Source organism: Medicago sativa, chromosome 3 (genome assembly GCF_051527215.1).
Source record: "Medicago sativa cultivar Bolivia chromosome 3, Bolivia_mono, whole genome shotgun sequence".
NCBI classification, from domain to species: domain Eukaryota; kingdom Viridiplantae; phylum Streptophyta; class Magnoliopsida; order Fabales; family Fabaceae; genus Medicago; species Medicago sativa.
Genome location: NC_140751.1, coordinates 10,834,044 through 10,935,054, shown reverse-complemented (window position 1 = coordinate 10,935,054; position 101,011 = coordinate 10,834,044). Strand labels below are relative to the sequence as shown.

General features: G+C 33.3%; 5 protein-coding genes, 4 long non-coding RNA genes and 2 pseudogenes across 16 annotated transcripts in view; 7 read left to right on the top strand and 4 right to left on the bottom strand.

Moving 5' to 3' along the window:
• Positions 1-6,739: 6,739 nt before the first annotated feature.
• Positions 6,740-7,619, bottom strand: LOC146935666 (kunitz type trypsin inhibitor 104 pseudogene; annotated as a pseudogene). Its single transcript, XR_015033097.1, has one exon. The product of XR_015033097.1 is annotated as a kunitz type trypsin inhibitor 104 pseudogene (transcript).
• Positions 7,620-11,935: 4,316 nt separating this feature from the next.
• Positions 11,936-12,558, bottom strand: LOC146935665 (kunitz type trypsin inhibitor 104 pseudogene; annotated as a pseudogene).
• Positions 12,559-18,051: 5,493 nt separating this feature from the next.
• Positions 18,052-24,518, bottom strand: LOC146935664 (protein NRT1/ PTR FAMILY 5.4-like). Its single transcript, XM_085757643.1, has 5 exons — positions 24,152-24,518; positions 23,538-23,755; positions 19,778-20,020; positions 19,328-19,605; positions 18,052-18,987 (listed from the first exon to the last, which is right to left on the bottom strand). The coding sequence occupies exons 1-5, from the start codon at positions 24,234-24,236 to the stop codon at positions 18,129-18,131; spliced, it is 1,683 nt and encodes a 560-aa protein (XP_085613769.1). The 5' UTR covers positions 24,237-24,518; the 3' UTR covers positions 18,052-18,128.
• A 10,430-nt stretch (positions 24,519-34,948) lies between these two features.
• Positions 34,949-40,564, bottom strand: LOC146935663 (uncharacterized). Its single transcript, XM_085749078.1, has 3 exons — positions 37,955-40,564; positions 35,280-37,576; positions 34,949-35,147 (listed from the first exon to the last, which is right to left on the bottom strand). Exons 1-3 carry the CDS (start codon positions 40,394-40,396, stop codon positions 34,949-34,951), a joined length of 4,938 nt encoding a protein of 1,645 aa, XP_085605204.1. The 5' UTR covers positions 40,397-40,564.
• A 2,922-nt stretch (positions 40,565-43,486) lies between these two features.
• LAF3 (Amidohydrolase family) lies at positions 43,487-52,675 on the top strand. 4 transcript variants are annotated; one of them, XM_085750787.1, is made up of 15 exons: positions 43,487-43,643; positions 43,759-43,925; positions 44,830-44,931; positions 45,604-45,676; positions 46,297-46,403; positions 46,485-46,608; positions 47,230-47,424; positions 47,813-47,898; positions 48,151-48,258; positions 48,693-48,788; positions 48,870-48,968; positions 49,355-49,429; positions 51,095-51,226; positions 51,612-51,727; positions 52,339-52,675. In XM_085750787.1, exons 1-15 carry the CDS (start codon positions 43,559-43,561, stop codon positions 52,511-52,513), a joined length of 1,740 nt encoding a protein of 579 aa, XP_085606913.1. In that variant the 5' UTR covers positions 43,487-43,558; the 3' UTR covers positions 52,514-52,675. The 4 variants fall into 4 exon arrangements, with proteins under 4 accessions (XP_085606913.1, XP_085606914.1, XP_085606915.1 ...); XM_085750788.1 differs by lacking the exon at positions 48,693-48,788; XM_085750789.1 differs by lacking the exon at positions 51,095-51,226.
• Positions 52,676-56,579: 3,904 nt separating this feature from the next.
• LOC146935661 (uncharacterized) lies at positions 56,580-57,230 on the top strand. Its single transcript, XR_015030313.1, has 2 exons — positions 56,580-56,731; positions 56,838-57,230. It is a non-coding gene; the product is annotated as an uncharacterized LOC146935661 (long non-coding RNA).
• An 849-nt stretch (positions 57,231-58,079) lies between these two features.
• LOC146935660 (uncharacterized) lies at positions 58,080-59,310 on the top strand. Of its 2 annotated transcripts, XR_015030315.1 has the most exons (4): positions 58,080-58,492; positions 58,575-58,941; positions 59,034-59,122; positions 59,234-59,310. It is a non-coding gene; the product is annotated as an uncharacterized LOC146935660 (long non-coding RNA). The 2 variants fall into 2 exon arrangements; XR_015030314.1 differs by having other exon boundaries at positions 58,575-59,122.
• Positions 59,305-62,016, top strand: LOC146935659 (uncharacterized). Of its 2 annotated transcripts, XR_015030312.1 has the most exons (3): positions 59,386-59,973; positions 60,179-61,579; positions 61,688-62,016. It is a non-coding gene; the product is annotated as an uncharacterized LOC146935659 (long non-coding RNA). The 2 variants fall into 2 exon arrangements; XR_015030311.1 differs by having other exon boundaries at positions 59,305-61,579.
• A 400-nt stretch (positions 62,017-62,416) lies between these two features.
• On the top strand, positions 62,417-65,987 carry LOC146935658 (uncharacterized). The gene is made up of 2 exons (XR_015030310.1): positions 62,417-64,172; positions 65,806-65,987. It is a non-coding gene; the product is annotated as an uncharacterized LOC146935658 (long non-coding RNA).
• A 5,772-nt stretch (positions 65,988-71,759) lies between these two features.
• On the top strand, positions 71,760-78,017 carry LOC146935657 (transglutaminase family protein). Of its 2 annotated transcripts, XM_085750784.1 has the most exons (9): positions 71,760-72,027; positions 72,211-72,331; positions 73,283-73,567; positions 75,517-75,573; positions 75,670-75,879; positions 76,599-76,717; positions 76,811-76,908; positions 77,016-77,140; positions 77,390-78,017. In XM_085750784.1, exons 1-9 carry the CDS (start codon positions 71,933-71,935, stop codon positions 77,555-77,557), a joined length of 1,278 nt encoding a protein of 425 aa, XP_085606910.1. In that variant the 5' UTR covers positions 71,760-71,932; the 3' UTR covers positions 77,558-78,017. The 2 variants fall into 2 exon arrangements, with proteins under 2 accessions (XP_085606910.1, XP_085606911.1); XM_085750785.1 differs by lacking the exon at positions 72,211-72,331.
• Positions 78,018-95,335: 17,318 nt separating this feature from the next.
• The window catches only part of LOC146935656 (protein LATERAL ROOT PRIMORDIUM 1-like), a 5,977-nt gene continuing 301 nt past the window's right edge, over positions 95,336-101,011 (top strand). Inside the window, exons 1-2 of the mRNA XM_085750783.1 lie at positions 95,336-96,216; positions 97,007-97,319. Of these exons, the coding sequence (XP_085606909.1) occupies positions 95,502-96,216; positions 97,007-97,299 (1,008 nt within the window). The 5' untranslated portion in view covers positions 95,336-95,501 and the 3' untranslated portion in view covers positions 97,300-97,319. The remainder of the gene's footprint in view (positions 96,217-97,006; positions 97,320-101,011) is intronic.

The following is a 101,011-nucleotide window of genomic DNA, read 5'->3' as shown; positions in this document are numbered from 1 at the left end:
CAAATGGTAAAACATTCCATTCGAAATGTCCTTCTGGACAACTGAAAGCTGTTAAAGGTTTAGTTTCTTCTGATAACCTTAACTGCCAGTACCCAGATTTTGCATCTAAAGATGAAAACCAATTACATCCTCTTATTTTTTCAAAAATGTAATCTTTTCTTGGTAACTTATATGAGTCACTTATAGTTTCCTCATTAAGTTTTTTATAATTGATCACCATTCGAGCTTTTCCTCTTTTTATTTCATTGTGTTTTCTGACATAAAAAGCTGGCGCTGAATGTGGACTAATTGAAGGACTTATTAATCCTTTTTCTAATAATTCTGCTATTTCTTTTTTATATTCTTCCTTATCTTCTCCTAAGTAAGGGATCTTGTATAAGGCCTTGACTTCCTTTTTAGGATCTTTAAGTTTTACAACAATTAAATCTTGTATTTTGTTTACTATAGTATCCAATGGATTTTCAGAACAAACTTGATCTAGATGATGTTCTAGATTTTGTTCAGTTGTTAAGTAAAACTTTCTTTTATCCCACATACATCTAAGTATGTTAAGATTTTCTGAAATTGCGTTTAAAATTTCATTTTTTGTTATAATGTTTGTTGTAACAAATTCACTTTCTTTTGGATTATTGACATCAAACCAATTTAATGTTATAGTGTCAGTTTTTTGAATAAAAGGGTTATATAACTTTAAAAAGTTATTTCCTATTATCAGATCTATTCCAGAGTCATGTTCATAAATTGATTTTACGTAGAAGTATTTATGTTCAATTTTTATAAAAACATGTTTTAAAACAAACCAAATTTGGTGTTTTTTCTTATCAGCAAAGATAATTTCTTTTGGTTTTTGTAGTCTAATCCAACCTTCCTTTATTATGGATCTCCTACCTGTTATACCCTAATTTTGGACCTAAAAATACTAATTCAATTCTTCTTTTCTTGTATTTCAAGTCATTTGATATGTCTCTGATCAATTGCACCTTTCTCTGCATTTTATTTCAATGTTATTTGCAAAATTCACATGCAAGGGTATTTTAGTCATTTCCTATGTCAAAATTACTTTCAGTCTTTTAAAAATTTGTTTGAGTCTTTCCATTTGGTTAGAATAAGTATCTGTTTCATTCTATGTCAAAATCCATTTCAAAAATTGCATTTGAAGTCATTTTGGGTCAGTTTTGCCCCTAGGGGCATTTTAGTCTTTTCATGTGTTAAAGCCCTGTTTAAATCCTAAAAAATTTGTCTCTGAGTCTTTTAATTTTGCTTGTATGAGTCTTTGCTTCAATTTCTTGTTAAAAATCCATTTTAAAATTTGCATCCGAGTCATTTTTAGTCGTTTTAGCCCCAGGGGCATTTTGGTCATTTCACACGAAATTTCGGCAGAGAGAGGTTACTTTAAAGTACCTCATTTAGGCCATTTGTTCGTTTTAGTCCATTTTGTCAATTTTAATCGTTTCACTTTACGTTTATTTCCAAATTACGTTTTTTACCAATTTTATTATTAATTACTTTTAAAGTCTTTTTTTTTTTTGTCATTTTTTACATTTCAGTCCTTTATTTTTGGTTATTTGCAATTTGGTCCAAAATTTGTTAAAGTCCAGTGCCACGTGTCTTTCATTTATTGGTCCAGTTTGTTAAGCCCAGTGCCACATGTCATGTCCATATTGGTCCAAAAGTACAGTTGGCAGCCTATAAAAGGCTCCAATCATTGCCATGCCACAGAGATTGCAACAACTCATCAAAAAAATCAACAAACACGTTTCCAATTCTCTCTCTGATCAAAACAGATCAAACACCAAAATTTCCAGAAAAAATTTCAAGAACATTCACAACAGAAACCCTAACCGTTTTCCAATATCATCAATTTCGATTGAATCCATCCCAAAGATTCGTCAATTCACAACAATCTTCATACTAATTCATCACAGAATGCATCGAAACTCTTAGACACAACAAAATTCAGTGGATTCCACGTCGGTTCTCAGCAATTCTCTTTGAGAATTTTCATCATCGAACCGTTGGATGTTCTTCCTGCAATTCCAGTGAAAACACGATCACAGAAGGAAAATCGAAGAGAAGAGGAAAAAGGAAGATCGAATTCGAAGTCAGAGAAGAAGAAAGAGGTCAAATTCGAAGTGGAACCAGAGAAGAAGAGGAACGTGTTCACTTCCTCGTTTTCCAGTGCGAAGCAACAAAGGAACATCCATCAGAAGCAAAAACGAAGCTCCATCTCAAACTTCTCCGTTCGAATTCTTGAATCAGACAGAGGTAAATTCTTGATTCATTCTCTTCCTTTAGAAGCTCTCTGTTATGTGTTGAATGACATAGATCGAAAGCTGCAGAACCTTTTTCTTCAAAAAATTTTGAAAAAACGATAAACATTTGAAACCGTAGGTTCCTTTCTAGATCTACGCCAATTCAAGAATCCTCTCAGAAATCTAGTCTCAGAATTGAAAAGAGGAGGAGAAGAGCTTTAAGAATATGTGATTTAATTTCGAATCGGAGTAGTTTAGAACTCCGACGCGGCAGCGCTTCCACCGGCCACCACGTCGGAGGAGGTGAGCTTCGTCGGAGAAGAAGAGAGTCACTTGCAGACTCTCTCTCTCTAGATTGCATCTTAGTGAGAGAAACATAGGGTTAGAATGAGGTTGAACCGGTTTTCTTGCTTATATACACTCTCAAAACCGGTTCAACCCATGGTTTAACCCATGGTCTGCTCCATGACCCAGGCCCTCTCTCCCTGAGCCCAATTGCCACGCCAGTGAGTCTTATTGCTATGCACACCCCCGTTTCCTGCGTTTCTTGCTATTTTTGCTATTTTCACCTCTGCTTGTCTAAAATTTTCCATGAAAAATTTCCTAAAAATTCCTATGTGATTTTAATATGTTTCTTGATACTTTTGTGAACATGTTACATGTTAAAATTGGTAAGAGAAATGTACATGATGTAGCTTGTGCTTTAAATATCTTTCTTGTTAAATTCTTGCAAATTTTTGCCATATTTTGATATGACTTTTTGTCCAATTGGTACATATGCTATTTGTGTAATTTTGTGATGTGTTTGTCCTTAACTTGCATCTTTGTGTTTGCTGTTTGTGAATGGGATTTGTCAATTCCTTGTTTTGCAAGTAATGATAGTATTCTTGTGAAAATAAAGTGTACAATATGCCTAAAATGTGCTACAAGGCTTTGGCTTGATATTTCCTCATAAGTCTTGTATTGGGAACTGAACTAAAATACCTTGAAAAGTAGTCATGATATGAGGATTATGAGTCCTATGTTTGCCTTGTCATTGTGGTGAACTTTTAGGCATATTGTGCTACTTGTTTTGGTAAATTTTGTCACTTTGTTAGCACTATCTTACTTACCTATGCCACAATCTCTTTATTCCCCATGCTACTAACGGTTTCTTCCATTTTGTCGCATATATCATGAGCATTTCACCTTCCATCTCATACCTTCATCCTTCATTTTTCTTACACCTTAACTTTCATGCAAGGATTAGAATGTGAGATTTAGGAATTTTTGTAATATTTTCCTTTACGCACTTTTAATTTCTTGGCAAAGAGGCCATAGAATGTATCTAGGGTATGATGTAAAGGACAATGGACTCTAATGATGTACACCGACACAAGCACCGACACACGCACACACTTCACTTTAGATATATAGTTAGAATATGCATGTTTAGATGTATGTTTAGGATTGTATGTTTAGATGAATGTTTAGGCTTATTACTTAGAAACAAATCAATTTCTCAAAAAAATATATGAACAAATATCACTCAAATGTTTTTCTAATAAACCTTGGGATCAAAATCCCATTGTAATTTTCCTTTTTTTTCTTAATCAAACTTCAATGAAAAATAATCAAACTTTGACTTATTTTGCAAAATGACTAATCAAACCTCACTCTTTTCATAAATTCTCATGCCTTTAAGGCCTCTCTCTTATTCTTCAAATTCCATTTTCAAACTTAAAATCAACCAACAAAAACAAACAAAAACATTTTTGGAAGAGAACTACGGTGGATTTGATCCCTTAATCGGGTACGTAGGCAAGGAACAAAATTCCTTCAATTCAATTAAAATAAAAATCCAAAAACATTCTTCTCCCTCCAATTCTTCATTTAGTAACTCTTAGGTGTAAATATCATTTCAAAATAGCATTTAAAAATAAAGCGCGCGCGTAGAAATTAAAGACGGTTCCTATAGGATACTATAGTCGTTATGGGTGCCTAACACCTTCCCGTAGCGAAAACAACTCCCGGACCTCGATTCTCAAGGGTTTTGCTTACTTTTTCCCTTCCCAAGAAAAAATAAGATATCACCGGTTAGAAAGGTTCAAACGTAATCAATGTTTGACACCCGAAAACCAAGATAAAACACTACCAAAACATAAAGTAGCTCCAGTATCAATATAACCCATAATTTTCTTTTTATTCAATGTTATTTGAATAAATGTTGCATTAGGGTTTCCATTTTTTAAAATTTTCCTACTCATTCTTCAATTTCTTCTTCAGTAGTATATTCAAAAATACTACTTTCGTCAGAATCTATATCTGATTCTATTGGTTCAAAACCTACTTCCCAAATTAATTTCAAAGTTTCTTTTTTAGAATCTTTCTTTTTAGGACATTCATTTGCATAATGTCCTTCTTCATTACACAACCAACATGTGCATGTTTTCTTTCCTTTAGGACATGAATTCTTTTTAGGATATTTTTTATTCCTCCTAAAGTATTTTTGCTTATTAAATTTCTTAGGAAATTTCCTTTTTCTTTTATATTCAGAATGATTAATTTTCCTAAAAACTTTTTTCTTTTTCTTTCTTCTAGGTTTACTACAACCGTAGTTTCCTACTTTATTTTGAATTCTATCACAGCAAACATTTATTTTTGCTTCTCTTTTAGCAGTTTTTTCCATGCATTTTTCGGATATCCACTTCCTTAATGCAGTTATTCTTGTTCCTAGTGTATCTTCTAAACCTACAAATATTTCTAGGTGTTGTTGGATTTCTTTTTCCATTATTGTCCCTACGGATGATGGAAGTTTATTGTAAAATAATCCTAAAAGATTGTATTGTAATCTTTTTTGGGGATTTATTGCATAATAATATTTGCTAAACTCACATATAAATGGTTCAACATAACACATATCACAGATTCTTAGATTAAAGATTCTATGGATGTTTGTATTCATTAGGTCTGCTTCTGCTTCTGGCGCATCAAAACCTACGAATTCTTTTTTCAGAATTGAATAGACATGATTTATAACTTCTTCGGTTGTTGATGGAAGTTCTGAGTCTGATTGTTCAGACATAAAGCTCCAAGCATTTCCTATGGTTTTTGTTTTTAAATAATTGAAAATACTTTTTGAACTTAATTTTCCTAATGTAGGATCTAATTGGATTGTTACCATGTGATCATGATACCAACTTCTTAGTTCTTTTTTAGTATCCTCACTACAATCAATGTTTAAAACATTATCTTCTTTGTGACGATTTATTGTAGGTATATATTTAGATGGTATTTGATTGAATTTTCTTTCATCCATTTTATTTTGAATGATTTGTTGGTCGATAAATTCTTCTTTACCCTCTTGACGTCCTCTCTTACGTCCTTGTTCTGATGTTTCAAGTTGTTCATTAGTTTTCACAAGTCCTACTTGTGGTTCTTCTTCCATACTAAAAGAACTATCTGAATCAAAGTCGTAGACAAATTTGTATCCGTCATCAGATTCTTCGGTCATTTGGTTTTTTCTATTAATGTCTAAAGAAGCCATTAATGTTTGCAATTCATTTAGCTGGTTTGCTATTTCTTCTTCTGTTTCGTCCATATTAAGGTAATGGTGCGAAAAAGTTAATTTCTTTCTCTGATTTTTCAATTTTTTCTGAAATTTCTACCATGTCTCCCCCCTCTTTTTTGACAAAAGTTTGTAATTCTTCTAGGGTTAAACATTTGTCTCTAATGGGTAAAAGTTTTAGTAAATCAATTAGATCATCTATCTTTAGACAAATTTTTTCATCTAATAATTTTTGGTTTACTTCTAGATCAGATAATTTTTCTTCAAGTTTTTCTTCAAACTTGTTTTCTAGTAGAACTTCTACTAATTTATCCAACTGTTTCTGAAGTGTTGTTAGATTTTCACAAATATCTTGCATTTTTTCACTTACACCTTTATTAGCCATGTATAAACTTTTGTATTTTAAGGCTTAAAATATTTGCAAAATTTTCATACTCCCAGTATGTAGAGTAATTATCTTCAAATATTAGAAACCAATATGCTGTTTCTCTTAACCAATTAATTTGGTTTCTCATTCTAATTATATTATTATAATTGGGTTCTAATATGAATGGTTGGGGTATTACTTTCCCAAATGGGTTTATAAGACCTTCCATAAATTATTTAATTTCAGATATTATCCAAATTATTTTATTTTGTTTTAGACTTTTAAAGCCGGTTTTTATGAAAACTGGTTTTAAAAGATTTTTGACATGTGTCAAAATTTTACTGGCCAATGGTACAATGGTACCCATCTACTATGGTACGTAAGTGTTTTCCGTCAAAATGGTTGTATACCCATCACTACTTTTTTTTTTTTAATATATTTTCACTTTTGCTTCGAAAATATCATCATCATCATCATCATAATTGTCATTAGGAGTTAGGACAACAAAACTTCTTTAGTAAACAAAGAAGATACATAACAGTTCAAAGCTTAGTAAACAAAGAAGATACATAACAGTTCAAAGCTTTATTGTATATATATTTGAATCAATCAACCAGAATAAAAGTCTCCCTTTCTCTGGTTCAATTGAATGTAACGATAGCTTGACATATATATGTTTATTATACCTTACATTTAGAGCAACAAAGAAAACTCAATAAAGACACCACATAGTTACAAACTTCACCATTTTAATAATAATCATTCTTTCTGGAACACAACTGGAAGGGCACCACCATCAAGGGCCAACAGAATCTTGCCATTCTCACGAATAACACCAACAGTCCCACATTGAACCTTACAACTAGGGCACGCCTCTGTAGGGCACCATTGGATGTTATAGATACCATCAGATTGGGTCTGCACAATCCTAAAAAAGTTACCATGTGATGCTGCACCATTATCTCTTCCGGTAACAATCAGCCTCCTTCCACTCGTTGCGTCCTTCTCACCCAACCTCCAATCTGTCGACTGCCCACAACCTGTGAAACCTTGAAATGTTACTCTCAAGTCTCTGTTAAGCCTCACATCATCATCGTCATCATCATGACGAGGAGCAAAAGGAGTGAATTTCACAGCCACTCCAAGTGCACCTTCACTGTTGTCAAGACCAACGTGCAAAGGACATGGCCCATTTCTGGTGACCAAAATGGAACCTCCTCCATTGCCTGTGATAGCGGGCCTGATGAAGTACTCCTCATCGTCCTCAACAGGTTCGCCACTTGTGTCTATGACAATTTGTGCAACTGATGTTGTGATCATAAAGAGCCACACATGAGCAATGATGAATATGGTGAGGGATCTAGTTGACATGGTTGTTAATTAATTATTATGAATTATATGTATAAGAGGATGTAGTTGTTTTGTGTTTTTGCTGTTCGTTGCCAGGCTAGGTATTTATAGGACTTGATCATGTTACCATGCAATGCATATGATTGATGATAGGTGGCGTGTCAAGAATAAACACTTGTGTTTTTTCTTTGGATCGGGAAATTTTGTACAGATGCAAAATTTCAAAAGGAATATGCTGAAAATTTCCCTTGTTTCAATCGTCCAGTGAAATACGTATAGGACCAAAACTGTACAAGTAAACCAAAAACATATACTACTCTCTCTTATGTCCAAAAACATATACTCCACAAAGGGGAATTTATGAAACCGTATCAATCAAGAGAAACTCTTGTGTGAACCAGGGCCAAGAAATTTGGGTGGGCTAACTTAAATTCTTCAAAAAAATTAAAGAGTTAAATCAAGAAGAAAAAAAATTAAAGATGAAAGTGTTAAATAAAATTAAGTTAAGAGACGAATTATGAAATTTTATCATAATTAAAGAGTTAAATCAAGAAGAAAAAAATAAAAAATAAAAGTGTTAAATAAAATTAAGTTAAGAGACGAATTATGAAATTTTATCATAAAATAAATATATGCTATCATAATTCAAGAATATGGATCAAATTCGATTATTTTACCATAATGTTCATATTCTATTTCCAAACATATCATTTTGCTATCTTCATAGTAGTGCACGACTTAAACCATTGGCATCTGTACCATTTCTAAAACATCATCTTTTATTTACACCCTTCCAACTTGCATGTGAATTAGTAATATAATCAATTTAAATTAAGAATGTATCAAATGTATTAGTTAAGTATAAGAGTTTTTCATCATGGGTCATTAGGCTAGCTTTAACCATTTGATCAAAATAAGACCACAATATTGTCGAAGTCTTTCAACACTATTATTTTTTCATACTATTTTTCTCTACCATTCTCTCCCTCAACGACAACCTAAGGATAAAGTCACTAAAACTCGATTTAGATTCACCGATTAATTTGAGAGTGGCTTATACAGAGACAATGATCAATTTGATAGTTTAGTCAACGTAAAAATAATGAAGTATACAACAAAAGTTGTTTATTTAAAAAAAAATTAGAGAAAAAAAAAAAGAAGTGTCAAAATGTTAAGGGTGGTGGTTAAAATTGTAATTTTATTAATAGTTTGTTTTCTAAAATTTACTTTTTTGTTCATTGATTTCCCATGCTTTTTTATTCTCAGACTTATCAATTTATATTTGTATGTATTTTTGCATACTTAAGAGCATTCTCTCTTGTTCTGCTCTTGTCAAGGTGTCTTCTGATTTCTCAGTTTGAGTTTCATTCTCTTGAGTAACCATTGGAATGTAATCAACGTCAATGATTACTCTCTGATGTACTAACTTTTGATTACTGTATTTGCAAAATGGCAAGTGTAGCAGTCGTTTTCATCAAGTAATAAAATGATAAGTAGAGTATCGTATCCACGGGGATAGTCCTTTAGTCCGAGTACAATTCTTGCTACTTATTTTTGTAAGTTTGACCGTATAAAAGTAAATTGCAATTTTTATCTGTTTGCAACAGAGCGAATTTACCTGTTTTGGTTGCAAAAAAGTAAGCAGCGGTTAGGATTCTTTGAATCCCCCTCTGTATATTCATTGTTGGATAATACGTAATATAAATGTCGCGTTTATTTATCTATGGGTAACTATACAAGTGATGAGGCCGTTGGGAGTTTCCTAAATAGGTAGGGCACCACCTGACCCAATGGGTTTTAGCCACTGGGTACCTAATTAGGCATTTCTCTTTGATGGCTAACTGCACCTGCTGATTGCACGGTGATCCTTACGTGCGGGGTTTTGCTATTCAAAGGTAATTGAAACATAAACTTTATATTGGTTTTCCAGTGTTTCCCAAGGCAATGAAGGCCAAGGTTCCCTTAGGTTTGCCCATCTATGAATCTTAGGACACTCATCGCACACTCTCTCTACACTTTCTTAGTAGTTCTACAAACGGACAGTCCTAATCTACGTCTACCTTACTAAGGGTTTCAAGAGAATGGTCTTACTAAGTTATAGTTTTAAGTCATACAGCTAGGGTTGCACCTCTCATAGAAATAAAACTACTTCCTAATAAAACTATACAGTGGACAAAAGCATAAATAAAATAAAATAAACTACATATTAAATTATATAAATATCCAACAAAAATATACAGAGGTTCATCTTAGAACTCTAACCTAAAACGATTTAGTTACACATGGTAACTAAAAACAAATTACTAAAGATAAAAAACATACCCTATAAAATCAAGGAGAAGATAAATTCTCTCCCCAAGCTCCAAAGTAGCCTTCCTCTTGAACTGTCACAGTTCTGAACGAGAAATCTGAATCTGAATGAGGAAGGCTAGTATTTATAGTGGAGATTTCTAAATGGGTGTGGGCTAAAAACGCGGGCTAAACCCAGAAAAATGAATAAGATAACAATTGCCCCCCCCCCCCCCCCCCATTTTGAAATGCTTGGGGTGCATTTTGCATGCCCTAGGCGCATGGTAACATAATTCCATGCCCTAGGTGCATGCTCTTATGCTTCCGGGCCCAATTTCTTTGCACTTCGTCGTTTTTAGGTTTTCGTCTTCAAATAATTTGCCTCGGAATTTGGAAACATAATTCATTCCTATGTAAAGTATCCTGAGGCCTCTTGAATCTTCATTCTTTGTCTTCCCAACGCCTTGCCAATTCTTCAGTTGTTCATGATTTTCCGATTTGCATGATTTCTTCGTAAATTACTTCAAAACCCCCCTAAAATTTCTATGTATCGGGAAAACTAGAATTACATACTCAAATATAGAAAACATTACTAAAGTCCCGAAATCATAGGCAATCGTTCTAATACTCTTCCTTTTTGCTGCTAAAACCTATTGAAAATAACTAAAAAAACATGCTAAGAATAATGTAAGATGACCTATCACCACTCTCCATATTCTTGTATCTTAAGACTTAAAATGCAATTGCATCTTTCCTTTCCATAAGCTATAATTTGAGTTATTGAAGAATGGTGGTCTTATGGAAGAACGTCTTTCTATAATGAAGCCTATTAGTGGAAATATTTGATTAACCATTGATAACCGGCAAAATAGTTGGTTATCCCATTGCACTTATCTCCCACAATGAACAAGAAACTGAGTGAATGCATTTCCTAAAGCATCTAATAAGTGCCTATTTAGGATTTTATAGTTTAAGGTAGTTTTTAGTGTTAATTAATCAGTTTGAACAAGTAATGCTTGTTATGGATGTTTGATGATACAAGATGAGGAATGGCTTTGGAGATCCGAGAAGCTGCATCGTGGATTAGGATTGCTTCGCCGAAGATATGGACAGATGCAACACCCTGGATTGCTAGTCGGGTCGTACAACTAGTAGGAATATATGGGACCACTTCTGGTCATTGCTTAAGGAGTAAGAATAATGAGTTAGCGCCAATGATTGGAGTACGAGGAATATAAGGGAATATGACAGGAGTAGGTAGGATAAGATAAGGACAACTCATAGGAAAATGACCAAAGGGTACACCTTGTAGTGGTTGGCCTTGTACTATAACAAGATAACCACATGTTAGTGCCAAGGGTCCGAAAATTTGACAGTGAATTAGAGAGGCCAAGTTCCAGCTAGGGTTAGCAGCTTTAGAGTTCTCACTCTATCTCATCTTCTTCGTAGATGAGCATGAGTGCTAATTTTTAGAGAATTAGAATTAGATTACTTGTTGATGATTTTAGCTCACCACTATCCTTCAATGATTGTAATCTTGTACTAGCTTTATTAAATCTATTAATTTAGCTTTTCATGTTTTTGTTTATGTTTTATTTCATCTTCATATCCGATGTTTAGCTCACCATGAGCTAAACTCCTTCTTGTGGGTTAGACATAGTGAGGTTATGATACTCTTTGCTTACGATTTATAAAACTTTGACTTCGTGCTTCTTTCAAACAAACTGTTTTAACTCAAAGTCTTTAGAATAAAAAATGGATCACTTTTACTTCTAATGCTATAGTTTCCTGAGACCGATATGGTAAGGGAAAGGAATGGAACATGTTTGTTTGATATGAGTTAGTCCATATGCATTCAAACGGTGAAGGGATCAAGACAGACTTATTTTACACGAGTACTAGATCCTGAAAGAGTTTGGACAATAACACTTCCTTAGTAAACAAAAAGAAGATACATAACAGTTCAAAGCTTTATTGTATATATATTTGAATCAATCAACCAGAATGCAAGTCTCCCTTTCTCTGGTTCAGTTGAATGTAACGATAGCGTCACATATATATGTTTATTAACCTTACATTTTGAGCAACAAGGTAAACTGACTCCACGTAAACAAACATCACCATTGTACTAATAATCATTCTTTCTGGAACACAACTGGAAGGGCACCACCATCAAGGGCCAACAGAATCTTGCCATTCTCGCGAATAACACCAACAGTCCCACATTGAACCTTACAACTAGGGCACGCCTCTGTAGGGCACCATTGGATGTTATAGATACCACCATTTTGGGTCTGCACAATCCTAAAAAAGTTACCTTGTGATCCTGCACCATTGTCTCTTCCGGTAACAATCAGCCTCCTTCCACTCGTTGCGTCTTTCTCACCCAACCTCCAATCTGTCGACTGCCCACAACCTGTGAATCCCTCGAATGTTACTCTCAAGTCTCTGTTAAGCCTAACATCATCATCGTCATCATCATGACGAGGAGCGAAAGGAGTGAATTTCACAGCCACTCCAAGTGCCCCTTCACTGTTGTCAAGACCAACGTGCAAAGGGCACGACCCATTTCTGGTGACCAAAATGGAACCTCCTCCATTACCTGTGATAGCGGGCCTGATGAAGTACTCCTCATCGTCCTCAACGGGTTCACCACTTGTGTCGATAACTATTTGTGCTACTGATGTTGTGATCATAAAGAGCCACACATGAGCAATGATGAATATGGTGAGGGATCTAGTTGACATGGTTGTTAATTAGTTATTATGAACTATGTGTATAAGAGGATGTAGATGTATTGTGTTTTTTATGTTCGTTGCCATGCAAGGTATTTATAGGACATTATCATGTTACCATGCAATGCAGATGATTGATGAATATATGAATAAAAATCCAATTAATTAATAAGATGAATTTATTTTCTATTCTTTGTTTGTACCTTTACAGCCTAATACATCTATTAAGACAATATATATTAATCTTCCACGATAATAGGTGGCGTGTCAAGGATGAACACTTAACTTGGGTTCTTTTCTTTGGATCGGGCAATTTTGTAGAGATGCAAAATTTCAAAAGGAAAATGGTGAAAGATTCCCTTGTTTCAATCGTCGAGTGAAGTGCGTATAGGACCAAAACTGTATAAGTAAACCAAAACCCCTTTGCACCCTTTATTTTGGCCGTTACTATCTCTGCCTTTCGTCCGAAAAAAAAAACATATATACTCCACAAAAGGAATTTATGAAACCGTATCAAGGGATTGTTTTGGATCAAAACTAAATACCAATGACTGAAAAATATGCTAAATATTACATAAGATGACAATGTCATCATATTATATAGAAAGATAGCCTTCTATGGCCATTTAAGAGTCTTTGGATGCAAGGCATTTGCCCATGTTCGAAAAGATGAAAAGCAAAGCTAGATGCTAATACGAAGGAGTGTATATACCTTGGTTTACCAAGAGATGAATTTGACTTTAGATTAGGGGATCCTGCTGCTAAGAAGGTTGTTTGAACTAGATATGTGGTATTCTATGAAGATTAGACGATGCACGACATTCAATCTAAGAATACGATTGTGATCAGCAAGCACAACCCAATAAGATGAAGTAGCCTGATCACATAGAACAAAACCAAGCAATGCAGGAAGAGCATGATAGACCCGTAAGTGCACGTACGGTTTTACCGAGTAGTAAAAATATCGATCCATGAGGACTTAAAGCAACTACCAATCTAATTTTTAGTTTTGATTAGCTGAGAAGGAATAAGTTGTTAAGAACAATACTGTTTGTTTGGTTTAAAATTCAAATATTTAATAAACGTCATTGGATTGAAGTTTTCATCATATATAATATTAAATCATTAGCATTCCCTATCTACTTCTCTATTCTATAATAAATTAATTTCTAAGGACAATGTGTTCGTTGATATTTCATGTTTCCTCTCGAAATACATGAATGTATCTCAAAACAATAATCAAATCTATTTTCATGGTTGACTATCATTGAGATCTTTTAAGTGCAACCTTATTGTTCCAAGACTCTAAAAAATATTCTGATGTTTTGATTACCTTATTTAATCTCATTTGATCCAATATCAAACTTTGCATCTTGGTACTTCGTTTGATAATTGAAATATAATTAAATATTAATAAAAAAATTACCTCTCAGTACTTCGTTTCATATTTGATATAAAATTAATTAAAGATGAGATTAGATTAGAACGTAAATTCATATATAATAGACAAGGGATTAAAAGATAAAGGAATGAAAGTAAATAACATAAAAGTAAAAGATTGGAAATCTAAAGAACATGAAAATAAAACACAAGAATGTAAAGAACTGAAAAATAAAGAAAAAAAAAAGCTTAAGAACAATGCATAATTTTGATTTCAACTTTAGAGTAAGTTTACAAGTGTGCCATCATGTGTTTTGCCTCAGGAATGAGGTCTATTTATAGCCTAGAATCATAGACAAAACATTAATTTCGAGTTACAAGCCATAAACCATCAAATTCCAAAGGTTTTGTAACTCTTATTTTGGTACAGCAAGAGACGCACGAGTCATGCTTGACCACAGACGGGTTATGCTCAACTTTCTGGGTGATCCACGCATGGGTTGTTGGCTTGGGCGCACGGGTCATACCTTATTTTCTGACTTCTGAAAATTATTCCTTTTCTTCATTATTTGATCTTGAAAATAAAAACTAACATTTTGTAGTAAAATAGCTCTAAAGTAAAACTAAAATCCCACATTTTATTTAATTCAAAGACTAAAATCACTATAAATTAAGACTTATCAGAGCATATGATGATGATGATGATGATGATGATGATGATGATGATGGAACAAGAACCTCAATTAAGAAGATCAACAAAAGCTGCAAAAAGAAAATTTGAGGTCAAAACACATCAATGTGAGGTATCATTTGATACGTGATGTGTTAGAAAATAAATTATTGCAAATAAAGAAAATTGACGCTAATAATAGTGAAACACGTATGATGATAAAAGCTCTACAAAAAGAGAAAGTTAGAGTTTTGTATAGAACTTGCAGTCTTGGCAGCAACCCCAAACTAATCTAAGGATAGTTTCCCTTTAGCTGGAGGGGGAGAATTGTTGGAGTCCAGCCACAGTGATGCACCAAAAGAGTTGTTGAATTTTGTTCTTCAACATGCCTATATCCTAGCTTGGGGTGGTTAACTTCAAATGTATCAATAAACATTTGAAAAGCTTGGCAAATGTGAATGCAATAGTCAAAGACGAGAAACTCTTGTGTGAACCAGGACCAAGAAATTTGGTTTGGTCACACATAGAGTTTTTGCCTTCTGTCTCTCTTCACAAATAAATAAATACTTTCAATTTTCTCTCTCTTCCTCTCTTCTCTCTCTTCTTTCTTTGGTTGTGACCAAAGAAAATTTCTTGGTCCTAGACCACCTAAGAATTTCTTGTCAAAAACGGTGTAGTAAAACATGGAAAATGAGAACCAATCATTTAATGCATTTGGATTCAATTTCATCTATAAACAGGAGCTTCAACAAAGCAACGAAGCACAACACAAACCTCACTCATAGAACTAGAGTTGAGAGAAAAACAGAGTTTCTCGTATTAGTGTGAGAGAAAAATAGAGAGATTTGGTTAGTGTTTGGACAACAAATCTAGTCAGACAATTTTTGAGAGTTGTATCTACAAATTGAGATACATAGTTATGTATAGTTAGGTCCACTTAAGGCCTTGTTTGGATTGACGGAGCATGACGGAGCGGAACGGAAAGGAATTACATGGAATGGAGTGGAATGGAGCAGAATGGAATAAATATTTCATTCCATCGTTTGGGTATTTTATGATATAACGGAATAATGTTTCCATTCCATTGTTTGGAAAATGGACGCCATAGAACGAATTATAATTTTTTATTCCATTTTTGCCCTTTTTAAAACAACTATTATGATATAAAACATATCATTACTTATTTTATCTTCAATAATTCAACGACCAACACAAAAGCTCATAAATCATCCCAAACAGGAGCTTATTGGAATTACACTCACTTCATGTAGATGAGAACATCAAAGCGAGCCATGCACATCTCATAGGAATTGTACGCCCCTGTATACAAAGCAAAAAAAGTAAAGCAGACACACTGGGTATACAAAACAAAGAATAAGCAAAAAATATCCAGCGTATGTACATGTCAATACACGAATATAATGAAAACCAAACATATCCACCACATGTACATATCCATCCACTACAAAGAAAAAGAAAAGCAAGCATACAAATAGGAACACGAAGGAAGACACAGAACTTGGAAAAAAGAAAGTATTTGGAAATAGAAAAAAATAATGATAAAATAAAATAGGGGCAAAATGCTAATATTGAAACTATGAAGCTTCATTCCATTGCATACACCCCAAATTGGAGGGAATGTAAAATTGAAGGATTGAATGGAATGGGATGGAATGAGTTCCATTATGTACCATACCATTCCATTCACTTTTTTGATATCCAAACAATGGAATCCAATTAGTTACCACTCCATTCCATTCCATTCCATCAAACACCATCAATCCAAACATAGCCTAAAGGTTAAGATTTGTGTTTTCATTATTATTACAGCGGTGTTTAATGGCATATGGATCCCGTGGTTTTTTCTTAATCATGTTGAGAAGGTTCTCCACGTTAAAAAAAATTTGTTTGTTATTTTACGTTTCTGCTGAGTGTCTAGTTTGAGTTCACATAAGAGGGTAATTATGCAAGGCATTTCCCAACATGTTTAGTCAAAGTGTAAGCGATCTTAGTCTTAGATATGAAATTTTGACACCATATCGGAGATATCTAACTCCATGTTATAGAAAATGCTACAAGGAACTACAAAACAAAAATAGTGAGATTATCTGAAACGTGTTGCACCTTAAAGATTTTCCGCTTATAAAAGGTTAATCCCCTAGGATCTAACAGACCCTTTTTGGCAAGCCTAGGATTTAGAACCGACAAGGAATATTATGTAACAGGAATAATAGTAATACTTTCTACTAATCAAAATACTCAATAATAATAATAGAAATATTTTCTACTAAAATATTTTCAACTAAAAATGAGGGAATTACAACACACCACAAGTACCACAAGCGGTAGCGGATCACGAAGTGAAAGTCTTGAGTTATGTAAGGTACATGAGATCCTCTTAAACCAAATCTAATCATCCAATGAACTTTGGTTTTGAGGCCAAGGGTGAAAGTGACTTGTGCGCACGCATCATTCGTTCTACTTCATCTTCATCTTCATCTCTCTTTTGTTTTCTGCTCAGTCTTCATGCTTAAGCACAACTGCACAAGCTTTCAACGTGGCTACAAGACGAATCCCTTTTTCCTTTGTTTCAACCAACCATAATCGAACAAGTTTACTCAGTGATGGTTCCTTTGACTATTTTCCTAGAGAGAAAAATCAAGTTGTTATGAATCGGTATTATTACAGGATGGTGGTCTACAAATTCTACCCTAAAGTTATTTCTGGCTTTGTGGGTTTAAGATGGTGTTTTAGGATTGGAATAGATATATTGCTTCATTTGATTTTTTTTTTTATTTAAAATAATGAATTATTTGATGAATAAGGGCATTTTCATCTATCTGTTTAGAATTTGAATGAGTTAGCCTCATTGATGAACATTCATTAGTCACGTATCCGAAAATAAGTCACACAAAAAAAATGATGGGATCAAATTAAAAGTGATTACTATTTACAATGTCATATTGAAATTATTTGTAATTGCAAAGACTAAAACTCAAGTTCCATAGATTTGCCGGGACTATTTGCATATTTAAATGTAAAATCTTTGAATTTTCTACTCTTTTTTTTGTGAAGAAGAAATTTTCTACATATATATACACATATCTTTCTTTAAAACTTATTTCCACATTCAAGAGGGTTTGTACTTGTAGTAAAAGGTGAGGAGATGGATGAAGGTATTGTTCTTAACCTATGAAGTACGGACACTCTTTGGATTAGAGGTTTCCCGGTGTCACATACGCGTTGGTGTTCGACATGACACCTATAATTACATTGAATTATGTTATTTTCTTAAAATATTATCCGTGTCGGTGTCGTGTCGTGTCAGGTGTCTGTATTTGTGTTCATGCTTCGTAGTTCTTAACATACACGATTGTGAGGTAGTTATTTCAGTATCATCAGAAAGATCACTTTGGGAGAAGATTATATCGATCTTAACCAAGAGTGAGAAGGAGTAAGAGTTCCACAATGACATGTTTTATTATAATTGAGGGTACTGCCACCTAGTAGTTTTTAATGCAAAAATCAGGCATTTTTTCTAGGTACTACACTCCATACTCTTTTCACCCTCATGTCTCTTTTTGTACACAAAACCTTTGGCTATCAACAAATAAACACAAAGATTCACAGCACTTAACACAGCCAACACCCAATAAAAGTAATCAAGATGTGCCCTATTCAAATCATTTCCCAACCATTTTCCACCAGCCCTTGTAGTAATATCCACTACAACAGTTATAACACCATTGCTAACAAAACTTCCAACTCCAAGTATGCTTATAAAAGCTGCAGCTCCCAAACTTCTCATTGTTTCTGGCATTTGATCATAGAACAGTTCTTGTAGTCCAACAACTGTGAATGCATCAGAAATTCCAAGAATAGTGTATTGAGGTAACATCCACCAAATACTCATTGGTACAATATCATTTATATTACTATTGTCTATGAGATTATGGTTCCTTGCAATACTAGCCCTTTTAGCTTCCACAAGAGCTGAAACAACCATTGTAAATATGGACAGAAAAAGACCAACTCCAATTCTTTGCAAAACTGTTATACCAGAATGATGTCCTGTGATTTTTCTTGCAAATGGGACAAAAAGTTTGTCGTATATTGGTACGGCAAACAAGATCACAATTCCAACTAAGCCTTGAAGTGATGCTGGAGGGATTTTGAAGTGTGGTCCAATTGAACTGTCTAATGTGCTACTTTGTTTGGTGAAAAATGTTCCTAGTTGACTTTGGACAACAATGAACATTAAACAACTTAGCCATATTGGGATTAGGCGAATCACGAGTTTTACTTCTTCAACTTGAGTCATTGAGCATAGCCTCCACGGGTTTACAGTTTTGCTTGAAATATCATGTTCATCAATGATCATTGCTTTGTCCAAGAATCTATAAGTGATATTCTATGTTAGAAGAAATAATCACTCTTGATAAATGTGGTAAAAGTCTAATTGCAAATAAAGAATGCTAATAGAAAATAAAGCAACTAAAAATGCTAACAAGTACGTTAACGACACTTTTTAACAAGTCAAATATCAAAATATTACCTTAAAATTTGAGCATTCAACGTTTTAAAAGTTTAAAATATTACGTTTTAAAAATTGTGATTAAAATACTTGTTAGCATGACATTTAAATAAACGACTCAATCGGAAGTCTTTTCCTATCTATTTCTTGTGTAACACTTCAAATGTAAGTCACCTCTATAATTAACAGAAAGCTAAATGTACCTGAACTGATCAGTGTGGATCGAAGTCTGAACTATGGGTGGAGATTGGGAAGGATGGAAGCTACCATGATCATAGCCATGCCAATAACCGTCATAACTAAGTGTGTCTTTCACGCGCCACTTACGAGATGCAGCGACAAAAACTTGGGCAATAGTAGTGATAGGGCTCCCTTTAGGGCTTTCCTTCCTATACCTTTTCCTTCCTAGCAAGAACACCACCAATGCTCCTGCCAACATTGCTACCAAAACTTCAAGCCCTACAGCCCAACTTACATTGTCCTGAGTTTTTTGGCATATGAATATTCAATGATGCGTTAACGAGGTATGACAAATCATGTGTTTTTAATTTATTAAGATGTGGCAACACACGTGTAAAACTTTTTTATGCTAACAAAGTATATAAATTAAACTCAAAAAGTAATTTACATAGTAATATTAACATCAAAATTACCATGAGATACACTATAACGAACACAGCAAAAACTGAACCAATTACTATTGCCAAGTACCACCAGTTGAAGAATGAGCTTTTCGCATCCCTCTCCTCTATTGTGTTTTCGGGGAATTGATCGGCAGCAAATGTTTGTACGCACGGCTTGTGCCCGCCATCACCGACAGACAACGTGTAAAGCGCAATGAAGAACAGCTTCTTGTTTTTCAGTACCGAGACTGATAGTGTCAACAAAATCATGCCCTGCATGTGTTGTTAATTATGTGACAATAGAGCAGTGCAATGTTTTAACATGTTTGAAGGAAATTGTACATCAACTTATATTTGCAAACTTAATGTTTTTTCTAACAAAAGAATTCAAAATCGATGAAAGTTGAGAAAGACCTAAATTTTGGATCACAGTAGCAAGTGGACTGCCCCAAACAGTTTATGTAACTGTAAAATCAAATCTTATGACAACACTACTCATGGCACCAAGTTCTTTATATAAAAGATAAAAATATAAAAAATCTTCTGTAGTTTTCCTTTGGCTTCTTTTGTCCACTCATGTGTTAGGGTGTTCAAAACCAAACCAATCTAATAAAAAAAACGCAAACCAAATCAACACAAACCAAAACTGCAAAAACCGTATTTGGTTTGGATGTATTCAGATAATTTTTACTCAACCGCATGGTTTGGTTCAAGCTGCGGTTTTTATTTTTCCAACCGAACAAAGTCAAATCAAACCGCAACATAAGAAAAATATCGATTAAACATATGTCACCTAGACTAGACCAATAATCATAGATATTGGGAAAAACCCAAGTCTCACATCAGATAGATGAGACTCTTGATGAACAATAGAAACTCAATGGAAACTTTTATAGAGAAGAGTTTATAAAGAGGAGGCAATCCTCACCTTACAAGCCGGTTTTGTAAGGATGAGTTAGGCCCCAAGAAGAGTTTATAAAGAGGAGGCAATCCTCACCTTAATTGAGAAGAGTTTATAAAGAGGAGGCAATCCTCACCTTACAAGCCGGTTTTGTAAGGATGAGTTAGGCCCCAAATTTCAACAATAGAAACTCAATGGAAACTTTTATAGAGAAGAGTTTATAAAGAGGAGGCAATCCTCACCTTACAAGCCGGTTTTGTAAGGATGAGTTAGGCCCCAAATTTATAATTTATAGAGAAGAGTTTATAAAGAGGAGGCAATCCTCACCTTACAAGCCGGTTTTGTAAGGATGAGTTAGGCCCCAAATAGAGAAGAGTTTATAAAGAGGGGGCAATCCTCACCTTACAAGCCGGTTTCGTAAGGATGAGTTAGGCCCCAAATTTCAACAATAGAAACTCAATGGAAACTTTTATAAAATGACATATTTTTTTCTCTGGTTAAATTTATTCTTTATTTTTTATTTCAAAAATGTATTTATGTGTTACTTGAACTTTTAGAGAATAATAAAATCATAGTCTTTTGCATTTCTTACAAAATATGATTACTTTTTGTCCATGTTTTAAATTTGGTCTATGTAGTTGGGAACAATACTGTCTGATGATAATGAAATTGTAATGTTGGATGAAATTTAAAAAGTGTTTTAGCTTTTTTAACTTGATTTTAATATTGGAAACGAAAAATTGTATTGTCTCGTAAAAAAAACGCATCAACTGATCCAACCTACATCGTGTTGGTGTTGTTTGGATTTTATTTTAAAAAACAACCGAACCAAACCAAACCGTGAGTTTCTTGCAGTTTGGATGACTTTTAACTTCAAAGCTGAATCAAATCGCATCATGTACACTATGTGCTCATAATGTTTGTAGAAAATATCTAATTTGATCTTAAAATGATATCTAAAAATGTATATACATTCCTCTAAGGCAGTAGTAGGGCTCAAACACAACTTTTGGATCGATACCAAAAAAAAAATTTGAATATCTATAACCAAAAAAAAAAAAAAAATTAGCAATATGATCTTATTGTCAATTTTTCATTTTTATTTTAAAAAGTATTTTATTTTTTGAAGGGAAAGGTATATTGTTCATTTCATTTTTTACGGTAAAAAAGTATTTTTTTTATGTGAAAACAATAAAAAGTATATTTTAATAGAATATAATTTACTTGATAAAATATCAAATATTTTTATAGTTTTATTAAACTTTACACATGTGATCTACTCATTATGAACTATTAATTAGACAGTTGGAATATGGATGAAATTTAATTTAATATATATGCCAAAGTTTTCTATTAAAGGATATGCCAAAGAGTTATTAAGTGTAGCTAGCATTTTAACTAATATAAATTTGACAAAATTCAATGTCAGATTAAAAATTTGTATCACAATAGATCATTCATTTAAAATTTTACATAAATTTTTAATTATTCGATGTGTTACTGAAACTCAAAATTACGTTGTTTTACACTTTTATTGAATTGTGTTAATTTAAATTGGTTTCAATAATATATCAAATAACTTTAGATTTGTATAAACTTTTAATCTAACTTGATTGGTTTCAATAATATATCAAATGATTTTAGATTTTTGTAAACTTTCAACCCAACTTGATTGATTTCAATAATATATCAAATGATTTTTTATTTGTGTAAACTTTCAATCAAACAGGGTAATTTAATCTTTCTCGATATATGTGTTTGACTTATCTTTTTTTATTTTTGTATATCTTTAAAAAAAAAAAATCAATATTAGATGTTTTTTATCATTTGAAGTTATTTAGAAACGTTTTCTATTTTACCATTTAAGGTTATGTAGAAACGTTTTCTAATAAACTTTATTAATTCACCATATATTTAAAAATGTGTGATATTGGAGAAAAAAAATCATCTTGAATTAGAAGAAAAAAATATTTTAATTATTAAAAAAAATGTTCCTGATTCAAATTTAAAACTTTTTTAAGAATATTTCGAAGAAAAAAAAAACTGTTTTTGGATTAGAAGAAAAAAATATTTTAATTATTAAAAAAAATGTTCCTGATTCAAATTTAAAACTTTTTTAAGAATATTTCGAAGAAAAAAAAAACTGTTTTTGGAAGAAGTCAAACTACTACTTTTTATTTTTATTCTTTACTACTGTTTATTTTTATTCTTTACATTAGCTTAATTCCCTTTTTCTATTGTTGTAAAATGATCATTAATGCTTTGACCGAAAATGGTTATTATTGTCATTGTTATTAAAATAATTTTTTCTTGCAAGTTTAAAAAATAAAGTTGGTTATATTCATTGAATTTGTTACATATATGTTAAAATTGTAAAAAATTAGAATTAAAAATTTACTAAGAACTTTTAAGAAATATTCTAAAGAGATAAATAGAAAAAGAGACATACCAAACAAGGTTAAATATTTTACAAAAAATCAATTCATACTTTTAGAAAATTAATTAAAAAAAAATAAAAATTAGGGTTAATTAAGTAAATGGTCCTAATAAATATTCTGAATTTCATTTTTAGTCCCTACAAAATAAAATCGCACCTTTTAGTTCCTTTAAAATATTTCGTCAGCATTTTCAGTCCCTGTAAAAATTTTCATCAACATTTTTAGTCCCTATAAAAATTTTACGCCGACATTTTCGGTCCCTAAAATGCTAAAGAAAAATGTTAGAGGGACTAAAAAAAGTGTGACTTTATTTTGTAGGGACTAAAAACAAAATTCTGAATATTTATAGGGATCATTTACTTAATTAACCCTAAAAATTAAAGAAGAGAGGTATGATTATTAAAAAACAAAAAACAAAAAAAAAATGAGGAAAGGAGTGGAATGAAATTACCAAGAGGTAAATGATGGCTGAGATGATGATTGTCTTGAATCGACCAAGATATGAGTCAGCAATGAAACCACCAAGCAAAGGGAAGATAGCAGAAACACCAGTCCAAGTGTTTTTGTTCTTAGCAGCTTCAGCGAGTGGCTCACCAAGTGCCTTTGTGAGGTATAACACCAAATTTGAACTCAAACCAATGTATGCAAATTGCTCTGCAGCTTCCATAACTAAAAAATTTAAAATGCAAATTGCATGGCCCTCAATTAGAACAACAAAAACAAATCTATCTTCTATCTTAAAATAAATCTTCAATATTATTTTCGTTTGGTTTTAATCCTTAGTTCTCCGGAAAAATTGGTCTTAAAATCCAAATCGAAATCTTCAATATTATTTTCGTTTGGTTTTAATCCTTAGTTCTCCGGAAAAATTGGTCTTAAAATCCAAAATTCAATTAACAGATAAATAAAGTCTGGACAAATCTTGTTTCAGCCAGAATTTAAACTCAAATTATATCAAACAATTTGTCTTTACCAAGAACTCAAAGATTTGTACAAGTGTATGAGATCGTTATTTATAAAATAAAATACAAAAGTAAGATAAGAAAAGGTTTTTTTTTCACACACCTATGATGAACATGGCAGCATGCCATCCTCCTTTGGTGGATTGTTGTTGGCGTTGGATTTCGACGTTACCGTTGCTATCTTCCATAGATATGCAGAGTGAGTACTAAAATGTCAATTAATATAGTTTGGGAGAATTATATTTGAGGAGTAAGGGATTAATTTATTTGATGCATATATAATCTATGACAAGAAAAAAAAGTTGATGCTTATATTTTATGATGGGCTCTTAATGTGTACGCGGTTATACCCTTTCTCTAATTTAAAACAAAGAAAAAAAGAATTGTGCTAATAGCAAAAGAAGAAAAGTGAAAACCAAGAACACTTAAAAAGATAATAAAATATCACTTTCAGCTTAACCAAATGTTTTGTATTGCAATCGGATTATGAGAATGCAACAATATGAAATTTCTTGAGGGAGGATTTTGTCGATCTTATGGTCCTACCCGGCACACACACAAAAAAATACCAATAAAAAATTGCATTGTGCTAGTAATACTTTTTTTTCTTTTTTTTTAGTTACAATACTTTTTTTTCTTTTCAATTGTGCAACTAATTATACTTTATTAATATATTAGTGCATTCTACTTATCACTTTTGTAAAATGATTTACGTGTATTACTTGTCATTTTTAAAATTCAATACAATTATAATAATTATTGTTTTATTAATAATATTGCTAAACATTTATCATAGAGAGAAAAAAGGTGAAATAAGATAAAAAAAAAATAATAAATATGTTGTAAAAAAAAAGAAAAATATTTTTTTAAAATGTAACAAAAATTATTGGTTTTCTACGTTTATTTATTAACCTTACAACGAAAACTGAAGGGAACGAAAACTATTTTATCTATTAAAATTGACCTTAACTTTATCAAATTTATGCAAGACTCGTATAATTTAAAAACATTTATTATTGTTTTTTACTCCCTACGTCTCACAATTATTGTCTCTTTAACATTTTTTCTTTTTTTCAGAATAATTGTCACTTTACAATACCAATGCATCTATTATTTTTTTGCACTATTATACTCTTATTTATTAATTTTATTCAACTTAACTACTCCACTAACTACAATTAATAAGGGTGTTTTAGTAAATGCGACTAATTTTACCATCGAAATCAATACAATTAATTATTTCCTTAATAATCGTGCACAAATCTTAAACGACTAATATTGCAAGACGGGGGGGAGTATTATAAAGAGGACATAAGACCGAGTTAATAACGCCGGTTAAAATTGCAATTGATGAGTGACTTTCTTGGGACTTTAATTTATTATGTATATAAAAAGAGTGTGTTGTAATATTTTTCTATAAGAAAAAAAAAAAAGACTTTCTTGCGATTTATGGCCGTCGTTGATTTTTTTTTATAAAGACAAAAGAAAGCAATAAAAGGCAGGAGAAGACCTGAACCCTATACCGTAAGAGATTACACATGAGAAAGCAAGCCAAGACTATCCCTGAGAATCAAAGGAACTTCAATCATCTAGCTAAAACTTTGCTTTTAAACCAAAGAAACTAAACTTCCAAACAACAGATCTAGCTACTAGCAATGACAATCACAAATATTTGGGGATTGCTTTTGATTATACCCTTTTTGAAACAAGTTTGTATGTGCTCACTAGCTACTTGTACTCTTCAGTGAAACTTCTCTATTTGTCGGCTTCTTTTACTTTTTGTTCCTAGCTGTTGTTGGACAGACAATGTTAGTTTTATGCTCCTCATTTGTATAATCCCCCCAAAATTGTTGTAAAATGTCCATATAGTGATTATACAAATGAGAAGCATAAAACTCTTGTATGTCAATAATTAGTTATTCGCTAAATTTAAAAATTAAATTTTTGTTTGTAATAATGATTGAAGGGAATTTAATCGTGATTAATCATCATTAAAAATCTATTGACCATACTTGTTCTAAGGTACTCACCAATTGACCAACCACAAATCTTTGTTGATTTTAAAAAACAAAAAAAACTGAAGCGGAAATGTTTTGTCTTCATATGTTAAATGGCCAATTCTTGACAACAACAAAAAATAGATGGCCAATTTCTATTTAACGAGTAAAAGCAATAAAGAATGCTACGGTCAGTTTCTCAATTTCATTGTGAAAGTCAACCATTAATTTAAGCATATTAATAACACATAAAGACTATTAAAAGTAAGGAGACCGATGAGCATATATTTATACGTAATTGACCCATCACGAGAATATTCCATTTTTTTTACAAAATGAGAATATTACATGGTGTGTTATGTAAGTGTTATATTCTTTCTTTCTTTTTTTTTTTTGGGAAAAGTGTTTATAGCATATCATTAATAATCAAAGTTTCAATACATCTGGGTATAATAAAATAAGTAACGAGACTAGCGAGAAATGTGGCCTCTCCTGCGAGAGTATGAGCTACCGCATTTGCTTGTCTCCTGACAAACTCCACCCGAGAGTTAACGAACTTAGAAAAGAGCAATGTTCGAGAAGCTGTAATAATATTGCGAAGATCAGATATGTCTTCCCGTCCGGAGTAAATTCCATCCTTTGTGGTTTTAGAGTCGACCTCAAAATCTATGTTGTCAAGCTGCATATCGCTCACCCACTGCAAAGCGAGATGGAGACCCAAAGCTTCATCTATGTCAACCGAATAAACGCCAACATAACTTATAGTTTTAGCCAATACAAACACTCCTCCTTCATCGCGAAGAAAGATGCCAATTCCGGTGTATGCCACCGTTTGACCTAAAATCAGTACTCCCTCCGTCTCATATTAAGTGACATAGTTGACTCTGTTACATATACTAATGCATATGTTTTATCTTTGATATCTTCGATTCTCTATTAGAAAAAATTATGAAAATTTAATATTTTAAAAATATTCATCGAGACGAATCTAACAACATCTTGCATGATATTATTTATCTTTGTAAATTAATAGAAAAATATGGTCAAAGTATGTTAAGTCAATAATACATATTTTCAAATATGCCATCTATTGTGGGACGGAGGGAGTATAATATGTAGATGTGGAGTCAAGTGCTTTAATGTCGTTCAAATGTTGCTTATAACAAGATAATTATAAGTCAGTTGATGGACATTCGACAAATCATGTTGAGAGGCATGAGTGATCTAGATGTAATTTTCTCCTCCTACATAACATGAGTAATGTGTTATGAGCAAGGATATTGACTTCAATGATTTGAGATTTAAGATTGAGCCTAATGAACTAGGGAGGCCCAAAAGGATCATACTACACCTAAGAAGTGGAATGACTATGTTGCCATTTAGTGGTGACTCATTGGTTCTAGAAGATTGGTGACTCACTAGTTTGTTAGGAAGGATCTAGAATAACATTGCCTATATAAGATCTTTTACTCTTTCTTTTATGGTCATCAATAAAATTAAGTCTAATTCCCTTCTCTTCAATTCATATGAGGTTCTCATTCTCTATCCTATAACAGAGGAATAATCTTTTACCTATCATAATGTCTATGAGTCCAATATAGAAATGAACAATGGTTAGACACAATCTATGTCTTGTGTCCAAATATAGACCCAAGAGCATAATGGTGATCATACACATGATCATTATCACATAAAGATTTTTGTTAGATGACATGATAATCCGTCACTTGGGTAATAGTGATGTGTTTTTATATACCATTCATCGGTTATAATATTAAATGTGTGATTTAATATTATTGTCAAAGTTATGAGAACCTATATAGTTACACACATAAAGACGTATAAATTAGAGGTTAAACAAATAAGTAGGGTGTATATTATTCAGTGGTACGATCTTACAATGTATTAGCTCGAATTAGAGAAACGTGGTACATCGTAAAGTACAACGTATTTATAAATTATGGTACACCATAATCTACGGTGCATGCAAACGGTTCTATAAATAGAACTCTTGTGTTGAAGCAAAAAGTATATCACTTTTTAGAAATCTTGGTTCTCTAAATTCCAAACCTTAGTCTCTATGTCTCTCTCCCATGCTTCCATTTGTTCTAGCTAGCACTGTGACTGATAGGATTTTTTCATGTGGACTAGGTAGAGGCGTTGAAATTCGTGTGATGCTCATGGTCAACCATATATATTAGTTTCGGCTACACCGACACTATGCTACAAGAGGTGATCATTCGATCCCTGATTTATGATAATACATAATGATCTGGCTAATGGGAAATTTAATAACCCGCTGCAATTTTTCTGTTATGTATGTTCGCGATTTCCCTTCATTTTAAACAAGACACCAACAATATATCAATAACTGTTAAAAAGAAGATTTCATGGAAACCGTAAGTACCAGGAGACTTATAATGCTTCATGTAGTGTAAAACTAAAGCAACACATTGTTTGTTTTGACACTGGGAGGTAAGGTTCCTACATACAATGTCATCCAAACACATATTATTCACACAAAATAGAATTATGACGATGAGTCACGGAGAAAAACAAACTCTCAAAATGTGTTTTTGAACTTCCAATAATTGAGGAATGTCATGATACGGATTGAACCTAACTCCGCCTCAAAGCCAATGGCTCAATGGTGAGGGTTGTCCAATCCTATATAAATCCTCACACCGGGTTCATGATTTCCGATGTGGGACTCCAAGTTGGGTTCATGAAGTCCTCCTTGCACATTGAAATCGGTAACAAATCCTCCCTCTGAACAACCGGCATCCCAACGGTTCATTCTTCCCCTTTTTTATAGGGTTTCTCTCTAGTTTTTTCACCTCCTATGCTTCACCCCTCCATACAATTAGAGAGCTTCCCCCTCCGCATCGGAGGCATGTTCCCCTCTGCAATAGAGGCTCCCCCTCCCCGATGAAGGTTCCTTTAGTTACCTGTTGCTAGGGGTGTTCAAATCCAAACCGATCCAAAATAAAACCGCAAACCGATCCAAAAAAATCGAAAACCGCAAAAAAACGAATATTTTTTGAGTGTGTTTGGATGTTGTTTTGGAAAAACCGATATGATCGGATCGGTTTTCGGATTGTATTTTCAAAACCGAACCAAACCAAACCGAACCGCAAAAGTAAATTTTTATACATATTTATTATTTTATTAGTATTATATATTGCATTAATATATTGCTTATTGGTATTTAATCTTATATATTACATTAATTTAATATATATTATTACTACTTCATCTATTTCAAATATAATCAATCATTTTCATTGTGTAATGTTAACTTTTTTAATAAATTTGTGTCATATTATGTATCAAACCTATTATTTTATTGTGCATGAGTAATATTAATATTAATAAAAAAAATTACATGTTACACTTTGGATATCCAAAAACCGATCCAAATTAAACCGCATATATTTGGATCGGATCGGTTTGGATTTTTTTAACATAATCATCCAAACCGAACTGAACCGCACTTTATTTTTATTTTGGATTGGTTGATTTTTTACCTCAAACCCGATCCAAACCGGACCGCGAACACCCCTACCTGTTGCCACCCTACTCCCACCACCATCAAGAATTCAATTTCGCTACCATATTACCACCACATTGCTTGCTGCTAGCGACCCAAATCCACAAGATTCCTTCATCAACATCAATGTGGGTCATCTATGTTGCTCTCGCTACCCAACTGAGAAACTCATATATGTATTTTAACTATCCCTTTGAGGTACCACTCCAAAATGTCACGCTCACTGTCTTGACCCAACGTCCTCCACCAGAGCTGCCACCACATGTTGAACATATCTCTTGCTTTGGTCCCATGAATCTGCTATTGCCGACTACTCTGAAGCTTGTTTTGGTTCCCCACCCATTATCGATGCTCAACATAGTACGGCCTCCTAGAAGCCTCTTAATAAAAGTTGTAAGCTTCTCTGATTATGTGTAAGTTTTTTGCTTTATTAAGGGCTTCCAACCTGTCAAAGTTAGCATAACACACTTTGTGTTTGTTGGAATGCCACAACAAAGATGGGTCATTTGGAAAAAATAAGGTTTGGTTAAGTCCTCATGGTGCTGGAATCAGCATTTGCAACCCCTTCATGATTTGTTTGTCTTTTCATATGTTGATCAAAGTTGACACTATTGAGACCACTTATAGTCGAAACGCGCCTGCATCAGTTGTCAATTTGATTCGTAACTAGATAGATGAAAAGACTGTATTGAACCAAAACCAATTTTGTACAACGCCTTTGAATTTTTTTTTTGACAAACGCCTTTAAAATTTTGATAACGACAAAGTATAAAAGAACAATTGAATATCCTAATGTGTATTCAAATATGCAGGACCTTATAATTAAATTAGAAGTATCAAATCAAGTTTTGGTTTTGAAAGAATAAGATTTTGACCACACTTAAGAGCATTTGAACTTAGAGAAACTGAAGTTATGGACTAGAAATTGAAGGATATGATGGCGTATTTCGCAAGTGTACGAAACCGTTCAAGTAGTAAAGTTAAAACGGTAAGACCGAGTGTCGAACTCGAGGATCGCGTTATACTATCGAATTGTATTTAAGACTTAATTGAACAAAAAGGTACGAGATTTGTTTTTAGTGCAATAATGAAAATAACGGAAAGTAAAGTGATTAAGATTAATTGGAGAAAGATGCTAGGGATGAATTTCACTAGATGACCATGAAAAGCTAATAACTTAGTCTCAACTATTGAATCGACTCATATGATTGTTACCGAATTATCTAATTTATTCTTGCCCTAATTCCTTAGTGACAAAAACTTTAAACCTAAACTAAAGACCTAATTCCTTAGTGAATTTGAAGATTAGGGTTAAGCATTAACGAACAAGAATTCTCTTAATGATTCCAAGGGTTTGTATCTATTCCTAGATTACAAAGGCAAGGATCTCTTATTTCAAAGCATTTATCAATTCCACTTCCGTATCACAAAATAAACCGTAAATCAATTTAAAGGCGGCCAACACAATAAAAAGCATTAAGAACGGAAATAAGAGAAACAATCATGTGAATTTCAATCAATAAAATAAACTAGGTCATAACAAACATGTTCATCTAGGTCTATTCATCCCCAACAATGGAGGGTTTAGTTACACATAATTGAGCAATAAACAATAAAAGAAGAATTACAAGATGAATTCATGAATAAACCTTGTTAAAACTCCTTCAATGATGATCCAAGTTGCTCCAAATCGCTCTCCTATGTGTTTCTAGGCCTTTTGATCTCCCAAAAATCGTGATACTTTTTCAGAAACACCTCTTTTCTATTTATAAGAAGCTAAAAATCGGCCACCGTGCTCCAAAAATCGGTGGCCGATTTTCCAAAACGCGTGCCAGAAGTGCCAAAATCGGTGGCCGATTTTCTCTTATCGGTGGCCGATTTTTTTCGAAGCTGATGGCCTAAAACTGCAGCAAAAATCGGTGGCCGATTTTCAGTTTTCAAAATCTTCATTTTCTTTCCTTTTGTAGCTTGTAACTCCATGCATTGCAATGAATATGACCCAAAATGACATAAAAATGCCTAAGAAAAACTAGGATGACAGAGTGTCATCACAACCCCAAACTTGAACTATTCCTTGTCCTCAAGGAATTTACTTGCAACAGTGACAAACGACAGTAAAATAACAGGTACCTGATGAAATGATAGTACCCAAAAGTTCAATCTCCTCTAGCTAAAGATGAGCTAGTTTGACTTGTTCGCATCCACCGATTCACAACTCCACGCAAACATATGAAATAGGGTTCTACCAGTCGACATGCAGGTCTACATATTACCATACGCTTGAAAAGTTTCTAAACATCAATCAAAGTCAAAGTCATTACACACTTTTGAGGTCTTTAGGGTTGTAACGGGGCTTAGGTAAAAGGTGGGATATATTTGGATAAGTAGGCTACAAAAAATTTGAGTTAGGCATTCCTACAAGTGATAAACAAAATTCAATCCCCCAATTCCCAAAATTTTAGGTACCTAGAGAACATTTTCAAAACTTGGGACACTTCGAGTTTGAAGTTCACTCGGATATAGCATTGTGTGTCCCTTTTTCACTTTTCATCTTTTTTTTTTTCTTTTCATTTTTTTTTTCAAAATTTTTCTTTTTTCGATACACCATTTTGTGTGTTTATTTTTTTTTTTTTTCTTGTTCTCTAGTACCCCCACCCCAAACTTATTGGGTTGCAAATTCCAAAGGCAACCCCAAACTTATCATTTAGCAACATTCTACATAGCCTAACTCAAAATTAAAATTTCGGGTTAATCATCCTAAAAGGCTCTAGGCTTCATTTGTAGTTTGTCACCGAACAAAAAGTTCTAAACCTACTGGCTCAAATTGGCTTCAAATGGATAAAGCAAAAGTAAACAAAATAGGGTAGGCTTCAAAAAGGCTCACAGGACCAAGCACTTTTGCCTCAGTGTGTAAATGACAAAGACCAATCAACAGTAGAGAAACAATGCAAGTTCTAGAAATGTAGTTGCATGGAAATCTAATCTATCATATAAGTAAATTGAAAAACAAAGTTTTGCAATGAACCTTATGGCTGAGATTTCTGGGAGTTGTGACTACCTAGCAACGCCGTACACTTCGCCTTTAAAAACCAAGTCACTCCTCCGTTTGAACTTTCAGGATATCATTTAATCAACTCACTGTTACTAAACTGGAATAGGTCACCTGAAACAAACAAATTCGTTGATAATAAACAAGTTCAAGAACAAGTGCAAATAAGGGACACTACTCAAGTTCAAATCAAAATACAACTGAAACAAAGTACTAAATGACATAACAAAATAGAAATACTGAAAGCGATAAAATAGTAACTGTTTGGGCTAGACAAGGTGCCCAAATCACTGTCGTGCTCCTGAGGACCCTCCTGGTCCTGAAGGTGGAAATGGATAGTAGAGAGGCTGTGAGTCTGCCCCCGGATTCCTCTCAGCTTGAATCCGAAAGTACTCCGCTCTAATTCGGTCCTCCGCTCTGAGTCCCCGCTGCCTCTCTTCAGCAAAATAGTTCTCCATCTCTAGTGGGATAGCAAACCTATCATAAGCATTAGTTCTTGCAGTAGCACTCTGGCGGTAATGCTCAGCTGCCTCGTAGAAAGGCTGAGGGAATGCTGGTGGCGGCATCCTATCTCTGGAAGAAATGTCTTGGGCCCAGTTGGCCATGGCATAGGTATACTCCATGAAATAAGGTGGAAGACCCTGCTGCTGCATCTGTGGTAGTGGCACCTGTTGTGGAGGCACCTGTGGGATATGATCTTGCTCCATAGCCTGATGCTCTTCCGCCTCCCTAAACTTCCGATCATAAGCTTCCTGTTCTTTCTCAAAGCCTTCTAACACAGGATCAGATATAGGCCTCAAAGACCTCACATACACATCAGTGGGTTCGACCGGAACCTGAGCTTCCTGACATAGTCTATTAATCAAACAACAATGTCCTAAAGTGTTCTTATCAGTGCTAATCAGCTTCCACAAACTATCAGTCATCAATCCAGCAACATCTATCTCATCATCAGCAATCATAGCAAGTAAAATAATTACCCGGTCTCGTATCATCTCTGCTGTTGACGAAGTTTGCTCAATGACAGTCAAGATAAACGAAGCCCACGCCTTGTACTCTGGCAGCAAATCAACAGTGTTAATCCTCTGAGGTCTAACCACCGGTCCTATCCATCCCTTCCCGTCTCTCATCAACCCTTCAAGCAACCCATCCCAATCACTTCGACTTCGGAAAGTACCATAGACCTGCTTCCGATACTCAACATCACACTTCTCCACGTCCCTCAAACCCAGCACTCGCTGAATGTTCCTCTTACAATAACTAACCTTCTTCCCACGCACATAAGTGTACCCATTTTTCTGAACAAATGCATTTGCCAAGAATTCTAAGGCAATGCTCGCATTACTCTCCTCGGTTACCATGTTCACAATTCCTTCCCACTTTCTAGCTTCAATTTGCCACACAAAAACAGGGTGTTTTGTTAACTTATCCATAGCAATACCCCTTTCTTTGTTGAAACCCCTCTTCTTAATCAAATTATATCTTTCCTCCGCAATCTCCGAAACAAACCTTTGGTATGGTGGTTGGATGGGTGGTTGAGGTTGTGGTGGGCTAGGTGGTTGTTGAGAAGAAGTTCTGGTAGATCTTTTTCCTCTAGTTCTCTTTGTGGTGGGTTCTTGAGCTTGGTTTTTATTTTTGGCCATAGTTGTTGTTTGAATTGGGAAATGGGTATGTGAATTTAGGATATGAAATTGGGGATAGAGTTAGGGTTTGATGAAATTGATGGAATTTGGGTTGAATTTGTTGGTAAAATGTTTGTGGGTTTGATGTTGATAATGATTTGTGATGGATTTGTGGTTTATGTATGATTTTTGAAGGTTATGGGTAGTGGGTTATGAATTTGTGAGGTTAGAGATGAAATTGTGTAGGTTTGTGAAAGGTGTATGAATGTTGAAGATGAAGATTGAATGAAGATTTGAGGTTTGGGTTGGTTTGAATGGTGAAGATGAAGATGGAGAGGTTGATTTTCGGTACCTAGAGGAAGTTGGGCAGCATAACTTTGCTTATGGAAGTTGGGAATGAAGGAATGAGGAATAGGTACCCTTATAGCAGGCCGAAAATCGGCCATTGATAGAACAAAATCGGCCGCCGATGGGCAGCATATCGGGCGCCGAAAATTACCGTGAGGAAGGGAAAAAAATTTAAGCAAAATCGGGCCCCGATATAGGAGGATCGGCCGCCGATTTCCACCCTTTTTTTTTTTTTGAACATAAATGTAAAAATTATACCTGTTCGAAACCAGTGGGTTGCCTCCCACTCAGCGCTGGTTTAATGTCCTAAGCTTGACGGTCCACTTTTCTTCCTTCAAGTGGAGTGCAGCGGGATAGACTCAGTTGGACGCTCTGACTCTCCCCCATAGTATGGTTTGAGTCTCTGCCCATTCACTTTGAAAGTTCTATCAGAGTCTGGATCCTTCACCTCAATGGCACCGTAGGGATAAACTTTCACCACTTTAAATGGACCGGACCATCTTGATTTCAGCTTCCCAGGAAACAGTCTCAACCTGGAATTAAAAAGTAAAACCAATTGCCCTTCCCAAAATTCCCTATTTTGAATCTTTTTATCATGCCATTTCTTTGTTTTTTCTTTAAAAATTTTGGCATTTTCATAAGCGTAATTCCAGAATTCATCCAACTCATGAAGTTGAAGAATTCTGGATTCACCTGCTTTGGTAAGATCAAAATTCAGGAATTTGGTGGCCCATAATGCTTTGTGTTCAAGTTCCAAAGGTAAGTGACAAGATTTTCCATAGACAATTTGAAAAGGAGACATACCTATCGGAGTTTTGAATGCTGTTCTATATGCCCACAAGGCATCATCAAGCTTTAGTGACCAATCCTTTCGGGACGAGTTCACTGTTTTTTCAAGAATTTGCTTGATTTGCCTATTTGATACTTCCACCTGGCCACTTGTTTGAGGGTGATACGGTGTGGCAATCCGATGATGCACATTGTACTTTTTCAACAACGCCTCCATCTTTCGATTGAGGAAGTGGGTGCCTTCATCACTAATTAACGCTCTAGGTACCCCAAAGCGTGAAAAAATATTTTTCTTAAGAAAGGCAACCACTACTTGAGCATCATTGGTTTGCGTGGCCATTGCTTCTACCCACTTAGAAACGTAGTCCACTGCCACCAAAATGTACATCTTTGAGCATGAGGATGGGAATGGTCCCATGAAATCAATTCCCCATACATCAAAGATTTCCACTTCTAACACAGGATTTTGTGGCATCTCGTTTCTTTTTGAAATATTTCCTGTGCGTTGGCAGCGGTCACATTTCTTAACATAGGTGAAGGCATCTTTGAACAAAGTAGGCCAAAACAGGCCTGATTGTAGGACCTTTGCAGCAGTCCTATCCCCACTAAAGTGTCCCCCATAGCTGGAGTCATGGCAGTGCCACAACACCTTTTCTTGTTCATCTTCGGGGACACACCTTCTTAACAACCCATCAACCCCCCTTTTATACAAAAATGGTTCATCCCACACATACGACTTGCAGTCATGTAGGAATTTCTTACGTTGTTGGGAGTTAAAGTCAAGAGGAATAATCTTACCCACCATGTAGTTCGCAAAGTCCGCGAACCACGGTACCATTGTAACAGCTAAGATGTGCTCATCAGCAAAGAGGTCCTTGATAGGCCTCTCCTCCTCTGTTTCATCCATCTTCTCCAGGCGAGAAAGATGGTCAGCCACCGTGTTCTCCGACCCTTTCTTGTCACGGATCTCTAAATCAAATTCCTGTAACAAAAGTATCCACCTAAGTAGCCTTGGCTTAGATTCCTGCTTAGAAAACAAATACCTTAGTGCAGCATGGTCAGTGTAAACAATAACTTTAGACCCTAACAAATAAGATCTAAATTTATCAAAAGCATAAACAACAGCCAGAAGTTCTTTTTCAGTGGTGGCATAATTAAGTTGTGCCGGATTCAAAACATGGCTGGCATAATAGATAACATGCAACAACTTATCTTTTCTTTGACCAAACACTGCCCCAACAGCTATGTCACTTGCATCACACATAATTTCAAAAGGTAGTGACCAATCAGGTGCAATGACAATAGGGGCAGTGACCAATTTTTTCTTCAAAGTGTTAAACGCATTCAAACACTCATCATTGAATTGGAAAGGAATGTCTTTGATGAGCAGGTTAGTGAGGGGTTTTGCTATTTTTGAAAAATCTTTGATAAACCTCCTATAAAAACCTGCATGGCCTAAAAAGCTTCGAATGCCTTTTTCATTAGTGGGAGGAGGGAGTTTTTCAATTACTTCAATTTTAGCTTGGTCGACCTCTATCCCCTTGTGGGAGATTCGGTGACCCAAAACAATTCCCTCTCTCACCATGAAATGGCATTTTTCCCAGTTTAGGACTAAATTAGCTTTTTGACACCTTTCCAATACAAGAGATAAATTATGCAAACAATTATCAAAAGAAGAGCCAAAGACAGAGAAATCGTCCATAAAAACTTCGATATGTTTTTCAAGCATATCGGAGAATATGGACATAACACACCTTTGAAACGTGGCAGGGGCATTGCATAGCCCAAATGGCATCCTCCTGTAAGCAAATATCCCATAAGGACATGTGAAAGCAGTTTTCTCTTGATCTTCAGGTGCCACCGCAATCTGATTATACCCGGAGTAACCGTCCAAGAAGCAGTAGTACTCATGACCCGCTAACCTCTCAAGCATTTGATCAATGAAAGGTAGTGGGAAGTGATCCTTCCTGGTTGCAGTGTTCAGCCTTCTGTAGTCAATACAAACTCTCCACCCGATGACTGTACGTGTTGGGATCAGTTCATTCTTCTCATTTGTAACCACGGTAGTCCCACCCTTTTTAGGAACAACTTGGACGGGACTCACCCACGAACTGTCAGAAATGGGATAAATGATACCAGCTTCAAGTAACTTCACCACCTCCTTTCTAATCACCTCTTTCATGGCTGGATTTAGTCTTCGTTGTGGCTGCACCACCGGCTTGAAGTTATCCTCCATCAATATTTTATGCATGCAGAAAGTAGGACTTATGCCTTTCAAATCCTCAATAGACCAACCCAAAGCACCCTTGTACATTCTAAGCACCCTTAACAATTTTTCTTCTTCAAGTTTGCTCAAGTTAGAACTAATGATGGCTGGGTACTTCTCTTTCTCACCAAGGAACACATACTTCAAGTGAGAAGGTAATTGTTTGAGTTCAGCTACCAGTGCTTCTTTTGATTTCTCCACAACTTCGTCTTGAGGATGAAGTTCCTCCCACCTAGTAGGGGTGCGACGGTTGTGGGATGGAGAGGCCTCCAACATAGCTAAGACTTCACCTTCTTTAGGATCCTCACTTTCTTGTGTGATTTCCGGTGGCAAGCTTAAGACTCTTTCAAGTGGTAGGGCTGGTATCTCTTTTTGGAGTTTTTCTTTCACAAAGGATTTGATCATGTCGACCCTATAGCATTTTTCTTCTTCGGGGTGCTTCATAGCTTTAAGAACATTCAACTTCACCACCTCATCAAAGAATTTCAAAGTTAAAGTGCCATCTTCCATATCAATTAAACACCTTCCGGTTTGCAAGAACGGTCTTCCGAGTATCAAAGGAATATCATCGTCTTCTTCCATCTCAAGAACAACAAAATCTACCGGGAAGATGAATTTATCAACTTTCACAAGAACATCTTCAACTATGCCATAGGGAAATTTGTAAGACTTATCTGCAAATTGTAGAGTCATCCTTGTGTCTCTTACTCTTCCGATGCCTAACTTCTTATAAATAGACAAAGGCATCAAGCTCACACTAGCTCCAAGATCAATCAACGCCTTCTTAAAAGTTCTATCCCCAATTGTACAAGGAATAGTGACACTCCCGGGATCTTTTAGCTTCCTTGGGATTTTTCTTTGTAAAACAGCACTACATTGTTCGGTGAGCATCACATCTTCATCATCAATTGTTCTCTTCCTTGAAAGGATGTCCTTCATGAATTTTGCATATGAAGGCATTTGTTGGAGAGCTTCAGCAAATGGGATGTTGATTTGTAGCTTTTTGAACATCTCGATGAATTTTGCAAAGCACTTCTCATCTTTTTCTCTCTTCAACCTTTGAGGATAAGGCAGCTTGATTTGTGGCTTTGGAAGATCATCGTTCTTTTTCTTTTCTGGCTCTTCGACAACATGAGTGTTAACGGCATCACGCACTTCAACCTCCACTTCAATTAGTTCAGGAGATGAGTTACCTTCATCATGTTTAGCTTGAGATGATAGTGATTCATCCCTCTTCATGCTTCTTGTAGTAACCATGTTCACATTTTCATGATCCCTTGGATTGATGACAGTGTTGCTTGGAAGGGTTCCTGGAGCTCTTTGTGTGAGTTGTTGAGCAATTTGCCCAACTTGAGTTTCAAGATTTTTGATTGAAGCCCTTGTATTCTTTTGAGCCTCTCTGGTTTCTTGAGCCAAGGAATTCATGTTGGTAGCCATTGCTTCAATTGCTAACTCCCAATCCGCCTTCTTAGGTGCTTGGTTTGATGAACCTCCTTGATAACCCCCTTGTTGTTGATTTTGAGAACCACCTTGTTGATTTTTCCAAGAGAAATTTGGATGGTTCCTCCAGCCTGGATTATATGTATTTGCAAAAGGGTTATTTCTAACCTGGTTCCCTTGACTGCTGAGGTAGTTCACCATCTCCACTTGGGTTGCATCCATGGGCACATCACAATGCATAGTGAAATGAGGGCCAGCACACCAATCACATTTGACAGTGTTCATTTGATTCACCGAAGCAACTTGGGGTTGAGTTAAGTTAAGTGCTGCCATTTTCTTTGATACTTCAGCAGCTACTGCATCTTGAATCTGCTTACCAGTTAGTATGCTTTGAGCATTTTTGAGCTCAAGTTGATTCAGATCTATGAGTCCTCCCCTTGTACCACCAGTTCTGTCATACATCTCCATTTGTTCATTAAGTGCAACAGCTTCAATGACCTTGATTATTTGAGAGGCGGTTTTGAAATTTATGGAACCACCAGAAGCTGTATCAAGAACTTGTCTAGTAGCCAAACGTAGACCATTACAGAATATCTGCATCTGAACAGTAGTATCAAAGTTGTGCTCGGGACATGCTGATAGTAGCTTCTTGTATCTTTTATAAGCTTCTCCCAAGGACTCTCCCTCTTTCTGTTGGAAACTGGAAATGTCTTGTCGCCTTCTCACAAACAGAGATGTAGGAAAGAATTGCTCCAAGAACTTGTCTTCCATCTCATTCCAAGTTGTTATGCTACCAGCCGGTAAGGAATCAAACCACTCATATGCATCATCAGTTAAAGTGAACGGGAACAGTCTCAATCTTTTTGCTTCCTCAGAGTGCCCTTGCACTTTTGCTGTCTCACAGAGTATCAAGAAACTCTTCAAGTGCTTGTTGGCATCTTCATTGTACTTTCCGGCATACTGATTCTCCTTCAACTCCCGCAATAGACCGGGATTGATTTCAAACTTGTCCACCGTCACAGGCTGATTTGTGATGGTCAACCTGTTTCGGTTTCTGTCACGGGCCCCATAGTCTCCTAGAAGTCTTTCTGCAGGTTGGGGCTGTGGCCCTGGTGTTCCCTCCATCTCTACACTTACTTCGACTACCTCTTCGTCCGTGTCAATCTCCACTTTACTCGCTTCTTCCTTTTCTCTGAGTTTCCTGAGTTTTGCTTCTTTCCGATTGGCTCGGCAAGTTTTTTCAATCTCTGGAACAAAGAGAAGTTCAGCTGAGGCCTGGCCTCGCATACAAGATTAGACAGATAGTAAGTAATAAGAGATTGAACAATAATAAAAATAAAAAGCAAGTAAAAATTTTGTTGCAGAGCAAAAAATTTCAATTAAGAAAATAAAATTCAATAGTGATTTGGCAATCCCCGGCAACGGCGCCAAAAACTTGATGGCGTATTTCGCAAGTGTACGAAACCGTTCAAGTAGTAAAGTTAAAACGGTAAGACCGAGTGTCGAACTCGAGGATCGCGTTATACTATCGAATTGTATTTAAGACTTAATTGAACAAAAAGGTACGAGATTTGTTTTTAGTGCAATAATGAAAATAACGGAAAGTAAAGTGATTAAGATTAATTGGAGAAAGATGCTAGGGATGAATTTCACTAGATGACCATGAAAAGCTAATAACTTAGTCTCAACTATTGAATCGACTCATATGATTGTTACCGAATTATCTAATTTATTCTTGCCCTAATTCCTTAGTGACAAAAACTTTAAACCTAAACTAAAGACCTAATTCCTTAGTGAATTTGAAGATTAGGGTTAAGCATTAACGAACAAGAATTCTCTTAATGATTCCAAGGGTTTGTATCTATTCCTAGATTACAAAGGCAAGGATCTCTTATTTCAAAGCATTTATCAATTCCACTTCCGTATCACAAAATAAACCGTAAATCAATTTAAAGGCGGCCAACACAATAAAAAGCATTAAGAACGGAAATAAGAGAAACAATCATGTGAATTTCAATCAATAAAATAAACTAGGTCATAACAAACATGTTCATCTAGGTCTATTCATCCCCAACAATGGAGGGTTTAGTTACACATAATTGAGCAATAAACAATAAAAGAAGAATAACAAGATGAATTCATGAATAAACCTTGTTAAAACTCCTTCAATGATGATCCAAGTTGCTCCAAATCGCTCTCCTATGTGTTTCTAGGTCTTTTGATCTCCCAAAAATCGTGATACTTTTTCAGAAACACCTCTTTTCTATTTATAAGAAGCTAAAAATCGGCCACCGTGCTCCAGAAATCGGTGGCCGATTTTCCAAAACGCGTGCCAGAAGTGCCAAAATCGGTGGCCGATTTTCTCTTATCGGTGGCCGATTTTTTTCGAAGCTGATGGCCTAAAACTGCAGCAAAAATCGGTGGCCGATTTTACAAATCGGTGGCCGATTTTACAAATCGGTGGCCGATTTTCAGTTTTCAAAATCTTCATTTTCTTTCCTTTTGTAGCTTGTAACTCCATGCATTGCAATGAATATGACCCAAAATGACATAAAAATGCCTAAGAAAAACTAGGATGACAGAGTGTCATCAGGATACAAGCCTCTGAAGGACTCAAACTCTAAAGAAGTAAAGCCTATGAAGGACTCAGATTCTGAAGGTCACGTCAGCATCAGAAAACTCTGAACAGTTTTGTCATCTTCTGAAGGAAGGTCACTATCAGACTCTGATAATACAGTTTGTCCTCTTCTGGCTACGTGAAGAAACAAACAAAGAAATGCACGGACAATTGGAACGAAACAAATAATTCCTTATAAAGCTAAGGAATTTCAAATGACCTTTCAACGACATTAATCATATGAAGACATATTCCAACGTCTTTGATTAAGCTTTGTTAATGACTCAACTTTATACGCTCACACCGCTCAAACATCTCTCAGATTTCTCTCTATATAAGGAACTAAAAACTTGAAGAAAGATATAACTCTGAAATTTTGCAAGTGTCATTACTCTGCCAAAATTCAAAAGTGCACAAACACTTAAGGAATTTCTAACAAACTTTCATAGCTTATAAATTCTTAAGACTTAAAGTCAAAACTGAAATGTATTGTTTACACCTCTGATTGTATATCGAGTGTAAAACCTAAACAATATTTTATTTGATTAAGTTAGATTGTAGAAGTCTCTTTCAGTTATGATTGAGCCGAGGAAGTCTCTTTCTTTTGTGACTCAACATTTGGAGTCTCTTGCTTATGTGCTTGAACATTTGTAATCTTTAGTGATTATAGTGAAAATCCCTTGGAAGTGCAACAGGAATAGACTAATCTCGATTTGTGGGAGGAACTAGTGTAAATCTATCTATCTATCTATCTATCTATCTATCTATCTATCTATCTATCTATCTCTCTCTCTCTCTCTCTCTCTCTCTCTCTCTCTCTCTCTCTCTCTCTCTCTCTCTCTCTCTCTCTCTCTGTGTGTGTTTGATTTTAATCTGTTGCATACATACTTTGACTCTGACTCAGACTCTGAACTGAAATATGATTAGCTTCAAACTCTGATCAGTTTATAAACACTAAGAAAAGTGTGAAGAAGAAAACACAATTCAACCCCCTTTTTGTGTTTTTCTCTCCTTCGGACCATAGATTCTTTACTCTTCATTGTCATCTGAAAGTAAGATATTTCAATGAAGCGAGATAAGTTTCAAATGTTGGTTTAGCGGCAAAATATTGATCTCTAGTCAACCTTTGGTATCTAAGTGATCATGTTATTAGATTTTAATGTTAGAACTTTTCTTTTAAGCATATGGAAACCATCAAAAACTCTTGTGTCATGTTCATTGTAATCCTGTTGAAATTATCCTTTGAATGAATTCCAATTACCCTAAAAAAAACTACTATTTTTACTTTTATTTCATTCCGGATAAAAATGCCAATTTAATTTTAACAAGGTTTTTAAACAATTTTTTTAAGCATATTTAATACATTATAAAAAGCTCATCCATATTTTAGAAACTTTTAGCTTGACCTTTTTGACATTTAAAAATATTCATATTTAATTTAGGGTTAAATATGTTTTTGATCCCTATAAATATACCAACTTTTTGTATTTTAGTCTCTATACAATCTTCACATATGAGTTTACTTTAAAGGATGGACCAAAAGTGAAAATGACAAATTTTTAGAGGACTAAAAGTTGAAGGAAAATTTTAGAGGGACTAAAACGAAAAGTTAACATAGGAATCAAAAACATATTTAACCCTTTAATCTATGTATAATTTTTTTTAAAAAGAAATCAAATCGATATTTAGAAGAAACACACGGCTTCAAATCCCGGGAATGCAGCAGTTAAATACGAGCTGTGCTATTCGTTACGGTTTTTGGAGGGATTAGTCTTTGCTTTTGTGGGCACAAGATAGAGAGAGAGAGAGAGAGAGTGGTTACTCTGCTCCAAATGAACGTTCTCATAGTTATCTCCGCTTCATTCTCTCTACTTCTAGCCATACTCATTGCTTCTCTCCATCTTCTCCACCCTCCATGTACTCTCTCTCTCTCTCTCTCTCTCTCTCTCTCTCTCTCTCTCTCTCTGTGTGTGTGTGTACACTTTTGCATGCACAAATGAATGAATTCATAAATCATTTCTGGGTTTTGCAGATTTTCTAACATGGAAAAAGCTTCCACAGTCTACTCTTCCATTAGTAGCTGATTTGATTATAAGAAATGGGGTTATATACACAAGTGATGATTCTCTCCCATTTGCACAGTCCATGGCAGTGGCTAATGGAAGGGTTCTTCGTATTGGGAACAACTCTTTTGTTCAGGTTCATTTCATTTCATTTCCCTGTTTCTTCTATATAAACATTGCATTTTTAGTTTTTGGATTCTTTTGAACATATATGATTTCAATGTGATTTTGAGCTTCAATTTCCACTGACCCAGAAGGTATTTTTCAACTGTAACAGAAATATAAATTAGTTGATTGATTAGTGAGTTAGTTGTAACTTCCTTTGGCAGGACTTAGTTAGTAGTTGACTATGAAACACAGACACTCCTCAGATTAGGCGTGTTCTGGTGTCGGACACGTGTGTGTCTGGCACGGTGTCCGAGACCACCAACACATATGATTCCATTGAATTATTTGATTTTCTGAAATTAGTATTAGTGTCACTGTCCATGTCGTGTTCGATGTCCATGTCTGTATCCGTGCTTAATAGGTAGTTGATAATAAGTAGTTAGATTAGATGGTTAATCTTCAATAAGCTCTATATGTATAGTATCATTTATTCATTTCAATGTTTTAAAAACCCATCTAAATCAGCCGGTGCAACAGATTGAATTGAGAATTGACCAGTTCATGTTTGCCGGTTGGTTTGACCCCGGGTACATTGTAGTTTGGTTGAACCATATTGAACCGGTTGAACTGAGGTTGAATTGTGGTTGGTTCAATCGGTTTTCATTTTTTACATTTTCTTTTTACTTTTTAAATATTATTTATATATTTGGCATCCAGTTCAGCCGTGGTTGAATCAATTGAACCATGATGTAGAGGTCTCACGGGTTCGATTACAGGCCTGTTTTCACAAATTGATTCATTTCCATGTTCATTTTGCAATCAATTCAACATGTTGTATTATATGAAGCCAAACGAGTATCAATACGCTCTATATCTATTGTGAATATGATTTGAGCCATCACACCCTCTGATTTCTCTTAAACTCTGTATAGGAGGTGGCAGGTGATGAAACTCAAGTGTTGGATCTCGAGGGGAAAGTTGTGGTTCCTGGATTTATTGATTCACATGTTCATTTCATTTCTGGAGGCCTACAGGTGTTGTACATACAACCTCATTTTCTGAATGCTTTTATGTTTTTCTCTTTTTTTGGGTTATATTTTTTCTCCCCTATTAAATGTCTAATACACTTAAAACCTATGAAGCATGGACACAGAAACACGACATGACACTGACGCGTAGACACCGGTAATAATTTGAAAATGTCGGAGTGTTTGAATGTAGCCACATGTGTTAGTGTCGTGTTGATGTCCGACATTGGACACACCTTCAATATGATGTTTTAGTGCTGCATAGTTTAGAACTTCATCTTAGTCATGTTTATTGTCAACTTTTCACTTGGCTGCTACTGTGAAATTAACACATTATTATGTTTAATATGTTTTGGACAATTTTTTGTTGACCGAGACTATGGTGCTAGACTCATTGGTACGTAATAATATATATTTTAAAGAAAACTCTTGAGTTTTGCCATCAAAGTAGACCAAAATTCACTGTTCACTTTTACCAACTTGATAACCAAATGACCCAGGATTATCATGTGAGGACCAAATTGATGTTCTGAAATTTTTTCAAAAACAAAGTTGAGGGTATACTCTACATAAATGTGTTTTCTTCTCTCTTGAACATGATTTTTGGTTTCATCTGTCTAATAAATCCTGTTGAACATATGTTGTATGCTTTCTTCCTAATTATTGTCGTGGATGCAGATGATGCAGGTGGGACTGAGAGGTGTGAATGAGAAGGAAGAAGCCATAAGAATGATCAAAGAAGCAGTTCAAAGTAAATCGTGAGCTCTTGCATGCTTATTTTCTACTTTGTGACTTGGTTGAGGTTCTGAAGTTAAGAAATATCATAACTAAATGTAACATTGATGCAAAGAAAAAAGATGACGATACTTGAAGTTAAATTTTTGTGTGTCATCAATCATATTTTTTGACTTAACTAGTACTTTAATCTTGATTATCCATCCAACCCCATCAAAGATCTATTTCTCACTTTGGTGCTTCTTTTAAATTCAAACCCAATTCAGTCAGCTTACAAACGATTTTCATTACTCTGTCTGAGTAATAATGCAGAAATATTAGTGTTAACAGCATGTTTTTTAAGCCACAAAAGTATGTTCATCGAATGGACACATTTCTGTGTTATAGCGCCTTTTAGGAACCCAAAATTTGTGTTGAAAAGAAAGAACACTTATATTGAGAAAATAGAAAAGAGAATATGAGAGGAAACTCTCCTCCAAGCTGTTCTATTCACAGTGTTAACAAATCTGAATGAATAATCCCTGTTCTTGTGTTCTCCTCTGCATACAAATATTCCACTAACTAACTATTCTGATTCTTCTTTATTCTATATCCTAGCAGTATCTGATATATACTTATGTTCAATGTTAATATTAGGCACAAAACCAGGTTCCTGGATTTTGGGTGGTGGATGGAACAATGATCTATGGGGAGGAGATTTACCTGCTGCCGATTGGATTGACGATATTACACCTAATAATCCTGTAAGGCATACCATATTAACTTCAATTTGAACATGTACATCATACACAGCAGGGAGAATCTCAGTTGAAATATACAAGCAGGTTTGGTTATCGAGAATGGATGGACATATGGGATGGGCTAATTCAGTGGCATTAACGCTGGCCGGGATTACAAACATAACTGACAGTCCAAGAGGAGGAACTATAGTGAGGACAGCTGGTGGAGGTAATAATTTATTATCCAAATGTCAATAGAATGAGGTCAATTTCTACAGAATATAACTCTATGCTTGGTTGGGCCTTCCTTCAAGTGATTTGTGATTATTCTCTAATTTTTCCCGTCACTTTTTCTGTATATCATTCTCTTCTATTACACTTTCTTCATTTTGACTTCATGAATCTTCATTCATTAACTTGAACTGTGAACTTTGAGTTTCTGCATTTTATGATTGTTTTCTGGATGATATCAATGTTGTCAATTGCGGATTGCACAAAATAGCAGTTTGTTCGCATTCCACTACTAGTTGACACACTTTGGACTGAATCGTAGTGCAGGATGGAACACTAGCTTTGTTCAAATTCCGCGATGCTAAAGCATTATAGCATTGCTATAGCCGCTATTTGACAACCCTAAATGACATGTTGCGATTTTTATGATTATTGTTTCAAGTTGAAGCATATTAGCGCACACAGTTGTCATTCCATCTATGCTAATTGGTAACTGGAAATCTGTAATCTCATATAAAAAGTCGTAATGGTTTTGTATTAGCTAAATTGATGCCATATTTATACATTTTTTGTTATATAAACTTAATAATTGTTGTGTTGAATCATTCATTTCTTGTAGAACCTACTGGATTGCTAATTGATTCTGCAATGGTGCTAGTAGCCTCCCAAATTCCTGAGCTTTCAGTAGATGACAGGAGAGAAGCATTGCGCAAAGCAAGCAATCTTGCTTTGAAAAGGGGTGTGACAACAGTTGTTGATATGGGAAGATATTTTCCAGGGGTTTCCGCAGATCTTTCTTGGGAGGATTTTTCAGGTTTTAATGTTCTAGTTGGAGTCTTTATGTATTTATCTAATAAATGAAATTACTTTATGGTCATTTATGGTGTATTTTTTTTATTAAATAAACTGATAAAGCAAGCAATGTTGAGAGTAGAAGATTTTACCTTATTCCATTGCATAATTTTGTTTTTCTAATAGATTGATTTTCTTTTTAAAAAAAAATATATATATAATGAATAATATAATATTAGAGAGAAAAAGGAGGAAATTATGGAGCTATGTAATACTATTACTCAGTCTAAAATAATGATAAATAAGATTTAACTGATAATCCTACTAATTTACTGAGTTATATAAAGCTTCAATCTTTGCCTCTGATGACCTTCATTCATGCATGTTTATTTTGTGTGTGAATTGTACAGATGTTTATCTTTGGACCAATGCTATGTCAAAAATGAAAGTTAGAGTGTGTTTGTTTTTTCCCATGGAGACATGGCCACGGTTAGCGGTATGAACGACTGCTTTTTGAGTTGTTATTTTTTTTGAAAGAAAATATAATTTTAGTCTGTGCATCAATTTTACAGCTTACTTTTTTGTTTCATTTTTTACTCAATTTTTATTCTTGGCATGTAAATGAAACTCTTCACTTACCAAAAAAATTATCGAATAACAAATTTTCTGCATTTTGAATTTTACATTTCCAATATTGCTAATTTTATGTAGCTGAATTCTGAATACCATCATTCCCATTCCTACTTAGGATCTGATTAATAAAAAGGGCCATGCCTTAAGTCAATGGGTTTATTTTGGTGGTGTCAAAGCTTTTGCTGATGGGTCTTTGGGTTCCAATAGTGCATTGTTTTATGAGGTGAGACAAGCATTTTAAATTATTCACATTCAATATTTGTTAATGAACAAAAGTTTAAATGTACTTCTGATGACCCATTTGCAACCTAATCCATTAGCTCCATATTTGGCCGCTTATGGATGAAGGTGACAAACGGTTACAGAACCCACCTTTAAAGCAGTGTTGTCGATCAGGGATCGCGAAAAATAGCGGTTTGTTGAAATGTCTGTCACAGTGCTACAGCGCCACTATAGCATTTATTTTACAATAATTGGTATCAGATAGTAGTGTTTCACAGAACAATGATGATTCATTCAAATTCCGCTACGCTACAGCGCTGTAGTGCTGCTATTCGACACCATTGCTTTAAGGAGATGAATTTAACACCTGGTTCAGCCATGTACATTTATCATGTAGTTATGAAGGGGTTTACATTAGTATATAAAACTTTGCAGCCTTATCAAGATGAGCCTGATAACTATGGCTTACAAGTAACTGAACCTGATGCTCTTCTCAACATGACCTTGGAGTCAGATTTATCTGGTCTTCAGGTGCTTTATTGTACTGCTATAACTAACCTTTGATGGATTAATATGAAATCTCAGTTACTACCTTTGATGGATTTATTTCAGGTTGCAATCCATGCTATTGGAGACAGGGCAAATGACTTGATCTTGGATTTATATCGTTCAGTTGCTTCTACAAATGGAATGAGAGATCGAAGATTTAGGGTATCTCTTTAGTTAAAATACGAGAAACTTTCGATAATTTTCTATTATACAAGTTGCAAGTTGAATGCTGGGAAACAATAAAATTACGGGTCTTGCTAACACGTGCCCTAAGAGCATTGTTTAAGGAACCCATAAAAAGGAATTTTGTCTTGAAAATACAAGTCAAACACTTGTAAAAGTAAAATATACACAATTCCCAATGTAAAAATTACTGTTTTTGGATGCTTAAACAATGCCCTAAGAAGGACACTTGTTAGCATTTTCCTAAAATTATTTGTCTTAAGGGTATCTCTTTTCTATTATACACTTAAGTGATGCTACTTCCTCTAAGTGATTTGGATGTCGTTTATGATGATCATTTTGATCAACTCAAACTTTGTTTTCAGATTGAGCATGCTCAGCACTTGGCACCTGGTACGCCATCCAGATTTGGCAAAGAAGGGGTTGTTGCTTCTGTGCAGGTTTCTTCTTATTACCATTATCTTGTAGTTTACATATTTTTTAATTTATTTTTTAAAGAGTAAAATACACTTCCCTCCCTTGAATGATTGTGATATTACACTCCCCTCCCCTCTTGTTTTAAAACACACAAATACCTCCCTTAAAAGATAACAGAATAATATTTTTAATCCTTTTCAATCTATAATATAATATATATTTATTACCATAACACCCTCTTTGTACGTGTCTTCCGCCACCATCGATCAATAATCTCCATTGTTGGTAGTTGAGACGAAGAAATTCCAAAAAAAATTTGCCTTGAATTACCCTTTAAACTAACCACACAATATCTCTTTTGTGACATATTTCTCTCCATTTTCCCCTCCAATAAAATAGTACATATGATTCCAACAAAGATGGACTATAGATGAAGAAATAAATACGACATATATATGAACTGGTTAAGCAAGACAAATGTTTTCACAATTTTAGCGTATGTAAGATTCAAATAATTTGAAGAGAGAAATGACACAATCAACATCTGCCTCGAATTTTTCGATCTCTCCTCAGTTGTAGACTTGTAGTTGGGTGGCACAGCCAGCACCAGTGATCGGTTCATGGGCAATCACAATTCACATATACAAATGTATTATAGATCATAGGGATGGTGAGAGATTAAGAGGTCAAGGGTATTTTGGTAATAATTTTTTTTTAATGGATTTTGATTAAAATTTAATTAGAATTCTTAAAAAGGATGAAATATATTATATTATTATCTATGAAGGGAGGGAGATGTGAGTTTTAAAACATGAGGGGATGGGAGTGTAATATCACGGTCATTTAGGGGAGGGGAGTGTATTTTACTCTTTTTTAAATAATAATAATGGAGCAATTTCTACAATGGCTGCATCAGTACCATGCAAACAAATAATAGATTTTGCTGCATAACTGCTAAATCCAGTAACTGATTTGTCTTTCATTTTTCACTACAATTCTTTCATTTGATATATTATCCAAGTCCAATCTTGGTGTTTCTTTTGAACATGTAAAGGACTCTAGGGTAAATCCATAATAGCGTGTCTTATGAATTATATGATTGTTTACTTTTGATATCTTTAAGTGCATTTGATTCTTCAAGGTCTAATGTTCCACCATTCAGCTTCAAGGAAAAAGTGTTCCTATTTCTTGATACCAATTATAATTTACAGTGCACTAACAATGAAAATCAATAGAAGGTAGGTTTGGATTAAGTCTTAAAATAAATTATAACTTCATTTTTGAAGCTTAGATAGCTTGTATTATAAAGGTAAGACATTTCATAATTAATCAAGCAAAGCATAATTCTGGTAATTGCTATCACCATCGAGTTAGTCCAAAATGTATATCTTGAGTGGTTGACAGTCATATCTAGGATTTATTTTTTTTCAAATTTCGTTTCCAGAAGTTGATATTTCAATATGCTAGAAATTAGCTCATGAAACCTCTTCTTTATACTACTTTGTTCCCAAAAATGGCCATTACCTTTTCTTTTCCTTTCATTTTTCTATTTATTGCCCTAGTTTAAGAGTAATACAATATGAATCTTTTCATATGGACCATATCTTCTACATATTTATATGTTTAAACAGTAAAACCAATGTCCTTTACAAGATTTCTAACAGTTTCTTGTTACTGTTCACCAACAGCCAGATCATTTATTGGATGATGCTGACACTGCCGGTAAAAAGCTTGGCAATGATAGGGCTGAAAAGGAATCATATTTATTTAAGTCACTATTAGATTCCAATGCATTAGTTGCGTTTGGTTCTGACTGGCCAGTAAGTATTTTTGAATTACTAGATAGTAGACATGTAGTGTATATCACCTATGTCCCTAATTATAAGATCCTGTTAAAAACAATTTTTTTCAGAAATATAAGCCTGATTCGAAAATACTAGATACATTTATTATTTTTTCGCAAATATACCTCTTATGAATACCACTAAGCTGTCTTGGAAGATAAAAAGTCAGAGTTGGACACATCCATAGTCAAAAAGGTATTTTTGTAACATCTATAACTAAAATGGACATGTTAAATACAATAGCTATTTATCTTACTATATGTAAAACTTACTAAATGGGCTTATAAAAAGGGAGGAAGGTATTAGATACCAGAAATTAACGAAAAGGTACTTCACACTACATTATTTTTCTATTTAAAAGGTAGTAGACATCGATCCCTTGAGTGGCATTAAGACAGCAATGACAAGAAGACCTCCTGCTTGGAAAGAGGCATGGATTCCATCAGAGTGCATTTCATTAGAAGATGCAATAAAGAGGTAAGCAGGGTTAAGCAATTCATTTTGTTCTAATGTTAAATTTCATTGTCATACCATTAGTTTAGGTGTTGTAGATATGATAATGTTTTCCTTTTTAATGATTGACATGATCTACTTGATGCCTTGACCTAATGATATTTACTCTATGGATCTTCTCTAAATGGTCCTTACTTTAGTGCACTCAGTCCCAATGTCAAACTTCATCACTGATGATTGATGAATACCAACAAAAACAAAAGTCAAAATATCCATGGCATTAACAGCATTATCCAGTAGCCAAAGGTTTTGAGTATAAAATCGTAAAAGAGATGTGTTATTTGACGATTGAATGGTTAATTGATATAACAAGGTGTTACAACTCATTACTAATGTCATTTTTCTTTGGGTGTTAACCCTCTAATTTCCTGGGGAAGGGGCCCCTGATAATTCAGAGTTTGGTCAAGGTAAGTAAAGCCTGACCAATAATTGTTCCACCTAGGAATGAACTCGGGTTTTCCCCTAACTATTCGTTCTTTGGTGCAGCTCATTAACCATGTGAGTCACCTGGTTACTAATGTCATTCTTCTTGCCATTCATGCATGTTTCTTAGATTCTCAAGTTAACCCTGACAGGTATACCATTTCTGCTGCTCGTGCAAGCTTCATTGACAATGATTTGGGATCCTTATCTATTGGAAAACTAGCAGATTTTGTCATATTATCCACTGATTCATGGAAAGACTTTGCTGAAACAGCATCTGCATCCATTGAGGCAACATATATTTCTGGAGTGAGAGCACATCCTTGATTTTTTCCGGTCGTGGTATGATTGAACTAGAAATGTATTTTTAATACTGTAATAGTACTACCTTAAGCAAATATAGCAGATGCTGCTAGAGCAGGATCCACTTCTGGAATAATATTGTAAGTATTGATCTCTTAGAAATGGATTAGTCTTTTAACTTTTTAATTTGTTACAATCAAATTCAAACTTTTCATCTTTATAAAACTCTGAAATTTTAATGATCTATCCAAAAAAAAAAAAAATTACCATTTTTTTACATGTTTTTTACAAATTTAAAAGATTAATTTTAAGTGCCAAACTTTTTGAAAGACAAATATACCTCAATTTCAATGAATTTCAGAAATTCATATAAGGATAAATGCTGTTTTTCATATTATTATTTTTTTATGTATATTGATTTATTTTATGTTTTTATAAAACTAGAAAGAGCATAACATGACATCTATTAAGTGTAGTTATCTTTTATTCTAGTTTTTATAAAACTAGAATGCAAAATTGTTTCCACCAAGAATTGAATTCAGGTTCTTCGAAACTATTCGTCTTAAGAGAAGTTCATTAACCATTTGAGATCAATCACTTAGTTACGTATAGTTATCTTTTTAGTATATACATTAGCAATGCGGATAAATGTAGACATTGCCTACAACATCAAACCAGCTAAGCTGAAATTAAATCATACAAGAACCATCATTATGCAAATTAATTAAAGTAAAAATACACCCCAAAGAAGAACCAAAAGTTAGTCTGACAGTGTCACGTATCAGTGATTTCAAAGGCACTTAAAACACTTCCAACGGTTAATGGTTACACTCATAACCTCACCAAGTAAATAAAAACACGAGAAAAGTTTAAGGACTGTTTGGATAAAAAAATTAATATATTGTAGTTTAAGACCTGTTTGTTTGATAAAAAAAGGTTAATTAAGAGCTTGTATCATAAACATTTACCATACAAGAACTTATGTATAAAAGTATTTCTATAACAATTGAAGATAAGTTCAAACTGTTTTATATAAGCTATAAGCTTATTTCACAAGTTAATTTAAATAACATATGAACATGTCATAAGTTGTTTTCATGATGTCTTCCAAACCATCTCACTGGTATTAATGTCGGTCGATAAACTCAAAAAATTCAATTCAAACATCCTTAAGAAAAAAAATTAGAATCCACAATCAACCATCTATTAATGAATCTCAGATTTTTCCTCTAAACAACACCTTTTTTTCTTATAAAAAAATCAGCTCAAGCTCAAGCAATTTTTACCTAATGATAAAAAAATTGAAAAAGTTGAGCTAGATTTGTTTTGGATTTTTTTTTTAAAAAAATCTATTTTTTATCTAAAAAAATCACTTTTTTATTTTAGTAGTATTTGTTCTAGATTTTTGAAAAATCCATTTTGTTAAAAAAATCATTTTTAGCCTCAAAATGAAATGCTATTTCAAGTAGCTTTTCCAAAATCTATTTTTTTCTAAACATAAGAAACTCAAGTGTAAGAGTTTCAAATCTTAAAAAAAATGATTTTTATGATAGTAAACAAACAGAAATATCTTTAGATTTTTTAAAAATCTGTAGATTCTTTTAACTCAAAATCTATTTTTTTAAAGATGAAACAAATGCACCCTAAACCTGGGTATTCATAGTTCACTTCATGTATATATTAATCCTCGACTTTAATTCAAAATTATAAATCAAAAGCAGCAATGCACAAAAATCAAATCCAAGTTAACTAATCCATAATGAAGCATATACCAGAACTTAATTTGTTGCTCCATCGTGTGGAATTTGACCACAGGGCCAATTGAATCCTCGGGTGAATGGATTGGCATGTAAACATTTCAAGACTTCAGTCTTCATCTCCATCTTTCACTAGTTTAGTACAAACCTTGAGATATGAGCCAGTTGCATCAAACTATTGTTGTTCCTATGTGGGGGAGCGGGAGTATCATGAAACAAAATACATAACTAGCCAGGTTAATGATCTACATTAAAATCAAATCTAACTGCACCCGCTCTTAACACAAAAGGAAGATTTGTCTACCCATGGTAAAATAGCTTGCAAACATAGATGAGAAAAAGTAGAATGAAGCATCCAACCTTGAATATGCAAGTAAAGGAACTCAAGCTTGTTCTTAAGCCTCCTCCTTTGTTCTCTGTGTTTCCTAGCTCAAAATATGATAAGATTGTTGAAACAAAATGGGTTTTGTACTGCCTATAATGTTTTGATCATAACAAAGCATTGAAGAACAATTGAATAAGTTAATATGTGTTCAATTGTGCAGGATCATAGATTAAAATTTATCAAATTTTGTACATATATGAGAGCATTTGAAGCACAAGAGAAATTAAAGACTTGGTAGACTATCTGAAGAAAGGTCAACCAGAAGTCAACGCCTTGATCAGAAGTGAAAATGCATCCAGAAGATTCTGAAGGTCAGACTCTAGATCATTAGACTCTGAGTCACCCAAACTATGAAGACTTAGAAACCATGTCATATTTGTCTTCTTCTGAAGAATGGTCGCTTTCAGCATCTGACCAAGTACAATTTGTCTTCTTCTGGATCACGTGTCAAGTCAAATTCAAGGTCAAAAGGAACGAAACAAATAATTCCAATTGCATCAAAGGATTTTCAAATGTCTTTTCAACGACATTAACCAAATCATGAAACATTTCAATGTCCACGATCAAGCTTCTCAAAGACTCTAAATTATGTGTTGGCACTTCTCCAACCTTTCATTTCTTTCCCTATATAAGGAGCTGGAGACTTGAAGAAATGAAGAAGACCACAATTTGAAAGTGCCTTTACTCTGCAAAATTCAAAAGCGCATAACCACTTAAATATTTCTTACCACATTTATATCATAAAAATATAAACGATGTGTTGTTTTTAAGAGTCTTGCTATATTTTTTAAATGTTTACACTTATGATTGTATATCAAGTGTAAAAACAAACAAATCTTTCATTTGATTAAGTAAGATTATGAGAAGTCTTTTTCATTTGTGATTAATAATTAGAAGTCTCTCTCTATAATTAGCAAGAAATTTTTTGGTTTAGTTTCATTATAGAGAGAGGAAGTAACTCAATTTCTTGGTTTAGTTTCATCAATTTTACTCAATTTATAATTAGCATATACGAATTTATTTAGCACAATCTCTTCATTAGTTTCATTGAGTTACTTCCTTCTATTTTCTTTATATAAAATAATTTCATCGACTCAAGTTACAATATAAATTTTATAATATCTAATTATAAATTCATAATTTTTTTCTATCTAAAATCCAAAAATGTATTAAAATAAAGGTAAACAAAAATAGAAGATATAAACTAAACCAAAAAAATATATTAAAAGAAATTGTTTTTAATTTCTATTTTTCCTCAAAAAAAATTCTATTGATTTCTAATAGAGGTGAATGACACACTATTTATGTCAAAAGTAATTTTTATCTACTCTATATTCACTGGAGGAGAGAATAACAAGTTTAAAAATATTTTAATAGCTATTCTATTTTTAATTAAAAAATAATTCAATAGAGATCCACCAAATTTATTATTTTCAATAACTTTAAAAAAGAAACATTATAATCAAAACTATGCAACGCACCGGTTGAATACCTAGTATAATATATTTATGACTGGATCGCGGAGGATATGGGTTTCTTGGAAGTCCTAACTGCAGTGGGAGGTCTAAGTTTCACCTTGATGATTAACCACACTCTTCGTTCATAAAAAAAATGTTGATGAAATCATGAAACGGCAAAATTTTATTCTCATTTCCGTTGATCAAATGTAAAAAAATCCTACAACACATTCAATTAGTCTATAACTATGTTGTCATGTTGATCTGCTTTATCATTGATTTTTAAAATTCTCTTGTTTGTCATTAAAGGTTGAAAAGTTAATTAAAAATGAATGAATTCTAATGATTAGAAAGTTTTTTATGTTACAAGCTAGTGATTGTTCTAAAGGGACAAACACAACACATTGATATAATTAAGAGACACTTAAAATAATTGTAATTCCATAGAGGGTTTTCTAAAATTCCTTAAGCGCTATTTTTTTATTTTTTTTTAAATACAACATGGATTTATTACACTATAAAGTGACCAAAACATATTATATTTGTTACATGGAAAAGGAGAAAAATATGTCTAAGACTATAAAGTTTTTGTATGCTATCACTTTATTTTTTTTCCTATTTCTTATTGAAAAGAACAATGGTGGTAATATGTTATTCTCATCCTTTTCAAATTTCTTTCTTCAGTTAGTAGTTGTACACCGTTTTTATCTCATTTTATTAACATATTTTATTTTGTTTTAATATTACAGTTTTAATTGACTGTAAACATGTTCGTGATTGTCCAAAAGGTAGTTGGTCTCGCATGTATAAGTGCATTGACAACAAATGTAGATTTACATACCCGAGGTGGTTGGCATTGACTATATGAGTACCATACCCGAGAAAGTTCACATATGCCATGCATGCAAGAATGAGTCCTTACATTAGCAACAAATCTATGCAATAAACTTTTTGAAAAAATAATTCAGAGTTGTCATTTAGTTGTTGCGTTGACACCTAATATTGTATTTTTTTTAAATTATTTTTTATTGTATAATTTTATGAACCGTTTAATGATGTTATTTTAATCTAAGGTGTTGGTAATGAAATGATCAAGGGCACTAAGGAATATTATAATTATATTTTTTTTTCTTCTCCTTTAATTTTGGATGTATCTCCATGACCTCCAAAATAGGTATATCACATTTTCTTTTCAATCTATAAGAATATTTTTAATAGTTAAATTGAAAAGATATATGTTAATTACTTCAACTATAAAATTAATATTATGTCATAATATTTATTATTTTTAGACAATTCAATTTATATTTAGCTTGACGGAGAGTCCACCGATTCTTTTCTTTATCCTAAATATAAACTATTGAGTCTAATTACTCCCTCCGGTCCTATTTACAAAAGACAATTTATTTTTTAGATACATTAAATAATTTATGCATTTGCTTTAGGTTCTTGACTAGATACATACATTATTCAATGTAACTAAAAAGTCAACTTTCTCTTGTAAATAGGACAACAAGGTCACTTATTTTGAGACAGATGGAATAATAATAAATTTAATTTAATACTCCCTTCCATTTCAAAATACATGTGGTTTTGGAGAAATTTTTTATTTCAAAATACATGTCATTTTGATAGTTTAAGGATATATTTTTTCTACTATTTCACCTTGCCTACCAATTAATTGGACTATAGATTTTCTCCACAATAATTATTTTCAACTAATAAATGTTGATCCTATTTTAAGTGGATTTATTCATCCACTCTCCCAAGAAATGACTAATGGACTCTCCCTAGAAATCCATGTGACTGTTGCTTTCTTCTCCAGTAGCAAAGTTTTCTTCTCACCATTTAAATCATTAGTTCTTGATTTAAATCAAATAGCGGCTCTTCATTTAAATCAAACAATGGTTCTTCATTTAAATCAAATGGAAAAGCATTGAGATCCATAGCAAAATGTAGTTCTACATTAATATAAATTTGATAAATGTGTATCTAACTCTTATATATACTGAAATTATAAGTGTTTTTGAAAAAACGGTGGGAATACAAATTAATTTAACTTTGGTGGTAAACGTGTTAAGATTACATTATAAATAATGGAGGGAAGTTTTTCAATTGAGTTTTAAAAAAAATTGATAACTGAAGTATTATGTCATTTAGATAAGTGAAGTTGGAAAAAAATTAATTATTATTGGTATAACCATTATTTGTTATTGCGTATTGGTATTGCCATTTTTTTTTTTATTGACTTTAACTAGTTTTGGTATTGGAAGTAATTATGAGATGGGGTAAATAAATAAAATGGACGAAATCAAAGACAAGGGTATAATAGAAACTCTTGTGTCTAACTAGCTTGTCCTTGATTACTGCAATTTCTCCAAAACGACGTGTATTTTGAAATGGAGTGAGTATAGTTTTACATTTACAACTTTTTGTTGGTGTTTTGAAATTCCTTAACTGCTTACTTAAATTGTCATAATTTTCAGGCTGAAAGCTCTGATGTGGAAGCTGGATGCTCAACAATATTTAACCTTTATTTTGTTATTTAAGGCTTCATTTTTCAAATTATTTTAGGTTTTGATTGTTTTCAACACTTCACTTCATTGATTTTATGTGATATAGGCTTTCCATAAAGTAGCAGAATCTGCTAGCTTTACTCACTATTCTCTTTTCGGACTTTGTCATCTGATGTTAAACGAAGACTTTGATAATCGTTTCCCCAATATCTTGTATTGAATAGACTTTTATATTAATTTTTGTTTAATTTTTATTATCTTAATTTTTTACTATATATAACTCTCCTCCTACCGTATCATCGTTGTTTTTCATCAGCGATATTCTCATGTGACAAAGGTAAACTTACCTCTGATTTTTAGACTACACACAACACGACACTGATACGTCGACTGAAGTTGCTGTTAATATATTGATATTTGCATTTCTAGACAATCCATCATTTGAAGGACCACTTTAAAGAATGTGGCAGAATCACCAACGTCGATGTTGAGACTGACGAATCTATTGAAATTGCGGGGTATGTTTTTTCATTTGTATATAATATGTTTTTTCATTTGTATATAATATGTTTTTTCATTTATGTTTTACTTATAAATTTTAATGAAGCATATTTTTTTTTTGCTGGTAGGCCTAAAGCAAAGGCTTTAGTGGCCATAGCCTCAGGTTGTCTTTGTTTTGCAAAATGATATGGTGCTTTTTAATTATCTTTTTCTTGTAAGAATATGACAAAAGCTCATTCCAAATATTTACATGTTCGTGGGTTTAATTTATGCTTTAAAGCGGAAGTAATTTCTCTTCTCTTTTGGTTTCTTTGATCTATTTTACCTACTACATACAACTGAATCAAGGCATTTAGGAGATGAAAGTAAATTAACAATTGTTGCCTGCATCAAATTGCACCCTAGTTATTTATATATTTACATCTCATGGAGTACTTCTCATAAGTTGATAGCAGAATATGAAAAGATCTTTGTAGTTTTGTATAAAAAAGAGTAAGAACCCTTTCTTATTAAATTCTATGACTAATAGAGTTGTAGTAATGGCTTTGTCTAATATATGCACGAGTAAAATGGTTTTACATCATGCACAAGTGTTCTTTATCATTGGATCAACAAGTCACATCTTATTTCTTTTCAATTTCATGGTGAGATTTATTGATCCAACAGTAAAAATTAGTTTGTGCGTGATGCAAGACATGTCACACTTATACACCATAAAGTTGACCGTTATTTACAGGCTCATTTACAAATTGCATCATGGCTTTGACTTTTATTTCATTAGTTAGAATCAGAGCTGAAGAAGATTTTTGAAGTTTTTGGGGTTGTTGAATCTGTGTACCGATTATTATCGTCAAGATAGAAGCAATGGGTATGTTTCTAACAATCCCATTAAGATTCTTGTGTTGTCCATTGACCATTGTACCCCCTCTCTTATTCGGACTCTTTGTATTCCCTTTTTAATTTGTAATTGAATATTGTTACTGCAGTAGCAACGTTTTACCCAAAAAACCTAATGCATATCATTATACGGTTTTTTGATAACTTATTTATGATTTTTCTATAAATACTTGCAGGGTTGCATAAATTCTATTTCAAGACCCTCAAAATGTCGATAGGGCTCTCCTCGAACACAATGGAACAAGATATGGTGGTGAATGTTTGGCAAGGGGTTATATATGGAATATGCATTACACCCATAACCACGTATGAAGAGAAATTGACTGCTCCACTACATCAAAGTCTTAAAAATCTTTGAAATATATTTCAATTGGTTGCTAACTAATCATTCTATAAGATAATTGCCAATAAGAAAAGTCTTCATAGGTGCGGATTCATGACTAAGTTTTTGGTGCAGCAAAAATAATCTATAGATAAAACTTGCATGAGAACGACTCTAGTTTCCTTTACAAAGATATATAGATAGATAAGAAAGGAAGATGGTGTGGAAAACACAATTTTGCCTATCTTTATTTTTCTGCCACGTCACTATTTGAGGGGCAAAATGAGACCAAATTTTACTTTTCATGACTAAATGTCGGTAACTAACTAAAATAACTTGTATTCCCTCCGGTTCTATTTATAAGAAACATTTGACTTTTTTGATTCATTGCATAAATGATGTATTTGGTCTATATTCTATTCCAAGTACATTAATTACTCAATGAATCTAAAAAGACAACTTTTTCTTACAAATAGGACCGAAGGGAGTACTTGCCAACATAAAACAACAATTTTGCACTACAAATTTTAAATAAGTTGATAACCATCTACTACAAGCACATACATTCTCGAGACCAAAACCATTATGCATGTTAAATTGTTGGAAGGACGTGCAAGGATACAACAAAGGATATAGGTTTTTACTTTTTTTTAATAATATATTTCTAATTGAAACGCAAAGGATATGGGTTTCTTGGAAGTCTCAACTGCAGCGTGGGGTCTAAGTTACACCTTGATGATTAACCACATTTTTGTCCATAAAAAATGTTGATGAAATCATGAAACGACAAAATTTTATTCTCATTCATGTTGATCAAATGTTTTTATAGATACAAAATTCTACAATACATTCATTTAGTGTATAACTTTGTTGTCATGATTATTATTCTTTATTATTAATTTTTAAATTCTTTATTTGTCATTAAAGGTTGAAAGGTTAATTAAAAATGAATGAATTCTAATGATTAGAAAGTTTTTTATGCTATAAAATTATTAAGTGTTCTAAAGGGACAAACACAACACATTGATATACACTTAAGAGACATTTAAAAATATATATTTTAATTCTATAGAGGGTTTTCCAAAATTCCTTAAGCGCTAAAAAAAATAGTACAACATGGGTTTTGTACACTATAAAGTGATCAAATCATATTATATTTACATGGAAAAAGTGAAAAATATGTCTAAGACTATAAAGTTTTTGTATGCTATGACTTTATTTCTTTTCCTATTTCATATTGAAAAGAGCAGTGATGGTAATATGTTTTTTTCATCCTTTTCAAATTTATGTCTTTAGTTTGTAGTTTTACACTGTTTTTATCTCATTTTAGTAACATTTTTTTTATTTTGTTTTATTATTACAGCTTTAATTGATTGTAAAACAGTTGATGATTGTCCAAGCAGTTGGACTAAAATATATAAGTGCATTGACAACAAGTGTAGATATAGTGTTGTGAAGGGACTGATTATATGAGCACCATATCCGAAAGAGTACACTTATGTCATGCATGAAAGAATGAGTCCTTACATTAGCAACAAATCTGTGCAGTACATTTTTGATAAAATAATATAGAGTTGCCATTTAGTTGTTGTGTTAGCATCTAATAATTGTATTTTTTTTAATTACTTTTCATTGTGTAATATTATGATCCTTTCAATTATGCCATTGTAATCTAAGATGTTGGTGATGAAATGAATCTCTCTCTCTCTCTCTCTCTCTCTCTCTCTCTCTCTCTCTCTCTCTCTCTCTCTCTCTCTCTCTCTCTCTCTCTCTCTCTCTCAATTTTGGATGTATCTCCATGACCTCCAAAATAGGTATATCACATTTTCTTTCCAACCACATCACTTATCAGAATATTTTTAATAGTTAAATTGAAAAGATATATGTTAATTACTTCAACTATAAATTTAATATTATGTCATAATATTTATTATTTTCAGACAATTCAATTTATATTTAGCTTGACGGAAATTCCACCGATTCTTTTCTTTATCCTAAATATAAACTTTTTTTAATTTCAAATATATATATATAGATAGATAGAAAACCGAAAACTGTACAGAATACACCAAATGAGCCGCCAAAAGACGTTCCAAATAACACCAAGGTTCGGGCCCCCGCTAAACAAAACAACAAGGAGACGACACCCAAAGCACCACCACATAAAACAAAAACAAAACAGAAGAAAGGCTACAATAAGAGCAACACCTAGAGAAACGAGCAAAACAAAGATCCCCCGGCACACACCTGCAGACAAAGATAGAAAGCAAAGCCAACCGAGGAAGCCTGCCTGGAAGGAAAGAGGCAGAACCCCCCCCCCCCCCCCCCAAGCCCCCAAGCAAACCCAGGAAAGCAACCACCACAAAACCCTACCGATGCCAACACAAGACGCGTTACACCTCCCACTCATGATAAGTGCAGGAACTAGCAGGGCACTTAGCCAGGAACCACTTCCAACCTAAGAGTTTCGTTATATCCACCACAAAGTGAGCACCACCAGAAAACATAAGGTCATTCCAGGATGTCCAAACGGTCCAAATAACAACATGCCAAATCAGAATAAAACCTAACCTAGCTCTTTTCCCCCCTCCAAGGCCTACAAAGGCCTGGAACTGCTGGGCTAGACCATGGGTGATACCAAAATCTCAACCCAGCCACCTAGACACCTGGTACCACAACGGAAAAATAGCAGGACACAAAAGGAAAAGATGAACCGACGATTTAGACGGCGCATCACAAAAAATACACCCCGAACTCCCAACTGAGATGGGGAAACCACGCCTCACGAGGTTAAGCCTAGTAGGAATCCTATCAAGGATGCCAGGAGAAAAACAACCACTTTAGAAGGGGCCCACGACTTCTAATCCTTCGCGACCGCAAGCAAGGTGTCCCGCTGAGGGGCACCCGACGCCGACAGTCCTAGGCTAAGGAGGGAATAAGCCGACTTCACATAGTACCGACCATCGGGACTATAAGTCCAAGCTCACACATCCTCCCGGTTCCGCCGAGGGGGCCTAGCCGTAACCACAAGCAGCTCATTGAGCAACTCCAACTCCCAGACAAACAGAGGCTGTAATATCCCGCCTGTCAGCATCAGGTATATTACCAGTCGATCTTGTCTGAGGAATTAAAATTCATGGAAAAGTAAGTTAATGAAAAATATTTTATGAGACGCCAGCTTAATACAGATGAAGTAGCAAAGTCGTATTGAATACGTTCAAGGCAGGGGCAAAAAGGTAATTGCACGGGGAAAGATATTTATTTAGAAAAGGCACCAAAATATCCCATTTCTTCTTTCCTTTCTCTCTCTAGGTTTTGGTTTTGATTTGCTCTCTCTTCTCTCTTCTTTCTCACGCCCAACCTCTCTTCTCTCCATCAAATCTTTCTAAAATTTCTTCCTCCCATGGCAAGCTTAATCTAAGTTATTTTCCTTCATGATCTTTCAATTCAAGGGAGGCTTGTACCTTGTGGATCTCTCATTCTCCTCTTAAGAAAGGATTCATGAAGTTAGGGTTTGAAGATGTTAATGGAAGGTGAGGGTTGGAACTTGGTTTTGAGAATGGAAAGGCTTCTTTTTGGTTAAGAATTTAAGAGGGAAAGAATTAGAAGTTGGAAATCAAGAGCTAGGTTTCAAGAGAAGCAAAAAGCTAGAGGTAGGGTTGGTTCTTGGTAAGTCCAAAGATGATTCAAGTTATGGTTTCTTTATGATCAAGCAAAGATTGTGGTGTCTTAGAGTTCAAGAAAAACAACAAGTTTAAATGGTTTGAGCAAAGGAATCAAGTGATCACAAACTAGGGTTTTGTCATGCTTGAGCTTGAGGCTTGGAGATGTTGCAAGAAAATTACTAGGTGAGTTCCATAGTTAGTTTTCCCACCCCTTGGGATTATGTTTATGCCATGCTAGAATATTGTGAAAACTATGTAAAATTCTAGTGTTATGTTGCCCTCTCTATTGTTATGCTTTCTATACTTATGTATGCTTGCTTCAAGAATGTTTTTCAGGTTTCCTATGATCACTAGAGATGCCATATGCCTTGGGACATTATCTATTGAAGACTTTTGATTTAAAACAACTAAAATGCAGGTGTTGCCTGCACCAAATCGCCACGGCAAGTATGGAGCACGCCACTGCGAGCAAGAAGGGCAGGAAGGGGTGGCTGCTCTCCACCAGCTCGCCACTGCGAGTTCAAGGCGAGTAAACCATGGCTGCTGCCCTGTTTGCTCGTCTTGCCTTTCTGTCGTGCTCCGGTTCGGCTTTCACTCACGTAAACTTTTATAAATGCAAACCCTTCATAACTAATTCCCAAGGCATAAGTTTTCCAAGTAAATCTCTTGTAAAGTGAAGCAAGTATTTAATAAGGTAGTAAAGCATAACATGCGAGAGAATCATGTCATGAATCGGGTAGTAAATTATCCATTAAGCAAGGGAAAACTAGAGCCTCGACATAGTCGTCGAGAACTAGCTAGTTAGCAAGAATCCCTAGATGATAAGACGCGAAGCATGTTATCTTCGCACATGTTTAAGTATAAGATTACAAGCATGTTAAGTCGTGGTTTGATTAGTTAATCACTCCACCATGATTAAGATAGTACAAGCATGATTAGGTTTAACCTAAATAAATGGCAAGACCATGACAAGTTGTATGTAGGTGGCATGTCACTTGCTATCCACATCAGGGGGATACAAGGGGTCCTCATTATGAGAACGATTCAAGCCATAAGGGACCCGCATGTCACCTAGCACGCAAGACTAAGTTTATAACCGCATGTCGGTGTTCGTGTCTCTTGTTATCCACGTCAGGGGGATACGGGAGGTTCTCGACTCAAGGGGAACGGTTCAAGCCGTAAGGGACCCGCACGACACCGAGGGACTCCGATGTACGTACATCGGTCATGATGGGATTGTTCTCGGGGTTACTCCACCTGGGACTATCCGTAAAATGAATCAAGATAATGATTGTTTGTTCAACGCTAACATAATAATGAATGAACTTACGTACGATCATGTAGCTCATGTTATGATTATGTTTATGTTTATGCAAGAGTGATTTCAAGTATGTCTAAGTTATGAACAAGTGCATGAGATGCTTCAAGAAAGTACGAGTCATGTATAGAACAAGTAAAGAACATGATATTGATGACGATCTTAGGTTTCCCTTAATAGTCTGGTTTAGAATCATGCCATGATCATGATATGTTTAGGCCTCGATACATAGAGCGTATTCTTGGCAATGCGGTTTTAGATTCCCCTCGACCGCCATGACACGTATAGGAAGTGAAGCCCATAACAAGTGAGATAAGCCTATGATGGGTCTAGCATGCACTACCGTCTAGGAAAGCATGACCACACACGTATAATCAACCGTCAGGTTGTATTGTAGACACGTGGTGACCGTAGGTTTCCCCTGAGGTTACCTATAGCCTAGGATTTAGGGGAACTCACTGAGACATTATGTCTCATCCCAATCTTTATTTGTTTCAGATATCAAGTTGAACGTCAAGGTAGTAGCCGGATGGATTTTTCTGCAAGAGCTCGTTCGTACCCGAAGCATGAAGAATATGGATCTCAAGGATGTATTTATTTTAGATTAGATAAGATATGATGTATTGATAATGTACGAACGCGTTTTGTTGTATATAAATTCATTCGAAGTTTTTATGTTGTATATTTTAATGTATCCAGTACTAAATTCAATGCACGTGCTAGACTTTCTAGATACGTCTAGTATGGGTGTTACAGAGGCCTCCTCCACCTAAAGTCTCAAACCCAAACACTCCCCTCCCACGCACCTAGTCCTAAATATAAACTATTGAGTCTAATTATTATAAAAGGAATGTTTAGGATATATGAACCATGGAACTTCATTCATCAAACTTAGGGTTTAGTGCAAATCCATTCATCCAACGTGTGGTCCCAAAAAATATATTGATTTTAAATTTGGCCCTAAAAAATTGTTATGATTTTATCCTTTGAAAATTTACGGTTTCGACTTTCATCTTCGTTATTAGTTGAAGAAATATTTGACTAACACATAAGTCCCGATGACACTACCATGTGTATTTTTCCTCAAAATCTGGATGCTAAATCATCATCTTCAAACCATGAATCCAATACATAACAAATTATTGAGTTTCCTTTTATCTTAAACCCATACAAGTTCTTCAACAATATATTGAAGCGCTTGTTCACTTTCGGATTGAAAACTCTATCAACATTTTTAGCTAGTTTTTCCAATTGTATATCCGTCACTACTTCCCCAATTTCTACGATGTGACCCTCTGAAGCATGGGTGCTACAAACAATGGTCAAGTATCCGGTATGGGTACCGTATGAATCGAACCGTAGACATTTTTACTTAGTTGATTTGTCGGGTTGGATGCAGCAAAAACGTACAGACGAAGGAAAAATAACCAAAATTGTTTGATTTTTATTGTATTTGAATTCTCTCTCTTGCTTTTGTTGAAAATAGTGGAGGAGGTGGACAAAAAAAGTAAATCTCTGAAACAACATGATGATAAAAATGTGGTTAAACACATGATTAATATATGAATAGTATTATACCATTGTTATTATAATTGATTTTTTTTTAAAACATGTTTTTACAACAAAAATGATAGTAATTCACTTAGCCTCTATTTGAGAGCTTGGATGCGAGTGGAAATATAGAGAAAAATGGTAAAATCTTTCATATTTTTTTAAAGAGTAATTTTTTAGAGAATGATAAATTAATGTTTATTTCATAATTAAGGATATTAAAGATCAAAGATATGTATTGACATGTGTGCAACAGTCAACAAGTCACTTATTTTGAGACAGATGGAGTAATAATAACTTTAGTTTAATACTCCCTCCATTTCAAAATACACGTCGCTTTTGGAGAAATTTTTTGTTTCCAAATACACACACTTTGATAGTTTAAGGATACATTTTGTCTATTTTACCCATGCCTACCAATTAATTGGATTCTAGATTTTCTCTGCAATATTTATCTTCCACTAAAAAAATCTTGATCCAATTTTAAGTAGATTTATTCATGCACTCTCCCAAAAAATTACTAATGGACTCTTCCTAGATATCCATCGTGTAACCGTTGCTTTCTTCTTGTGTAGCAAAGTTTTCTTCCTTACCATTTAAATCATGTAGTTCTTCATTTAAATCAAATAGCGACTCTTCATTTAAATCAAACAATGGTTCTTCATTTAAATCAAATGGAAAAGCATTGAGATCCATAGCAAAATTTTGTTCTACATTAATATAAATTTGATAAATGAGTATCAAACTCTTATATATACTGAAATTATAAGTGTTTTTGAAAAGAAAAAAATGGTGGGAATACAAATTTTAATTTAACTTTGGTGGTAAACATTTTAAGATTAGAGTATAAATAATGGAGGGAAGTTTTTCAATTGAGTTTAAAAAAAAATTGATAACTGAAGTATTATGCCATTTAGATAAGTGAAGTTGAAAAAAATTAATTAGTACTAGTATTTATTTTTTTATTGTGTATTGGTATTGCCATTATTTTTTTTGTTGACTTAAATTAGTTTTGGTATTAAGAGTAATTATGAGATGGGGTAAATAAATAAAATGGAGGAAATCAAAGACAAGAGTATAATAGGAACTTTTGTGTCAAACTAGCTTGTCCTTGGTTACTGCAATTTCTCAAAAACGACATGTATTTTGAAATGGAGTCAGTATCGTTTTATATTTACAACTTTTTGTTTGGTGTTTTGAAATTCCTTCACTGTTTACTTAAATTGTCATACTTTTCAGGCCGGAAGCTTTGATGTCTACGGTAATTTGAAAAACGAAGCCTTAAATAACAAAATAAAGGTCAAATCTTGGTTTACTATTCCTTTCTTTTTGGTTTCTTAATTTACGTTTTTTCTTTTCCTCAGAGCTGGTCCAATAATCTTAAAAAATAAACAAGACTTAAAATAATTTTTTATATACAAATCATTTCTTGTTCACATATGAGACACTTTTACTTATAAATTTTAATGAAGTATATTTTTTTTTTGCTGGTAGGCCTAAAGCGAGAGCTTTAGTTGCCATAGCCTCGGGTTGTCTTTGTTTTGCGAAATGATAGGGTGCTTTTTAATCATAGGGGGCGATTTGACGCGGTATTCAAGAACAATGCATGTTATTGCTCCATTTCTGAAGGATTGTATTATTCTCATGATATCGAGGTTTGACATGGATTATCCTGACATGAGGTAACAAATGCATTAATTTTTTTCCTCAAATTTTATTTTTAAATCTTTTAATTTTTTCTTTTAAACATTTTTAATTATATTTTTCTTATAGGAAGATGACAAAAGCTCATTCCAAATATTTACATGTTTGTTGATTCAATTTATACTTTAAAGCGGAAGTAATTTCTCTTCTCTTTTGATTTCTTTGATCTATTTTACATACTACAACTGCATCAAGGCATTTCGAAGATGAAAATAAATTAACAATTGTTGCGTGCAGCAAATTGCACCCTATATATTTATTTATTTACATCTCAACGATTCCTTCTCATAGGTTGATAGCAGAATATGAAAATAATATTTGTAGTTTTGTATAAAAAAGAGTAAGAACCCTTTCTTATTAAATGCTATGACTACAAGATATCCGAGTTGTTTTCTAAATTTACCCGTCATATGTAAATTTAGAACATGGGATGGAATAATAGAGTTGTAGTTATGGCTTTGTCTACCATTGCATGGTTTGATAACTTATTATATGATATTTCTATAAATACTTGCATTGCAGTGTTGCATATATTCTATTTCAAGACCCTCAAAATGTCGAAAGGGGCTATCCTCGAACTCAGGGGCGGATCTCTATTGAGACCCCCAGGTGCCGTGGCACCCCCAAGTTTACTATATATATAGTATTATCCATAATACAGCAAGAAATTTCCAGTTGTTCTAGCGGATAGGGGGTGCTTTTACAGTCTAAAGGTTGTGTGTTCGACCCTTTAGCCAGTATATTTTTGATATTTTCTTGTGCATTTTTAATATTTTATCTTAATATTTTATCCCAAGGAGAATCGAATTTTTAATATTTTATCAAAAAAAACGTTCCCAAGGATTATCAAAAAAAAAAAAACGTTTCCAAGGAGAATCAAACACGCAACACAATGCTCATTTAAAGCAATTTCAAACCACCAGATCACTTATTATTGTATGTTATTACTTGAAATATTGTAATATATAAACGTTCATTAAAAGTGGAGTATACAATAGCATTTGGCACCCCCAAGAAAATAAGTGAAGATCCGCCACCTATGAAGCACGGATACGGACACGGACACCGGAAACGACACGGACATTGACACGCCGACACAGCTAATAATTTGAAAAAGTCACATAATTTAGTGTAATTACAAGTGTCGGTGTCGTGTCGGTGTCGGACACGACACGTGTCCGACACCGGGACACGTCTAATCCGAGGAGTGTCTGTGCTTCATAGTCCGCCACTGCTCGAACTGAATGGAACAAGATATGGTGGTGAATGTTTGGAAAGGGGTTATATATGGAATATGCATTACACCCATACCCTTATATATGAAGAGTTCTGTGAGGCCTATATAATCAAGCGCAAGCTGTAGAGCTGTATGTTTACAATCTCTGATGTAAATATTGGAAGCATGCATGCATTGTTTTTGGCTTTGTCCGATAAAATTGGATAGTGTTCGAGGAGAAATAATCTGCTCCATGACACCAAAGTTTTAAAAATCTTTTAAATATATTTCTATTTGTTGCTAACTAATCATTCTATAAGATAGTTTGCCAATATGGAAAGTCTTCTAGGGTAGATCCATGACTAAGTTTTGGTGTGGCTGAAAGAACGGTGTCACAAAAGTTTGTCCAATAAAATTAAAGTTTATGTACTATTTCACCTTAAATAACAATTTAGGAGTTTTATTTGGCCTAGTTTTATTAATCCAAGTTCATTTATAAAGTTAACAATTGCTAAATAGAGCAAAATGAGCCACCAGTTTCCTTTAACATTTAATGTTTATATACATGCTTCATACTTAAATAATTTTAAAGAAACACTTACTAAGGCGGGAAATAAAAATAAACAAAGTCGTGGTAGACGACGAAATCACAAAAACAAACGAAAGGAAACTGAAAATATGTTAAAATCACTTATTTAACTAGAGGAAGAAATACAATTCGGATGAGTGATTTTAGGCAGAGCCGTTCCGATAAAATAGGAGGCCATGTTCAAATATTAAAAAGGACCCCAATGGAATAACAAGATTTTTTTAAGCAATAGTAATCATTTATTTAAGTTGTAAATAACATCAAAAATAGTCATTCTTATAAATTAAATTGTAGATTTGATAAAAAAAAAATCATAATAGCCTAATAGTTGTGTATGTAATAATTGAGACAAATATTTGGTTCAAATTTACACAAATGCTCGGGATTGAACATCAAGATCAAACCTAAGTGCATTCTATTTTACCACCAAACCATTACAAGGTGTTTATTAATTTTTTATATTTTATTATATATACTTGACACTTTTGGATGTTATATTTGAAGCAAAAAAAAAGTTTGAGGCTCCTAAAATTGCGAGACCCGACACCATAGCTCACCTTACGCTTGCCAAGGGCCGGGCCTGATTTCAGGTCAAAATTGACCCTAAATTATCCATCTTTGGTAGATCAAGAAGAACAAAAGTTATGATAGTTAAGGTTGAGAGAGAGGGGAAAAAATTTATGTTAACAAATAAACTAATTGTATTAGTGTTGAAAAATATTAAGTTGTTCAGGAAAAAACACAAATACAATTTTAATATTTAAAAATGATAATTTAGGATTTTGACAAAAAAAATCGGAGGATAATTTTTATCAATGTAATATGTTGCTTTTAGACATCTCTCCCGTTCCCTCCAAAAAAAAAAACTTTAATTTGGAGGAAGCAAAAAATGTTATATTTCCCCTTCCCTTCCTTCCCCTCTCCCCCTCCTTTCTTAAAAAATTGAACAAAACAAACTTAATTAGAAATATTCCCTCCCTATCCTTTCAAAATTCTCCAACCAAACGGACCTTAATATGAAGTCGGTTATATAGATTAAATTTAAGTAAAATATTTTATCATAAATCATATTTTGATCCAATTTTTTTTTTCAAAACTTATGTTTTTAAGACAAATTTTAATTTATAGATTCTTTTTTTTTTTGCTTTCGCACCGGTTTCCGACCCACCAAAGGTTGACGACTAATCTGACTCATACGTAGAGGCATGCACACTGATCAAACGTTGTTCTCACTGGGAATTGAACCGGGTATTCCCCAAGTACGTCCTTGGAGGGAGCTCCTTGCCACCGGAGCCCAAACAACTTGGTTTATAGATTCTTCATCATGGGATAATGCCAATAATTTTTTATTTTTTTTTAATAAAAGCCAATAATTATCTCATGAACCTCCACATGTTTTTTCTCCTCATCACTAAACTCTGATTCTCTATCTGGCTATAAACAAAACAACTGTTTCAAACTCTCAACTATGTCTTCTCTTCCCACAACCTCTTTCTTCTCTACATTCTCCAAATTCCAATTTTGCCCTCCTTCATTTTCTTATTCATCCCCTCGTGTGATATGTCATGGAGGCTCCAACGTTCAACACGCGGCAACTGACCTCAAGTTCTTCTTGCATGATGCTCTTGATGCTTCTGGAATTGATACTGCTCATGCCAGAGTAAAAAACTCATGTCTTGATTCTTCAAATTTTAAGATTGTTTTTGGTTTAATGAATTGTTTTATTTGTTTAATTTGGATGTTTTGATTTAATTCATGTTAAATGAAGCTTGGAAACATGTAGAATTTGTCATCCTGTAATGGTGGATTTTTGTTTTTTAATTTGAAACATCTCAAAACACAGGGACACTGACACGTCGACACGGATAATAATTGGAGAAAATGACATGATTCAGTGTAATCATATCATACGTCAGAGTTGGACACTTACACGTGAGACACCGGACACACCTTTGATCATAAGTGTCGGTCCTACTAAGATTTGAATTCATTTCAAGTTATGAACATTAGTATGTTATTTTTTATTTATTTATTTATGAGTTTGAGTTTTAAAGTTTGCTTTTCTTTTCATTTGTTTTTTTATTTCTTGTCATTCAGTTTATTTTTCTTTTTTTCCATGCTATGAAACACTGATACAGACACGTAGATACTGATAATAATTGAAGAAAATTGAAGTGATTGAATGCAGCTTTGTGGCATCACATGTCAAACACCAGATACACCTTTAATCTCAAGTGCCAGTGCTGCAGAGATTAGATTTATTGAATAAAGGGCAATTTAATATAGTATAATGTATTTAAGATGGTGATAGTATGTTACTTTGTTTGGACGAAAATTTGTTTTGTCCTAATTTGCTTGGTTTTCTGTAGTGGGTGTATTACAGGTTATGAGTTTCCTTATTCCATTTTTTGTTTAAACTTTTGTTTAAACTTTTTTTCTTTTCAAAATGTTTGATTCATGAAGGAAATGTGTTTACTCTGATTAGTTATGGTACATGTTTGAAAAATGGACTTAATGGCCTCAAGTGATCCAAATAGAGAAAAGACTTGTTTGTTGATGTTATTGATGGATTCTTTAGTTTGTCGTGTTAATTACAATCAATGGTTCTAAATTGTAATTGAGGTTGAGGATATGTTGCAAATCTTGATATTGAGGAAAAATGTGGGCAATTATGGCCAATGGAGCCGTACTTGCGTTGCGATGTCATTGCAAAAACCTCTAAAACTGTTATATTGCGGCCACAATTTATGCTGCAAACTGCAATTTAGAACTATTCACACACCTGCAGCTTGGTGTGATGGAAGATGGTTAATCTATATGCTTTTGAAATTTACAAGTTTTCATTTGGTTCTGAACTTCAGGATTCGATACTGAATAATCTTAATTTGTTGAGTGGTTGATTTATGAATGAGCAGGAAGCCAGGGAAGGATTCTGTTCACAGATTAAGAGACTTACTGATATTGAGAAAGAAACCAGCATTTGCATTAACAGGCATGTTGATTTGGGTAGAACTGCTCTCTATATAGCTGCAGAAGATGATTCTCTGGTATCACATTCATCGGTACCACTTCCTGTTGATGCCTTCGTTTCAAGATTAGATGATCTTTCAATGGACTACTGTCCTCACTACACCCCTTCATATGATTCATCGCCCGAGAAGTTTTTAGAGAGCATAGAAAGATTTTTGTATGTTCACAAGGTATGTAATTTGATTTCATATTCCTAGCTGTATGCTTGTTTCATTTTGTTTTAGAGTCTAACATTGCATAAGATATGCCCTGAAAATGAGTTACAAACGGGAAACATATTTCACCTTACAAGTCAATTTTGTATGATTGAGATTGGCCCAACCTAAATTTAAGATGATATCAGAACCTATCCAAGATGTATTGGGGCCACCTGTTATCAGGCTTCCTCTAGCCACGCTCTAAATCGCACAGTCCTGCGTGAAGGGGTGAGTGTGTTTAGAGTGCACATTGAATGAGATATGCTAACCCAAATTTTAAGACATTTGACTGTGATGTCTGTATTAAGTATTAACCACAAAAGGATTTTGAATTCTGAAGCATTATTTTAGGATACAGATGTTAAGTATCCATATGTTCCTCTAATTGTTTCTTGAGGCTCAAATAGTAACAATTAGGTTCACTTTAGGTTTAAAATTTTAACAAGTGATCAAATTTGTGTAGTTTAGCTGTAAGTCAAATATGTGAATGAGAGAATTCATAAATTGAATTCTAAAAAAATGTTCGAAGAAATTGTAATTGTGTTCTGTTGACTTTTAATAAATTCTCTTTACTTATTGACACGTAATCACAGAGATACCGATAATAATTAAAATGTGATTGAATAGAACTACAAGTGTCACTGTCCGACATTGATTTGTGTCAGACCCCAGACACACCTTCAATCAGAAGTTTCGGTGGTACATAGTTCCTCGGCAATGTTTGCACCATCCTAGTCTCCTTATATTGTGATCTTTCAATGCCAAGTTGATAAGATTATAGGTAGATATTTTGAAGACTAGTTACTTCAATTACGAGCAGACCTCTATGCACAAAACTCTCATAATGCCAAAAAGGGAAAGGTAAAATGAAGGATAACAATAGTGTCTTTAAATAGAGACAGAGAATCCCCACCTGGTTCCATACCTCTTCAAATCATATCAATTCTACTATCCTATTTCTCACTCACTTGTTTCTTCCTCCTAACGTAAACTTTGGCAAACAGCGTTTCAATAATCTTCTGAAAGCTACACTAGATTTCATATTTTACAAGTATTTTCACAGCATTTGTTATAATACCATTCTTATCACTTCAGGAGAAAGGTATAAGATTCTTATGAAATCAATCTTTAAAGTAATAGTTTAAATGTGTTGTGCTACTATTGACCTTGTTAAAATAATAGGGTTTTAGATGTGGAGGGAACAGGAAAAATAGATTGAATTGTGGAGTAGATTTCCCAGACTTTCAACCTTGAGGAAAAGGTTCTTTTGGAAGATGGCAGTACTATTAGCTCCCACCTCAATATTGTTAAACCTCAGAGTCTATACCTAATGTTCTTGATGTCAAGTTAGAAGGAGTTGATATATATCATATAAATGCTTAATGTATGTTGCATGTTCTAGGAATGTGTGCCTATCAAACACAAAACTATACTGATAGAACTCTCCACTTTTGACAAATGGAGATGATCCCTACTCAATTAGAAGTAGTTCATAACGGCAGCCAACTAGGGTTGGCCCAAACTTTATTTTGGTATGTAGTTAATTAGGAAACTTATTATTAAAAGTAATGCAGAGCAGATTTTGGATGTTTTTGAGATTCAGAAACCTAGTGCATTGATTATGCTTTGAGTTTCTATTCTTTTCTTCTAATTAATAAAGTCTTGGTGACATGGTGAGAGCAAGTAAACGTGTGTTGAGTGTGAAGATACGAGTAGTAGCTTTTGGATGGATGTGAGTTGTCACCGTGGAAACTGGAAACTGGTGTTTTTACAAACACGTATGTAATGTGGCAGCTGGCTGCAGAAACTAGATAAACAGAATATGTAATTATAGAATGTATATTCTAGAATAGATTTTCATCAATTTTCACCACATGTAATTTGTAAATAGATTAACTATTTCAAACCTCTGGCCGCAACAGGGTTTCAGAAGAACCAGTGCAAATCTATTGGAGCCACAAGCACTCTATCTTCACTCGGTAATATATTCCACATATTTAATTTCTTTTTGAAAAGAAATTTATGAGTATGCAAGTGGTAGACATTTGATAGATTTACTTTAATGAATCGAGCAGGTTTTGACTCATCGTTCAGGATCACCTGCAATGCTGTCACTTATATACTCAGAAATTCTGAAAATGCTTCGTTTATGGGGCCTTTTGTATTTTGATGCTGAAATTTTCTACCCTCATGATATTTTTAATGTTCCTAAAGGCTATCATAAGCTGAAAAGCAAGGAATCAGACCAAGCACACATAATGACATCAGGGAATCTATTGGTTGAGGTAACATCTTATTACTTGCTCTTCTTTCATTTCCACTATCTGGTATCTTCTCAACTAAAATACCAAATTATGTGTACATTTTTTCTAGTTTTGGCATAAAATGTGCATCTGTGCCATAAGAAGTATAATTGCTCCCGATCAAGCATTGTTGTTGAGTGACTCTTAAAATTTGGGTGGACATAACTCAATCCTACAAAACCGGTTTATAAGATGAGGGAGTCTTCTACAATGTGCAATTCTAAGCACATCCTTCACGCTCAGGACTGGACATTTAGAGTTTGACTCGATGACCCAACGGGTCTTGCCATCTTAAAAATTGGGTTGAGCCTAACTCAACCCTACAAAACCGACTGGTAAGATAAGGGATTCTTAGCTGTGACCGTATTTCACACCTAGGATCTTAGTGGAAAACAAACACCACATAGAACTCACAATAATTTACGTGGTTCGGGACCTCTTGCCTTCGTCCACAGGAGCATGCACCTTGGTTTATTAATTAGGATAATTGTAACTATTATTAATTAGGATAATAAATTGCAGAATCAATGTTTATATGACAGTTGCAGAATCAGCCTCACAGCTTGTAAGTAAATTGTATTTATATGAGAATATTCCAAGAGGATAACAATGTTATCAAACCTCTGAGTTTCATAATATATTCTGCCATATTAAGCTGTTTTAGTTTTCCTTTAGCACTCATGTTAAGTCTATATCTGCAGATATTAAATAATCTGAAGCATGCATTCTGGCCTTTTCATCATGATCATACAAAAACCTTATTTTTAAGGGCAGCACATGCTGCAAACTGTGTTGACAGATCTGATTTTGTTGGAGAAAGGTACTTTTTATTTTGTCTTTCCTATCCTATTTTCTATTTATTTTAATGTAATTAGTTTATGTAAGAAATTGTCTTAAAGTTTGTCAACGGCAGTGGCTCTCAAATTGCTTCAGCTAAGGCTGCTCAACATAGACTGGATCGAGGTGTTTGGACCACTGTGCGCTTTGGCGACATGAGGCGTTCATTGTCTGGTATGAATCTGATCCAGTTTACCTCTCTTCTTTCTCAATACTGTAATGCCTTTGTCAAACTTTCTGATATTTCATTACGATCACAAATATTTCGCCTATTCTTTCAGCATGTGAACGCCTTATCCTCGTTACAAATGATCCAGATGAGCTAAGAGATTACAGCATTCTCCTCTATCATTGTGGATTATACGAGGAGTCGCTACAATACCTGACGAAGTACCAGGAACAAAAGGTACTATAACAATCCTATACAATGCATGAATGATATATTTTTTCCAGATTTGGATCATGTGCAGTAACTGCATCATGTAGTTTTCAATTTCTATCAAAAACCAAGATTGTTTAAAGCGAATCCTATGTAATTTGATTCATCCGAGATCGCTTACTGCGTGAAATGTCGTGGAAATACTACTGCTGCAGGATATCCTGGTCCCTTCTTTCCAAATAAACTGAATGTTATGTGCACCATTCATTTTTGCAGAACTCATCTACACAAGTGCTGACATCATCAGACTCTGAAAGTGACATGGAAGAAGATGCTGCCGTCGATAAACTAATAACGCGATTGAACCTCATCCAGTTGGAGCAAGGATGGAGTCAGCCGTCCGTTGCTAGAAAGTTTCTTGGTAATAACTCTGATCCATGGTAGTTCCTCTTTCGTTTCAATCGCGACAACATCAACGAAGAATTTTGGTCGGCTGATAGTTGAAATGAAAGCTAATAGTTCATGGCAGCAAGTTTTGCTGTGTTTTCTGGACACAGCATTAGACTTTTGGGATATATGATGCTGTAGTCGTTCCAAATAGCTTGCAAGCTCTGTACAATCTTACATGTAAAAACGAGGTTGCAACTTCTGAAGTGAACAAGATTTTCCAACAAATGGAAAGACAACAGATAGATACAGTAAGTAACAACGGTATATTTAGTTATATATTTATACAGGGAGCAAAGGAAAATCTGTACCTATTACCAGTGTTCTTACAGTATAATAATTATGTACTTTTACGTGTATTTCTCCTGTGATGTTCATGTAAATTCTATACCAGCTTTACGCCTTTACCTGATATTACAGTTTATTTATACAGCAAAAATATGTGATTAACAACTTGGAATATATTGAAAAAAATGGAACCGTGAAAGGAAAACATAAGTAGATAGAAAGATTGGATCATCTTTGATTGCTTACTGTTCTGCTCATATTGTTTATATATACACCAGGCAACTGATAGCACAATGTAACAGAAACTTTAACCGAAGCTTCTCTTGTTCTAACTGTTATGTAACTGCTTATAACTACATAATGGTTTTTCCTTGATACCAGACTCAAGATGATTCCTAGTAGTATTAGATGTCGATTATTCGTAGCATGTCTAAGGATTTTTGGAATTTTGAGAAGTAAATTTTTCCAGTTTGATGAAAAGATCCTACAGTGTGGGCAGAATTTGATGAGAATCAACTTCATGAGGCCAGTATGACACTTCTCCCACACTATATAACAATTTATATTTAAAGACAATTTCTTTTCCTGCCCTCCACACCTGGATCCGATTATCAAATCCGAAAAAAAAATGTAAGGTGTCGGAGGGTGTTTTTAACATGTTTTTACACTTTTTGGATTATATAATCTGAAATGACGTAGGGTGCATAAGAAGCTAGTAGGTGGGATAAAAAATTGTCACATTTAAATACTTGGTGTGTTCAACAACTGATATGACCATTGGACATGAAGAACATTGAACAAATAACTAGGCCACAAAAATCTTAAGATCTCAGATTCGATTTTTTTCAGTTTGTCAATTTCGGTGTTTACTTTCTTAAAATTTGAAACTAATGCCTTGTACTCAACATTTGATGAAGACTATTAATTGTGCTGCTTTATATCGATGAACCTTTGAGGTATCGCAATACTTGTTCACATGAGTTGAACAAGTATCAGATTAGAATCCTTCCTACTTAGTGCTCCAAAAAATAATCAAGTGATTTGAATTTGGGAGACCAACTGAATTATATAAGGAGATTTAGATTCAAATCTCAGATACTAACATTTTCTCATATCATATAATAAATTAACTACTAACATTTGCTTAATGAAAAAAAGCTAGATTACTTGTGTGCAAAAATAAAACAAGATTACTTTCTCCTCATTGTAGAACAAATGTTCATAGTCAAATCCGCTTACAAATTAGTCATTAATAGCTTAATTGATATTTGATTGGGTTAATTAAGCAAAGGTCATGTTAACTTGTGCCCTAAGGGCACAAGTTAAGGATCTAAAAAAAGAAATAAAACATAAGTTTTGTATTAAAAAAATAAATTTTTAAACTTTCAAAGTATTAAATGCACAATTTCCAAAAATTAATTTCTATAATTAGCTTTTAAACTTGTGCCTTAAGGGCACAAGTTAACATTTTCCATTAAGCAAATGGTTCCGGTAAATATTCAGAATTTTGTTTTTAGTCCCTATAAAAATAAAATCACATTTCTTAGTCCTATAAAATTTTCCATCAGCATTTTTAGTCCCTATAAAATTTTTTCATCAGCATTTTTAGTCCCTGTCAAAAATTTCCATCAACGTTTTGGTCCCTAAAATGTTTAAGGAAAATGTCGTGGAGATTAAAAAGTGTGATTTTATTTTGTAGAGACTAAAAACAAAACTGTGAATATTTATAGGGATTAAAAACTTAATTAACCCTATTTGATTTGATAGCTCTAGCATACATGCAATTGATTACTGGTCCTTAGTTTCGAATTTGGAGACACAAACGGTGGTAAAAAAAATAATCTGGAGATTATTAAAATAATGCTTGCCAACTATAGCAAAGTTTGTCACCAAAAAAAGTACTTTGATACCAAAATTATGAGATGATTAGTGTTATATTTTTATTTTGAAAAGACTAATATTATGAATAAGATCAATACTAGGCATAAGGTGTACAAATACAAGAGTTAAAAAATTTGTCAGTCCAGAAGAATAGTCCAAAAGCATAGACTACAATAACACTAATTTAAAGCCGAAGAAGACAAAAACAAATAAACTTCACAACCTGATAGTGATACACCTAAACGGAAGCACCAAAACCTAGCACAAGACTACGCACATCAGGAACAAAATCCAGCAGCAAAAAGGCAGAACTCCAAAAATTCACCAATTTATCAAACCGACAACTAACAATATATATATATATATATATATATATATATATATATATATATATATATATATATATATATATATAGGGTTATGTTACAAGACACCCTTTGGTGGTGTCTTTTATCAAGCAACACCTTAAGGTGTGATTTTCACTTTTTAGTTATAACTTTGCTAAAAGACACCTTCATAAAAGTAAGTTGGTGTCTTTTCGCAAAAGTTCATAGAGTAACTTGATAAAAGACACCTTCACAAAAGGTGTCTTCTATCATAACCCATATATATATATATATATATATATATATATATATATATAGAGGACATATCTAATGAGAATGATATTTTTATGTGAGAATATGAGAATGGATTTCTAGCCTTTGGATTAACATTTAATGGTTAAGATTAAAAAGCTCAATTAATAAATGTATATGCCTCTCCGTTTCCTATTACCACGTTCACCTCTTCTTCTTCTTCTTCTTTGTTTTTTTTTCTTTCTTTCTTCTTCTTCTTCTTCCAAAATATACGCTACCTTTTCATGATCAACAACCTTCTTATTTTTTCATTCAAAGAAAATATCTTCTAATTTTTTACATAGATGAATAGATCTCTTTTTCCATGTTCATATTATTTTTTTCTAGTTATCAAGATTGGTTAACAATCACCCAGATTAAAACTCTTTGCAGCCTCACTCATCAATATTTGTGAACCTAGATTCAACATCTTCAAATTAGTGAATCCAGATATAGGTCGAGTCCTAAAGGTAGAAGAGAAATAGAAACAATTTTAAAACCCTAATTCTCAATTTTGGGAATCTGGAAGGATTACTCATAACCTTTTTTTTAACTGGAAAACAAATTAAGAAAAAATGGATTGTTAATGTTGATTTCAAATCCTTCCTTTTTTTTAACTGGAAAACAAATTAAGAAAAAATGGATTGTTAATGTTGATTTCAAATCATTTGAATGTTAATTCCAGGACCAAGGATTTTATGACACCATTACATGGTTATCAACCCCAATTTGTTTTTGTGTCTGGCGGGTGAAGCAGCGGAGCGGTGGGTAACTGGGTATGGCAGACAAAGAGTTGAAGTCTTCATACAATTTTGATTTTATAATTAAGAAGCAAAATGATTTTTATAATAAATCCACTTCATGATTTTGATTGGTATTTTTCTAATGTTTTGTCTTCATATCTCTTGTATAACTGAGAAGCAAAATGGATCTCATTAGAAAGATAGATTTGAAAGTGCACCGTAACCATTAAGTGACTATTTTAATATCAATCGGAGGATTTTAATCTAAAGGCTGAAAATTCATTCTCACATTCTCACATAAAAATATCATTCTCACTAGATATGTCCTCATATATATATATATATATATATATGGGGTTTGCTAGAACACACCCACTAGTTTTTATGTGGAAGTGTTTTAGCAAAGCTACACATTAGGGTGTAATTAACCACTTTTTAGTTATTTACTTGCTAAAACACTTCCACATAAAAACTAGTGGGTGTGTTCTAGCAAATGCCTATAGGATTTGCTAGAACACACGCACTTGTTTCTGTTAGAAGGTGTGTTATAGCAACATACACCTTAGGGTGTATTTAACCACTTTTTAGTTATTTACTTGCTAAAACACTCCCACATGAAAACTAGTGGGTGTGTTCTAGCAAACCCCTATATATATATATATATATATATATATATATATATATATATATATATATATATATATATATATATATATATATATATATATATATATATATATTACGTCCTCGTGAGTTTAGCTCAGTTGGTAGGACAATACATAATATATGCAAGGTTCGGGATTCAAACCTTGTCCACCACAAAAAATAAATAAATATATATATATATATATATATATATTATTACATTCAAATCAACTCATGTTGTTTGCATAGTCTAAATTAAAATTGATTTTTGATGTGTAATTAACAAAATTGGTTTTGATTTTCTTTTTTTAGGAAGTTTTAGTTGCAATTAAAATTAGATATTTTGTTTCTAATAAAAATGATTATTTAAATATATTCTAGTTTTTAAAGAAACTCTTTAAAAAAATTACTAGTGGATCCCTTAAACTTTTGAAAGAAAAAAAATTAATAAATAAGAACATTAAGTAAACAAATTTCTTTGCTCCTCAACCCTCTTTATCTTGTTTTTCTTGCTTTGATAGTAGTTTTTCTTTACACTATGTTGTTTTGTTTTTGCTTGACATGTTGGTTATTGATTGCATTTGATAGTTTTTCAAACTTCTAAGTTTAATGGTGTGATTTAAATTCAACTTCAAAACAATTGGCTTCAACCGCGAGTTAAAAGAGTAAAGAAAAAGAAAATCAAGTGAGCATCATGGGTATTGGTTGTATAATTCAAACTATGAGTCTAGATGGTCATATGGGTTTAAATGGTCATATGAGTCCGGAGGATCATATAAGTCCAGAAGGTCAGTAACCCAGTATAGTACTATATAGGATGCACCACAGAGGATGTGATGGTTATCTAGTATAATGTATGGTTGTTATGATATATATATATATATATATATATATATATATATATATATATATTAACACAAGTTATTAGAGATTAATTGGTTGACAGTTACTATCTAGCTTATGGCGAAAACTGGGAAAGATGATTCATGAAGATGAAGGTTATCTTTGTAGTTCATGATGTGTATGAATACGTCACCAATGGTGTGGGACCACTTCTTGCGTATGCAACAGATGTGCAGAGATATGCGTATATGAAGTTAAAGAAGAAAGACATCAAAACATTGTTTTTCATTCATCTGTGTGTGACGCAAAGGTGTTTGAGAAGATTGCAGAAGCTGCAAACTCCGAGGAAACTTGGGATATTTTGTTGAAGAGTTATGGAGGTGATGCGAAGATAAAGAAAGTGAAGCTTCGGGCCTTTAAGAGACAATATGAGCTAATGGAGACGAAAATTGATGAGAAAGTTGCATATTACTTCTCTAGGTTGGTAATGCTTACCAATCAAATGAAGAATTGTGGAAAAGAAATGTTACAAGTAGCAATAATGGAGAAATTATTGCATATACTTTGACATCTCAAATTTGATAACATAGTTGTGACAATAGAGGAAACAAAGTGTAGACCATGATTTTTGGGTGTCAATCCATTAATTGGTTTTGAACCTTCAATCGTTGAACTTTTCGATCTTTATTCGTGGAAAGGGAAAAGATGAATTTAAAGCCCTTTTTGGATCCGGGGGTTGGTTTCGATAGAGGAAGGTGTTAAGCACCTCTAAAGATCACGGTACTCCGTGAGAACCTCTTTCTAACTTTATCTTATGCTTAGATTGTTTTTATTTGAAAATTTCTTGCTTAAAGTCTAAGTGAAAGAATGGAGGGAGAAGAAGTATGAGCTTTTTTTTTTTTTGATCGATTTGGAAGGAATAAACCATCTGCCTACGTACCCTTAAAAGGGATCAAAACCGCCGTAGTTGTCTCTCAAAAATATTTTTTTGTGGGTTAGGTTGATTTTATTTCATTTTCGAAAATGGTTTTAAGAAGGGTTGCGAGACCTCAAGGTATAGAAGAATAAAATGGGAGTGAGGTTGTTTCATTTTATTTATGAAATTTAGTCTATGTTCATTTATGATTCATTAGAAATTTGATTAAGAAAATAAAAGGGAAAAACAACTTGGATTTGGATCCAAGGTTTATTAAGAAAATATTTGACATTTTGCTTATTTGATTTTTTTGAGATAAAAAGATTTTTCTAAACTAACGGAAAGCTAGCGTAACGATGCGAAAAATAAAGCGAGCGTAAAGCGATAAATAAAGTGGTATAGTGTCGGTGCAAGTGTCGGTGTGTGCAATTACTACGCTATTACATACCCTCCTAGATACAATCTAAGGGAAATAAAAACACAAAATAAATTACATTGAGGCCTAAATACACACTAATACCATGGAATTTAAATAAATTGCAAGAGGAAAAGAAAAATGCATGAGATTATACTAAAATTAAAGCAAACAAAATATAACGAGATAATAAGAGACTTAAATGAATCACATACTAGAATGAATTATCAAATAGAAAGCATGATGCCAAAATTTTAAAGCAATGCATGGGGTAGAAATTGAAATATTAAAGCCAAACCAACACAAGATATTATGGAGTAAAAAAAATAAAATAAAATTTAAGATGCATGAGATATGAATTAAATCATTGAGTGAGCTTGATAAAAGTGCTTAATATGGAAAATGATTTTTGAACTAAAATGCAAGAAAATGTAACTAAAAACAAAAGAAAAAAAAAACATGACAGAAAATGTATGATATGAAAGTAAGACATTAGTTAAGATGCATAAAATAAGATCAGGGTATCATATAGGTTTAAGAAAGAAAGAAAAAAAAACATGCGTGGGTTTTCAAAAGAGAATTTGCTAAAAAAAGAGAGTGTACAGGGAAGGGGTGCAGCAAGCAACAGGGGTGTATAACCAGCAGACAGTAAGCAAGCAAGCAAGTAAACCAAAGGGGAACAGTAAATCAGTATGGGCTGGGTTACAGGAAACGGGTCGGGTTTAAACCAACCCATTGAAGAAGTATAAAAAGACCAATTAGTGAAAATTTTCTCATAAACACAACACGTTCTCTCTCTACAAATATTTCTGGAAAAAAAAAACAAAGAACAATGAAGATGGATCTTCATCTTCTCCGGTGAGCTTTGTTGCTCCGGCGTGGTGGCCGGCCACCCTAGGGTGGTGGCGCCGCCGCCGGAGTCTAGCAAAACTACTCCGATTTCAAATTTTCTTTCGGTTTTCAAATTCCTTTTTGGTCCTAAACTCAAATCCGGATTCACAATTTCAAAAACAATTCACAACAGACCTAGATCTAACAATGAAAATTCAATCATTTCGAGAAAACAAACGAGCAGAAACAAAAGATCAGCAGTTACCTCTATTTAAATCGGAGAACAAATGAGTCGACGGAAAACTTCAAACACTTTTGCGTTGCTACTGATTTGAGTCCAGTTTGCTTTAGATTCAACCGCTGCTTCCTTCTTGTTCGTGTTTCCGATTTCAGCTGTGCTTCATTCTTCTTTGGCTCGATATGCCCTTTGTTCCTTCACGGTTTTGTACTCGGTTCAGATTCTGCTTCCTTTCACACTTCCAATCTTCTTCTTTTGCAATTTGGATTCGCACTGTTGATGCTGGATTCGGTTTGAGTTTTTTTTGAGTATTGGCCGGTTACATTTCTGTTTTTTTTTTGTCGATGTGTTGTTTTTGGAAGGAAAACGAAAATGATTTACAGGTTTATGGATAGATTGCTGTTTAAGGACCGATTTGTGTTATTGTGAATGGAGGTGTTGGATTTGAAAGAAATGAAGGTTGTTAGTGATTGTATGATGATAGATTCGTGTATATGGATTATGGTCTCCGATTTGTTATTGTGTGATATTGGTTAAGTGAAACGGTTGTTGTTGTTGGTGAATGAATCTGTGAAGGTTTGGTGTTGTATTTGTGTTTGGATGAAAAGCTTATGGGATTTGTGATAATGGTTACTGTGTTGCACGAAAGTGGGTTCTTATGATGAAGTTTTGTGGAGTTTTTGGGGAAAGAAATGTGTTAGATCCAAAAAGATGCTGCTGCCGCACCAAGAAAGTGTTTGTGTGAAATTCAGTCCCCCCCAATGATTGCAGCTAATGATTGCTTAAATAGTCCCATCTTTAGGGTTTTGACACTTTAGACCAATGAACTTGTGACACCTGGACTGTCTTGGAGAGAAAGTCTAAAATTTTGGATGCCTTGGATGCCTTTATGGACCACTAGAAAAATGCCACCTGTGCAGGACTACTACAAGAGTTTCTTGGACAAAAAGTTAGAACACATGATAACAATGCTAATAATAAAAGTAAATCAGAATAATAATAAAACAAAAAACAAAAGTTAAAATTAAAATAAAATGTTTAAAAAATGAAAATCATTTAAAAGATACAATAAAAATACTAATAACCCAAGTAAAATAAAGGAAAATAATAAAAGTAAAATAATGACAATAATCTTAAAATACCTTTTTGCTGAAATCCCGTCCGTGACGACGAAATTACTCGGCGTTAAAAGTACGAATAAACATGGGTAAAAACAGAGCAAGGTGGTCAAAAATTGGGGTATGACACAAAGGACTTGGCATAAATCAATATTGAAGATCTCCAAAGCACTCTTGAAGCATGTGAATTGAAGCATGACATAAAAATTCATGGTAAAGAAGAAAAACAAGCAATTCTTGCTCAATTCAAGAAACACAAAGTTGGCAAGAAAAATTGGAGCAAGAAGGAGCAATGCGAAAGCCAAACATGAAGATGAGTCTGAATCCTCTCAAGAAAGAGGAGGAGGAATTGAAAAGAAGAAACATTTCGACAAAAAGAAGATTCGGTGTTACAAGTGCGATAGGTTTGGACATTTTGCTAATGAATGCTGGTCAGGAAAGGGAAAGAAGAGTTAAAGCAATGATGAAGAAGTTAAGGTTGAACAAAAAACCTCTAGTTCTTATTGTGAGCCTCTGATACTCATGGTAGCAACAATGGAAGAAGTTGTTGTTTCAATGACCTGGTATCTTGATACAAGATGCGTTTAAGAATTTTGAGATGAAAAAAATGTTTAGGGACTAAATAATCGCCCTAAATTGAAGATTTAAAATAAAGAATTCTATGATACACTTGCAAATTGAAATATATTGGTGCTCTTGCTTCTCAAATCTATAAATTAACGATCGTTTTTATGAAATAAAAAACTATTTGTTTACTTTCTTATTTTATAAAATATAATTTCATAAGAAACATCATCTCATTGTTTATAAGAATTATACAATTTTTTTTATATTTTATTGTAAAAAATAATCAATATTCGATGTTATTAAATATAGAAGAGTCTCAGGTGCTTCATGTGATAGGAAAATGTCGCTTAAGTTGAAAGAAAAGTTTCATTAGGTAATATTCAGACATGTGATGTGGTATGGTACGAAATGCTGGGTGGTTAAGAACCAACACGAAAATCAAGTAAGTGTAGCGGAGATGTGGATGTTTCGTTGGATGGCTAGTAAGACTAGATGAGATAGGATTAGGAATGACACAATTAGAGAGAGTTGGGGTTGCACCGAAATTGGAATTTTTCGGAGGGGAGGGGAGAGGATCTCTTTAAAAAAACTGCATTACCAAAATTATCCTTAGATTAATTTAAAATCTCAATATTATCCTTGTAACAACTTTTATTATTATTAGGTTATATTATCCTTGCAACAATTTTTATGATTATTAGGTTATATTATCCTTATAACAGCTTTTATTATTATTAAGTTATATTATCATGTAACAACTTTTATTATTATTAGGATATATTATCATTGTAACAAATTTTATTATTATTAGGTTATATTATACTTGTAACAACTTTTATCATTAGATGTATTATTGTCTTTCGTCGGTCTATGAAATCGTAAAAACAAGCATTGTCGTATATTTAATTAAGTTTAAGGGTAAAACAGTAAAATAATTTAAAAAAATTATAAACTCTGATATCCAAGACAAGCTCTGATACAAAGATAGACAATAAAAAGTCAAAGCTCTAACCAACTATGCATCAAGTTATGAAGACAAACTTTAATATGAAGACGAGGCTCTGAAGGATCATGTAACGCCCTCGTTTTATTTAATTATTTTTATTAAGTTAAAATCTATTTATGTGATTTATTTATATATATGAGGTGTTAGTATTTTATTATGTGGCATTATTCTATTATTTATTAGAATATGAGAATTATTAGTGTAAGTAGAATTGGAGGTTAGAATAAAAAGAAGAATAAGTTATTGGGCCTAAATAGATTTAGGAAGAGTGATTAGTATTACAAATAAGGAAGCTTAGGTTAGAAAAAGTTTTTACGATTAGACCGCTTTTTGGAGAAAGAGGAGAACTCAGAGAGAGAGAACCCTAAGAACGAAGAACGCAGCCGTTGGAATTCAGAAAAATAATCTAAGGTAAGGGTGAGACTAACTTTCAACATTATTAAGTGTATGATTCTGAAAAATGGATTTAGCATGAATTAGGATGAGTTTTGTGAGAATTAAGGATTAGGGTTTATGACCGATTTTGATGATTGAACCATAAAAACTTGTTGGATTGATGTGGAACTTGTGTACAAACCTTAGATATTCCATAGGGTGATAATTAGATGTTGTTTGGATGATAGAACCATGAGATTTGATGAAAATTGAGATTCTGAGAAAAAGTGATTTTAAGTGTTTTTGAGAAATAAGTGATTCTAGGATAAGCTGTTTTAGAGATTTAAAAATATGATTTTTCAATAAAATATGATAGGATTTGTCGAATAGAACACGTAGGCGAAAACAGAATTGGAATCGGGGTAACAGTTTGGTTTTTACGGACGAAACGGTAAAACCGGGAAAAACCAGGACTACACAGGTCACTGGCTACTGTCTTCCCACGCCTGGGCGCAGCTTTCCACGCTTGAGCGCAGAAAGGCAGCCCCTCATGGGTGACTGCTTGTTGTGCTTTCGTTGCGCGCTGTCAAAACTTCGATTTTTATGTTCTTGTGTCTTTTTCACCCGTTTTCGTGTTGAATTAGCTTTTGGTGTAAACATGGAAGTTGTAGATAATTGAGTTAGCTTTCTAATGGCTTTGGAGTGACTAGAAAATTATGTGTAGATTTTGAGTTTTGATGAAAATAGTCCAAGTGGGTCTTCAGAAAACTTTAAGAAAACTTAGCATAATTAATCCTAAGTTAGTCCAAAACTTATGATTGTTTTCCCAACTTCAACTTAAGTATTAGGGATTTAGTTGAGGTGTTTTATGAGTATTTAGCTTATGTCTCATTGATCAAACTTGATTTGCCTTTGAAGAATGTTTTGGACTTTGATATGAATGTAATTGATTAATGTATATGTGGTTATTGTTGTTGATATGTTGGAATACATTATGTGAGTATTGTATGATACATGATATTATGATGTTTTATGATGTTAAGTTGATATGATTCATTCCTTTAATGATGATATGTTATTCAAGCACTGTTATATGCTGCATTTGTCGTTGTTTGCTGCTGTTGACCATTTAATGTTACAAAGTTGTATGAGCCGGTCCAAGTTGTAAATATCTAAGAAGTGGTCCATGTTAATGGAATTATAAGAGATGTTCATGATGTTGTCTAAGTTGTAGGAAGATTGAGTCCATTGCATACTCATTAAAGATGGGGGCTTAAGGCCCGACAGCTTAATGCTCAAACTAAAGATGGGGGCTTGAAGCCCGGCAGCTTTTGCTCACTTTGTTGAAGAGCCTATTTACGCTCATATATGTTGGGGGCTTGATGCCCCGAATGGTACCACATGCATTTGCATATCAAGAAGTTTTTACGAAGGTTTAAGATGTTAAGAGTTGCATTGTCAAGTTGAGTCGCATCGTCGAGTCAAGTGTTGAGTTGAATAAGATGTCTGATGATTTTAAGATGATGTTTGCTTATGTTTTAAATATGATATTTGCTTATGAATTAAAGATGATATTTGATTATGATTTGATATGATGCTAAGTGATAAATGTTTGATATGTTAATGATGTTTTATGTTGTTAAATGCATTTTGATGAATTATATGTTTAATTTGTTGACTGTGACATCTCACCCCTTTGCTTGAAAATGTTGCTCTTCGTATGGGTAACTTGCAGGTAACTAAGATTAGTTGCGGTCGTGAGTGGACTCCTCACAAGTGTGTCTTAGGTGCTCTGATACGTAACAGGATGAGGATTTTGCTACAGTTTTCTGTTCCTTACGTATTGCTTTGAATTTTCATGAAATAAATGATGAACAAAGACTTTATGAGATTTTTATGATGAGGCCTGCGTGCCAAAGACTTTTATGATGTTAAACTAATTCCGCTGCGTAGTTTTAAAGATTAAGTTGAATAATTTTGAAGGATAAATTATTATCCATTCTATTTTACGATTTTTAAGAAGTGTAGCATTCCGTTTATGATTGAAAATACTCTGATTTATTACGAATTTTTATGTTGGGAAAACGGGGTGTTACAGATCAAGTCAATAGTCAACGCTATGATGAACATCTGACTCAGTTTTGCGTTCTTCTGAAAAAATGTCATTGTCCATCATTTATCCATAATCCAGTAGTACTTTTGTCCTTGGTGAATTAAAAGAAGACATATTCCAAGAATGGGAAAATCTCTGTAAGAGACAAACATGATGCCACATATCATTCCAAAGAAGCAAAAGAATTTTGAAGTACTATTCAACTGAATTATCCTTAAGAGGGAATGATTTGAAATCTGAAGAAAATTTCTCAAGAAAGCTTTGATGCGGTTGCCCTTCCTTCAAACGACGACTCTACTCAAATCTCGTATATAAGGACCTTGAGTGTTTGAAGAAATATAGTAAACTACACGCTATCAACTGTGCCAAAACTCAAATCAAATTCTAGCGCAAAAACACTTAAAAACATTCTTACAAACCCTCATCTTAGAATTTCTTAAGTGTTAGCAAAACTCGTTAGATACAAAATCATTTGCAATGTGCTTAAATTAGTTTACCACTTTTTGAGTTAGAAGTGTAGACAAACAAAAATTATTGTAAACTCTTAATCCTGTTGGATTATAGGAAGACTTCAATGAGATGCAAGAAATCTTAGATGTGGTGTCTAAGTACTTTTGTAATCAAGGTTGATTATAGTGGAAAAATCTTTAAATTGTGATGAGATTAAACGTAATCTCAAATTGTAGGGTGAATCAGGATAAATATATGTGTTGATATCTTATCTCTCTTTTGTTCATCTTTATTATCCTCTTATTCATTTTAACTTAGAAAAGATTTTCGGAAAAAACGAATTCAATTCAACCATTTTTCTTGTGTTTTTCTCACCTTTAGTCTTTTAATTTATATTTTCATATCATTAATGAAGGATATTTTTGTAGAATAATTCACAATTATTCTTTTTTTTTTGTACACACAATTACTCTTTTCTATACAACATTATCGTTATTTCTTAATTTATGTGAAATTACCGAAGTGACATATAATTTGGGATTGATGGAGTAATTAAATTGATTTATTGTTGAAATGAATATTTACTCTAAATTTAATAAAATATGATATATTGATGAGTAAATTACACTTTCCTCCACTCTTATGCAAAACATATTAGAAAAAATTTACTTCTTTCTCCTATGAGAAATTTGAATTACATTCCCCAACTCTCGTTAGAATCTATACTCCCCCCTTTAATATTTTTTTTTTGTTATTTCTAATTATGTAGCAAAAAAATAATGTAACACATTCCGAAGAAAAATTGTGTTGCAGGTCCATTTTAATATAATCAAATTCCAAATTCATATTTTTCTTTATTTTTGATTCACAATTTCATTAACATTTAATTTTAAACTCTATTAAAAAAATATGAAACGACACAAAATAAAATTAAAATATATGAACAATTACAAAAGTTGATAAAATAAGATTATTTAAAAGTGAATTTTATATTCTAAATTATAAAATTAATAATAAAATGTTAATTTTTTTTGCATAAAAACTAAATATTTAAATTTTGCATAAAAACGAAATATTTAAATTTAAAGTTAAAATATGTTTTTGATCCCTATCAATTTTTCAAATTTCACGTCTTAGTCTCTATAAAAAAGTTTATCAATTTTTGGTCCTCGTCTTATAGCTAGGAAGGACGATATAAGTTAAGAGATAAGAGTGTACACTCTTCGGTCACTATTATAAGCAAAAATTTGCATTTTAGATTCATTCAATTAATGATGTATATAGTCTTTATTATAGACCACATACATCATTTAATGAATGAACTTAAAATATTGAGTTTTGCTTATAATAGTGACCGAATGGTGTATATTTATTCTATCTTAATTTCATTGTTTTTTTTAAGGAATTGTATTTAGTTATTCATTTTCAAATACATTCATCTCAAAAGAGTTTTTTATATCCTTAAAAAAAAGAGTTTGTTATAGATCACTGATACCGTAACACTACCCAAAATTGAAAAACAAAAAGTGTAAATAAATTTTAAAAAAGCCTTATTATGCCACATCATTGTCAGTCCAGTTGTCCAAACTAGAAAAAGAGAGCCAACTTTTATGCAGTGAGTGAGTGGAATGACTAATGAAGTACCATTGCTACGGCGTGATAGGGCCATAGTGCCTTATTTTTAGTTTCCAATAAGGCAAATCTATAGGGTCACTAGGTTAGGGTTAGGTTAGGCTGTGATATTGACCTATATATAGACCCTCTATGATGCAATGCATTATAGATTCCATATCATCAACTATGTTTAGATTGGTCCCACTTTTTCCATAAAAAAAGGTTGGTCCCATATTTCGAACTCTTTTTCATTTCTATTATTACTCTTTTTTAATTAAGCAAGCAATTGCATTATTTTAGAAAATAATCTTTGATGTTTACCTAACCATGTTCCCCAATTCAATTGCATGAAGATTGGCACCGTTTGGAACAATCAAATCTTGGTACTCTTTATTCGTTAATGGTTTCATAATGTTTTGGATTTTGTAATAGGAATTTAACTTGATCATAATTCATGGTTCAATTGTTTATATATTTTTTTAACATGGAAGGTTATCATGGATTACATCTAAATTATGATCATGAATTAATGATAATCGTAATCGTTGAAGAAGTTTATTTCATTTTTGTCACAGTAGCAACAAATGAAATTATTATCCTTTCTTATAATATATAAATATGAAACTAATATAGTATATCACATAATAATTTCACATTAGAGATGCAAATGGCAACAGTTAATGTTAGTTGATTCCATAAAGAAGAAGGGAATTGAATATGTCCATGTACATTATTGTAATAATCAAGTGAACCCTTTTTTTTTTTTTGTTTCAAACTCAAAGGAGAGAGGTGAAAGCATGGGACTAAAGAAAATAAGGAAATTATATTATTCTTCTCATTTAGTTAAAAGAAAAAAAAATAAAGGAAAGAGACAAAATGTAATGTATTCTTACAAAAAATTTCCTTCTCATTGATGAGAAAAAGAAGAAAATAGAAAATTTGTTGATAAAATAATAATCAAAATATGATAAAAATATTTTACTAGAGATGAAGAGTTAATTTTTCATTAAACATTTTCCTTAAATGGTATATACTTTATAAGATTAAATGGTATATACTTTATAAGATTAAGTAAATATATCAAAATAAAAAAAAACTATGAAATTAATAATGAAATTCAAGAAGAAAATATTTAGGATAAGTATATGGAAGAAATTGAATAAGAAATCACCAAATCGGTTAACAATAATCAGACCCCTTATGATATAGTTCCCTCAAAATGGAAAGCCTATTTTGTTTTTTTGCTTTTTAGTATGTCACTTTCTTCCATTTACAACAAGACAGAAAGCCTAAAATGACTCTTCACTATAGTTGAATTCAAAACAAAAAAAGTGCAAGACGTAACCTAAGCCTTAACCTACAAATGCAGGCATAAAAAATTTGCTATGTGGGCAGCCACATAACTTGTGGAAATTAATTACACCACCACCCTACACACCCTATTGATCCAAGAATCTATAAGTGGACTTTCAGTGTCAGAACCTGTTGCAGTAGACCGGGCCCTAGTAATACCCAAAAATTAAATAAAAGATATAGCCTAAAATAAATGTATCGCACTTCATTCTCTGAAAATATAAAAAAAAATTAGGCTTAAATATGGAAATGGTCCATGTAAATATCTGGTGTTTTGGTTTTGGTCCCTATAAAAATATTTTTTTGGTTTTAGTCCCTGTAAATATAAAATATTTGGTTTTGGTCCTTGGTATTTTGTTTTAATCCTTGTAAAATCATTTCATATTGAAATTAGTCTCTATAATATTCATGTTAGTCCTCATTTTGAGGGACTAAAATCAAATATTCTACATATTACAAGGACCAAATCCAATATGAATCAATTTTACAAGGACTAAAACAAAATACCAAGGACCAAAACCAAATTTTTTATATTTACAGAGACTAAAACCAAAAAAATATTTTTACATGGACTAAAACCAAAATATCAGATATTTGCAGGAACTATTTTCATATTTAAGCCAAAAAATTATAGCCTGATTTATTTGGTTATAAAAATTCATAGCAAAAACATAGACTTTTTGAGACATAAACGAGTCCGACTATCTTTTTTGTTCACTTATGAGAATAAAATAAGTTTAGATTTTTTTTTAAAAAAAAACTTGTTATAGTTGAATTAAATTTTATAAAATTTTGGATTATAAGAAAAATTGATACAAATTTCAATCTAATATCACCGGACCAACCCAAACGAATTATAATTCAGAGTTTAATAAGAAGATAAGTAAAATATTTTTAGTTGAGATTTAAATTTCGATTAGATCTTAGTATTAAGTATTCAAGCTCTATCGTTAAGTTAGTTGTTAATTTATTTGACATGATTAGGTATAAACTCACATGAATATTTAGTAGAAAGGTTTATATTGGTGTTACCAAAAAAAAGTTTAAATATGATGTTAGTCCATAAGTTTGATTAAGGAAAATGTTAACAAGTGATCCAAGTGCATTTGTTAAAAAGATTAAAGTGGAAACTTTATATTGAGAATTGTGTAATCAACACATTGAAGAAAGAAAAAACAACTTTTTTTTACATAAAATTTATCAATTGTTTCTAGTCTTGAATCCTTAATAAGTGCCCTTAACTTGATAGCATAACCCTTTGATTAAAGATCCGTAACATATTTAAGTCCCATTCTTCGGAAAAATATATTGCCCGAGTTTTAACGATGTGCTGCATGCTTAAAGTTAGATTTGAACCCAAGACTTTGATTAAGATAGAAGAGATCTGTGTCATCTCATCTAAACACTCTTGAATATTCAATTTTCCATTTTTTAAATTATGCTTCAATTTGGTTTTTCACAAAAATATAAAATTCAAACTAATTTAAATATTTTTATGCCCAAGACAAGTTAAAGTTAGTCTTTGACTTATCATAACAAAGAAATTATTTTATCTCAAGTACGAAAATATCATGGATTATTTTATATTTTATGTTTTGTTATAAGCAAAATTAAACCAATTTTTTTTTAATGATCTTCACTTTATTTTTTTATTTTGAGGTATAATCCTTTAATCTAAAATAATATTTCTTAATAGTAAAAAAGAAGACTATAGCTGCAAAGCATAGATCACAAATTATCTATTTTTGTAACTTTTCTTTATAGAAAATTCAAACATATTTTGCATCAAAAGAATGGAACCATAGTGCTCTGTTCTGTTCTCTTCCCATTCCCATTCTCTATATAAATCAACAACACCTCAATAACACAAAACAATATCCTCTTTCTCCAAAAACCTCAAAATCTCAAAGAATTTGTAACTTGTTCCAATGAGTATGTTAGGTCTTAGAGACCTAGTTCTCATAGCTCCATCACCTTCTTCTCTTCAACATCATCATCAACAAAATCAAAACCAAAACCAAAACCAAAACCAACCCATTTCACATGATCACAATTCAAACCACTCTTTACCTTCATCAGCTTCCTTAAGTGTTGGTTTTGGCATTTTTCCACTTCTCACTGCTACACCTTGCATGCCACAACAACAACAACCTCAAAACAATGAAGTTCAAGAAAATCCTAGTAACAATAACAATTTTTGGAACCTTAGGATGTGTCCTGAAGTAGTGAATCTTCCAAAAAAAGGAGTGATCACTGAAGAAGAGAATCATGGCAAAATGGCTATGATGGAGAGTGAAGAAAATGGTGTGTATGGTTCTGAGTATAGAGTTTGTCAAGATTGTGGTAATAGGGCTAAGAAAGATTGTGTGTTTAGAAGATGTAGGACTTGTTGTAAGGGACGTGGTTATGATTGTAGTACTCATTTGAAGAGTACTTGGATTCCTTCGACACGTCGTCGGGAAAGGGAGGTGGAGATGTTTGCCGGTGGTGGTGGTGGTGGTGGTGGTGATGGTGAGGGTTGTTCTGGTGTTAAGAGACAAAAAGGTTTATTAGGGTCATCACAAAATGCTGCTGCTACTTCTCATAGCTCTAACTCTAATGGTACTACACCAAAGAGTTTTGCTACTAGCTCTTGTCACCAAGGTACTTTCACTTACTTTTTCTTTTCATTTTTTTTCTTTTTATGATTTTTAAATGTTTAGATTGAAAAGGAATTTGGTAGAATCACTATACTTCAAAATTACAGTATTGCTCTCATTTCGTAAAATTCACTGTGATTCCAAACATGTATAGTCTATGTGTATGTCTGGTATCACGATGCCGCGATTTTGCAGAAGCTATAGAGTCTCAATGGCCTGCTTTTTGAAAATCAAGTGGATCATCATGATTCTGACATTTAATTGTAATACCAAACATAGACTATATGTTTTTTTATATTTGATGTCACATTAGTCTTGTAAACACAAGGAACATTAATTTGTTCATTAATGGATTGGCTGGATTCATGCAATCACGCGGTTGGAAATTTGTATCGTTTGATCTTGATCAAACAATTCGTGTTTTGAATTTGTTTTATGAAATTAGAATGCAAATTGTCTAATTAAACTCAAATGAATAATATCGTATGACTATGTGAATGCGTGGTTATCGTGACCGCAACGATTATGGATCTTTAGTATATGTAATAATGTAGTCAATTAGTCTTTTTCATAGACAAATATTAATACATTAGTTGTTATGGTTGTATTTTCTCCTTGATCAGGGTTTGAATTCCGATCCTTTAACGGTAGCCCAAACAACTATCCAAATTGATGTAATTTATTAGCATAATTTAAATTTAATACCATAAAATTATATGATAAGAGGAATTTAAGTGTCTTTGAGGACCACATGAAATTAAGGTTGCTGAAATGAAAATTCTGTTGAATTGCAGATGCAGGTTTCAAAGAGGGTTTACCAGGTCATGTTCATGCACCAGCTGTATTCAGGTGCCATAGAGTAACTGCTATTGGCAATGGTGAAGATGAATTTGCTTACTTGGCTACAGTTCATATTAGTGGCCATGTTTTCAAAGGGTTTCTCTATGATCATGGTGTTGATGGGAAAAATCCAATGCCTTGTGTTTCAGAACTTCAATTGGGAAATAATTGTAGTGGAAAGAATGGTGAATGTTCTTCTGCAATTGGTGTTCCAAACAATAATGCTTACCCTGCTTCTGCTAGCTAGCCATGAAGATTGCTTATCAGGTACATAATTGGACTTTGATTTAATTTAAAGTAGTAACATTTTGTACCCTATTTGTTATATTGTTCAAATAAGTTGATATAACTTTAGCATTTAAAAAAGAGAAAAAAACTTTGATATTTAAAAGATTTTGTGAAAAAATGCTAGCTTGTAGGTATGGCAACGGGGTGGTTAGGGGCGAGTCAGTTTTACATCCCTAGAACCGATCCCTGACGGATCGGAAAATAGATATCCATCCCCACCTTCGATGGAGTCAGGTTTCCCGCCCCGCCATTATATATAAAAATATAAAACTATAATTATAAGACAGTAATAAAATAAACAAAAAAGTTTTTACTAGCCGGAAAGGTTTGGGTTTCCGGTTGGGCAGCACTTCCGTGCCATAATGGCACGGTGCCATTGATTTCTGTCCACACAAACCACAAAAGGTGAAGGGAATCTTAAAAGATTTAGATATGTGGCGGAATGTGATTGGTTCTATGGCACAATGGCACCAATTGCTATGGCACTGAAGTATTTCCCTTTGCGGTTGGAGTAGGTATCAATACCTTCATCGTCATCCCCATCCCCTACTTTGAATATCAGAAAAAAGGTATGAAGCATGGACACTCCTCGGATTAGGTGTGTCCTGGTGTCGGATATGTATCGTGTCTGATACCGACACATATAATTACACTAAATTATGTGATTTTCTCAAATTATTAATGGTATCGACGTGTCAGTATCCATGTCGTGTCCGCTGTCGGTGCCTATATCCGTGCTTCATAGGAGAAAACTCAATTTCAACGCTCAAGCAAAATTGATTTTTCCATCAAATTTGAAGTAGATTTGAATGAACCCTCAAGGGTGTGGGCCCATTGTCATACCTAGTTGAACATTGCACATCTTTGAAAATGCATCACTTCACTTTGATGGGAATTCTGCCAAACCAGTGTACCAATAATGTAAAATGTAACCACTATAATAATGAGATAGTAGAAACTAAAAAGTGAAAACTATGGTGTGATGGGAAGTGTGTGGTGTGGGTAAATGCATCACCTCACAACTTGTATTGCAACAAATTTTTTGGCCCATATTTTTCTCCAATATTCCCCCTCATGCACAATTGATTTTTTTTTTTTGAATTGATATTAGGCTTAATAATTGAATTGTATTATTTTCCTACTATTTTAGAATTTGATTTGAGTTAAATTCAACTCAGAAGCTAGTTCATGCAGTTAGGATAACTTCTCCTTATGATCACTATTTTGGTTATATCACTAGTTAATCTGAGATATCCAACATTATGTCTTGGTTTTTGAAATGACATGACTTTTCTTGTTTGGACTTAAAAGCTTCTTTGTGAATTATTTTCTCCGGTCTTAAATATAACAAAAAAAAGTCTAACAAAGTTGATATATCTGATTAACCAGATAATTCAACTTTATTTGAGTTTTTTTTCTACTTATATTCGAGACCAGAGTAGTAGTGGAAAGATTTACTAGCTGTTTATTTATTGTTAAGAAAGTTGGACATGCATTTACAACAAAATTAAAAAAGCAAAAGCTTATACATTTTTGTGTTTTCTGAATTTAAACGTTTGAGATGGTATCATTGTCATCAACTGATTGATCAATGAACAGTGAACTAATCAAAAAAATAACAAAGACTAATGTTGTAACTTTTGTACACACTAACTTTCTACACCCTCCGGTCACTAATATAAGCAAAAATCCAATTTCTAGGTTCATTCAATTAACGATGTATGTAGTCTTTATTATAGGCTACATACATCATTTATTGAATGAACCTAGAAAGTGCATTTTTGCTTATATCAGTGACCGGAGGGTGTACACTTTTCCTTTTAATTTACTCCATATTTTACTATTGAGATTCAAACATATATTACCAAAAGTGAAGTCTATAGTGTATAAAATATTATTGCACTTGTAAAGGAAGGGTAAAGGAACAGTTTAGAGGGGATTTAGAGTCACTCTAAAAATATCACTTGGAAAATCAATGGACAACCATTAAAAAAAAGGTAGGAATGGTGCACTTCTCAATGTCCATTATATGAGTGTGTATTAGTAAAATTCCACTATCCCTAATATTCTGTCATCAGTGTGACATTTCCACAACCACAGCCTAAACTTCCACATTTTAATTAATGAACTGCTTAGTATAGAGGTGTTGCTTTTTCTTTAGATACTTTATTTTTTGGTTACATTTCTTTAGATACTACTCTCTTGTTACTTACTATATACTCCCTCCTGTCACTATTATAAGCAAAAAAACTACTTTTTAGGTTCATTGAATGAATGATGTATGTGATCATTAATATAGACCACATACATCATTTATTCAATGAACCTAAAAAATAGTTTTTTGCTTATAATAGTGACCGGAGGGAGTATATATATATATATATATATATATATATATATATATATATATTATTTTGTTACAAAGTATATAGAACTCTTACATTTGTAAAATTTTATTGCATTCCAATCTCCATAAATACAAAAAAAATTAATAAATGAATTGGATCATAAATACAAAAAGTTAAATTATATTAGGAGCATTTTAAAGAAACTTTAATTAACTAGGAGAGAAATAGTTAGTTTTGACTAAATAAATTTATTGCATTCCAATCTCCATCTCTTCAATATAGTACAATTTTACCCAATTTTTTTAGTGTTATAAATTGATGTGACATTTTGATATTTAAAGGGGTAATTGATCAAATGATAAAATACTTGATCAATTTTCTATTTACCATAGAATTATACATCTCATATCTATAATATTTTATTTTAGACATTTCATTGCTATAATTCAATACTACTAACTAGTTACATAGCCCCTCCCCACAAAAAAGCTACTACTAGCCCTTAATTTTTATAATTCAAACACTAGTAAACATAGGACTAGGAAGGTTTTAATGTCATTCATCAAACACATCTACCTTGGTGTAGACCAAGGTTGTCACCATTTAACTGCAACATTTGTTTGATGGGATGTTGAGAATTCATCTCATTTATTTCAAATTTGGTTTGACTTCAATCTTGATGAATGAAAAGACAACCATTATTGTTTCTTGCAATGAAATATGTAATCAAACAGCAATGCCCCCTCAATTTATTTATTGTCTATTACCTTACCTAAATGGAAATATTTTACCTAACATAACATCAATTTGTTTAGTGTCACGTCTTGCACATAGATGAAGGCTATGCACTCCTAACATATTTTGCTTAATTTAGAAATCTATGTCTTGCTATATGCTTGTCTTAGTTTCCATAGTTGTTACAAGAATGAAACGTCATTGAAAAGAAAGAGTGATATTGACCAAAGCAAACATGCCAACTGATTAAAGAAATGAGAGAAAGTTTGTAGTGAAAGTAATGTTTTAAAAACCGGACCGAATCAGCGAGTTCATGATTGAATTGGTTGATAACCATCCAGTTTGTTAGTTAGTTTGATGTTTGGTTGTACCTTAAACTTTTTGTGTTTACTTTGTTTACAACTTTTTACTTATTTATTTAACCAATCATATAATGACCTGAAAGCTTCGTCGGTTCAATCTTCGGTCCGGTTTTTAAAACATCGAATGAAATGAGAAGAGCTAGGATAGAAACACAACATTGGTTGATATACAATGTTACCGTTTGTTCATACATTGCTTTTTTTAAAAATTCTTTAATGCTCTATT

Bases quoted from the DNA above. Each gene is read 5' to 3' on its own strand.
- LOC146935664 (XM_085757643.1), bottom strand. From the start codon at position 24,236: ATGGAAGATAGCAACGGTAACGTCGAAATCCAACGCCAACAACAATCC. The intron at 20,021-23,537 runs GTAATTTCATTC...CAACACATGCAG, and splicing joins CAGCCATCATTTACCTCTTG to GGCATGATTTTGTTGACACT. The intron at 19,606-19,777 runs GTAATTTTGATG...CAAAAAACTCAG, and splicing joins TCGTTATAGTGTATCTCATG to GACAATGTAAGTTGGGCTGT.
- LOC146935663 (XM_085749078.1), bottom strand. From the start codon at position 40,396: ATGCGAGGCCAGGCCTCAGCTGAACTTCTCTTTGTTCCAGAGATTGAA. The intron at 37,577-37,954 runs GTCTTAGCTATG...GCCATGAAAGAG, and splicing joins AGGATCCTAAAGAAGGTGAA to GTGATTAGAAAGGAGGTGGT. The intron at 35,148-35,279 runs GTTGGATGAATT...TTTTAATTCCAG, and splicing joins AGAATTCTTCAACTTCATGA to GTTGAGACTGTTTCCTGGGA.
- LAF3 (XM_085750787.1), top strand. From the start codon at position 43,559: ATGAACGTTCTCATAGTTATCTCCGCTTCATTCTCTCTACTTCTAGCC. The intron at 48,789-48,869 runs GTGCTTTATTGT...GATTTATTTCAG, and splicing joins CAGATTTATCTGGTCTTCAG to GTTGCAATCCATGCTATTGG. The intron at 51,227-51,611 runs GTAAGTATTTTT...TCTATTTAAAAG, and splicing joins CGTTTGGTTCTGACTGGCCA to GTAGTAGACATCGATCCCTT.
- LOC146935657 (XM_085750784.1), top strand. From the start codon at position 71,933: ATGGAGGCTCCAACGTTCAACACGCGGCAACTGACCTCAAGTTCTTCT. The intron at 76,718-76,810 runs GTACTTTTTATT...TGTCAACGGCAG, and splicing joins TCTGATTTTGTTGGAGAAAG to TGGCTCTCAAATTGCTTCAG. The intron at 76,909-77,015 runs GTATGAATCTGA...CTATTCTTTCAG, and splicing joins CATGAGGCGTTCATTGTCTG to CATGTGAACGCCTTATCCTC.